Source organism: Lynx canadensis, chromosome B1 (assembly GCF_007474595.2).
Source record: "Lynx canadensis isolate LIC74 chromosome B1, mLynCan4.pri.v2, whole genome shotgun sequence".
NCBI classification, from domain to species: Eukaryota; Metazoa; Chordata; class Mammalia; order Carnivora; family Felidae; genus Lynx; species Lynx canadensis.
In genome coordinates this window covers 144,666,521-144,810,699 of record NC_044306.2, presented here as the reverse complement: position 1 = coordinate 144,810,699, position 144,179 = coordinate 144,666,521, and the positions used below count along the sequence as shown (strand labels likewise).

The following is a 144,179-nucleotide window of genomic DNA, read 5'->3' as shown; positions in this document are numbered from 1 at the left end:
CTGTCCTTCCTTTTTTTTTCTCTTTCCCTTCAAAAACTAGAGAATTCTAGTAAAAAACAGAATTTTTAAAAAAGAAATGGAGAAAAAAAAAAAGCAAAAAAAAACCTAAAGAAGTCTATTGAAAAAAAAATGTTGTGACTATTATCAACTTCTATGCGATGTTCCGTGTCCTATGCCTAGTACTTGCTCAGGGTCCTTAACCCAAGTTACTGAACCTCTTGTCCTCTGGCTCCCTGTTAGATGGACTTGTGGATTGGGAACCTGATCCTTGCCTTGGCTGGCCTGGCAGGATTTGGTATCTAGACCACCTGTCAACCCATTTCTGATTTTGGCTTCCCCTGTTTGCTCTGTCTTTATTGCCGCTGAAAAGCCAAGCATGCCACATAGCAATCTTTGAGTTTGATCTTAAGGATCAGGCAAGAGTTAGGATTTGGATCAATGGAGAATGGGGTTGGGCAGTCCAGATAATGCAACGTGAAGAACAAAAAGAAGAGCCATGAAGGCGCAAAGTATCAGGGAACACGGAAGGGCTTTGAGGGGTTTCTGGAGAGCAGAGATTGCAAACAGGGAGACTGCAGGCCAAATCCGGCTCACAGTTGTTCTGCTTAGCCCTCACAGTGTTTAAAAGGTTTTTTAATTGATTGCTCACATTTAAAGTCGGAAGATTTCACATCAAAATTCAGATGTCCAGTGTCTCTTGAAAAAGACGATGATTCGGGGCGCCTGGGTGGCTCAGTAGGTTGAGCGTCCGACTTCAGCTCAGGTCATGATCTCACGGTTCTGGGTTCAAGCCCCGCGTTGGGCTCTGTGCTGATGGCTCAGAGCCTGGAGCCTGCTTCGGATCCTGTGTCTCCCTCTCTCTCTGCCCCTCCCCCACTCACACTGTGTCTCTCTCTCTCTCTCTCTCTCTCTCTCTCTCTCCCCCTCCTCTTCAAAAATAAATAAACATTTAAAAAAATTTTTTTAAAAGAAAAAGATGATGATTGGACAACACTGGACACACGATCCACATGTGGACAGCGGGAAGATCAGTAGCTGCCACTCCCTCGGTGTGGGGCCTCCTCTCTCCAGTTTTCTGCAGCCTTCACCACAACCTGCTTCACCCTTCACTTAGGGCTTGCCCCTCTTAAGTGTTCAATAATTAATTAATCAATTTGAATGGGAGAGAGAAAGAGGAAGAAGAGAAAGAGAGTCCCCCTATTCGTACTGAAGAGTTACATCAAATTCTCACACTGTACACCTGAAGCTTACACAACGTTATGTGTCTATTATATCTCAATAGATCTGGGGTGGGGGGAGAAAAAATAATAATAATAAAGACAGTAACTGGGAAAGACTCAAAGAGCACACCAATTTAAGTGTGGACTATGGCCTGGGGTGAAAGTTACCTGAAGGCATTTTCCCATGCAGCAACATGATCAAGGTGAGTGCTTGAAAATATTTTACATACAACTTTAGCTAGCACATATGTCAAAGGAGTGCCTGCCTGAATTTATGGGACACTAGTAAAATCAGGCCCTCCAACCTTACACATGATGCACAGTTGAAATTAAATAATGAAAAGAATGCTAATAATTATTGATTTAAAAAATCTACTTCCGGGGCACCTGCTAGTCGGTTCAGCGCCTGACTTCAGCTCGGGTCATGATATGCGGTTCATGAGTTCGAGCCCCCACGTCAGGCTCCGCGCTGACAGCTCAAAGCCTGGAGCCTGCTTAGGATTCTGTGTCTCCCTCTCTCTCTGCCCCTCCCCCACTCATGCTCTGTCTCTCTTTCTCTCAAAAATAAATAAACATTAAAAAAAAACTTTTTAATCTACTTCCAAGTATGTATGTATATATACACACACGTACGTATATATATATACAGATATATACACGTATATATACATATCTGTATATATACATACGTGTATATATACACATAGGTGTATATACATACAGATATACACATGTATACACACATATATATACACATACATACACATGTACACATATATGTGTATATATATATATAAATGTTTTATTTATTTTTATGAGAGAGCACAAGCAGGGGAGGGGCAGACAGCAAGGGAGATTGAATCCTAAGTAGGCTCCAGGCTCTGAGCTGTTAGCACAGAGCTCGACGCAGGGCTCAAATTCATAAACTATGAGATCATGACCTGAGCCAAAGTCAGACACTCAACCAACTGAGCCACCCAGGTGCCCTCCGAGGTAAGTATATTTTTATATTTCACCAAGTTCCAGGAAGGATTTAAGACAGCACTAGAAGGCAGGAGGCTCCACCTCCAGAAACAACAGTTGGGGGGATTTTCAGTAATTTTGAGCATGAAGTAATTAAGGCATGAAGGAAATGGGGGCAGGAGGACACAGAAGGGGTAATGGTCAAGACCTAGTGAATGTCCAGGAAAATGGCCCTGCGACTCAAGGCCCAACAGTTCCCAGAAGAGTCTGACAGTGAAGATGGGAAACACAGCACTAGTGGGACTGGGGAAAAATAAAACAAAACAGGATATGATTATTTGGGAAGGGACTGGTGAAACTAATAAACACTTCAGGGCCTCCGCAAAACAGGTCTCACACTACAGGGAGTACAAAGTTCTTGGTTGGGCAAGACAAGCATCATTCAGGTCTCCAAGAGGGAAGGTTGTATGACCACAGCCCCTCGCAGGGGGCCACCGGCTCCATTCAGGCTCACCTGATATATACAGCAATCAGACTCAATTCCAAGTTCGCCAAATTGTGATCCTTTAGTTCCTGCCATGGTGTCTCCTGAACTGGGTGGGTCTGAGCCTAGGGGAATGGGTACCGGTGTGCACCCCTATAGTTCAAGGCAGGACTGAGATGTCTCGGACATCCCCAGAAATTAGCCAGAAATGTGTGTCAGGAGTTCAGGAAAGAAGGCTGGAAATAGAGATTTGGGGGCAAGAGAAGTCAGTGCTAAGAGAGAAGCACATCAGCCTAAAAAGCATCCCCATCTAAGGGATGAAGGGATAGGAAGCAACCACCATAGGAGTCAAAGATTCACACAGAAATACCTGCATAGAACAGAATCATTTAGCATCACAAGCTAAGAGAGCAAGGAGTTTAAAAACAGGGGGGCTGTTAACAGTCACTTCCTAAAGAAAGGACACACAAGACAGAGACTGAAATAATGTCCAGGCTCTCACTGGCCAACCTTCGAAAGAAGAGTTTCCACAGAAATGGGTGGAAACTGGGTTGCAAGGGGTTAAGAGTAGGAAATTAGTGGGTGCCAACCAATCCGTTGGTATTTATGGCAGTAAGGTCTGAGCTGTGTTTGTTTTGGCTGTGGAGTTGCTAGGCTATGACAAGTGCACACTGCACTCCAGCCAGGCCACCCCCTTTTCTGTCTGGAAAGTAAGAAGAAATCACGTAGATCATCTATGCTTACTGAGTCCTGTACTTGTTATATTTCTTCTTTTTCAAAATGGAAGCCAACAGCTCTCCAGTTACATCTGTGGTTGCCAACAGTCCATTACAGTCTGGGCTGTGTTAAACGAAAGACCATGGAGCTCATCTCTCTGGGAACATGGAGGGGTCACACAGCAAACGGACTATGACGGAGGGAATATGTTCTTCCCTTTGTTTTGCATATTTGTCTTTACTTCCACACAGTGCCCCGTGGCCTTGGCAAAACAAAAATAAAAACATTTAAACGTGTAAATGATGCAGGCACAACAGACAATTGCCAACAGTTGTTCCCAATCATCAGTGTCGTCACGGAAAGAAGACTAAATCAGGAGTGCAGACATCAGTGGGCAGCCTGCTAATTTTATAATTGTAATCCTTTTTATACAGTTCCCTGTTCACATGCACGCAAGGGTAACAAAAATTAAATTCACAGCATTTTCCACATGGTAGGTGCTCAAATACACTTGTTTAAACAGCCAGAAAATGGTCATTGCTAATAAGAACAATTTAAAGGAAATAAATTGTTTAAGTTTAAGGAAACTTCCTTAAAAGGCACAAAAACTTGGGGCACCTGGGTGGCTCAGTTGGTTGAGCGTCTGAGTTTGGCTCAGGTCATGATCTCAAAGTCTGAGTTCAAGTCCCAGGTCGGGTTCTGTGCTGATAGCTCGGAGCCTAGAGCCTGCTTCGGATTCTGTGTCTCCCTCTCTCTCTGCCCCTCCCCTGCTCATGCTCTGTCTCTCTCTCTGTTAAAAGTAAACATTAAAAAAAAAAATTTTGGGGCGCCTGGGTGGCGCAGTCGGTTAAGCGTCCGACTTCAGCCAGGTCACGATCTCGCAGTCCGTGAGTTCGAGCCCCGCGTCGGGCTCTGGGCTGATGGCTCAGAGCCTGGAGCCTGTTTCCGATTCTGTGTCTCCCTCTCTCTCTGCCCCTCCCCCGTTCATGCTCTGTCTCTCTCTGTCCCAAAAATAAATAAACGTTGAAAAAAAAAAAAAAATTAAAAAAAAAAAAATTTTTTTTAATTTAAAAAAAAAAGGCACCAAAACTTATATTCAGAGTTTATTTTCCACCCCCTTTAAAAACACAAGTGAATTGGGCTTTCTTCTACATGGCACCAAAACCAGAAACCTTAGGGAAAATAATTTAGGAAAATTTAAATCATGAAATTAATGGATTTTGCTGACATATTTATGGATGAGATATATGATGTCTGGGATTTGTCTCAAAATGATAAATAATGTAGGGGATATGGGTAAGGGTACATATAGATAAAATAAGAATAGCCTTAAATCAATATTTAAACTTGGCGATGAATATATAGAGATTTAATACAGTATTCTCTCCATTTTGTTTGACATTTTCCACAATATAAAGTTTTAAAATGGTACTGTATTTTTGTAAATTGGACAGTATCTTGTAAACAAAATTGAAAGGCAAGCAATAAACAAGGGGGGGAATATGCAAAATGTTGTATTATTAGGATTTATATCCTTAAGTGATAAAGAGTTCTTACAAATGGATTAGAAGACTAATAGCTAATAGAAAAAAAATGTCAAGAATGAAAAATTCACAAAAGAAATACAAAAAGCTAATAATCATATGAAAACATATTCAACTTTACTAATTATGGGAGACAGAATAATGGTCCCCCCAAGGATGCCCATGTCCTAATCTGCAGACCTGTGAATGTTACTTTACATGGCAAAAAGGGACTTTGCAGATGTTGATTAAGGATCTGGGGATGGGGAGATTATCCTGGATTATCCCAATAGGCCCAAAGTAACCACATAGGTCCTTCTGAGGAGGCAAGAGGCTCAAAGTTGGAGAGAAGGTGACCTGAGGAAAGAAGGAGAATGTGTGAAGGAGACTGACAGACGCCAAGTTGCTGGCTTTGAAGATGTAGGAGGGACCATGAGCCAGGAAGTGCAGGTGGCCTCTAGAAACTGGCAAAGGCAAGGAAACCGATTCTCCCCTGGAGCTTCCAGAAGGAAACAGCCCTGCTGACACCTTGTCTTTAGCCCAGTCACTGTGCCTGGAGGAAAACACACAAGGCTGCCTTCTGGTCTCACTTCAAATTCTTGCCTACAGACTTCCAGTAGCCCTACGTCTGCCACCACTGCAATGGCGCAATACTTCTTATCAATTTACTCTCCTAGGTAACTGTGTCACAGCTTTTCTGCTCTCCTCAAGTTTCCAGACAACTTCTCCCCATTTACCCTCTCAATGTGTCTCCTTTGTCCGTGCATTTTGCTGGAGCGAGGGGCTTAATCACGTGCCCACAACACAGCGCGGCAATCAGGGCACCTTCACGTGTTCTCTGCGTCTGCACCCATCACTCTTCCGTCCTACTTGTTGCTTTCCCTATGCTGTGCTCCTATAGGTCAAGCCTCCCCTGCCGCCTACTCAGAAACATCCCTCCTGCACTTACCCATCATCACCAGTTTTTCCCTCTCTACTGGATCATTCCCATCAGCATATAAACATGCTTTAAAACAGCCCAGCTGAAAAACAGTAACAAACTTCCCCGCTAGCTACACCCCACTTCTCTGCTTTTCCAGAGTAAAACTCAAGAGTTGTCTATACTTGCTGTCTCTAATTTTTCTTCTATCCTTTTTGAACCCACTCCAATTGGCTGTTAATCCATCCTCAGCAAAGATCAGCACAGTGGGAATCATTATTTTCCATTTACAGAAGAGGAAATGGAGTCTCAGACAAGTGGGGCAAATTGTTCAAAACACCAGTAGGCAGCTGACTCTAACTAGTCACTGCTTCAGCCTGGCTTGCCAACTTTCTTATTTTCTCCTGTAAATTGGACCACTCGGCAGCCTCCTGTAACACTGGCTGTGTTTACGTCTTATAGAGCATTTATAAGACGTGATTCTAATTAGTTTATGTACTACAACCTAATATGTAATATTTCAGATTTTATGTCTGTGTCATGGCTTCTAGTGAGATGTTTTCTCTTGCAGTTATTGCTTTTAGGAAAGATCTCATGAATATTTCCTTAAGCTATGAGGCTACATTAGTATAATCTATACTGTATCATTTTACTCATGTTTATCATTTTAACTAATATATGCTCAGTATGGAAATGTAGAAAACGGGAAGAAAAATAGATGTGCCGCAATCACATGACCAAATACAAACGCTGTGAGCACTTTTATTTCCTTCTAAATTTCCATGTGTTTTTTTTCTAGTTATAATCATAGCAAATGTGGAAGAACAATCTTGTGTTATCTATTAAAATATGCAAAGAATTCAACATAAATAACAACACATATACTTAAGAATATGAAATGAATGTTTAATTTAGCATAGAATAAAACAGGAAATAAATGTTCAATAAATAGCAGTTATACAATTTGTTTCCTCCTCTGTAAAGTTGACATTATACTAGTTACTTTGTTGCAGTGTTAGAAGAATTAAATTAGATAATATATGGAAAGCATATAGTGTATAAATAAGAGATAACTGCTCAGAGAACATGTTTTTTTTACCCCAGCTTATCTCCTCAACCCTGTATTCTCTACATTTAGCTGTTTCTAACTCAGGTCAAAGTTTTCCAACCTGGCCCCACAATTCCAGAAAGTCTCATTACTCTTTCAGTGTTTTGGCTCCAACAAGATGAGGTTATTCTGCCAAACCCAACAGATACTGAGGAAACTGCCTCCTCTGTTCCATTTCTCACAAAGATAGGTTCTGCTGCACTGTTTTGTAGGGATTCAGTAGGTCTCTTTGCTGGACCTAAATCCAACTTCTGCCACAAATGACCAACTCTAAGGAATTAGGGTTGCTTGGCCTACACACCTAGTTTTGCCCTGTCTCTTTTGATGGCTACTTGGTAAGAGTTTTCATTCACTTATTCTCCCTTGGGATAGTAAGCACTGTCTTTTTAATCCTGTATTTATCTTTCTTACCCATTTTTGGTATATCACAAAATCAGGCCTAAAATAAAACTCCTAGCAAATAAAATGGTGCTGGTACAGTAAGCATTTTTTGAATGAATGAATGATTTTTTCTAAGTAATCTCTATACCTAACGTGGGCCTCGAGCTCATGACTCCGAGATAAGGAGTTGGATACTCTCAGCCAGGTGCCCCAAGATTATTTCTTTTTATTGTAAAAAAAAAAAAAAAAAAAAGCATGCTGACAATATGCTATTAGAGTTTATCAAATACCACCCTTAAAAAAGGGAGAAAAGATTAAATAAAATTGGACTAATAATTTTAAACCATTTGGTTTGAATAAAATATTTTTCTTATGCCTCACCCCTTTTAAAAAATATTTATTTTGAGAGAGAGAGAGAGAGATCGAACATGAGCCAAAGCTGGGGAGGGACACAGAGAGAGAGACAGGGAGAGAGAATCCGAAGCAGGCTCTGTGCTAACAGCACAGAGCCGGACGCGGGGCTGGATCTCATGAACTGCGAGATCATGACCTGAGCCGAAAAACGAGATTTGGACACTTAACCAACTTAGCCACTCAGGTTTTTCTTATGCCTCTTAATTTGTTAAATCTTGTTGAGTAAGCAATATTTTAAACTTGAACAACAGTATCATCTGGATCCAGTAAATAATATCTAGTCATTGTATTTGTTTATATTTCTTTTTTTTTTTAACGTTTATTTATTTTTGAGACAGAGAGAGACAGAGCATGAATGGGGGAGGGTCAGAGAGAGGGAGACACAGAATCCAAAACAGGCTCCAGGCTCTGAGCTGTCAGCACAGAGCCCGATGTGGGGCTTGAACTCACGGACCGCGAGACCATGACCTGAGCCGAAGTCGGCCGCTCAACTGACTGAGCCACCCAGGCGCCCCTGTTTATATTTCTTTTATATTCTAGCCAGTTAGACAGTTTTTGGGGCCTCAAATTCAAAGTCTGATATAATTTTGGAAAACAGTTTTATCCAATTATCTTCTACCCACTAAAATACTCCAGAGGAAAAAAAAATTGACCATGAAGGGGTCCAGAATATGCCACTGTGGCATAAAAATTATTTGAGCAGAAGCTATTTGAGTTCCTGAAATCCTTTATATGCCTAAAAGCAGAGCTTCCCAAAAGAACTCAAAAGAACCCAAATTGTCATAGATCAACCAGGTTAGACTGATTCTTATCATCAGAGACTTTGAGAAGTCTCCAAACCACACCTAAAACTACCCTTTCTCCCATCTGCACTCCTAGGAGCCCATTAACTTTCCAAAAATTTCATGCATTTTCCCATAATGTCTTTTCTCCCCATCTCCTTCCCTCATTAAGAAGTATTTTGTTTTAGGGGCGCCTGAGTGGCTCAGTTGGTTAAGCGTCAGACTTCGGCTGAGGTCATGATCTAGAGGTTCATTAGTTGCTAAGTTTGAGCCACAAGCTCTGTGCTGACAGCTGGAGCCTGGAGCCTGCTTCAGATTCTGTGTCTCCCTCTCTCTAAGCCCCTCCCCTGCTTGCGGCTCTGTCTCTGTCTCTCTCTCTGAAAAATAAACATTAAAAAAAAAAAAAGAAGTCTTGTTTTCCAGTAAGTGCCCTTCCCCCTATACTCTTTCCCCATTAAGATGGTATAGTACAACCCCCAAATTCTAATTGCCCCTCTGAGACACATTAATAAAAACATGTGATTAAATTTTGTCTTTTTCTTGACAATTTGTCTCTTGTTAGTTTTTTTTAAAGATTTCTTTAAGTGTACTTAAGCAATCTCTTATACCCAACATGAGGCTCGAACTAACGACCCCAAGAATAAGAGCCACATGCTCCACTGACTGAGTCAGCCAAACACCCCTGTCTTTTGTTAGTTTAACTCAAAGGCTCCCAACAACCGAACCTTAGTAGAAAATTTTTTTCTCCCTGACAACCTTATGATTTATCATTTCCAGTATTTCTTTGCAAATGCTGAATTTTATTTTATGTATTCTTTTAAATTTATTCATTTACTTTTGAGAGAGACAGAGAGAGTAATCCCAAGCAGGCTTGGAGCCCGATGTGGGGTTTGAACTCATGAACTGTGAGACCATGACCTGAGTCGAAATCAAGAGTCAGCTGCTTACCTGACTGAGTCACCGAGACACCCCCTGACAAATGCTGAATTTTAAATCTTCTTATGTGCTATATCATAAGAGAAAGCATTATGTACGGACTCATTAGCAGGACTATGTATAGAAGCTGCAGCAGGGTAATTATTGCCCTGGATGTCCCTGCACACCCGCCCACCCTGGAATTTGGAAATGAGATTCACATCAGACAGAGCAGAGATAAAGCAAACGATCTGGAAGAGACTTCCAAATTATTCCACGGGATCAACCTGGACCATAACCAGAATGAATATACAAAACTGATCTACAGATGAAGGAGTCGGTGAAAAGGGTGGTTGGTCATCTCTAAAATCACTCACATTCTTTTGTTCCAATAGAAGTGGAAGAAAGTAAGGAAGAGAGGAAGGGAGGAAGGGAGGAAGGTCCCACATGCAACCTGCTGATTTTAATATGGATTCCCTGTAGCTTCCTATAGGGTGAGAAATTGTTGGCAGGGAGTCTCTTCCTCCTGACAGTTAGTATTTCTTCTTACACATTAACAAATGAGCAAACCTGAGGGCGGTGCAAGGTTCGGTTGGCAGAAGCCGGTTTCCCAGCGTTTCAAGCAATTTGCGGATCAGTTATGAGGGCCAGGCTCTGACAGCAGTTAGGTGTGAGGAAAAAGCCAGCAGCCCACCAGACTCCATCTCTCAGCCCTCCATCTACAGCACTTCCCAGTTAGGCAACTGCCACCAGTTTCCTCTGCCCCCAATCCTTTCATTCAACATCTACTTACTAAATGTCCAGAAGGGCCAAACACTGAACTGTGTGTAGACCCGTGAAACAGACAAAACAGGGTTCTTGGCCTCAAGAAGACTGAGTCCTCTTGAAGTCTGCTTAACTGCGTGTAGCAAACAGGTGTCACGCCCTGGGGGTAAGATCTAGGGAAGCACCAGATTCAGTGGGTGGGGGAGGTGTCTTCTAAATTGAAAACTGAAGGACAAGTAGGAGCCAATTTTGTAGATGGGAAGTGGTCCCTCGGGAGGGTAAGCACAGGGAGACTTCTGGAGGTAAGAACATTTAGGAAGTGAAAGCTCTTTAGTCTAGAAACTGGAGTTTACAAGGGGCATTGGAGAGGAGCAGAGGACTGGGGGTGGGGAGGGACAAGGCAACTTTTGAAGGCTGAGGGGCCATAATAAATCAAACATTCTGGATTTTATCCTGAACACAATGCAGGGGGGCAGGGGGAGTGGGAACTGAGGTGTGTTAGCCCAGAGAGAAACCAGATGAAGAGTCTTCTTAAATATATCACAGGCCAGGGGCGCCTGAATGGCTCAAATTGGTTAAGCATCTGGACTTAAGCTCAGATCATGATCTCACAGCTCCTGAGTTCGAGCCCCTCATCGGGCTCACTGATGTCAACGCAGAGCCCGCTTTGGATCCTCTGTCCCCCTCTCTTTCTGCCCCTTCCCCACTCACGCTTTCTCTCAAAAATGAATAAACATTTAAAAAAATATATCACAGGCCACAGCAAGAAGAAAGGAGGGGTCAGGAGGAAGACAGAAGGCAGGGAGACCCTTTAACGACTAGCTGGCATAGTATCTTACCTTTAATTCAAAATTTCTTCCCCTCTTCTGCTATTCATTGGATTCATAAGATGTTCTCAAGGTCATTTCATTTTCTTCTGAGTTTTAAAGATAATTTTCACCTAAATATAACTTCATTTGTTGGCAACATCTCTCATCCATCTCAGAGTAAATGTTTCTCTTAATAAATTGTGGATCTTGGGCAAAATGCATACACCTCTATAACTTAACAACTATTTTGCTTATTTATTTTAATCTCTAGCCCTACATTGAGATCTCCTAAACTCTGCAAAACTGGAAGAGGAAGTGCCCAGAGGGGTTAATCCTCAGGGAGGGCCGGGTTTTGAGTAGTACATTTAAATGCCTGATGACCCCACTTGGAGTTCTTCTGAGATGCAAATTGCCCACTTGGGAAACAACACCCCCGAAATCCTGTGCTGCACCTTCAGGCTACCTGGGAGGTAGAGGCCCACCCAGAGAAAGCCAGAAGCCAAAGCCTGATACAAATCTTTCTATTCTCCCAGGGAAAACAGAAAGACTGAGCTCCACAGGTATTCTATGGCCCAGGGGAGAGGGGTCCCGAGAAGAGTGGAGGGCACGAAAGGCTGGCTGGGAAGAAGGGAGTGTGAGCACGGGGGAGGCCCCCAGACTAAGGACCCGAAAGCCCCTAGAAATTTTCTTCTACCACCACTTAGGGGAGCTCCTAAATGAGCACTGGCAGGGTCCTTAAAAAGGAAGTGGATGAGCCCTGTGGAAGAGGGCTATGAAGAGGGGATGAGTGTAAAGGCTTCTCGACATCTACAGATCATTAGATGTCAGGATGTTCTGCTGTCCTTAAAACTCATGGATAATAGCAGTAATAGCTATCATTTATCAAGCACAGGAATGGTGCTTAAAATAATGAACAGGCACTGTGTAGGGTGCACATGTGTGTACACATGTAAGAAAACACAGAAATTTATCACACACACATATACACTTACATACACATAATAGAAACACATCTCACCCCTTGAATCTTCACAGCAGTCCTATCAGGCCAGTTCTGTTATTTCCATTTTACGGATGAGGAAATGGTCTCCAAGAGGTTATATATGAGCAAAATATAATTCACAGGTGAGTACTTTGGAAATTCTATGAAGATCCTACTTACTCTTAAGCTATTCTAATAAACCTGGATATTGAGGCAGTATTGTATATTCTATAGTGTTATAAGCTCTGGAGCTGGATTGGTTTGAATCCCAAGCTCTGCCTCTTGGTAGTTGTAGGACTTTGGACAAATGGTCACAGAATAGGAATAATAATAGTGCCTTCTCTATAGAGTGCTTATGAGGATTATATTGGCTAATATGCACAAAGTTCTGGGAACAATGCCTGGAACACAGTAAGTGCTCAATAAAAGTTGCCCATGGCTAACAGTCTATATTAGATCACAAGTAGCAAATTAAGAGTGGAAGGACTATTACACATAGTAGTGGAAACCGGAAGCTAATAAATAACCTTAACAGCCACAGGGAAATGTGAAAACAAATACCCAAGTACATAAGTGGAATTGTTTGATGGGAGAAGAGTATAATAAAAGACAGGTGTGTATACAACAAATGACCCTCTGGTTCCCAGATAAAATTACACATTCATAATCAGGTTAGGGTGAAGGAATGGACCTCAGACAACAATATTTGAAAATATATCCAGAACATTTAAGACAATTACCAGATTGATGAATGAGGATGCATTATTTCTTCAATAAAGCATCATTATTGTTTAGCTTAATTCCTTTTTTTTTTTTAATGTTTATTTATTTTTGAGAGAGAGAGACAAGAGTGGGAGCAGGAGAGGAGCAGAGAAAGAGATGGAGACAGAATCTGAAGCAGGCAGGCTCCAGGCTCCGAGCTGTCAGCACAGATCCAACATGGGGCTCGAACCACAAGATCGTGACCTGAGCTGAAGTCGACACTCAATGCACTGAGCCACCCAAAAACCCCGGTTAGCTTAATTCTAATCCTATGGTTTAACAAATCAATATAGAAAAAAACATTGATTGGACCTTAGTCTTGTCAAATATAAATTTTATAAAATTAAAATCAACTTCTATTTTTCAAGCTTTATGGCATTTGTTTAGAGTGGAATTGGATTTTATGAAGGTAGACTCTATTATTTAATACTAAATATTGAAATCTTGAGAACAAAAATGTAGACATAATCCTAAATGAATGAATTTGCTAATTGGTTTTCTTAGCTACGGTTACTATTAATAGCTGCTTTCTGGCCAAGGTGTACCTAAAATAGAAATTATTTCATAGTGAAGGCAAAGTATATGTAACAAACGGGACCCTCTATTATTGAGAAAGGGTAGCGACAATTAAGTTAGGTCTATGCCACATGCTAGGTGTTGTCTGAAGAGAAGTATACTTAATTCCAAACCAAAAAATCAGGCACTGTGAGGGTGAGTCTAAGGAAGGCCGTCAGGACTTCTCCCATGCTCAGGCCTGGTCTTGAGGACTTTAGGGGACTATCCCTCTTTCCCACTAAGCTTGGCTCTGAGAAGGGACCTTGCAATTTTGTCCTAGCACCAAGCCCAATAAAGGATTCCTGGATATTGGGAGTAAGGAACATCAATAGTCCAAAAGCCAGGAATTCAGGACCCCCAGTGAGCTGTGAGCTGAGGATCAATAAACTCTCCTAATAACCAGTTTACCTGATTGGCATTACTCTACTCCATCTGTTTCCCTGTGGCAGCTTCTAGCAGACAGAACCCAGCTGTAGTTAGGTTCTGCTGTATACTTGATTCACAGCCGCTGGCCCCCGGCCTTGGAGGGGAAACAGTGCCTCCTAGAGGCCAACATGTTGGTGGCAGCAGTAATGTGAAAGGGACCTAAGATACATCTTGGGGAACCGAATGATTATGGTCCAGCTGATCCCCTCCATTGTGATCTTTAAAGTTTTTTATTTAAAAAGTGTCTTAAAAAACATTTTGCGGGGGGGGGGGGCGCCGCCTGGTGGCTCAGTCAGTTAAGTGTCCCAACTTCAGCTGAGGTCATGATCTCAGCTGATTTGGAGCCCAGGTGAGTTCCTGAGTTTGAGCCCAGCCTGTTTCAGATCATCTGTCTCCCTCCCTCTCTGTCCCTCCCCCCTCTGTCTCAAAAATAAACATTTATTTATTTTTTTAACAGAATCATCTATTCCAAAGGTTGCTAGCCTATAATCATGATTCCCTTCACTAACTAACTTGGTGCTAAAGTCTCAGTATTTGTGTCACAAATATTCATATGTTGAAATCCTAACCTCCAATGTGATTCTATAGATGAGGCCTTTGGGAGGTTATCAGGCCATGAGGGCTCCAAGTGGGATTAATATCCTTACCAAGGAGTCCTAAGAAAGCTCCTTTGTTCCTTCTGCCATGTGAGGACACAGTAAGAAGCCAGCCATCAATGAACCAGGAAGTGAATGGGTCCTTACCAGTCATGAATCTGCCAGCACTTTGATCTTGGACTTCCAAGTCTCCAGGACTGTAAGAAATAAATTTCTGTTGGTTTTAAACCACCCCATCTATGGTATTCTGTTATAGCCACTCAAATGGAAAAAGACACCAACTCTGATGACCCTTGGCTTCCATTTTATGAGAAGATATAATCTAAAGTTGGCTGGTTCGGTTTACTGGCAGGGAGAACACTTATTGGTCATCCATCCCACCATATACCAGGTACTGTGCCAGGGCTAAGCCCTGAAGTATTATTGAACATTAGCAACAGCTTATATAAATGACAAAGTGTAGTGTCAATTTGGAGGGCTGCTAGAGTTGGTGGATGGCTCCACATGAGAAACAGAGCAGTCTCACCTGGTCTCCATATGTTCCGGCAAGAGCAGTGCTTTGTCACAGACTGGAAACAACTAGGAAACAATGTTACTGGATGGACTTCTGTAACCCACTGATTAGTGTACCCCTTCTCACAAATTATCTACTTCCCCAGAGTGAGACAGAGTAGTCTGGGGAAATAAGTACCAGGGTTAAGCTATGGCAATTGCCAAGAACAACCAATGAAGTGATTAGAGATTGATGTGGGAGAGCAGGAGAGGACTCAGCCTCCGCAGTAGGAAATCTCAGATCAAATCCCAGTCACTGGGCTACTTTAGCTCCCTCCTTCAAGTGTCCTCTTGCATAAAGGGGATGAAAGTAGTGATATTAAGACAGTTAATGGAGACAGTATACACAGTGGTTACCACAAGCTAACTGTTGTTGTCAGGAAATAATACCAACTACTACCACACTCGGGTAACCGAAGATCAATGGTTCTTAACAGGATACACTAAATCTTCCATCCTCCCACCCCACCTATACTCTGTAAGCCAAGATAAAGGGAAACACAGGTAATAATAATGAAACATTTCTTAAACACGGGTCCTACTTGGGCCAGGAAAAAGCCAGGGTTGGGGCCATGGCATTTGTGCAAGCCTAACATAATGGCAGCAGATGGGTCATGAATCAGCAGAGAAAGCAAGTCTCAGAAAGAAGGGAGTAGAACAGATTCACGGAAAAAAAGCACAGAAAGGAGACTATCAAGCTTGACTGACATGCACCAAACACACACACACACACACACACACACACACACACACACACACACACTCCACACATAGTACCTGTATGTTGACTCTAGTTCTCATGGGGGCTGGGCTGTACTTCCTGAATATTTCCTTTTAGATTCCCCTATATCCTTCCTTACATCTTCTTTGACCTGAATTATTTTACAAGACTTTCTGTTTCTTTAAACAGGAGGGGCCCTAGGCTGTGACAGAACTCAGAACCTCTTTACAACTTTACAATGTACAATTTCAGAATAATAGGAATAGAGGCAACACTGTGGAAGAGGTGAAAGGTGAACCGGAGGGAGGATATAGAGATGCAAGTATAAATGACAGCAGAATATTGGCATCTACATATTTTAAATTTTATTAGTGAACTTTCATTTAAAAATGTGAGCAAGAGGCAAGCTACTAATAAGCACAAGGCTGGTATTTGTACCTCAGTGGGACTGTTATTCTATTTTTTTTTTTTTTTAACTTTACTTATTTTGAGAGAGCAAGCAGGGGAGGGGCAGAGAGAGAGGGAGAGAGAGACCCACAAGCAGGCTCTGCACTAACAACAGAGCCTGAGGCGGGGCTCAAACTCACAAACCTGTGAGATGACCTGAGCCAAGATCAACAGTCAGAAGCTTAACCAACTGAGCCACCCAGGGGCCACTTTTTATTATTTTTTTTGAGTTCATTTATTTTGAGAAAGGGAGAGAGAGTATGGGGAAGGAGTAGAGAGAGGGAGAGAGAGAATCCCAAGCAAGCTCTGCACTGTCCTCGCAGAGCCCAATGCAGGGCTCAATCTTATGAACCATAGGATCATGACCTGAGCCTAAATCAAGTGTCAGAGGCTTAACCTACTAAGCCACCCAAGCGCCCCACTTTTTATTTATTTAGACTTTATACGTTTTGTGGGGGAGATGGTACACTCTAGTAGGAGTATTTGAGAATGAGAAGGATTTGGGAAGGCCACAGATATATCTCTCTATATTCTGGAATCTGGAATCTCCAGGTCATAAGGCACTCTCAAAAAGACTTGGCTGCAAAGAGAAGGAAGAAGGGTAGTACCTAAATATGGGAAGCCTTTTAGATCTTCCCCCCAAACAAACTAATGTGTTAAGAGTAAAATCTGTTCCCAGAATCCTAACATTGTTCTTTAATCCTCTTTCTTGCCCTTCCTAAGTCACCTGTTGCCAGAGGACATTCTTACTGCCTAGTCTGAAACCCACTCAATATTCCTGAATAGTATCCAATGGTCCTCTCTTCAATTAAAATGTTTATTCTTGCAAAGCATGGCTCTCATTTAGCATTTAAGATATATGATAGAATTAATTTATGCTAATATATAAAGAACAGTGTAGTCTAATGATGATATACTCTTTCCACAGACATCTGCACTTAAATTTTTTTTTTTATGTTTATTCATTTTTGAAAGACAGAGAGAGACAGAGCACAAGCAGGGGTGGGGAGGAGAGAGACGGGGACACAGAATCTGAAGCAGGCTCCAGGCTCTGAGCTGTCAGCACAGAGCCCGACACGGGGCTCGAACTCACGAACCGTGAGATCATGACCTGAGCCGAAGTCGGACGCTCAACTGACTGAGCCACCCAGGCGCCCCTGGACATCTGCACTTTAAAAGAAGAGATCTGTTGATCCAAAAATCTAAGTCCTTCATACCATACTTTACACATTGTAATCATCAGCTTGGGCAGATATTTTTTGATCCAGGGGTCTTTCCAGGGCCTCTTAACTGACATAGTCTTCCCCTAGTAGAATATACATTGCACAAAGGCAGACATTTTTTTTAACTTTGTTTTTAAAGTTTATTTATTTTGAAAGAGAGAGAGAGAGAGAGAGAGAGAGATCAGAGCAGGAGCAATGAGAGAGGGAGAGAATCCCAAGCAGGCTCCGTGCTGTCAGCACAGAGCCTGACATGGGGCTTGATCTCACAAACCGTGTGATCAGGACCTGAGCTGACACCAAGAGTTGGACGCTTAACTGACTGAGCCACCCAGGCGCCCCATTTTTATTTGTTTTTAATCATTGGTGAATCCTCGGTGCCTAAGATAGTAAGCGACACAGTAGCTGCTCAAATAATGTTTGTTGAACAAATAAATGGTGATGTCAGGATTCAAATCCAAATCTGTCTGGTTTTAAGGTGTACTGTTCATTCTACTATATAAAATTGGTCTTCTTATAATTAATCTTTTAACCTGCCGTATATTAAGAGGAAAAGAGATGAGAAATAAAGGAAAAGAAAAATGGAAGGGAAGAGAAGGGATGGTATCAAAGTAGATGAAATAAAATTCAGGCTCAGGCATCAGCTGTAACATGGGGGCCCTTGGGCTTCTTCTCCCAAGCAAACTGTGTTTTCAGGGTTCCAGATGTTTCTCTTCCAAAACTATTTCTATTTAGTATCTTTTCTAAGTTACTTATTATTTGTGATTATTTTTTAAAAGCATCCTTGTTTAAAAAAAAGTATCCATTGGAAATTATGGAACAGGTGAAAGAAGAAAGCATTATCTAGGATCTTCCCACTAAAATATAACTTCTCTAAATTCACACCTTACTGCATTTCCTTCTAGGCTTCTTCCTATGTTTATATTTTAAACTTAGCTATGATCATTCAGTATATATAATTTGTATCTTGATGTATTACTTTTCTACCATCATTTTTTATTTTTGACCTGTACTGATATTATAATTCCCTCATGTTCAGTGTAAAATTCTCAGTTAAATGAAGTGAGACTCTGCAGCCAATTGGTATTAAATTTTCATGATCTTACATACTGATTCTGTGACAAGGGAATTTTAAAATTCCAATTCTTTTCACGGGCAGAAGCGGAAAGAGTTTTACAGTTCCCTCTCTCTGTTAAATATTTTAAAAACTGCAAAGAATCAATAAAACATACAGTTGTGTTTATTTATAAGGCTGAGAAAATGCCACTATTCTCTAACCATTTTCCCTGCCCAGGTCTTTCCAAAGTATGATCCCTGGGGGGAATAAATAACCATTTGCCCCAAAAAAGAACAAATGTCTTAAGACTATAAGGAGGTGAACATGCTGAAATATAAATAAATTTGAACCAAGTTCTTATATAATACCCATGTAATGCTGTCTTAGTAAAAGGTCCTAGAACCAAGCATTCTGCAGGCAGTTGTGTAGATTAACACAGCATAGAGGTAGTTTTAGTTGTATAGCTGAAGAGATGCCAAAAGATTTAAGAAAATATAGAATTTCTAAACATAAAAGGAAACTAAGGTGCAGTGACTATCATCTGTTCTGTTTATTGCCTCTGTGACTACAGTGATCAAATAAATAAATACCTGTCCCCACAAATTGGGCAGGGGTAGTTTTTTAATTAATTAATTTATTTTGATGGGGGGGGGGGCAGACTAGGGCATGAGACAGAGAGAATCCCAAGCAGGCTCTGCACCTTCAGCACAGAGCCTGATGTAGGGCTTGATCCCATGAACTGTGAGATCATGACCTGAGCTGAAACCAAGAGCCGGACACCCAACTGACTGGGCTACCCAGGCGCACCAAGGGAGGGGTATTTTTAAGAATCAACCGCTTCTTGGTAAACGTTTTACGAACATTATTTAATTTGATCTTTACAAATGATGCTACTAGGTTAGCAAATTGCTCACTTAGTGTTTATTCTCTCTTCTTTTAGAATCTTTTCTCTTTTTTTGGCCATTCACCCTTGCCCTTCTTCCTTTCAGAATAGGGATGCAATGCTGGAGATGAAGCAGCTAGCTTGTAGCCACAAGGAGAAAAGCCTCAAGCCAAGGATGGCTGAGCAGAAAGATTCTAGCTTAGATCCCAGATGACATCTTAGAGCCTCTGTGTCAGTCCTGTACTTCCTACCTCCTAATTTAAGATACTCTTTGATTTCCTGTCGTGGCAGCACATGGTCATTGCAACCGGTACAGCAAAGGAATTTGCCCAAGGCTACGCCGTCCGAAACTGGCAAGACTAGAATGAAAACCGAGGTCTATCTAGTTCGGCAAACAAAAAGTTGCCTTTCTGGTCTATGCCATGCTGAAGCCCAGGCTTCTTTCTTTGTGAAACAGGCATAAGGATTTCTCGCATTCCAGAGTGATACACACACAGGAGAGTACCTAGAGCAGGGCCTGTCTCTGAGGACAGAGGCTCAAATGTTTGCTGAATCAGTACTTCAAGAAACCAAGCACAACTGTTTTCAGCATTCTGCTATACCGAGCTATTTTAAGTACTGAGAAACAACAACAACAACAACAACAACAACAGTATTTATGTGGGTGTAATACTCTAGCTGCAGATAATTAGTCAGCAGTTTCATTCAGTTTCTCAATTCTCTTGCCACTCTATTGCCTTCCTCTTCTTTGCCCCCTGTCTCCTTCATAGAAGCCCTTCTAATCATCCCTTCCCTTCCTCAGGTCCTGCAACCCCACCTCCACACCCCATTCCACCCCCCAAAAAAGAGGGAGGGGGCATATGGATTCCAAAAGAAAGGTTCTATGAACAAAGTGGCTTATTCTGCTGGGGAAGATAGGAGTTGGCCCACAGAAAGGACCATCCTTCCTGGACTGGCAGGGAAAAAGCAAATATGGGGAGCCCTAGACTCTGGTTAGAGCTGAGCAGCAATCCAGAGGACTAGATTCTAAAAGCTCCAGGCAGAAGAGCTAAAGCTCAAGACATGCAAAGACAGGGGCGCCTGAGTGGCGCAGTCGGTTAAGCGGCCGACTTCAGCCAGGTCACGATCTCGCGGTCCGTGAGTTCGAGCCCCGCGTCAGGCTCTGGGCTGATGGCTCGGAGCCTGGAGCCTGTTTCCGATTCTGTGTCTCCCTCTCTCTCTGCCCCTCCCCCGTTCATGCTCTGTCTCTCTCTGTCCCAAAAATAAATAAACGTTGAAAAAAAAATTAAAAAAAAAAAAAAAAAGACAGACATGCAAAGACACAGCTGAGCTTGGAATCACTAATTTCTGTGAAAATGAAATGTGTTAAATACGTAGTTTCATTGATTTGTTTTAAAAGGCATGAATCATGAACTTTTAAAGAACAAAGATCCTAAAACTTACTATACCATGAAATAAATACCACAATACTAGTATAGCCGTTTTGCTCTGACCCAGATACTAGAACCAGACCTAGATAGCAGGGCCCCCACAGGAAGGAGACTGGTTGCGGCAATGACCGATTGGGACCTCGGACTCTGAGCTATTTAGGAGTCACTATTCACATAGCTGGGAGAGAGGGAACAGTTTTAGGACTTGAGTCTGGGTCGCTTAGGTCTCACAGGCTGTGGTCCTGCCCTGTAAAAGCCATGTGTGTGGGGGAGTATTGGAGGTAGGGAGCAGACAGTGGAGACGGCAAAGTCAGTTCTCCCAGCTCTTCATACTACCTCCAACTAATGTGGTGTTTAGGAGGCCCCCGTAAGGCAGCATCAGGAAATGGGCAGGCCAAAGAGAAGACTTCTCTTTTTTCCCCCTGTCTGTGCTCATGACCTTCTAATCTTCCATTTCTCTGCAGTGGACGCCTGACCTGCTGGCAGAGAATTACATCCTCACGCACCTCCTTCTTTTCTCAAACCATCTGCCTATTCCAATTCTGAACCCTTCACCTAATTATCTGCAAGTTACTGAGCCCACCCCAATTATCTGTGTATTTACTGACCACAGGACATTGGCACCTTATAGTCAACTTCATTAAAGGGCTGAAATTGGGGAGAGATGGACTTTAAAGGTATAGACTGGCTTTGAAAAGTGGTCTAGGTCAGCTAACTATCCTGCTGTCCTGGAGGCCCGATCTACCTTGTCAGACTGTACTCTAATCTCAAGAAGATCTACAGAGTCCCCTGACACCCCATCCCCCCACACTTGGGCCAGAGACTCAGGCAAATGAAATAGATAAGCTGTAACTTGCTCTAGGGTCATGGATTGCTGCTAGAGGTAGTAGTGACTCCATAATAAACCATCTTAAGCTTCCATGGAATCTTGGTATCAGCCAGTAATGTGAACTTCAAAGGATTTAGTCTAACTATGGAATGGGACAATAAAAACTTCATCCTGGCTATTCAAGACCTGCTTGTTCAGCTAGCTGGAAGAAAGGGGGAAGATCGTGGGTATGGTGGAGAGCTGACTGCAAATTCTCCACAGCAGGCACGAGTGCCAAGGCCTGGATCTGATAAATCTGTCACTCAATAGATAGTTTTATAAAAAGCCCTTTGGAACTGAAAACGGGAGTTCCCAATTTAGATGTTTCATAAGTAAGCAACTCTGTTTACTATGTTTTCTTAAATATGAACACACACCAGGACCATAGTTTTTTTAAAAAAAGAGTAAAGATACAGCTGTGCTTGTAAACATAAACACAATGCAATGTGAAATTACTTTTATTACATAATGCAGCATGATCTTTTGAACCTTTTGCAGAACAACAGAACTGAGGCTAGCAATATGTTAGTGGCACTGCTGAAAAAATATTTTCCAAAAACAACTGGCAAGTGGTCAAGTCCATTAGGGCATACAGTGAGCATCTATTGTTTTTTCTATCCTGATAAACTTTCCCCTGGCACGTATTCTAGATTTCCTGTGAAGAAAGTCCCTGCTCCCCTATTCTTATGCTTTATGCTTTCAGATGAGCTGAGGACTCTGACTGCTGGCTTTAGAGGTGGTCACGTGAATCAAGGCCAATTAGTGCATTTCACACTTTGGACTACAGGGTTTGGCCCAACGCATGGGCACATGACTCAACCAGATACAGTAAATCATGAGGAGAGGTTACGAGTCTTCCTTGATGAACTTAGACCTGGGAGATTGTAGGGACTGACAGCCATCTTGCCCCTGAGTGGAGCCAGAGAAAAAAAACAATAAAAAGAGCTGAGTCCAGAAACAGTGAAAGTCCAGAACCTGGGGACATTGTCTTGAAACCCTAGATCAAGCCCTCTCTGACTGAAGTAACAGACTTTTCAGTAACATGAGCCAATAAAGTTTCAGTTAAGTACGATTATAGGGTAATATCTTTAAATGTTAATTTTTTAAGAAATTCATAATACATACCAAAGGCGATCTGGGTCTCTACTCTAACCTTTATGGAGTACTTACTATGTCTCAGATATTAACGTATTAAGCATGTTAAAGATAATATCTAATAAAATCCTAACACCTTTATTTCCTTTCTAAATAGGTAGAGTAGGAATTTGAACCCTGAACTCTAGAGCACGTGAGACTACTTCACTATTACAAGTCCATACCTTGCTCACGTTTCACACTAAGAGAGGTGGCTGTCCAAAATTCTAGCTTCTTAATCTTTTTGTTCAAATTAAATAGGCAATGTAAATAAATGAAATCAATTGAATGGAACAGGATGGGGGCCCAGAACCTTCTTTCTTGCACTCTCCTCTCCTAAGGAATTCCTAGGGCTTTATTCTTTTTTTAAATGTTTTTTAATTTTATTTTTGAGACACAGAGAGACAGGGAGGGGCAGGGAGACAGGGAGACAGAGGATCCGAAGCAGGATCCACGGTGTCAGCACAGAGCCCGATGAAGGGCTCAAACTCACCTAAGCCGAAACCAAGAGTCAGACGCTTAACCAAATGAGACACCCAGGTACCCCAGGAATTCCTAGGACTTTAAAAAAATATGTTGAAAAGCACTTCATGGGACACAATAAGAAAGGATGAAGAAGATATATACACCCTCTACATACTCATATGGAACCATCTCCAAGGTATACTAAATGTAAAAAGGTATAGAACAGTATGTACAACGTGATACATTTATTTGTGTTATTTTAAAAAAAGAGAGAGAAAGACAGAGGGATTAAATATACACATTTGTATATCTGGAAGGATAAACAAGAATTGTTTGATTGCCTTGGGGGCCAAGGAATATATAGTAGGGGAACTTTTTATCCCTTCGCACTTTTTATTTTAACCATGTGAATGTATTACCTGTTTTAGAACAAGAAGGAGGAGGAAAGAAAAAGAGGAGGAGGAGGAGGAAAAGAAGAGAGAGAAGATGAAAACCATTTCATCAGTGTGAATCCTCAAGCAAGGTAAGCTGGCCACTGGGAGGCTGAGATGGTTCTCCCAGTGGCCTGAGATCTAGTCCTAAAAATATAAATTCTTTCTCCAACAAAACATTTATATTTACATATGACTAAACGTTAATTATTAAGTTAGTCATTAAAGGCCAACAAAATACTCGAAAACTAAAATTAGCAGGTTAATAAAATTTTCTGAGAACCCCAATGCAGACTCTATTGAGGAGGTCAGGCTGCCATGCAGTGCTTAGCAACGCTGCAGAATTTCTACTCCCATGCACACAGGCTGAAAGCAGGAATTTCCTCATCTGAGGAATTCATTCATCCATTAGAGTTACCAAGTGTCATATTGGTACACTTACTATGTGTCAGATACTGTGCTAAGCACTGAGGATAGAACATTTCACAAAGGGACTAAAATCACTGCCTTTATGGGCTCACATTCTGCTGGTCATGAGGATACATAGACAATAAACAAGATAAAGATGTAAAATATTTACTATATTCCCTTAGTTCTACAATGAACATTTTTTTCACATTTTATGAAACCTAAAATTGAGATGCATCTTTTGGTAGATGCATCTGACAACTGGCAGGGTTTAATTTTCTTCTTTATCTGAAGGACACTTAACAGTGTCTTAGATCTGATGAAATACTGGAAAAGAATATATATGGGGAAATAATGTATCAGACTGACAAGAGCTACAGAGAGAAATAAGCAGAGGAGAGGGAGGATTATGGGGAAATTGCAACTTAGAATAGCCAGGAGAGACCTAGTAACTATTTATGTATGTATGTATGTATGTATGTATGTATGTATTTACTTATTTATTTATGAAGAGCAAGAGAGAGAGAATCCCAAGCAGGTTCCCCACCACCTGCAGAGCCTGACGCAGGGCTTGAACTCGTGAACCACAAGATTATGACCAGAGCCAAAGTCAGGTGCTTAACAGATGCTTAACAGACTGAGCCACCCAAGCGCCCCAACCTTTGAGCAGACTTAATTAAAAACAGGAAGGAGTAAACCATTCCTCTATATAGGTGAAGTAGCAATCATCCCCGATACAGGAAAAGAACAAGGGGACAGAGGAGAGAGGGGAGAGTAAGTCAGAAACATATGATGCCAGCGTAGCTGGAGTAGAGGGAATGTAGTGGGAGGGATAACAGAAGGGCCAGATTATATAAGGACTTGCAAGCCATATTTCTACCTAGTGCATAATCCTTGCCTTGAGTGTAGAAGAGGCTGTATAACATAGTACCTAAGAGCACAGGCTTTGGAGCCAGATCCCAGGTTTATGTCCCAGGTTTAGGTCACTTCCTAGCTGTATGACATCAGGCAAATCACTCTCTGCCTGTTTTGCCATCTGTAAAATAGGGCTACTAACACTACCCACCTCATAAGGTTGTTGTGAGGATTAAGTAAATTATTATTTTTTTTTTTTAATTTTTTTTTTCAACGTTTATTTATTTTTGGGACAGAGAGAGACAGAGCATGAACGGGGGAGGGGCAGAGAGAGAGGGAGACACAGAATCGGAAACAGGCTCCAGGCTCTGAGCAGTCAGCACAGAGCCCGACGCGGGGCTCGAACTCACGGACCGCGAGATCGTGACCTGGCTGAAGTCGGACGCTTAACCGACTGCGCCACCCAGGCGCCCCAATTGGTTATGAATTTCAATTGCTGCTTCATCATTAGTAATTTATTTTTCTGATGTTGTTTGATTAATGGATAGTATTACATAATTGTATCAACGATGTTTTGGGGGGCACCTGGCTGGCTTAGTCGGTAGAGCATGCGACTCTTGAGTTTGAGCCCCATGTTGTGCATAGGCTTTACTTAAAAAAAAAACAAAAAAACAAAAAAAACCCAAAACAATATTTTTGGACACTGATTTTTCAGTAATTAGTCTTTAAAGACCTGTCTATGGTATATTTCAACTACAAATTAGCATCTCATCCTTCTGAGCAGGTATAGACAATACTCCACCACAACACCGTCACTCCTACCAGAAAACAATCCTGTGCAATTATATTTCATTGTTTTGCTGAATTTGCCACTAGAAAGAAAGGAAGGATGGGAAAGGGGGCCACTGAAGAGAGACTGAAGTAGGGGATCATTAGGAAGCAATTTAAAAAATGAATTTCAAACCAATTAATTTGTTACTTTTATCAGCTTTGGTTTAAATGTTTATTTATTTATTTATTTTTTTTTTTTTGAGAGAGAGAGTGTGAGCACGGGAGGGGCAGAGAGCGAGGGGATCAGAGGATCTGAAGCGGGCTCTACGTTGACAGCGAGCCCCATGCGGGCTCAAATCCACGAACTGAGAGATCATGACCTGAGCCAAAATCGGACACTCAACTGACTGAGCCACCAAGGTGCCCCCGGGTTTGGTTTAAAGAAAAATCACTTCTTTCACCCAAGTTAAAATTTTTGATTATGTGTATTTTAATGATTTGGAGCATACTTCTCCCGAATGTTTAGATTTATGAAAGTCAGAAATATAATGGCATAAGTCAGGCATCACAATTTTTCATGTTTTTGCTTCCTTTATTTAAGAAACAGTTCTTGAACATCTATCATATTAAAGGAATTATGCTAAGTGATTAAAGGGTACAAATAGAAATAAGACATTGTCCTTGGCTTTTCTCTATAAAATTAGTGGAAGTACATTCACATGTAACCCCCTTTCTCTTGTATAAGGAGTCCATTTCATGGCTGCTCCGTAGTCATGATGGCTCTGCTCCCCTTTCCGACCCCAAGTGGGGAACAAATTAGCCATTGTATCCTCTCTGCCTCCTCTTGAGACTGGAAGTGGTGAGCAGCTCCACCCTTTTCCAGACACCAGGACAGAGGCAAGACTGCGAGGTCAAGGGGGAGAATGAGGGCTCCACCCTCATGTCCTCTGGACCCACTGTCCATCCCTCCTGCCCTCAGTCTTTTCTGCTCAGGGGATGCTGTCAGGGAAGAAAACAGGTCAACTGGAGGGAAAACTCATAGTACGAGATTACTGACCTACTATACTCACCAGTTTAAAACAAACCAGGGCACTTTGACAAGGTTGGTGCCTTAAAAGAACTTAGCTAAAATGTCAAGGCACTGTTTTTGGTTTTTGTTTTTTTTTTTAACTGCAAAAGAATACACATAGTAGATACCCATGAGTCCCACTCCAGAAGATGGAGTGGAGGGAGGCACAGGAAGAAGGCGAAGAGTGGTTCAGGGAGGGGTGGGGCTTAGAGACTGGGTAAGGTTCTTTGCACACATTACTTGGTAGTAACAATGCTGAGCATTTATTGGTCACTTTTTTTAGGCTGCAACAAAATTCCCCCATGGAAAATGTCTGAAGCAAATGTCAAGCATCTAGTTTTAAAGCAGAGGACAATGCTTAATGCATCCCATTTTGTGCAGTATCAGCCCAACCATTCTCCAAGTCACCCAAGCTTAAAACCTTGGCACTAGGAAAAAAAAGTTTCACCATAGCCTTTGCGATATGTGTTATCTACGATTTTACCTCACCCTCCTCCTCAGCATAATATTCATTTATCCATAATGTCTTCTTCATTTATCCATTAAGATCACCTTTTATGACAGTGCTAACCTATGGAGATACAAAACTGAAGAACATAGTCCCACCCTTAACAGTTTGGCTTCACAAGCATTTATTGAGTGCTTTCCACATATTAACAACTGCAAACTGCTAGCATATACATATGTATCTGGGTATCAGGGAAAGCTTTCAGAGGATGCCAGAGTTAAGTCTTAAGGAACTAGTAGGAGTTTCCTTGATGAGGAGGTGGGAGGGGAAGAGCATATCCAGGCATAATTCCAGAGTATGTGGGGGAGGCAGGAGCTGGAGAGATAGGAGCCAGAACATAACAGGCTTGTATACCAAGCTACAGAGACTGGATTTTATTATGGAGCAGATGGACAACCACCGGCAGATCTTAAGAAGAGGACCAACATGGACAGATGTTTTCTTGTTGTTAGGCTCACCCAAAGGTGGAGCGGAGACTGGACTGGATGGAAGCCAGGGCTTGAATGCAGACAAACTAGTTAGGAAGCTACTGCTATAATCTTGGTGAGAAATGATGAGAACATAAACTATGTCAGAGGCAGAGAAGATGAAGAGCAGAGGACCTGTCTGAGAAATAGTCTATAAATAGAAATGAAAGGACTTGAATATTGGACTCGTGGAGGTAAAATCCAGAATATAAGATTCCACCCAGCATCCTTCTTCTGGCTTAGGCAATTATTTGGCTAGTGGTACTGTTGTGCGTGGCAGGGCACAAAGAAGCATACTGATTTTTTTTTCCCCTTTAATGGAGGCTGGGGAAGATGATGAGTTCAATTTTAAATGCTGAATTTGAGACCTGTGGGGCATCCAAGCAGAGGGGTGTATGAATCAGTAAGCTAACTAGACCCTTCGCTTTTTAGCCTCAAGAAATTTACAAGACTACTCCAGAAGCATGTGTACCTACCTGGGCAATTTCATTTCGAAAGGGTCAGAGCATACCATTTTGAAAAAAATGACATTTTTCATGTTTAAAAAAAAAACGCTGAAAATGCAGACGCTGAGTTAGTAACAAAATGTTATGCTACTAGCTGCCAAACTGACACTACAGACCAATGTATTTTGTCTAACAAGCTAAATGCAGGGTTCAATCGGTTTGCACCTCACACTACTTGAAAATAGCAGCGTACCTGGTGTTAAGATCTAGGAATTCCTTTTAGAACAGGTTTGAAGAGCAAGAACTGAGAAATGCGCCCTCCAGTGGCAGTGGAATGAGGGGGCTCTACTACCCTTTTTACCACTAAACAAAGCCCTGTAAAGAAATGCAATTGGCGAGGATCAGAAGGCCACACGGCTCGTACTGCTAAAACACAAAACCAAACGAACCCTCCCAGGGGCCGGGACCCCTTACCTGTCACGTCGGCCGAAGTAAAATTTCACTTTCGACTCAACAAAATACGACCCCAGATTCGATAGCTTGCAGTAAGTCCCCCTCGGCGACAACTAAACACCCGCAAGCCAAAACACGTACACTACTGGTGTCCTCTCCAGCCGGCAGGGCCGGGCTTCTACCACGTGGGTGGTTGGGGCCAGCAGTAGCGACCCGAGAAGGGCGGGAGTAGGAGGCGTGTCCCTGCCGAGGGAGGTGGGACCTGCGCAGTGGGCGGGGCTTGGGCGGATCCGAGCTACCGGCCTCCTTTTTCCTACTTTTCCCCTTTGCCTTCGCCCTTGGAGCCGCCACGTAATGCCACGTCCCCGCGCATGCGCATCTTGACTGGTGGCGGCGGCTGTTTCCGGGCTTAGCGGGGGCTGGAGCGGCTGCCGAGTAGGAGGCGGTGGTGGCAGCGGCCACAGAGTGCAGAGTGCGGGCTTGGGGGCCAGGCCCTGCCGAGGGCAGGGAAAGTTACCTTTTCTTTCCCGAAGGTGCCGATAGAGCCGGTGGCTGAGCGACAAGATGAATTTCCTCCGCGGGGTAATGGGGGGTCAGAGTGCCGGACCCCAGCACACAGAAGCCGAGACGGTGAGAGGAGCGCGACGGGTCCGGGACTTGGGAAGGGTTCGGGCAGGAACGGGACGGAGGACTCGGGGGCCTGGAGGTGACTTCCCGCGCGCCACCGTGGGCCGGGGGTCCACATGCCGCCTCTCCCTTTGCTTCCCTTTCTCTCCTGAAACCCCCGAGTTATTCCCTTACGCCCCAGCGCAGCCCCCACCGCGGTGTTTCGGCCCGGCTGACAGCAGCCGCGCCCCGAAGCTCCGCAGGCCTGGCGTGAAGGGTGGTCCTCGTGTGATGCCGCCCCGTCAGGGTTCGATCCTGGGCACAGGGGGCCCGACTTGTCTTGTGCACCCCTCGGGGCCGTGGGCCCTTGACTCCTTTCCCCGGACCGAGAGGAACCTGAAGTCCTGCTTCCTCCGGCGCAGCCTGGAATGGGGCATGGGGGAAAACTGCAAGAAGGTTTAAAACCCAGCTGTTGACGAGAGCAAGTGGCTAAGAATAAAACGATAGTTTGGGGGCACAAAGCCACCTGCTCCTGTCCCTTCAATTGGAGGAAGGTCGTTCTGCCAGGTGTTATTAGTTCAGACCTCGTTTTTCGGGTTCCTCCAACTATATGCCATTTGGGAAATACTCGATTGGACGTACAGGGATGTTTCGCGCTCAAACCGCTTTGGGACACATCCCCCGGCTTTCCCTTACACTCTCCCCATTCAGAAGTCTGAACCCTTGGTAACACGATTTGCAGCGTCACTTTACAGAATTGTTAGCCACTGAAAACAGTATTTGCTAGTTGGTTAAGTTTAGGATCAGCTTACTTTGAAGTTTGGTCGGTGTTATTAGAAGTGAGTGTGTGTGACACTTAAAATAAACTATGTGAGGGTAATTTTAGATCTGCAGAAAAGTGACAAAGGATGACATTTTAAAGGTAAACTTTGGATAGTATTCATGAACATAACTGGAATATCTGTGAACGTAGGTCCTGTGTTCTGTGTTACTGGGATCTTGAAGGATAATAATAGCTTTCATTTGTCAAGCTCTTACCTTGAGGTAGAGGCTTACCTTGAGGCTGAGCTCTTTATAGTCCATATTCTCCTTCACTCTAACCACGCTGCAAGATAGATGATAGTATTTTCACTTTACAAATGAAGAAATGAGGTTTAGAGAGGTAAAGTAACTTGACCAAGGTCGCACGGCTGGTAGTAGTAGAGCCAGGATTCAACCATGGTTTGCATTAGTTCCTAGCCTAGGTTTTCTTGCTGATGCCCATATTTTATTTTTTTTATTTTTTTAAGTTTATTTATTTTGAGAGAGAGAAAGAGCATGAGCAGGGGAGGGGCAGAGAGAGGAAGGGAGAGAGAATCCCAAGCAGGCTGTGAGGTGTCAGTACAGAGCTGGGTGTTGGGCTTGATCTCACCAACGGTGAGATCATGACCTGAGCCCAAATCAAGAGTCCAAGGCTTAACCAGCTGAGCCACCCAGGTGCCCATCCATATTTTAATACTTTCTTGGGAATTTTGGAAATTTATGTAATATTATTGAAATCAACCTCATAGATCTGGATTAGAGCTGTTTGAAGCAGAAGTTGAAAGCTAGTGAGTCTGTTTTTTTTTTTTTTTTTTCATTTGAAAATCAGGAGATTTTGTACAATATTAGTGTGCACACACACATCCCTGATTTTGGCTTCTTTGTCTGCTCGCATGGCTACAAGGTCCCCAGGCTGCCCCGTTTATAAGACCATGCTCCCTCCAGATTACCAAAGTCACAGCCTACCTGTTGAGCTTTTGTTCATTTATTTTATGTCTGACATTTTTTGTTTGAGGCACCAAGTATGGCTTATTAGAGCTTGCTTTGGCATCAGACCTTGATTTGAATCCTTGCCTTCCACCCCTAATTTTATTGGACCAGGCAAGAGTTGGAGGATACCCTGCGTAACGGAAGGGAACCACCTTCCTGCTCTTATTGGTGTAAATGAGGATTAAATGAAATAGGAAATAGAGCCTGGCACTTAGTATAGTTTTTATTGCATGTTTTTTTTTTTTAATTTTTTTCAACGTTTTATTTTTTTTTTTTAATTTTTTTTCAACGTTTATTTATTTTTGGGACAGAGAGAGACAGAGCATGAACGGGGGAGGGGCAGAGAGAGAGGGAGACACAGAATCGGAAACAGGCTCCAGGCTCCGAGCCATCAGCCCAGAGCCCGACGCGGGGCTCGAACTCACGGACCGCGAGATCGTGACCTGGCTGAAGTCGGACGCTTAACCGACTGCGCCACCCAGGCGCCCCATGTTTTATTTATTTTTGAGACAGAGAGAGACAGAGCATGAACAGGGGAGGGGCAGAGAGAGAGAGGGAGACACAGAATCCGAAGCAGGCTCCAGGCTCTGAGCTGTCAGCACAGAGCCCGACTCGGGACTTGAGCTCATGAACTGTGAGATCGTGACCTGAACCGAAGTTGGACGCTTAACCGACTGAGCCACCCAGGTGCCCCAATTGCATGGTTTTTTTTTAGAGGAAGACTATTTTTTCTTTTTCTTTTTCTTTTTTTTTTAATAGTTGGCCTTGTCACAATGACTTCTGTAGAAAAGGTGGTGTACAATTGAGTATAGAATTTTAAAGCTGGAAGGCCCTTTGCAGATCATCCAGCTTAAACACCCTCATTTTACAAGTTAGGAAACTGAAGCACAGAGCATTAAAGCAAGTTGTACAGTATGAGACTAGAACTCTGATCTTACCAGTGAATGGAACAATATAATTTTTACATCATGATTTCAAATGAAGCTTGAGTATCACTTGTGTATGTTGTTTATGTAAACTGAAAGGAAAGTGAGAGCCCTTGTTCTTGCCTAACTTTGAGTATGCATACTCAAAATTGGAAAAGTAATTTATCTTATGAAGAGAATTAATAGCTTACTCCAAGTTACACAGTGAATAAAATTTGTTTACCATCTCATTCAACAGATAAAGGGGGTCATGGGTCACTAGTTTTGAAGGTGTTTGTAGGGGCTCCTGGGTGGCTCAGTCTGTTAAGCGTCCGACTTTGGCTCAGGTCATGATCTCGTGGTTTGTGGGTTCAAGCCCTGTGTCCGGCTCTATGCTGACAGCTCAGAGCCTGGAGCCTGCTTCAGGTTCTGTCTCCCTCTCTCTCCTCTCCTGCTCATGCTCTCTCAAAAATAATAAATGTTAAAAAAATTAAAAAAAAAACGTATTTGTAGAGCATCATAGAGTGAGTGGTACAATATTAAATATTTTAATTGGCGATTTGATCTGCCCTGGATATTTTAGTTGCCAGAGTTGGGAACCTCTAACTTCTACATAATTGTTTAATATTTTGTAATTTTTTCCATTTCTCTAAAATTAAGTTGTTTTCATTGTGGTTTTCCATCTTTTGTGCTTTTCTCCTCTTTTTCCCAGCAGAAAGCCTCTTTTCTTTGTCTCAAGTCTACCTGTCCTTTATTTTAATTAATTTTATTATCTTGTTTTTTTTATTTTTTAATTTATTTTTAAAGAAGATTTAAACAGATTTTAATCTCTGCACCCAACGTGGGGCTCAGACTTACAACCCTGAGATCAAGAGTTGGATGCTCTACCAACTGAGCCAGTTAGATACCCCTAAAGTCTACCTGTCCTTTAAATCCACCCCTTTTCCCCCACCAAGCTGCAAATAATCTCTTTCCCCTCTGAACAATCTTCATATTTTAACTAGATTGTGCATTTCTTATGCTTTCTACCTTTCCCTACCATTTGTATATGTTTCACTCTTCTGGACTCTTAAAAATCTTTCAGGCAGAGTTCATACGTATTTTAATCTTTGTTTTTTCATAGTAGTAGATACTTGGTAAGTATTTGTTAAATGAATGAATTATAGTGTTATATGAAAGAAATCCCAGATCTATAATCATAGCAGCTTATGAATTGTTAGGTGGTAAAACAATACTTTTTAAAGACTGCTGGAATCAAAGTTCTGGAATGATTGATGTTCATTTTGTCAAACTTTTTACTTAAGGGATTTTTTCAAATTTACTGTGCCTTTAGTGCTTTCCTGCTTTCTCTTACTGAACTTAAATATCTTCTGAATGTGTTAGAGTTACATTATTGATTTAAAAAAAATTTTTTTAAGGTTTGTTTATTTATTTTGAGAGAGAGAGAAAGTACAAGCAGGGGAAGGCCAGAGAAAGAGGGAGACAGAGAATCCCAAGCAGGCTCCCCACTGACAGCGTGGAGACGAATGCCGGGCTCGAACTCACACCTGATCTGAGACCAAGAGCCGGATGCTTAACCAACTGAGCCACCCAGGCACCCCATATTATTGATTTTTTTTAAGATTTTATTTTTAGGTAATCTCTACACCCAACATGGGGCTTAAATTTACAACCCCAAGATCAAAAGTCGCATGCTTTATGACTGAGCCAGCCCGATGCCCCATTACTGATTTATAATACCTAATTCTTCATCCTCTCAGTTAAGAGTAACTTTTTTTTTTAAATAATCCCCAAGATATTATCCCAACTTTTCAAAGGGACTTTTTTAAAAAATTTTATTTATTTATTTATTTGGACAGAGGTGGGGGAAGGGACAGAGAGAGAAGGAGGGAGATTATCCCAAGCAGGCTCTGCTGTCAGCACAGAGCCCGATTGCAAGGCTCCATCTCACAGACTGAGATCATGAACTGAGCTGAAATCAAGAGCCCGTAGCCCAACCCACTGAGCCACCCAAGTGCCCCCAAGAGTAACTTTTGATTGGTGTTAAGATGCTTTCTAGAGACATAGTGTTGTATCATAGGATAGTCAATAATTCTATAAAATTCTAAAAAATATTTTAAGTGTAGAATTTCATCCACATTAAACCTTTCATATTTTAGAGTCAAATACTTTTAAATTTGATTTCTCTTTTTTTTTTTACTTTAGAGACAGGCACTGATTTCTGGTGATTGAAGCCTCCTTAGTCTTGACATACTTTGCAGGGTACAAATAAACACTAATTATAGTAAAAGTCCTACTTATTTTTTTTTGAATGCTAACACATTTAATTTTCCATCTACTTTTCATGTAATAGCTTTTTTTGTTTTAAAGCTAGTTTCTTGAAAATCCCAAGAGAAATATTAACTGCATTTGATGAAAAATCATAGGGGATTTTCTTTTCTCAAGTTGTATCCCAAGGCATAAAGGTTGCTTAAGTCCAGAAGAAGTATGTGGAATTACTGTACTGATAAAGTCATCTCTTTTTGTTTTTAATGTTTATTTATTTTGAGGGATGGGGGGAGGGTGAGAGACACAGGGAGAGAGAGAGAGAGAATCCCAAGCCAGGCTTCATGCTGTCAGCCTGAGCCTGACACAGGGTTTGATCTCACCAACTATGAGATCATGACCTGAGCCGGAATCAAGAGTTGTGTGCTCAACTGACTGAACCACCTATGTGCCCCAGGTCATCTCCTTTTAGATCAGATGGTGATCAGCTGGCTTAAAAAGCAAAAGGACTAACAATATAGAGACAGCTGTAGTTTCTTGTAATAAAAATTGTTGTTAAGGAATGTGTGTTTAAATTTAGACATAGTTTTGGTTTGGTCAAACATGTCTTATACCTCGTTACTATAAATGTATAGTCTAAAACTCCTGTTTGGGTTCAAGTTTCATATTAATAACGAAGTCAGTGTCATCACTGATACGTGTTTTCTCTCTTGGTTCTCTTGCAATAACAATGTCAAAGAAAACCATAATAATGATTTGTGTTTTGATCACTTCTATCCAACCAAAGATGTCTTATATTCTTTTTAAGTAGTGTCTGTTGAAAACTATATGAATTTTTTTAAAGGTTATTATGTAGATTATTAAGGGAAATTAAAAAAAAACCTAGAATTGTTTAAATATTACACACCCTACCAGTAGCAAGGTATGTTTCAAAAAACATGAGTAGATGTACTTAAATTTGTTATCAAGAAGTATGTTGGGTGATGATCAGAAACAAAACAAAAAGCCTAATATTGATGCAAGATTTATTAATAAGCAGTTTTCAAATATATTCAACATGTAGGTATAAAGTAAGTTGTGTTTATGAATTTTATTAGACCAGATCCTTTTTTCCTCTGGAAACCTTATAGATCTGAGTGTTCTGAAGAACATACTTTGGGAAAACTTGTCCTAGAGGATATATTTTTAAAAAGAATACTGCATTTTAAGGGGTGCCTAGGTGGCTCAGTCGGTTAAGTATCTGACTTCGGCTCAGGTCATGATCTCACAGTTCATGGGTTCGAGCCCTGCGTCGGACTGTGTGCTGACAGCTCAGAGCCTGGAGCCTGCTTCATATTCTGTCTCCCTCCCTCTCTGCCCCTCCCCCACTCACACTCTGTCCCTCTCTCTGAAAAGTAAACATTAACCAAAAAAAATTTTTTTTAAGTCTTTTACTATTGTCAGTTTTATGCAGCTCATGAAGTGTTGCCAATTTAAATACCTAAAAGATTGGGGTGCCTGGGTTGCGTAGTCAGTTAAAGCATCAGACTTTGGCTCGGGTCATGATCTCGTGATTCATGGGTTCGAGCCCCACGTTGGCTCTGCTGACAACTGAGAACCTGGATCCTACTTCAGATTCTGTGTCTCCCTCTCTCTCTCTGCCCCTTCCCGGCTCATGCTATCTCGCTCTCTCTCTCTCTCTTTCTCTCTCAAAAATAGACGTTAATAAATAAATAAAAGATAAAATAAGTCCTGGTGCTTTGTGGTTTGAGAACTAATTGTAATCACTCTTGAATCTGATTATCGTTTAGGAGAGAATTTAAAATTTTCTTATGTAAATTTGCTGATAGCAAATACCATTTTGCTCTCTTAATGTATTCACATTTTATTTATACTGCATTGGTTTTTTTTGTCTGTTGTGGATATCCTAGAAAAGGCCTGCTTATATTTTTATACCTCAGGCAGAAATGCTATAAACATTTTTGTATAAAAAATTACCTTTAATTTGAAAGCTGGTGGTGTTAAGACTTTGAGATGCTAACCTTTGTGATAGGTTAATTGGTAGACAAGTTTCATAATGATGCCTTGCTTGGAAAAAATGTTCTTTTGGAAAGCATTGTTCTTTTCTTAGAGAAAACATGGAGAATAAATGAAGCAGTATATTAGCTTGGCTGACTTACTGGTAATTGTAATGGAAATTGATTGTATTAGATTCATTGGATTTATTTGCAAAGAGACTGGTGTTTGACTGTGATGTTCCCACATCTTTTTTTAGATCATAATAATTTAGGTCATCTGAAGATAGGACTGACCTTTGCTTTTTTTTTTTTTTTTCCTTCATAAAACCTCTTAGTTGTAGAGTTCAATTTAAAATAAATTTCTGGTTCTTGGGGCACTTGGGTGGCTCAGTCGGTTGAGCATCCAACTTCGGCTCAGGTCATGATCTCATGGTTTGTGAGTTCAAGCCCTGTATCGGGCTCTGTGCTGACAGCTCAGAGCCTGAAGCCTGCTTCGGATTCTGTGTCTCCTCCTGCTCTCTCTGTCCCTCCCCTGCTTACACTCTTTCTCTCTTTCTCCCTCTCTCTTTCTCTCCAAAAATAAATAAACAATAAAAAATATTTAAAATAAATTTCTGGTTCTTTTTGTGCTCTGAAACACTAATTTTTTTTTAATTTTTAAAATTCTTTATTTTTGAGAGAGAGAAAGACACAGAGTGTGAGAGGGGGAGGGTCAGAGAGAGGGAGACACAGAATCCGAAGCAGGCTCCAGGCTCTGAGCTGTCAGCACAGAGCCCAACACTGGGCTTGAACTTGTGAACCACGAGATCATGACCTGAGCTGAAGTAGGACGCTTAACCAACTGAGCCAGCCAGGCGCCCCGAAACACTAGTATTTTTTGTTTGTTTGTTTGATTAAAACACTGTAAATGAATTGATTATTGGTTAACATGAATTATTTTAGTCCTGCAGTAAATAGTCATGGTTAGGGAAGTTCTCTCCAGGGAAGCTATAACTACGTTTTAAACTTCTTGGAGGCAGTTATATGATCAAATAAGTTGGTATTAGATGTTTGGTAAATATTTATTGAATAACTGGTTGAATGAGATTTTTTATTTTATTGTTATTATTTTTTAAATTTTTTTAATGTTTATTTATTTTTGAGGCAGAGAGAGACAGAGCATGAACGGGGGAGGGTCAGAGAGAGGGAGACACAGAATCTGAAACAGGCTCCAGGCTCTGAGCCATCAGCACAGAGCCCGACGCGGGGCTCGAACTCACGGACCGCGAGATCGTGACCTGAGCCGAAGTCAGCTGCTCAACCGACTGAGCCACCCAGGCGCCCCTATTATTATTTTTTTTAATGTTTATTTTTGAGAGAGAGAGAGCACAAGCTGGGGATGGGCAGAAAGAGAGGGGACAGAGGATCCGAAGGGGGCTCCGCACTGACAGCAGCGAGCCTGATGCGCAGCCAGAACCATGAGATCATGACCTGAGGCAAAGTCAGACACTTAACTGACTGAGCTATCTGTGCTTCCCTGAATTAGATTTTTTAAATTGGCATTCCTGTCCTTCATATTTGTATGTCAGTTAAATAGTTACTGAATACTAAAAAAATATATGGGTTTCTCCTAGGAATTGTCAGAAAATACTGCAAACTGCATTATGGCAGTGTCTTTAAATTGTACTTTCAGCATGCTGGTTTTTTTTTTTTTCAAGTTTATTTATTTTGAGAGAGAGCATACTACACACCATTGTGCACAAGTCGGGGAGGGGCAGAGAGAGAGAGGGAGAGAGAGAATCTTAATCAGGCTTGAGCTATCAGTACAGAGCCCAACAGGGGGCTCCATCTCATGAAATGTGAGATCATGACCTGAGCTGAAATCAGGAGTCAGATGCTTATCCGTCTGAGCCATCCAGGCACCCCAGCATGCTAGTTTTATGCCACTTGCCTTTTTCCCCTTTTACTTTTCAGTGGCTTTTCATTTTCACGTTTCTCATCTCACTTTCTTCTTTCCTAGTCACTCCCATCACATTGCTGCTTTTTTGGTCTCCTTTGTTTATCTCTGAATAAAAGTAAATGGCACTATTGGTTAGCAAAGTAAACAAATATTAAATTCAGATTATTAGGTTATCATTCTGATTATGCTCAATTTACCAATTGTTAGTGGGATTATTTGCCCTTTTCAGTTTTGTCTTGGTAAGTGGAATTGTGAATCTCAGTTGACAATTACTAAAAATGATGAAGAGTTCTGATACATAATCACCTGCATGAGTTACATTATCTTACGCATACTCTCTTTTTCATTAGCTTTTTAATTTTTTATTACACAAAATGGCAAACAATACTAGTAAAGTTTAAGGCCTGCTTGACTACCATCTCCAATTTCGTACTCTTTCCAGAAATAAGCATGATTCTTAATGTGATATAAATCCTTCCAGAGTTTTATGAAGTTATACATTTATACAATATAAAATTATATATTGTATGATCATATTTATCCTTTTTTTCATAAATGATATACCATTTATAGTGTTTTGCAGCTTACATTTTTAATTGGTTGATAGGTCTTAGAGATCTTTGCATGTTAAAACATAAAGCTACTTTATTAGAATTATTTAAAATACCAGATTTCTAGTTACTTTGTTAACTACACTATACTGAGGCTATAAAAGCATCTTGATAACAGGATACATGTCCATTTATTTTGAGAGAGAGAGAGAAAGGGAGAGCGCATGCAAGCAGGGACGGGACAGAGAGAGGGAGAGAGAATCTCAATCAAGCTCTGTGCTGTCAGTGCAAAGCCTGACTTGGGGCTCCGTCTCGCGAGCCATGAGATCATGACCTGAGCAAAGCCAAGAGTCAGATGCTTAACCAATTGAGCCACCCAGGCGCCAGGATACATGTCTAGTTCATCACTGTATTTATCGCTCAGAGCACCTAATACTTACCATAATATAAATTGAAGAACTATTGTCTTTTGAGTTTTTCCTTATTACCCCTTTCCGGTCTTTCTAAATAAAACTAACTCTGGGTTAAATTTTATCCAATATACATCCAATATGTGTATATATACATGTATATATATGTGTATATATATGTATATACATGTATATATGTATATACATGTATATATGTACGTATACATATATACATATATAAACATATATCTATACATATATATGTACATATACATATGTGTATACATACGTATATATATATACATGTATAGATATATGTTTTTTTTTTTAGAACTGTTTTTTGTTAATATATAGTATTCTTTTGTTTAATACAAGAGTCACAAACTCAAATCCCAATAGTGTCAGTTGGGTAACATCACTGTTCATTCCAGCAGGTCAGGTTAAAGGAGAGCAGAGGTCTGGCTGAAACTGGAGCCTGTGTATCCTGACTTGAGAGCATAGATAGTGCTCAACCCCAGCCAGTTGGTGCCTCCAGGAATGCAGGCTCAGAGAGCCAATTTAATGTAATGGTTAAGCACTCAAACTGCTTCACTTTGAATCCTGTCCAACTCCTTACTAGTTTTCTGAACTTGGATTTACCCACCGTACCTCAGTTTCCTCATCTCTAAAGTGTGGATAATAATGGTGCCTGTTGTATAGCGTTTTTATGTAGATTAAATGAATTTTAAATACATAGATCTTTAGCAAAGACTGGCACATACTAAATGCTGTACATTGCCATATAATAACAATTCTGAGATGCACATTAGCATGCAAACATCTCTGAAATCACCTTGCATCATGTAATTATAATTGGCAATATTTCTCTTTGCTTGGTGTTACATTAAAAAATGGTGGATCTTGTGGCCCAGTTGCTAGAATATGCAACTCTTGATCTGGGGGGTCATGAGTTCGAGCCCCACATTGAGCATAGAGATTACTTTCAAAAATGGTGGATCTTATAATTGATGGCTTCTTAGATTGTGTGAAATACAGTATTAGCTATCATTAGCTATCAGGCTGATTTTCCTCCAGAAAAGGTGGAAATATGGATTTCTATATAAAATCTTTCAATTTTTAGATACTGGCTTAAAACTTACCTTAAATACTGTGTAGGCCAAATAGATCTTTCAGATAGTATACAAAACAAATGTGTTATTACTTACTATGAAAGGTTAAGTATTTTTAACTTACTCTTTTATTTTTATTTTTTTCAATGTTTCTTTTTATTTTTGAGAGAGAGAGACATAGAGTGCGACTAGGAGAGGGGCAGAGAGAGAGGGAAGTACAGAATCTGAAGCAGGCTCTAGGCTCTGAGCGGTCAGCACAGAGCCTGACGCAGGGCTCGAACTCACAAACAGTAAGCTCATGACTCGAGCCAAAGTCAGACGCTTAACCAACCTGAGTCACCCAGGCACCCTGAGTATTTTTAACTTATTCTAAGTGTTGAGTATTAAGTAGCCTTAGAGTCTATCCTTTATTCTTCCATCTTGCAGATGATGAACCTGACTTAGATTGTATTTAAGGTACAGTCAATCCTTGTTATTCATCTATTCCATATTTGCAAATTCATCTATGCTAAGATTTCTTTGTAACTCCAATATCAGTACATCTAGTCCTTGCAAGTTGTTTGTGGACATGTGCAGGGTAGTGAAAAATTTGAGTCACCTGATCTGTGTGTCCCCAGTTGAGGTCAAACAAGGAGATACTCTGCCTTCTTGTTTCAACTCTCATATTAAACCAGTGTCCTTTTCACAGCCTATTTAGTGTCATGTTTTTTGCATTTTTGTGCTTCTTGTTGGTGATTTTGCTGTTAAAAATGACCCCACATGTAGTGCTAAAGTGCTGTCTAGTGTTCCTAAAGCACAAAAAGGCTGTGGTGTTTTCACAGAGAAAATATGTGTGTTATAAAAGCTTCCTTCAGGCATGAGTAATAGTGCCGGTGACTGTGAGTTCAGTGTTAATGAATCAAGGACATGTATTGAAAAAGATATCTTTAAAGAAATACACATAAAACAAGGTTATGTATTGGATTGATTGGGGAAAATGTGACCACAGGCTCACAGGAACCTAGCACTGTATTTCTCTTAGATGCAAAGGTTCAGTATCTGCTAATTCATTGTCTGTGGTCACTTACAGAACATAACTACTGTGGCTAACAAGAATCAACTGTATTCAGAAAGTAGATAAACAGTGAGTCAGTCAGGTGCTATGTTAGAGCACATAAGAGAATAAAAGCAAGGTCTAATAAATTCTGGAAATTCCTTTAAATTTTTCTGGTTAGTTATTGAAGCAATAGTGAAAACATGCTTATTGTAAATAATTCATATCACTATGTAGTCTAAAATTTCCCCTTTCTTCTTCCTGTCACAATCTCATTTCCCATTGCCAAGGGTAATTGCTAATGAAGTTTGGCATACATCCTTCCAGAATATTTTCTTTGCAGTTACCAATATGTTTATGATACAAATGAGTTTTTTTTTTTTTTTATAAGAGTGGCATATGGGGTACCTGGTGACTCAGTTAAGCATCTGGCTCTTGACTTCAACTCAGGTCATGATCTCATGGTTCGTGAGTTCGAACCCTGCATTAGGCTTGTGCTGACAGTGCAGAGCCTGCTTGGGATTCTCTCTCTCCCTCTCTCTCTTCCCCTCCATTGTCATAGCTTTCTTTCTCAAAATAAATAAACCAAAAAAAAAAAAAAAAAGAGTGGCAGAGTTAATTAAAAATTTAATAGTAGATGAGGCACCTGGGTGGCTCAGTTGGTTGAGCATCCAACTTTGAGTCAGGTCATGATCTCGTGGTTCGTGAGTTTGAGCCCCATATCAGGCTCATTGCTGTCAGCACAGAACCCATTTTGGATCCCCTGTACCCCCCCCCCCCGCCCCTCCGCCACTTGCACTCTCTCAGAAATAAACATTAAAAATATATATATTAGAAAATTTAATAGTAGGTACTAGAATTTTTTCTATTCACTAATCAGTAAACATAGATTCCCATAGAGTTTAAAAAATATTTACAGGGGCGCCTGGGTGGCTCACTCAGTTAAGCGGCCGACTTCAGCTCAGGTCATGATCTCACAGTTCATGAGTTCGAGCCTTGTGTTGGGCTCTGTGCTGACAGCTCAGAGCCTAGAGCCTGCTTCTGATTCTGTGTCTCCCTCTCTCTCTGTTCCTCCCCCGTTCACAGTCTGTCTCTCTCTCAAAAATAAATTAAGATGAAAAAAAAGTAAAAAATAAATAAAATAAAAAATATTTACAAATTTCTTTGTTTCAGGCAAATAGGCTGAAGTATCTTCTTTTGTTGTTACCAGTTTTCTGTTCTGTAACCTTACATGTCTCGTCTGTATTTATATTTCTCTTTATTCAGGCAGTGAAATTCTGGGAAGGTTACTTGTTTCAAGGGTACAGAATGGTTATCTGAAATGTTGTGCTTTATAGTCTACTGAGATAATGACTATTTTGGTAAAAAGTCTAGGTATAAACATTTCTGACTTTTTAACAAAGTAGACTTGATTACCTTCTTCTGTATTAGATCAATAATGGCAGCAAAATGTTAATTAAGGAGAAAATGGTATTAAAATATGTGGGATTTAAACCTTTCACTCCCTTTCCAACTCTCCCATCATGTCGATGAGAGTGTTGAAGATTCAGACAAGAGTTTGTGACTTTAAATACCCAGTATAATTATGAATTTTGCTTTAAAATTTTTTTAGATTTATTTATTTTGAGACAGAGACAGAGAGAGAGATCGCAATGTTGGGGCAGAGAGAGAGAGAGAGAGAGAGAGAGAGAGAGAGAGAGAGAGAGAATCCCAAGCAGGCTCTGCACTGTCTGCACTGAGCCTGACGTGGGGTTTGAACTCACGTACTGTGAGATCATGGCCTGAGCTGAAACCAGGAGTTGGACGCTCAACCAACTGAGCCACCCAGGCACCCCTTATGACTTTTGCTTTAAACAAGTTGGCTTCCTTGTTTGGTTTCTGAGATAGTGAGTGAGTTGCTAGTAACAAAGTCTCTCACCTCAGGATCCCATTTGGGACACTGAATACATTTATCCTTTAAAACACTGCCTTTTTCCTTATGGTAATATGCTCATTCACTCTGCTTCCCTACTTTTCCACCTGCTTTGTTGTTGTTACTCATTACCCACACTTCTGGCTATATCCAAACCAGTGCTTAACTTGGGGCCCTCTGACCAACTAGGCTATGTAAAGTCGTACTCTCCACCTAATCACTATCTCATTTCCCTAATTATTCCCCTTGTCATACTTATCACTTTCTCTCTTTATCTTAATTATTTTTAATTTGTGGTCTCCTTGCCATTATCATTTCATTAGAATAGGTACCTTCTACAGTGGCTCACTGCTATTCCCCCAGAATAAAATTTTGCAGTGCTTTGCAAAATGTTAAGCACTTTACTAATATTTCTCTAACTGTCTGTGGTGAAAGACCAGTTGCTTTAGTTTTATTTTTTTAATTTCCAATTAATCACAGACCAACACCTCTATAAAATACAATAAAAATGAGTTGCTGGGAAGATGGAGTGACAGTACACATAGACACACTCGTGTGTGTAAAAATGTTAAGCCCTATTTTTTTTTATATAGCCGTACAGTTATCCAGTTGTAGAAGTTTCTAAATGTGTGGTCCCAGTTTCAGAACTTACCTTGTCACAGACCACTGCTTTCTGGTTGCACTGATCACAGCCCCCATGGGGGTAGCAGCACTCTGATATTTGTTGAATGAATGGATGAACCACCACTTAGGATTATGGTACTGAATTCTTCAGATATATTGCTCCTTTGACCTTTATCCTTGCCAAAACCCAGAGTGTTTGCTGAGATATAGAAGAATGATTGCTGGTTCATGATTTCAAACTTCAGCTAGCTTTATTTATTTATTTATTTATTTTTAAATTTTTTTTAACTTTTTTTTTTTTTTTGAGACAGAGAGAGACAGAGCATGAATGGGGGAGGGGCAGAGAGAGAGGGAGACACAGAATCGGAAGCAGGCTCTAGGCTCTGAGCCATCAGCCCAGAGCCTGACACGGGGCTCGAACTCACGGACCACGAGATCGTGACCTGAGCTGAAGTCGGCCGCTTAACCGACTGAGCCACCCAGGCGCCCCAGACTTCAGCTAGCTTTAATCACTGCTGCTTTTTTGATTTTTTAATTGTATCTTTTAAAAAACAATATTTGACCATACGTTTGTTTAAGAAAAAGCTGTAGAAGTTGAATCCCAAAGAGTGGTTGTCCCAGACATTTTATTTAGAGCCCCCAGCCTCTTAAATTCAGTTCTTTCAATTATTCTTTTGCCTTGTTTATCCCTTCAGCCCTTGGCCCGTTACCACCACCCTAATACGTTTTTTTCTTAACCTTATTCCTTGTCTATTATAATGAGCTGACATATTTTTTTTTCTCTCTCTCTTTTTCCACTCCAGTTTGTCCTTATCTCAGCCAGGTTAATTCTGAAAGAGTGAGTATATTAATTTTTGTAGTTTTTCTGAAGTACTTATACGGTACTAATTTTTTTTTTTTTTAACTTGGTAGCTGCTGCCTTCCCCCCCACCCCCCACCCATAGCTTCTGATTATAGCTTTCCCAAAGTAAAGAGTAAAGCTCAAACTCCCTTAGAACAAGGGACAACCCTGGCTGACCAGTTAAGTCAAAGGCTTTTCAGGGTCCTTTAGTGAGCTATAGTGCAAGTAAAACCTATTCATAGAAACTGTATTTCAGTCTCCCCCTATAAAGTCCTGCAGTCCATGTAGTTTGCAACAGTAACTCAGATTTACATTTTTCTGCATAGGATGCAATGTAAGCTATGAGAGGGTGGGCTTTGGAGTGAGACATCTACAGCTTGGGTAGAAAGAATCTGGACTGTGCCACCAAACTGCCAGTGTATTTTGAGATGTATTGTTTTGTTTCTGAGCCTTAGTTTCTTCTGTAAAATAAGTACTAAGAATGCATGGGCCAGAATATAGTCACCGTCTATGCCTGGATGCAAGGAAGACTTAGAAAGTAGTCTATGTAGATAGACATCTATGTGCCCAGCTAAAACACAGAGGATTCTAATAACTGAAAGGAGGAAATGGAAAGTGAGGCAGTTATGCTGCATTGAATTGGTTTTTCAAGTAAGGAATAAATGGCATAATGGTCTGTGAGATCTACAATTTCTGAATATAACTTAAACATTCTTGTGCTACAAAATTTTTGCTTCGTAACTATCAACTGAAAAATATAGACAGTGTTTGGCCTAAAACATGGCTAAATCTTTGTAAGGTTTGGAACACATATATTTTCCTTTCATTTGGTTTCAGTGGTCGGTAAAGAGTAGCAATGTAGCACTTTATTATAGAGAGATCACTTATTCAGAAACTTCAACCATCTGGAATATTATCAGGAGGTAATAGGCTTTCCTATAGCAAAAGTGGAAGTTGCAGGGTCCGTGTACTCAATCTTGATCTTAAGCCTGAATGATTTTTTGTTATACAAAAATTGTATTTGGGCACCTGAGTGGCTTGATCGGTTAAGGTGTCCGACTTCGACTCAGGCCATGATCTCCTGGTTGGTGGGTTCGAGCCCCGCATCAGGCTCTGTGCTGGCAGCTCAGAGCCTGCAGCTGGCTTTGGATTCTGTGTCTCCCCCTCTTTCTGCCCCCCCCCAATTGGCTCTCTGTCTCTCTGTCTCTCTCAAAAATAAATAAACATATAAAAAATTTTTTAAGAAAAATTGTACTAGTATCTAACTTAATTATCAAATTTCTCAGTTGCAAATTAAAATCTGCAAAATTGAATGGTCTGTTAAAAACATATATGATGGAAGTGACAGCCAAAAGCCTGATAGAAGAATACAAAAAAAGTCATAAGCTTGGTAACAATAAAGTTTGTTAATAATATTTATTGAATATTTGTAGGTGCCAGGTACTAGGCAAAACCTTTTATGTTCATTACTTTATTTAAAACCTAAGACGTTGGTCTTATGTATATCTTGGAGAGGACTTAGGTTTAAGTGCTAAGAAAGCTTATAATTATGTGTGTTGTTTAAGAAGACAGAGAAGCTGGTAATTAATTTTAGATTACTATCAGAAAAAGCTAAAATGAAAAGACCAGTTTGGTCCCTGACAGAAGGTATCGGAAATAACTCAGTCTAATGCTTCTAAATAAGTTGTTCTTATATTCACGTTGATTCTCATTGGCTTGCACTATGGTTGACTGCTTTGAGTTCATCTTTAAGTTGCTAGAGAGAAAGTTCTGATTAAAATCCCCAATTTGGAAGAATATGTACTTGCTGTAAAAATCCAGGTTTAATCAGTCAGAAGCATGCTTATATTGTTAAAAATAGTCTTGATAGAGGGGCGCCTGGGTGGCTCAGTCGGTTAAGTGTCTGACTTCATCTCAGGTCATGATCTCACAGTTCATGAGTTTGAGCCCTGTGTTGGGCTCTGAGCTGACAGCTCGGAGCCTGGAGCCTACTTCAGACTGTGTCTCCCTCTCTGTCTCTCTCTGCCCCTCCCCTGCTCACACTCTGTCTCTCTTTCTCTCAAAAATAAACAAACATTAAAAAAAAATAGTCTTGATAGATTATTTACCCAAACTCAAGAAAGAATGGATTTTATTTCTATAAGTATAATAGTGATTAATTTTAATATTTGAAAAGGTACATTTTTCAACTAAAAATAGTGATTTGCTCATTAATCAGTTTATTGAAGCAGATACTTTGAACTTACTAGAAAAGAAATATGTTTTTAGCTAACATTTTAATCTTATATATTCTTATTTTTCCCATGTTATTTTAGATCAGCCATCATTCCCAGAGATACAAATTATTGTAAAAGGGGAAATTTTCTAATTTTAGAAAGTCTCCTTTGGTGTATTATTTTACTAGAACAAGTATATGTGTGTGTGTGTGTGTGTGTGTGTGTGTGTGTGTGTGTGTGTGTGTGAGAGAGAGAGAGAGAGAGAGAGAGGGATGAAAATTACGTTTTTTGGTTCATAGATGTATACAATTTAAAAACTCAAATTAGACCAATTTTGGGGGGTGTTTTTATTATACAATGGGAACAGGACCCATGGGCAGAAAGAACTGCCTAGACCAATTTTATTGTGAATATGAAATGCTCTTTTATACATTAAATATGTGCAAACAATTACAAGGAAATAATTTTCAGTGCCTGAAATTCCTTCATATTGTCTGATGAACTACTTATCCTTTTTTTTTTTTTGTAATGTTTATTTGGGGGGTGGAGGGGCAAGTGGGGGAGGGGCACAGAGAGAGGGAGACACAGAATCCACAGCAGGCTCCAGGCCATCAGTGCAGAGCCTGTCATGGGGCCTGACCCCATGAACCTCAAGATCATGACCTGAGCTGAAGTCAGATGTTCAACCAACTGAGCCACGCAGGCACCCCTGAACTACTTACTTATCCTTTAATTCTTGACTCAAGAATGGCATCCTTAATTATACCATTCTTTTTTTTTTGTATTAAAATTTTTATTTTATTTTATGTTTTTAATTTACGTCCAAGGTAGTTAGCATACTAACTACACTGTACTGAGGCTGTAAAAGCATCTTGATAACAGGATACATGTCCATTTATTTTGAGAGAGAGAGAGAGAAAGGGAGAGTGCATGCAAGCAGGGATGGGACAGAGAGAGGGAGAGAGAATCTCAATCAAGCTCTGTGCTGTCAGTGCAAAGCCTGACTTGGGGCTCCATTTCGCAAGCCATGAGATCATGACCTGAGCAAAGCCAAGAGTCAGATGCTTAACCAATTGAGCCACCCAGGCGCCTCTAAGGGGTAGATTCCTTAGTGCCCCTTACCCATTTAGCCTATCTCCCCTCCCACAACCCCTCTAGTAACCCTCAGTTTGTTCTCCATATTTATGAGTCTCTTCTGTTTTGTCCCCCTCCCTGTTTTTATATTATTTTCATTTCCCTTCCCTTATGTTCATCTGTTTTGTCTCTTAAAGTCCTCATGAGTGAAGTCATATGATTTTTGTCTTTCTCTGACTAATTTCACTTAGCATAATACCCTCCAGTTCCATCCACGTAGTTGCAACAGGCAAGATTTCATTCTTTTTGATTGGAGTAATTGGAGTAATACTCCATTGTATATGTATACACCACATCTTCTTTATCCATTCATCCATCGATGGACATGTGGGCTCTTTCCGTACTTTGGCTATTGTTGATAGTATTGCTATAAACATGGGGGTGCATGTGTCCCTTCGAAACAGCACACCTGTATCCCATGGACAAATGTCTAGTAGTGCAATTGCTAGGTCATAAGGTGGTTCTATTTTTAGTTTTTTGAGGAACCTGCATACTGTTTTCCAGAGTGGCTGCACCAGCTTGCATTCCCAGAGTAATACTCCGTTGTGTGTGTATATATATGTGTGTGTGTGTATACATATATATATATATATATATCCCACATCTTTTTTACCCATTCATCCATCGATGGACATTTGGGTTCTTTCCATACTTTGGCTATTGTTGATAGTGCTGCTATAAACATTGGAGTGCATGTGTCCCTTTGAAACAGCACACCTGTATCCCTTGGATAAATACCTAGTAGTGCAATTGCTAGGTCATAGGGTAGTTCTAGTTTTAACTTTTTGAGGAACCTCCATACTGCTTTCCAGAGTGGCTGCACCAGTTTGCATTCCCACCAACAGTGCAAAAGAGATCCTCTTTCTCTGCATCTTTGCCAACATCTAGTGTTGCCTGAGTTAAATATACCATTCTTAAACAGTATCTGTCTTAATCTATTTGGGCTGCTACAACAGAAATATAATCTGGGTGTGGCTTAAACAACACGCATTTATTTCTCACAGTTCTGGAATGTGGGAGGTCCAAAATCAAGGCACTGGTAGATTCTGTGTCTGCTGAGGGCCTGCATTCTGGTTCCTCCATATATCTACTCACTGTGTCCTACTTGGCAGGAAGGGAGACGGAGCTTTCTGGAGTCTCTTTTATAAGGGCACTGATTCCATTCATGAGGACTCTATCTTCATTCCCTAATCACTTCCCCAAAGCCCCATCTCCTCATACCATCACATTAGGAGTTAGGATTTCTAAATTTGCATTGGGGGTGGAGGCCCAGGGAGGGGTGTGGGGAGGACATAAACATTCAGTCTGTAGCAGTTTCACTTTCACATAGAATTGACTGTTTTCTTTTGTGCCCCAGCTTTACTCAGCACTTACTTATATACCTTTAACTTGTTGTTATTCTATATTCATGTGACTGTCTTCCTGTGCAAGTTCTGTGTGGTTAGAGACCATATCTTATTTTGGTTAGTACAAGAACAAATACATGTGTCCTCAGTGTGTGTATATTAACTGAGCAATGACTGCATTCTAGTTAAAAAAATTTGGACTTTATAAGCAACAGGGGGCCAATTGAGGATTATTTTTATTATGGTAGTTTTTTTATCAATTAAGAGCTTATTTCATACTATTAATTTTTTAAGTCTATTAGAGAGGGCATGAGCAGGGGAGGGGCAGGGAGAGAGAGAATCCCAAGCAGGCTCCACAGTCAGCGCTGAGCCCTGTGCAGGGGCTTGATCTCACGACCACAAGATCATGACCTGAGCTGAAATCAAAAGGCAGATGCTTTACCAACTGAGCCACTCAGGCACCTCTGATTTCGTATTATTTTGATCAGAGTGAAGATAGCATTTGAAAAGATGTGTTCAGTCAGTCATGAAAATATCCTAGAAATTCCAATAAAACATAAACCATTTTGCTTTACTCCATTATTGCTCTTTTTTGTTTATAAAGGTAATTCCTATTTTATCAAAATTCAAACATGAGAAATAATGTAAAAAATGAACATTTCCAGCAACCTACCAAATGGCAATATGGTACATCGTCTTAATATTTTCTATACATATTCACATTGTTTATTAATAGTATCATATTAAACCAAAATGAACTAATGCCAAACATACTGCTTATAATTTTTGTCCACTTTTTCTTCTATTAAAAAAAATGGCTCTGATTCATTCATTTGATCAACTGCATAGTTTCTGTGTACCATATGTTAATTACTCTCTGATTGATAGATGAACCTTTAGATTCCCCTCCACCTTTTTTTTTTTTTTTCCAATTAACAGAAATTTATTGCTCAAAGTTGTGAAGGCTGGAAGTCTGAGTTCTGGAGTGCCAGTTGCAGACTTCTTATTATATTCTTATGTGGCGGGAACTGGATTTCCTTTTTAGCTATTAAAAGTATTGCTACAAAAAACATCCTAGTATAAAACGTTATGTAACTGTGGGGGTGTTTTTAAAGAGTAAATTCCTAGAAGTAGGAATGCCTGGCTAAAAAAAAGGGTATGAATATTTTAGGTTGTAATTGTTTTTGCCAAATTGCCACTTTTTTAGGTTAGTTTCCCTTTGGTAGAATATAAGCAAGTTAATTAATATATCTTTGCCTATCCTAGATATTTCTATTTTTTTTTAATATATGAAATTTATTGACAAATTGGTTTCCATACAACACCCAGTGCTCATCCCAAAAGGTGCCCTCCTCAGTACCCATCACCCACCCTCCCTCCCACCCCCCATCAACCCTCAGTTTGTTCTCAGTTTTTAACAGTCTCTTATGCTTTGGCTCTCTCCCACTCTAACCTCTTTTTTTTTTTTTTTTTTCCCTTCCCCTCCCCCATGGGTTTCTGTTAAGTTTCTCAGGGTCCACATAAGAGTGAAACCATATGGTATCTGTCTTTCTCTGTATGGCTTATTTCACTTAGCATCACACTCTCCAGTTCCATCCACGTTGCTACAAAAGGCCATATTTCATTTTTTCTCATTGCCACGTAGTATTCCATTGTGTATATAAACCACAATTTCTTTATCCATTCATCAGTTGATGGACATTTAGGCTCTTTCCATAATTTGGCTATTGTTGAAAGTGCTGCTATAAACATTGGGGTACAAGTGCCCCTATGCATCAGTACTCCTGTATCCCTTGGATAAATTCCTAGCAGTGCTATTGCTGGGTCATAGGGTAGGTCTATTTTTAATTTTCTGAGGAACCTCCATAGATATTTCTATTTTAAAAAATTTATTGGGGTGCCTGGCGAACTTAGTCGGTAGAGTGTGCAACTCTTGATCTCAGGGTTGTGAGTTTGAACCCCATGTTGGGTGTGGAGATTGCTTAAAAATAAAATATTTTAAAAATAATTAAAAATCATTTTATTAAATGTATTAAAGTATGTAGAAAAGTATGCATGTCAAATATGTAAACCTCACAACCTGAACACACCTATGTAACCAGCACCCAGATCAAGGAACAGAACATTATCAAGACCCAAAAAGTCCCCTTTGTATTCCCGGTCACTGCCTCTCTCCATGAGTAACCACTATCCTGACTTCTGCTAACACAGATTAATGTTACTTGTTTTTTTATTTTATAGAAATGATATCATAGAATATTTGGTACTCTTATTTTAATTTTAATCTTAGTGAGTCTGATAGGTAAAAATAACCTCATTGCTATTTTAGGTTGTATTTATCTTCATAACAACTGAGATTATCTTTGTGTATATCTCAAAGCTTTGTAAAAAAAAAATTGACAACACTCAAATATTAGCATATTTAGAGCACAAAATAAAAGACGGAAAATAAAAACAAAGCAAACCCCCAAACTCTAGGATTATGATCATCTCCAAAATTCCTAAAGCTGAGTTTCTCCTTCAGTATCAAGTAGCCTTCAAGTGTTCACATTCAACAAATAATTGAAGAGTTTCTAGACACAGAAGGTCATATTTTGACACAGGGCTTTCTATATACTAACTATAGAGGATTCTGAGGCTGAAGCTCGAGTTCAAGCCCTGCATGGTACTAGAACTCAGTACTCCATGAGAGCTGGGAATCCGAGGTCTAGGACTGGTGCTAAGGTCTAGGGCTCGTAAAAAGCAGAAAATGCCTATAAATGATTTCAATTCCTAGTATCAGTTATAAATGACCTAGAAAAAATTAACAAAAGATGTACAAGACCCAAGTAAAGGAAATTATAGTCATACTTAGGAAAACTGTTTTTGGACTAAGAAATTCTTTAAGCTGAAAGTAGCAAGCTTTATGTTTTCAAGAGATAGTTATGTAGTTTTTCTAATGGTAAAAAACAAATTGTGGTAGAAAAAGTCAATCAGTTATTTAATAAAGAGAAAGTTGTATTTATTTAATGAAGAGAAAGTTGTATTATTTGTGTTTTGGAAAGTCAATGTAATTATTACAAAGGTAAATATAGTTTAAGGTAGAAATAATTTTTAAATGTGAGCAGTTAGAATGAATAAAATCAAAGAGTAAGGCTATGCTTGGTTATCATACTCTGTCTGCAGTATGTAGAAATGCAAATCAGCATAGTAAAGACTTTTAGAAATCCTGCAGTGCAGAAACCTATTTAATTTTGTATAACCTTGTGTTTCCTGCTGGTTCTGCGATCATAAGAAATCTATTAATATCTTCTGGGACACTAGAAGTCTGCAGAACATAATTTGGAAAACAGTGTATGTATTTAAACACCACTAACTCAGATACATAGGATACAAAAGTGTGAGTGATATGCCATAATATTTATAGAATCTTAGTAACAGTCATTAAAATAGTAACTGTTAGAACTTAACAGGAGCCAAGTATCATGGTTTTAAGAACTATTCTTTATCAGAGATTTTCAAATATTTTCATCCAGTTGGTGGTTTATTTTTTCATTCTCTTGAGAGTGTCTTTTGAAGAACAGAAGTGATGAGGTCCAGTTTATTTAGTTTTTCTTTATGGATTGTGCTCTTAGTATGTATGAGAAGTTTTTGCCTTATTAAAGGCTACTAGGATTTTCTCTTATGCTCTCTTCTAGAAGTTTTATAGTTTTAAGTTTCCAATTTTTTTTAATGCAATTTTACATGCAGTGTTTAGTACTTTTGCTTCAGTGGGCTCATAATTTACATGTAGTTTTACAACTTGCTTTTCTTTTTTCCCCACTGTTTATTAAATCATTGTATTTTCATATCAGTACAGTTCATTGTTTTGAGTAGCTGCATAATATTCTACCAAAGAATGTATAATTTATTTTCTTCTTTTTAAAAAAAAAATTTTTTTAATGTTATATTTATTTTTGAGACAGAGAAACAGAACATGAGCAGGGGAGGGGCAGAGAGAGAGGGAGACACAGAATCTGAAGCAGGCTTCAGGCTCTCTGAGCTGTCAGCACAGAGCCCGACACGGGGCTCGAACTCATGAACCGCGAGATCATGACCTGAGTGGAAGTCAGATGCTCAACTGACTGAGCCACCCAGGCACCCCTAGTTTTTCTTCTCTTGAGGGACAGCTGTCTCCAATTTTTTTCCCATTGTAAATTAAATACCCAAAGGTTTTATTTTATTTTATTTTATTTTATTTTATTTTATTTTATTTTATTTTATTTTAAGTTTATTTATTTTGAGAAGAGTGCACAAGCAGGGGAGGGGCAGAGAGAGAGGGAGAGAGAGAATCCCAAGCAGGCTCTGCAGTCTTAGTGATATCAAGAACCGTAAGATCATGACCCAAGCCAAAATCAAGAGTTGGATGCTTAACCAGCTGAACCACCCTGGCTACCCCTGGAAGGTTTATTTTAAAATGCAACTTGAACTTTAATACCTGCAAATTTATTAAAAATTTTTATAATGGAAACATTTCATCTCTATAGATTTTGAGGCACAGTTAAAACTTAAAATTTTAAGTTTTTATTTATTTATTTAAGTAATCTCTACACCCAATGTGGGGCTCAAACTCCTGACCCTGAGATGAACAGTTGCATTCTCTTCTGACTGAGCCAGCCAGGCACCCAAAAACTTAATATTTTTGGTATATAATTCCATCTTTTCTTCTTCAAATACTTAGTGGAAATATTAGGGTGAAGTTATAAACAATTATTGTTTCAAAAAAATTTTTAAATAAGTTCCCGTCTTCTACCATAACCCTGCTTTCCTCTTGGCTCAAACAGTTGTAAGCTGCATGTTTACAAAGTTCTGATTATACTAATGATTTCTCTTAATTCCTCAACTTATATGACTTATTTCATTTAACTTTTCTTTCACCACTTCTGTTTTTCAAGTCTCTGTGAGAAATCTGTTTGTCTGTAATGAGATTATAAAAGCACCTAATTCCCATGACATCCCATTTGTTGATTTTTGTTTTCGAAAGTAGATGGTATAAATTTAGGGGGGGAACTTCATGTTTCTTTTTTGCTTTTTTAAGTTCTGTTTATGCTATTTCATTTTTTAATGACAGATTCAAAAGCTTTGTGACAGAGTTGCTTCATCTACTTTGCTGGATGACCGAAGAAATGCTGTTCGTGCTCTCAAATCATTATCTAAGGTTTGTAATGCTTTATCACCTACTAATTTTATTAAGTTGGATATTAGTTACTTTAACAACATTTTTCTTTTGTGCAGAAATACCGCTTGGAAGTAGGTATACAAGCTATGGAACATCTTATCCATGTCTTACAAACAGATCGGTAAGTCTGTTTTCGATGATTTTTCTCCCTAATTTTCTTGCAATTTTAATTCATTTGTTTTAGAGTCACTATTTTAGAAATGAAATGATTAACTTATTAAGGTTATTACATTTTTATTTTCAGTTGTTTCAATAAATACTAATTGGATACTAGGTGCAAACCACTGTGCTAACCATTAAGACAGACAGAATCTCAGGGGTTGATATCTTTCCATTATGTGAAAATGGAATGACATCTCATTAAAAGCTGAAGATTTGTGGTTTGAATTGGTCAGTTGGATGTTTTGATATTCAATTAGATATACTGTAATATACTGTTCCATAACATAAAATACATATTATGGTATATCACTTATCTAGACTTGTCTTTATGGAGAAAGAAACTGGACTAATAGAGTGAAGTGTTAAGTCTGAGCATGTCGTAAGAGAAAGATCACTAGCCTATTTTTATCACTTCCAATTTCTCTTTAAGAGATTTTATTTGCATCTTTGGTTTTAATTAACAACTATGCATGAATAGCTTTCAAAAATCTTATATCTAGTTAAATATATGTTACAACCTTTAACTGCTCAATGTACATTTCTGCCATATCAAGATCTCTCATCAATATCTCAAGTTCAGAATGTTCAAGAGTTAATTTATCTGCTCCTAATTGTGGCCTTCCACCATCTCCTTCAACTGCCTTTGACCCAGGTCAACCTAGGTGGTAATACGGTTCCATTCAAGCAAGAAACTGTAGGATTCATGCTGAACTCATCCCTCTCCTTAACCCATTATGCTCCTGCAGACCAAAATCCATACATTTCTATTTCCTTTGTTGATTTTTAGTTCTAGCTCAGTATCAATCAATGAATCAATTTTCAGAGCCTCTGTGTGTGTGTGTGTATTTTTTTGTTTGTTTTTAATGTTTATTTATTTTGAGAGACAGAGTGTGGGCAAGGGAGGGGCAGAGAGATTGGGAGAGAGAGAATCTCAAGTAGGCTCCGCACTGTGAGCACAGAGCCTGACGTGGGGCTCAGTCTCACAAACTGGGAGGTCATGACCTGAGCCAAAATCAAGAGTCCGGATGCTCAACTGACTAAGCCACCCAGGCACCCTTGTATTAGTTATCTTTATTATTATTATTACTTTTGCTGTATAACAAATTACCTCAAAACTTAGTGGCTCAAAATAATAAATACTTATTATCTCACACTTTCTGTGGATGAGAAATTCAGAAGTGTCTTAGCTAAGTGGTTCTGGCTCAGGGTCTCTCATGAGGTTGCAACCAAGATGTCAGCCAGGATGGTAGTCATCTGAAGGCTTGATTGGGAAGATGTGATTCCAAAATGGCTCACTTACTTTGCTGATGGCAGGAGGCTTCACTACCTCACCATGTTGCTCTCTCTATAGGACTGCTTGAGCATTTTTATGATATGGTAACTGGCTTCTCCCAGAACAAGCACTTTTAGAGAGAAAGCAAAGAGAAAGCGAAAATGCCTTTTGGGACCTAGTCTCAGAAGTTGCATACCATCAATTCTACCGCTCTCTGTTTGTTAGAAGCAAGTTAATAAATACAGCATACACTTAAGAGGAGGAAGATTAGGTTCCATCTTTTGAAGGGATCTGTACCAAGGAATTTTTGGACATAGTTTTAAACAACTACTACCTCCAGACTGTATTCTTTGCCTCTGATCTTTTTGTCCCTCCATTCAGTCTGTGCATTATAAGAATTACCTATCTGATATATAAATCTTTTTTCACTTCATGCATTTCACCAGCTCAGTGCAGTGTGAAGTCTAAGTTCTTTCTTTTTTTTTTAATATTTATTTTTGAGAGAGAGAGAGAGCACGCAAGTGCAAGCATGGTTGGGGAGGTGCAGAGAGAGGGAGGACAGAGGATCCGAAACGAGCTCTGCACTGTCAGAATTCAAAATCATGAACCGTGGGATCATGACCTGAGTCGAAGTCGGACACTTAACTGAGCCACCCAGGCGCCCCTAATCTAAGTTCTTAAACAAGCAAAGCATATAAACTTTTTGAAGGTTTTGGTATTGCCTGTCTAACCTCATAGCCTCTTATTTCAGTTATATTTTAGCAATGCCTAGCTGCTTATTCATACCAGTTAGATTCTTTCGTCCTGTCAGTTGGTACAACCCACATTGGCTATCTTTTCAAAGCCAACTAATTCTAATGCATTTGAATAAATACACTGGATATGTCAGGACTATCTGGCCTTTGCTTTTTTGTTTGTTTTAAGTTTTATTCTGAGAGAGACAGAGACAGCACAAGCGGGATAGGGGCAGAAAGAGGGGAAAGAGAGAATCCCAAGCAGGCTCCATGTTGCCAGCACAAAGCCCAATGTGGGGCATTAACTCACGAAACTGTGAGATCATGACCTGAGCTGAAACCAAGAGTCAGATGCTTAACCAGCCGAGCCACCCAGGCACCCCAGGACTGTTTTTTTGTTTGTTTGTTCTTAAGTAGGCTCCACCTCCAGTGTGGAACCCAGTGTGGGGCTTGAACTCAACACCCTGAGATCAAGACCTGAGCTGGAATTAAGAGTCGGACACTTAACCGACTGAGCCACCCAGGTGTTCCTGGACTGTTTTATTAACGGCATAGTGAGTAACTATAGTAGACAGAATAATGGACCCCCTAAGGATGTTCACATCCTAATTAACACCACCTCTGGATGTTACCTTACACGGCCGAAGGGACTTTGCAGATGTGATTAAATTAAGGACTTTGAGATGGGGAGATTATCCTAGGTTATCCTGGTGGGCCCAGTGTAATCCCAACGTTTCTTAAAAGTGGAACAGGAACGCAAAAGAGAAGGTCAGAATGAGGTGATAGGATAAGATCTTGATGTGTGGTTGCTGGCTTCAAAGGTAGAGGAACTGGGCCTCTAGAACTGCAAAAGGCACCGAAACAGATTTTCCCTTAGAGCCTATAGAAGGGAAGGCAGCCCTGCTGAGACCTTGATTTTGGCCCATTGAGACCCATTTCAGACTTCTGAACAGTAAGGTGATAAATTTGTATTGCTTAAGTTTGTGGTAACTTGTTATAGCGTTAGTGGAAAACTATAAATAAAGTAATCTAAAGTTAGTTACCTGCTTTAAATAATATTCCAAGTTAGAGAAAATGGAGCCTAGATCAAAAAAACTTTAGTGTGATGACTACACATACATACAATCTGTAATTTTTCTTTTATATTATTCCATGTGTCTTTGTTCCATGTGCACATTTTCTCATTGATCTTACAAAGTTAGTAATGAATGACTAACATCTCAGTATGGATGGTCAAATAGAATGTTACCTCTTATGTAAAGTGGCTTTTATTGTCATTTTAAGCACACAGCAGAAAATAAATGTGTAGATATTAGAAATTCTTGATATAAAGGTTAAGAAGTTGAGTTTTTAAAACATTTACTGCACATTAACTATGTGCCAGGCACCATGCTTAGAAAAAGGGTGTACCATTAGCCTGTGAATGTATGAACTCATAATTGTATCATGTTAGAGACTGCTTGTTTTATTCTGCCTTTTAGACAGAAACAAAGGTAAATTTCTATGAGCCTTCTTGTGTTTCACTCCCTTTCTTGTGTCAAAATAAATTCCCTTTCCATTTGCCTCTGATACCTGTCAATTGCCTTCTGTTTCCAAAGTGTTTTGGGTTATTTTTTTTTTTAAACGTTTATTTATTATTGAGAAAGAGAGAGAGACAGAGCATGAACATGGAAGGGCCAGAGAGAAGGGGAGACACAGAATCCAAAGCCGGCCCCAGGCTCCGAGCCGTCAGCACAGAGCCCGACACGGGGCTCGAACTCACAAACTGCAAGATCATGACCTGAGTGGAAGTTGGATGCTCAACCGACTGAGCCACCCAGGCGCCCCTTGGGTTATTTTTTTTAACTTCATGGAAAGAAAAGGCCATCTCTTTCCACATCTCATCTTCATTACTGTTGTTTTTTGTGGGGTTTGTTCGTTTGTTTTTCTAAGTAAACTCTACACCCAACTTGGGGCTTGAACTCACAACCCTTGAGATCAAATGAGTCATGCATGCTCTATGGACTGAAGCAGCCATGCATCCCTCTTCATTACTATTTTATGCTTCTTCTCCTGGCCTTTCCAACTCACACTCTGAAAATTCTTCCCCTGAATCCTCTTCATCCTTGGCTGCATCACAGAGAGCTCTGTTCCCTTTCTTGATGTGGCTTGAAACTCTGCATCTGTCTGTGGTTCTGCTTCTCTTAACAACCATATTGGAGAGACTGCTCATTCTCCAAAGTCCTACACTCAGAGCCTGAAAGTTTTCTAATTTCTCACTGTTTCCAAACCATGATGCCTAGATAGTAATTTTAAAAATTGAGATACAATTTTTTTTACCATAAAGTTCACCTTTTTGAAGTATACATTTCAGTGGGTTTAGTATATTCACAGAGTTGTGTGACCATCACCACTCTCTAAATCCATAACATTTTCTTTTTTTTTTTTTGGTAAAGATTTTACTTTTAAGTAATCACTACACCCAACATGAAGCTCGAACTCACAACCCGAGATAAGAATTGCACGTTCCACTGACTCAGCCATCCAGGCACCTCAAAATCCAGAACATTTTCATCACATCAGAAGAAATCCTGTATCCATTAGCCATCATTCCCCATACCCTCCTCTCCCCGGTGCCTGGCCACTAATCTACTTTCTGTGTCTATAGATTTGACTGTTTGGGACATTTCATATAAATGGAATCATACGATATGTTACTTTCGTGTCTGACTTCTTTCACTTAGCGTATTTCAAGGATCATTCATGTTGTAACATATATTAGTATTTTATTCCCTTTTTACAGCTGCATACTAGTCCATTGTAGGGATATATCTCATTTTGTTTACCCAATTTGTCAGTTGATGGATGTTTGGGCTATTTTCATTTATTAGCTGTTATGAATAATGCTGCTGTGAATTTTTATTTGCTAGATTTTGTGTGAACGTGTGTTTTATACATAAGTGTCAGGGCATGTGGTTAACTCTGAGGAATTGCCAAACTCTTCTATATTTCCACCAGCAGTACATGAAGGTTTAGTTGTTCCTCACCAACAAATTTGTTGTCCTTTTTTTTTTTTTCCCTTCTTAACAGCCATTCTTGTGAGTGCAACTTGGTATCTCATTTTGGTTTTGATTTGCATTTCCTTAATAACTAATTATTTTGAACATCTTTTCATGTGCTTATTGACCATTTAAATGCTTTTTTTTGGAGAAATGTATATCAAATCTTTGCCTATTTTTAATTGGGTTACTTGTCTTTTTATTGTTGGATTGTATATATATTCGGGTTATAAGTCCCTTATCAGATACTTGATTTGGATATACTTTCTCACATTCTTTGGGTTGTCTTTTTACTCTTTTATTTTTATTTATTTTTATTTTTTAATGTTTATTTTTGAGAGAGAGAGTGACAGAGACAGAGTACGAGAAGGGGGGGGCAGAGAGAGAGGGAGACACAATCTGAAGCAGGCTCCAGGCTCTGAGCTGTCAGCCCAGAGCCCAACGTGGGCCTCGAACCCACAAACTGTGAGATCATGACCTGAGCTGAAGTCAGACACTTAACTGACTGAGCCACCCAGGTACCCCTTTACTTTCTTGATAGTGTCCTTTGAAGCACAGAAGTTTTTAATTTTGACAAAGTCCAATTTATCTGTTTTGTCTTTCCTTGCTTATGTTTTTGGTGTCATATCTAAGTAACCATTGCCTAATCCAAAGTTTTGAGGATTTATACCTATGATTCTTCTAAGGGTTTTATAACTTTAGCTCTTAAATTTAGGTCTTTGATCCCTTTTGAGCTGATTTTTGTATATCGTATGAAGTAGGGGTCCAACTTCATTCTTTTGCATGTGAATACTTAGCTGTCTTAGCACAAATTGTTGAAGAAATTGTTCTTTTCCCATTGAATGCTCTTTTCATTCTTGCCAAAAATCAGTTAAAATGAATGTTAGGCTTTATTTCTAGACTCTTTATTCTGTTGATCTATAGTCTATCTTTTATGCCAGCGCCACAGTCTTATTTACTGCCATTTTGTGATATATATTAAAATCAGGAAATATGAGTTCTTCCACTTTGCTCTTCTTTTTGAAGATAGGTTTGGATATATTCTGGATCCTGTACATTCCCATACAGATTTTATGATCAGCTTGTCCGTTTCTGCAAAGATGGCAGTTAGCATTTTTATAGTGATTGTGTGAATCTATAAATCAAGTTGGGATATATTACCATCTTAATAATATTCCTTTTCTATCCACGAACACAGAATGTCTTTTCAAGTATTTGAGTCTTGGGTAATTTATTTCAATAATGTGTTATAGTTTCCAGTGTACAATTCTTGTACAATTTTAGTAAAATTTATTCCAAAGTATTTTAATCTTCTTTTTGTTACTTAAACTGAATTGTTTTCTTAATTTCTAATTATGTTTACTCATTGTTCATTGCTGGTATATAGAAATGCCACTTCTATAAATTGATTTTTTTATATTGAGCTTGTATTCTTCAATTTTGCTGAATTTATTATTTCTGATACTTTTTTTTTAAATTTACATCCAAGTTAGTTAACATATAGTGTAATAATGATTTCAGGAATAGAATTTAGTGATTCATCCCCTACGTATAACACCCAGTGCTCATCCCAGCAAGTGTCCTCCTTAATGCTCCTTACCCATTTAGTCCATCCCCCCACCCAACTCCCCTCCAGCAACCCTCACTCAGTTTGTTCTCTGTATTTAAGAATCTCATGGTTTGTCTGCCTCCCTGTTTTTATATTATTTTTGCTTACCTTTCCCTGTGTTCATCTGTTTTGTATCTTAAAATCCACAAATGAGTGAAGTCATATGACACTTATCTTTCTCTGATTGACTTATTTGGCTTAGTATTATACACTGTAGTTGCATCCACGTTGTTGCAAATGGTCAAGATTTCATTCTTTTTGATTGCCGAGTAAAATTCATTGTGTGTGTATATACTGCATCTTCTTTATCCATTCATAGTTCTGATACTTTTTAGTGGATTCCTTAAGATTGTATACAAGATCATGTCATCTGTGAGTATGTGTAGTTTTACTTCTTCCTTTCCAAATCTGTATACCTTTCATTTCCTTTTCTTGCTCAATTGCTCTAGCTAGAACTTCCATTTCAGTGTTGGATAGAGGTGGCTAGAGGGAACATCATGATCTTGTTCCTGATCTTAGGTTGAAAGCATTCAGTTTTATACCATTACATATGATGATCTGGGAGTTTCATAGATTCTCTTTTATTATCTTGAGGAAATTTCTTTCTGTTCTCAGTTCCTTAATACTTTCTTAAAAGATGCTCCTCAAGATTTCTCAAAAGCAAAATGGTGAATAATAATTTTTTTATAAATAATAATTTTTAAAACTTCATTTGAAATTTACATCCTCTGGTTGTGATCCCCTTTGTCCCTCATCTTAGCTTTCATTTATCATTCGTAATTACTTCTTCATATTTATTGAATCTTTGTGACCTATATTTCACTCTTGCTTTCCACACTAAATGCCATCATCGTCCATCATGTTTTCAAAATTTGTCTATCAACAACTGTAATCTTATACTCCCTGATTTTATAAATAGTATTATGTTTACCATAAGACTTTTGTTTTTTTGTGTGTGCTTGTTTTTAGGTAATAAAGTATAGAGCAGTGAAACAAACTCTAGTAGTACAACTAAGGATCACACTATTAAATATATATATCATGAAACATATATATAAACATAAACACATACCCATAAAATTACCTGGTTTGTATTAATTTTTCTAGTATGCATGCATGCAAGTTGGGGAAGGCCAGAGAGAGGAGAGTGAATCCCAAGCTGGCTCTAAGCTGTCACCATGGAGCCCAAGGTGGGGCTCAAATTCACCCACTGTGAGATCATGACCTGAGCAGAAATCAAGAGTCGGACGCTTAACCGACTGAACCACACAGGCACCCCTATCAAGGGTGTTTTAATTGCCATGTCATTAAACATTCTTTAAAAATACTTTTTTTGGGGCACCTGGGTGGCTCAGTCGGTTGAGCGTCTGACTTCGGCTCAGGTCATGATCTCGTGGTCCGTGAGTTCGAGCCCCGCATCGGGCTCTGTGCTGACAGCTCAGAACCTGGAGCCTGTTTCGGATTCTGTGTCTCCCTCTCTCTCTGACCCTCCCCCGTTTATGCTCTGTCTCTCTCTGTCTCAAAAATAAATAAATGTTAAAAAAAATTTTTTTTTTAAATAAAAATACTTTTTTTGCTTTAAAAATACTTTCATTGCTGCTGTATGTGTCTATTTTTTATTATTATACATTTAGGTTGCTTCTGTCTTCCACTATTACAAATAAACCTTTATACATTCTTTACGCTTGCACTCTGATATTTTCTTAGGGTAGCTTTTTTAATTTTACTTTTTTGTTATTTATTTATTTTGAGAGAGAGCGAGTATGATGGCGGTAGGGACAGAGAGAGAGGGAGAGAGAGAGAACCCCAAGCAGTCCACACCATCCAGGGCTGACACAGGGCTCAGCCTCATGATTGTCAGATCATGACCTGAGCTGAAACCAAGAGTAGGATGCTTAACCAACTGAGCCACCCAGGCACCCCTCTTAGGGTAGTTTTAGATTAATGTTTTACACAGTCTTGGTAAATAACTGTCTAAAAATGATAATTAACAGTTTACACTTTAGCAGTGTATAAGTGTAATAATTTCTTTTTTCCAGTTCGGATTCTGAAATAATAGGTTATGCTTTGGACACACTGTATAATATAATATCTAATGATGAAGAAGAAGAAGTAGGTAAGTTTCTTTTATTGTGTTTTCTCTACATAAAATAACATGCTATATATCCTGGAGTTGTGCCAATTTTTCTGGTTTTGAAGGTGAATTTATCAATTTATTTATAAGGGTTTGTTTTCTTTTTTAACTAATAAAGGAAAGACATAAGCTTAGTCCCAGAAAAGTGTCTTTAAAATGATTACTTTGTATGTTATTTGGAGATGAAATTGGATTCTTCTTTTTTATAAATTTTGCCCTCCTTTTGTATTTGTTTTAGTTAAGTAGTATGAATATTAGCAGTTTCTGGATTAAACATCATTTTTGGCTATTGAAAAAAGCTATTTCATTTATATGTTATTATCTGGTGAACAATATGAAATTACAGAGTTTTTCCTTTTAACATGGGACTTTTGTTAATTTATAAGGAGCAACATCTTACTGAATTTAGAATTTCCTTTATATTGTCTGTCTGGTGTGAAATGATACGAATCAGTTCAAAATTCACACACTTTTTTGGTACATCTTTCCTTTTTCTTTTGTTTCAAATTACTTGCATACTTAAAATAAGGTAGTCTGTCATTTTACTTCATTTTTTTTTTTTTTTTTTTTTTTTTTTTTTTTTTTTTGGGACAGAGAGAGACAGAGCATGAATGGGGGAGGGTCAGAGAGAGAGGGAGACACAGAATCGGAAACAGGCTCCAGGCTCTGAGCCATCAGCCCAGAGCCTGACGCGGGGCTCGAACTCACGGACCGCGAGATCGTGACCTGGCTGAAGTCGGACGCTTAACCGACTGCGCCACCCAGGCGCCCCTCATTTTACTTCATTTTGTTGTCAGTATGCGAAATACTTAAAGAGAAGTCCATATACATTTTGTTCTGTGTATTGTAAAAAATGTGCACTGAGTAACATGTGACTGTGCTGTTGAAGAATGCATTCTTCACATCAGATTACCTGTTGCAGGAGGACAGTCGGTGTTTCATTATTCTAGACAGCCAGAAGGGTGGACATATTTGTGCATTTTAGAAGTCTAATTTAGATTAAAATTATAGGATCTCTTGAAATTCTGTAGACAAATGATAAAGAAATGTAGATAATTATAAGTTTGTACATATTTTATTATGATAATAACAGAGTGGAAATATATATAGATATTAACTTCACAGAATACCAGTACTAGAAACATTTGAGATTGGGTTGTGTTGAATGGTCACAATTTCTTGGACTTAAATACTCTTTTTCTTAAATTTTTATTCCTCTGTGATATCTAGCTTAAAACTTCACTTTGTTAATTTGTCAGGGGTGAAAAAATCTTGAGAAAACATGATTTGGTACCCATGGAATAAGAGGCTGTCAGTCACAGGACAACACTTAAATACAATACACATAAGAACACACTTTGAAGAAAAAGATACTTATTTTCCTATTTATTTCTCAGATGAGAAAATTAGGTACAATACACTTGTTAGAACACATGATAAAAGACATTTTCTTTTTTTGTTGTTCTCTTAGTTTCAGATTAGAAATTTAGCTCTTTTTGTAGTTTACAGCAGATAATTTTTCTGTTTTAAAAAATCATGTACAGCAATATTTTTAGTTAGGTAGTTTTTCTTTCTTATAAATTTATAATATAATCATGTTTAGAGTCAGTTTTTGTTTGTCTATGTGTGTTTGGGCTCATTTTTAATTCAGCATCCAAAAATGATTCTTTTTTTTTAAATTTTTTTTTTCAACGTTTATTTATTTTTTGGGGGACAGAGAGAGACAGAGCATGAACAGGGGAGGGGCAGAGAGAGAGGGAGACACAGAATCGGAAACAGGCTCCAGGCTCCGAGCCATCAGCCCAGAGCCCGACGCGGGGCTCGAACTCACGGACCGCGAGATCGTGACCTGACTGAAGTCGGACGCTTAACCGACTGCGCCACCCAGGCGCCCCCAAAAATGATTCTTTGAATAAAACAACATAAACAGTTCTTCAGAGAAACAGTAGTAGAATCACTTTTTCTAGGGAAGATTAAAATAGGAACTTAAACTTTGTTCTGGAAATTAACTTATCCTGAAAGGGCCAATTAAAAATCTGGATTGGGAAATATGCCCTTTAGTTTTATTATTGATACTTTCTACTGCTTCATCAAAAGGTGATTCTTAGCTGACATAACGAACTCCATTTTAGAGTTCTTTATTTTGGGGATAGTTTAGAATCCTTAATTGATAAATCTGTCTCATAATCCTCAATATATAGCATATGCTATATCTCTTTTAGGCTATCTCAGATATCTAATAAAGTGAATGAGTCTCTCTTTCCAAGGGATTATATTGCTCATTTGACATTTTTAAGCTCTTATTTATTTTATTGTGGATACTGCTACATAGAAACTGTTTTCTTCACCACCCACTTTTTATTTATTTTTGTCTACCTTTTCAGATGATGTTGAAGGTAAAAGATTGCATTTACATATGCATGATGCTTTTAGGCATAATTTCTGGTAATATGAAAAGGACACTGTCAAGTGATGTTTCTTCTGGCTGGTAAAAAACATTGAGATTTGTTTCACTATATAAGAATCCTTAATTAAAGGGAAATATTTGATAATCTTACATAGCTATTTATTTTTTCTATGGTTATTAAGCCTATTTATTGTCCAGAACAGAAAATATTCTAGTGCACCTTTTAACAACATTATAGCTTTTTCTCTGGCAGGACAGTCTATTCAAATTACTTTTTGGGTATTTCTTGGAGAAAATTTTTGAGGCAGTTTATTTAAAAATAAAAATATTTGAGTATGTATACATACATATGTATACGTATTAATTTTGCATGTATTCAACAAGAACTGGAAGGTATTTCAGTTTAGAGAATACTTATATGTTGATATTGTCCCTTTAAAATAATGCATGCATAATAATGTCTGGTTAGTGACATTTTTTATGTTAATTCACAGAATTCACTGATACTGTCTTTTTCTTGTAGTCTGCTTCAAGTTCCATTTACTTTTAACATTAATATTTCTTTTCCTCAAATTAAAGTAAGCAAGTTTTATTTTATAATTTTGCTACTTTTCCTGAGATCCTTAACTTTTTTAAATGAGGAGGGGACTATCCTTATCTAAAGTAGGCTTAAAATGGTACATGACAAAGTTAACTATACTTAACAAAAACTAACAAACTAACTTGTTAAAGTGCATAGCCTTCCCTTTGTGACATTTGAACCGCTTGTTTGGAAGCAGAAAATATCAAAACATTATGCCTTTACTCTTGTGACAATAAGCTGGTTTCCTTGCTGGGTAGTAGAAATTAGTAGTTGTTTCTATTATCGTTTCATCAGTTTGTATCATTTTTGTCTTATTTGAGCCTAATAGCAGCCTGTGGGGTAGGTGGTATTTTTCTCTTTTCTGAAGATGAGAAAATAGAAGCCCAGAGATCATGTAACTTACATAGTAGCATCTAGTAAGTAGCATAATGGTATTTTTTTAAACATTTTTTTTAAGTTTATTTATTTATCTTGAAAGAGCACAAGCTGGGGAGGGGCAGAGAGAAAGAGAGACACAATCTCAAGCAGGCTCCATGCCATCAGTGCAGAGTCTGATATGGGGCTCAGACTTGCAGACCGTGAGATCATGACCCCAGCTGAGGTCAAGCATCAGACGTTTAACCGACTGTGCCACCCAGGCACCCCAACCAGTATTTTTTATATACTTTTTTTTTTGTTCATTTCCCTGTTAGTGGGCATTTTCATTGTTTCTAGATTTTAGCTGCTACATATAAAGCTTTTGTAAACATATATGTCTTTGTGTGGATATACGTTTTCATTTCTTTTCTTTTTTTTTTTTTTAATTTTTTTTTTTTTCAACATTTATTTATTTTTGGGACAGAGAGACAGAGCATGAACGGGGGAGGGGCAGAGAGAGAGGGAGACACAGAATCGGAAACAGGCTCCAGGCTCTGAGCCATCAGCCCAGAGCCTGACGCGGGGCTCGAACTCACGGACCGCGAGATCGTGACCTGGCTGAAGTCGGACGCTTAACCGACTGCGCCACCCAGGCGCCCCTACGTTTTCATTTCTTATGAGTAAATGCCTAGCAATAGAATGGCTAAGTGATATAATTGGTGTATGTTTAACTTTATAAGAAACTGCCAAGGGGCGCCTGGGTGGCGCAGTCGGTTAAGCGTCCGACTTCAGCCAGGTCACGATCTCGCGGTCCGTGAGTTCGAGCCCCGCGTCAGGCTCTGGGCTGATGGCTCAGAGCCTGGAGCCTGTTTCCGATTCTGTGTCTCCCTCTCTCTCTGCCCCTCCCCCGTTCATGCTCTGTCCCCCCAATAAATAAATAAATAAATAAATAAATAAACAAACAAACAAACAAACGTTGGAAAAAAAATTTAAAGTAACTGCCAAAACTGTTTTTTTTTTTTCAAAGTAGTTGTACCATTTTACATTCCCAGTGGAATGTGTATGAGAGTGAGTTCCAGTTCCTCTACATCCTTTCCAGTACTTGATATGGTCAGTCTTTTAAAATTTGAGCCATTCTAATAGGTATGAAATAATATCTCATGGTAATTTTTATTTGTATTTTCGTAATAATAAGCTTTTCATGTGATTTTTTTTGTCATCCATATAACTTTCATCTTTGAAGTGTTTATTCAGATCTTTTGTTCATTTTTACTGTTTTTTTTTTCTTATCTTGAGTTGTAAGAATTTTTTATATATTTTAGGTGTAAGTCCTTTGCGGTATTAATATCTTCTTCTAGTCTGTGATTTTCCTAACAATGTGTTTTGAAGAACAAAGTTTTAAGTTTTGATTAAGTTCAGTTTGATTTTTTTTTTCTTTTATAATTTAGGCTGTTTCCTATTTGTGAAATCTTTGCCAAATCTGAAATCACTAAGATGTCCTCCTATGTTCTCTTTTAAAACGTCTGTAGTTTTAATTCCTATGATCAGGTCTATGGTTTCTAGTTTTATACTTAGGTCTGTGATTCATTTTGAGCTATTTCTGGACCTTATCCTTTTCCTTACATGGTAAGGTACATGGTAAGCACACTTATCCTTTTCCTTACATGGTAGTGTCTTGATTACTATAGCCTTATAATAATCGTGAAATTATGAAGTGTTAAGTCCTCCAACTTTGTTTTTTTTCAAAATTCTCTTGGCTTTTTTAGGTTTTTTGCATTCCCATATCAGTCTAGAATCAGTTTGTCAATTTCTACTAAAACAGACTGGCTGAGATTTTGATTTGGATTCTGTTGAATCTGTTGATTGATTTGGGGAACACTGACATCTTAACATTTTTGCACCTTCTAAAATTTTTTTTAAATGTTTTTATTATTAGAGAGAGAGAGAGAGCATGAGCAGGGGAGGGGCAGAGCGAGAGAGGGACACAAAATCTGAAACAGGTTCCAGTCTCTGAGCTGTCAACACAGAGCCTGACACGGGGCTTGAACTCACAAGCTGTGAGTTTGTGACCTGAGCCGAAGTCGGACACCCAACCAACTGAGCCATCCAGGCTCCCCAACACTTTTGCACCTTCTTTTTTTTTTTCTTCAATGTTTATTTATTTTTGAGAGAGGGAGACCCAGAATCCGAACGAAGCAGGCTCTAGGCTCTGAGCTGTCAGCACAGAGCCTGACACGGGGCTCGAACACACAAACTGTGAGATCATGACCTGAGCCGAAGTTGGACACTTAACCAACTGAGCCACCCAGGCGCCCACTTTTGCACCTTCTTATATAAGAACATAGTATATATGTTTATACAGGTCTTCCTTTAATTTCTTTCAGTACCATTTTGGAGTTTTCACAGCACAGTTCTTATAGGTCTCATCAAATTTATCCCTAAATCTTTAATAATTTTTGGTGCTGTTTTAAGTGGTATTGTTTTTTAAATTTCAATTTCTAATTGTTCATTGCCTATATATAGAAATGCAGTTAAGTATGTATATTGACCTTTTATCCCATAACTTTGCTAACCTCTCTTATTAGTTCTAATAGATTTTATAGATTTTTTATAGATTTTTATAAATTAACATAAATTTATCATCTGTAAATAGAGACAGTTGTATTTCTTCCTTTTCAGTCTGTATGCCTTGTATGTTTATTTTTCTGCCTTATGGCACTAAGATCTCCAGTATAGTGTTGACTAGAAGCGGTGAAAAAGGGTACTCTTTGCCTCTTTACTGATCTTAAGTGGAAACCATTCAATCTTTTACCATTAAGCATGATGTGAGCTGGTTTTTTGGTGTGTGTGTATGTGTGTGTGTGTTTTAAGATTTTTTTTTTTTAATTTTTTTTTTCAACGTTTATTTATTTTTGGGACAGAGAGAGACAGAGCATGAACGGGGGAGGGGCAGAGAGAGAAGGAGACACAGAATCGGAAACAGGCTCCAGGCTCTGAGCCATCAGCCCAGAGCCTGACACGGGGCTCGAACTCACGGACCGCGAGATCGTGACCTGGCTGAAGTCGGACGCTTAACCGACTGCGCCACCCAGGTGCCCCTTAAGATTTTGTTTTTAAGTAATTTCTGCACTCAACATGGCGCTTGAACTCACAACCCCGAGATCAGGAGTTGCATGGTCTACTGACTGAGCCTGCCAGGCACCCCAGCTGGAAGTTTTTGGGTTTTTTTTTGATGCTCTTTATCATTCAGTTTTGTGACTCTAAGTATCATTTATATATGTTTACCACTCTAATGTATATGTCCAACCCAAACTTCTCCACTGACATCTGTGCTTATGTTTATCCAACTGCTTGCCTTGATATCACCACTCTAATCTTTATCATGTGTCTCACACTTGACACATCCAAAATGGAACGTCTCTATGTACTCTTAGCTTACTTCTCCACAGTGATTTTCATCTCAGTAAATGGTAAATTTTGTAAAAACTGTTACCACTAAGGTCTAAGCCATCTTTACTGCTTTCCTTGGTTGCTTCCTGTCTCCCTATTTCTCTTGTTCTCAGCACCGCAGCCAAAGCAATCCTTTTAAAACTGAAGTATTTTGTAAGTAATGTAGTTTGAGGGTTCAGAAACATTTAATTCTTTTACTGACACAAGAGCTGATATATCAGAGAAATATTTCCTAGAGTTTTTGAAGGGTGAACCCAGCATATTTGGGTACTTAATCATAAGTTTTGAAAACACTTCTACTTTTGCTCTCTTCCTTTTCCTACAAATAATTAGATGCGATCATCACTGTCACTGTTGGGTGGTTTTGTTTTTCCTTTCATCTCCTGGTTTCTTTCCATTTTAAAGTATATTAACATTAAAATCTCACATTAGAAAAGAACTATTTGAGGGCTCTTGACTGTCAGTTCCATTGGTTTTTAGTCACTGCCTGGAGCAATGTGTAGAAAAGGATTAGTTGTGTCTGGCATGGTTGAGGGAACAGGGAGGAGTATATTTACCATGTCTAAATTGCCTGGATAGCATAGGCAGATTTTAAATGATCATTTGCTTTGGCAATTACTGCTTCAGTTTTTAGAGATCTTTACATTTTTTTGACATTGAAACAATACATAGTTTAATCTAAAGACTGTTAAGTCTTAAGGACAATTATAGAGTCTTTTAAAGAATAAATGTAGGGGAAGATGGCGTAGGACACTGGGATCACCGCATCCTGCTGATCACTTAGACTCCACCTACACCTGCCTAAATAACCCAGAAAACCATCAGAAGCCTAGCAGAACGGATTCTCTGGAGCCAAGTGCAGACGAGAGGCCCACGGAAGAGGCTAGGAAGGGCAGAGAGGCGGTGCATGCTACACGGACTGGAGGGACGGAGCCGGGGCGGAGGGGCAGCCCGCCGGCAAAGCAGAGCCCCCAAGTCTGGCTTGCAAAAGCAGAGGGGCCGGACAGAGTGTGTTCTGACAGCAAGCGGGACTTAACATCTGGAAGGTTATAAGCTAACAGCTCTGCTCGGAGAGCGGGAGGGCTGGAGGACAACGGGAGGGAGAGTTGTTGAGCCCTGACGACAGAGCTCAGCTTGGCGGGGAATAAAGGCACTCGCCAGCGCCATCTCCCTTGCCCATCCCCCAGCCAAAATCCCAAAGGGAACCAGTTCCTGCCAGGGAACTTGCTTGCACCTCGCAAACACCCAACGCTGTGCTTCTGCGGATCCATCCCTCCAGTGTCGGGTATGACTCCCTCCCGGTGCCGCAGGGCCCCTCCCGAAGCAGATCACCTAAGGATAAGCGAGCTGAGCCTGCCCCTTCTGCCCCCGTGCACCTTGCTGATCCACCCCAGCTAATATGCCAGATCCCCAGCACCACAAGCCTGGCAGTGTGCAAGTAGCCCAAACAGGCCCCGCCACCCCAAAGTGAATCCTGCCCCTAGGAGAGGGGAAGAGAAGGTGAACACCAGTCTGACTGTGGCCCCAGCGGTGGGGGCCAGGTCTGACTGCGGCCCCGCCCACCAATGCAAGTTATTCAAGACAGCACAGGGGAAGTGCCCCGCAGTTCTGCACCACTCCAGGGACTATCCAAAATGACGAAATGGAAGAATTCCCCTCAAAAAAACCTCCAGGAAATAACGACAGCTAACGAACTGATCAAAAAGGATTTAAACAATATAACAGAAAGTGAATTTAGAATAATAGTCATAAAATTAATCTCTGGGCTTGAAAACAGTATAAAGGACAGCAGAGAATCTATTGCTACAGAGATCAAGGGACTAAGCAACAGCCAGGAGGAGCTAAAAAATGCTATTAATGAACTGCAAAATAAAATGGAGATGACCACAGCTCAGATTGAAGAGGCAGAGGAGAGAATAGGTGAACTAGAAGATAAAATTATGGAAAAAGAAGAAGCTGAGAAAAAGAGAGATAAAAAAATCCAGGAGTATGAGGGGAAAATTAGAGAACTAAGTGATGCACTAAAGAGAAATAATCTATGCATAATTGGTATTCCAGAGGAGGAAGAGAGAGGGAAAGGTGCTGAAGGTATACTTGAAGAAATAATAGCTGAGAACTTCCCTGATCTGGGGAAGGAAAAAGGCATTGAAATCCAAGAGGCACAGAGAATTCCCTTCCGACGTAACTTGAATCAATCTTCTGCACAACATATCATAGCGAAACTGGCAAAATACAAGGATAAAGACAAACTTCTGAAAGCAGCTAGGGATAAACACGCTCTAACATATAAAGGGAAACCGATAAGACTAGTGGCAGACCTACTGAAACTTGGCAGGCCAGAAAGGAATGGCAGAAAATCTTCAATGTGATGAACAGAAAAAATATGCAGCCGAGAATACTCTATCCAGCAAATCTGTCATTTAGAATAGAAGGAGAGATAAAGGTCTTCCCAAACAAACAAAAACTGAAGGAATTCGTCACCACTACACCAGCCCTACAAGAGATCCTAAGGGGGATCCTGTGAGACAAAGTACCAGAGACATCACTACAAGCATAAAACATACAGACATCACAATGACTCTAAACCCATATCTTTCTATAATAACACTGAATGTAAATGAACTAAATGCGCCAACCAAAAGACAAAGGGTATCAGAATGGATAAAAAAACAAGACCCATCTATTTGCTGTCTACAAGAGATTCATTTTAGACCTGAGGACACTATCAGATTGAAAGTGAGGGGATGGAGAACTATTTATCATGCTACTGGAAGTCAAAAGAAAGCTGGAGTAGCCATACTTATATCAGACAAACTAGACTTTAAATTAAAGGCTGTAACAAGAGATAAACAAGGGCATTATATAATAATTACAGGATCTATCCATCAAGAAGAACTAACAATTATAAATGTCTATGCGCTGGGGCGCCTGGGTGGCGCAGTCAGTTAAGCGTCCGACTTCAGCCAGGTCACGATCTCGCGGTCCGTGAGTTCGAGCCCCGCGTCGGGCTCTGGGCTGATGGCTCGGAGCCTGGAGTCTGTTTCCGATTCTGTGTCTCCCTCTCTCTCTGCCCCTCCCCTGTTTATGCTCTGTCTCTCTCTGTCCCAAAAATAAATAAACGTTGAAAAAAAAAATTTAAAAAAAAAATAAAAAAAAATAAATGTCTATGCGCCGAATACGGGAGCCCCCAAATATATAAAACAATTACTCACAAACATAAGCAACCTTATTGACAAGAATGTGGTAATTGCAGGGGACTTTAATACCCCACTTACAGCAATGGATAGATCATCTAGACACATGATCAATAAAGAAACAAGGGCCCTGAATGATACATTGGATCAGATGGACTTGACATATATTTAGAACTCTGCATCCCAAAGCAACAGAATATACTTTCTTCTCAAGTGCACATGGAACATTCTCCAAGATAGATCACATACTGGGTCACAAAACAGCCCTTCATAAGTATACAAGAATTGAGATCATACCATGCATACTTTCAGACCACAATGCGATGGAGCTTGAAATCAACCACAGGAAAAAGTCTGGAAAACCTCCAAAAGCATGGAGGTTAAAGAGCACCCTACTAAATGAATGGGTCAACCAGGCAATTAGAGAAGAAATTAAAAAATATATGGAAACAAATGAAAATGAAAATACAACAATCCAAACGCTTTGGGACGCAGCGAAGGCAGTCCTGAGAGGAAAATACATTGCAATCCAGGCCTATCTCCAGAAACAAGAAAAATCCCAAATACAAAATCTAACAGCATACCTAAAGGAACTAGAAGCAGAGCAGCAAAGACACCCCAAATCCAGCAGAAGAAGAGAAATAATAAAGATCAGAGAAGAAATAAACAATATAGAATCTAAAATAACAGTAGAGCAGATCAATGAAACCAAGAGTTGGTTTTTTGAAAAAATAAACAAAATTGATAAACCTCTAGCCAGGCTTCTCAAAACGAAAAGGGAGATGACCCAAATAGATAAAATCATGAATGAAAATGGAATTATTACAACCAATCCCTTAGAAATACAAGCAATTATCAGGGAATACTATGAAAAATTATATGCCAACAAACTGGACAACCTGGAAGAAATGGACAAATTCCTAAACACCCACACACTTCCAAAACTCAGTCAGGAGGAAATAGAAAGCTTGAACAGACCCATAACCAGCGAAGAAATTGAATCGGTCATCAAAAATCTCCCAACAAATAAGAGTCCAGGACCAGATGGCTTCCCAGGGGAGTTCTACCAGACGTTTAAAGCAGAGATAATACCTATCCTTCTCAAGCTATTCCAAGAAATAGAAAGGGAAGGAAAACTTCCAGACTCATTCTATGAAGCCAGTATTACTTTGATTCCTAAACCAGACAGAGACCCAGTAAAAAAAGAGAACTACAGGCCAATATCCCTGATGAATATAGATGCAAAAATTCTCAATAAGATACTAGCAAATCGAATTCAACAGCTTATAAAAAGAATTATTCACCATGACCGAGTGGGATTCATTCCTGGGATGCAGGGCTGGTTCAACATTTGCAAATCAATCAACGTGATACATCACATTACTAAAAGAAAAGATAAGAACCATATGATCCTGTCAATCGATGCAGAAAAAGCATTTGACAAAATTCAGCAACCTTTCTTAATAAAAACCCTCGAGAAAGTCGGGATAGAAGGAACATACTTAAAGATCATAAAAGCCATTTATGAAAAGCCCACAGCTAATATCATCCTCAATGGGGAAAAACTGAGAGCTTTTTCCCTGAGATCAGGAACACGACAGGGATGTCAACTCTCACTGCTGTTGTTTAACATAGTTTTGGAAGTTCTAGCATCAGCAATAGGGCAACAAAAGGAAATCAAAGGCATCAAAATTGGCAAAGATGAAGTCAAGCTTTCACTTTTTGCAGATGACGTGATATTATACATGGAGAACCCGATAGACTCCACCAAAAGTCTGCTAGAACTGATACATGAATTCAGCAAAGTTGCAGCATACAAAATCAATGTACAGAAATCAGTTGCATTCTTATACATTAATAATGAAGCAACAGAAAGACAAATAAACTGATCCCATTGACAATTGCACCAAGAAGCATAAAATACCTAGGAATAAATCTAACCAAAGATGTAAAAGATCTGTATGCTGAAAACTATAGAAAGCTTATGAAGGAAATTGAAGAAGAAATGGAAAAGCATTCTGTGCTCATGGGTTGGAAGAATAAATATTGTCAAAATGTCAATACTACCCAAAGCTATCTACACATTCAATGCAATCCCAATCAAAATTGCACCAGCATTCTCGAAGCTAGAATAAGTAATCCTAAAATTCATATGGAACCACAAAAGGCCCCGAATAGCCAAAGTAATTTTGAAGAAGAAGACCAAAGCAGGAGGCATCACAATCCCAGACTTTAGCCTCTACTACAAAGCTGTAATCATCAAGACAGCATGGTATTGGCACAAAAACAGACACATAGACCAATGGAATAGAATAGAAACCCCAGAACTAGACCCACAAAAGTATGGCCAACTCATCTTTGACAAAGCAGGAAAGAATATCCAATGGAAAAATGACAGTCTCTTTAACAAATGGTGCTGGGAGAACTGGACAGCAGCATGCAGAAGAATGAAACTAGACCATTTTCTTACACCATTCCCCAAAATAAACTCAAAATGGATAAAGGACCTGAATGTGAGACAGGAAACCATCAAAACCCTAGAGGAGAAAACAGGAAAAGACCTCTCTGACCTCAGCCACAGCAATTTCTTACTTGACACATCGCCAAAGGCAAGGGAATTAAAAGCAAAAATGAACCATTGGGACCTCATGAAGATAAAAAGCTTCTGCACAGCAAAGGAAACAATCAACAAAACTAAAAGGCAATCAATGGAATGGGAAAAGATACTTGCAGATGACATATCGGACAAAGGGCTAGTATCCAAAATTTGTAAAGAGCTTATCAAACTCCACACCCAAAAAACAAATAATCCAGGGAAGAAATGGGCAGAAAACATGAATAGACACTTCTCTAAAGAAGACATCTGGATGGCCAACATGCACATGAAAAGATGCTCAACATCGCTCCTGATCAGGGAAATACAAATCAAAACCACACTCAGATACCACCTCACACCAGTCAGAGTGGCCAAAATGAACAAATCAGGAGACTAAAGATGCTGGAGAGGATGTGGAGAAACGGGAACCCTCTTGTACTGTTTGTGGGAATGCAAACTGGTGCCGCTGCTCTGGAAAACAGTGTGGAGGTTCCTCAAAAAATTAAAAATAGATCTATCCTATGACCCAGCAATTGCACTGCTAGGAATTTACCCAAGGGATACAGGAGTACTGATGCATAGGGGCACTTGTACCCCAATGTTTATAGCAGCACTCTCAACAATAGCCAAATTGTGGAAAAAGCCTAAATGTCCATCAACTGATGAATGGATAAAGAAATTGTGGTTTATATGCACAATGAAATACTACGTGGCAATGAGAAAGAATGAAATATGGCCCTTTGTAGCAACGTGGATGGAACTGGAGAGTGTGATGCTAAGTGAAATAAGCCATACAGAGAAAGACAGATACCATATGGTTTCACTCTTATGTGGATCCTGAGAAACTTAACAGAAACCCATGGGGGAGGGGAAGGAAAAAAAAAAAGAGGTTAGAGTGGGAGAGAGCCAAAGCATAAGAGACTCTTAAAAACTGAGAACAAAGTGAGGGTTGATGGGGGGGAGGGTGGTGGGAGGGAAGGAAGGGTAGGTGATGGGCATTGAAGAGGGCATCTTTTGGGATGAGCACTGGGTGTTGTATGGAAACCAATTTGACAATAAATTTCATATATTAAAAAAAAATAAAGAATAAATGTAAATTTGGATGTCACATTCTGATTTTATTGCCAAATAACTTTCTTGTGTGTGTGTGCTGTGTGTGTGTGCGTGTGTGTGTATTAAATATACAGGTGATTGGTTTAATTTTGTAATTAAATTATTTAACACAGTAACCTAACGGTCAACAAGGACTGTATGTTCAATAATGTTTTGGGGAGAGAGGGGTTTTTAGGTATAATTTATACACAGTGAAATTTACTCTTTGTGGTTGTATAGTCCTGTGTGTTTTGGCAAATGTATATAATAGTGTAGTCACTATCATATTTGAGATAGAATATTTCCACCACCCTACTAAGCTCCCTCTATCGTAATTAAAAGTGTAATCTAAAAATATCTTTGAAAAGATGTGAAATTTTAGATATCTTTTCTTTGAATATCATATTTAAGCATTTAAAAAGTAACATTCATTTAAATGACATTGAAAGGTATTTTAAAGATAATCTTTCCAGCATAATTGTGATATCACTACCAGCCACATTGTTCCAAGAAAAGTCATTTCTGCTTAGCTCCCTCAACAAAAAGGATACTTTAAAATAACATAACATCATATTGAAGTACTTTATCTTTGAATATTACAGAAGAAAATTCCACAAGACAGAGTGAAGATTTGGGAAGCCAGTTTACAGAAATTTTCATTAAGCAGCCGGAAAATGTTACTCTCCTATTATCTTTATTGGAGGTAAATAAAGAATCTTGCTATTTTTGTCATCTTAATAAGTTTTGGGGTTTTTTGGGGTGTTTTTTTTTTTTTGCCTTTTTGGGTATTATTGATGAAGCAACATATATATACCTTTTCAAGGTTGTGAAATTTGTTGTATCATTGCAAGAGATTAATGTGCATTGTTTTAAGGACTATATAATCTATTAAAATATTGTCTGCTTATTTCAATTTTTATTTTACTGAGTCAGGAACAGTTTAATCAATTTATATTAACTATTTTCTTTTTATTGCTTTTTATTTCTTACATTGCTTTTTTTTTTTTTTTTAATTTTTTTTTTCAACGTTTTTTATTTATTTTTGGGACAGAGCGAGACAGAGCATGAACGAGGGAGGGGCAGAGAGAGAGGGAGACACAGAATCGGAAACAGGCTCCAGGCTCCGAGCCATCAGCCCAGAGCCTGACGCGGGGCTCGAACTCACGGACCGTGAGATCGTGACCTGGCTGAAGTCGGACGCTCAACCGACTGCGCCACCCAGGCGCCCCTACATTGCTTTTTTAAAGTTTGCTAAACTATGTTTGTTTTTGGTACCACTGTTGAAAAAAATGTTTTTCTTGAAAATGTATATTACATATGTTAAATATTTTAAATTCTTAAATTGCAGGAGTTTGATTTCCATGTCCGCTGGCCTGGTGTGAAGCTTCTTACTTCTCTTTTAAAACAGCTAGGGCCTCAGGTGCAGCAAATCATTTTAGTCAGTCCCATGGGTAAGTGACTCATCTTCCTTACATAATTTTGATTTAAAAGTGAGGATCGTTCCTAAAGAGGGAGACTGAAATGATGTGTTAATAAATGGTTTATAATTTCAATCACTATTTGTATTTTTGATCTGCCCGTATTTTTCACATGATTATATGTTCTAGGTGTTTCGAGATTGATGGACTTATTAGCAGATTCCAGGGAAGTTATACGTAATGACGTAAGTTAAATTCAAAAAAGAAGTCTAAGAATATGCAGCTTGTTTTCTTTTCTTTGCAAGTGAAATCTTTGTTGATCCTCTTTTAGAGTCGTAAGTTAGATTTGGAAAATTGGGGTATTGGCCAATCTTTTAGACCTTTTTAAGTTGTATACAAGACCACATTATTTCTTTGTTTCCTGCCTATCCAGTATTTTGACTTAGATGATTTTGGTATGCAAATTTATGTGTTCCACAAGTTTAGGATTTCTTTCATCCTCTTCTCAAAAGTTATATTGACACCAAACTCTGCCTCCAGAAAGAGTAAGGGAAACCTCCCTAGACATTTAACTGTGTAAATTTAAAGCCTTGTGTTTGGAATCCTCACCCTCATTTGACTGAATATGCATTTCAAAGGATTTTCCTTGTAATCATCATTTAACCATAGAGCATGATTTGCTCTGGAGTTATTTTCAATTCTGATTTATTTATTTGCATATATGTTTGAATATTTTGTATTGATGCAGTGTTTTTTTGTTGTTGCTGTTGCTTAAACATTTTTCAGTGGTTGTTATCTATAACTTGGTCAAGACTGTAATACTTTTTTTTTTTCAAGTTTATCCATTCTCTTCTTGAGAGGGACAAAGAGAGCACAAGAGGGGGAGGAGCAGAGAGAGAGAGAGAGAGGGAGAGAGAAAATCCCAGGGAGGCTCAGCACAGTCAGCACAGAGCCCAACGTGGGGCTTAAGCCCTGAAACTGTGAGATGATGACCCGAGTCAAAATCAAGAGTCGGATACTCAACTGACTGAGCCACCTAGATGCCCTTACTTTTTTTTTTTATTTTTTTAAAGACTGTAAGTAATCTCCACACCCAACATGGGGCTCACACTTACAATCCTGAGATCAGGAGCCTCATGCTCTACTGACTAAGCGAGTCAGGCACCCCTAAGCTGTAATACTTTAGACAGCAATTGGAAAAATCTTTTAAAATTAAAGTCTAGAGCTAGGAGAGCATATCAGTCTAATTCAGTCTCCATATTGACACTGAGAAGCCCAAGACTCATGGAAACCAAACGATTTGTTATTTGTTAATAATGTCTGTTCATCTGTGTATTAGTGGTACCTGGTCTGTGCCTTTCTCATCCTAAGTGCTAGCAAATAGATACCATTTGGATTGCTCTTAGCTTCACAACCGGTTAGTGGCAAAGCAGAGACAAAAGTAAAGTGCTCTTGACTTCTAGTCCATATACACAGTGTTTTTAGCTTTGTATTTAACATTTTGCGTTATGTATGTCAACGCAGTATTATAAGGGCTGAAATTATGTAACTCATGAAAGGTACATTTTTAAATCTCTATTACTCTTTCAAGAATTGTCTTATTTAAATCTATACCCATCTACTTAGGAATTTGAAATGTCTTTCTTTCACTAAAATATTACTATACATCTTAAACTTGATGTTATTGTTCTATTCTTCTTTTGGCCCTCAGTATAAATATGATGATTCCATAGAAACCTTTTTAAATTTTTTTTAACGTTTATTTATTTTTAAGAGACAGCATGGGTAGGGGAGAGGCAGAGAGAGAAGGAGACACAGAATCTGAAGCAGGCTTCAGGCTCTGAGCTGTCAGCACAGAGCCTGATGGGGGGCTCAAACCCACGAACTGTGAGATCATGACCTGAGCTGAAGTCAGACACTTAACCAACTGAGCCACTCAGGCCCCTCCTCCCCGCCCCTTTTTTAAAAAATATTTTGGTTTTATGTAATCTCTAGACCCAACATGGGGCTCGAGCTTACAATTCCGAGATCAAGAGTCACATGCTTCACTGACTGAGCCAGTCAGGCACCCCATCATATAAACCATTTAATAGAAATCTTCTCTTCATGGATCACTATTAATATCATTACCATTTATTTTCATTTTCAGATAGAATTTGTGTGTATGTGTATAACTGCATTAGCTTGGTCCTTAAATATAAGATTTCCTTTAATTCCCTACTCTTTTTTCCTGCTTTTACCTTTATTCTTAGTTGTTATTTATTGATTTAAAAAATTTTTTTAATGTTTATTTATTTTTGAGCAGGGGGTGGGGGTAGTGGTGGTGAGGAACAGAGAGAGGGAGACACAGAATCTGAAGCAGACTCCAGGCTCTGAGCTGTCAGCACAGAGCCTGATGCAGGGCTTGAACTCACAAACCGTGAGATCATGACCTGAGCCGAAGTCAGATGCTTAACTGACTGAGCCACCCAGGCACCCCGGTTTTTATTTGAGACAGATAAAATTCTCTGTTTATGTTGTTTTTCATTAATTTTACGATTAGGGATTAAGTTACATTTTTGTTGTAACATCTAGATTCTTGTTTTGTTTATTAAAGTTTATTTTATTCTGAGAAAGAGAACCAGTGGGGGAGGGGCAGAGAGAGAGGAGGACAGAGGATCCAAAGCAGGCTCTGCACTGACAGCACAGAGCCTGACGCAGGGCTCAAATCACTAGTCGTGAGATGAAGACCTGGGCGGAAGTCAGATGCTTAACCAACTGAGCCACTCAGGCGCCCCTGTAAATTTATATTCTTGAATTCACAATTTCATATCATTACTATTGTGAAGCACATACAGAGATATCCCTGTGACATATAATCAAGCCCAGTTTTCTTATGCCACAATTAAAGCTAAGTAAAGATGGATGACTGTGTAAGAATTGTATATTTATGTTGTGCAGTGAAAAGAATTAGGAATTGGTAGACATAGATTCCAGTCTAGGCTCGGTCTCTTTGAGATCTATAATCTTAGGGAGGTATCTTGCTCACCTCTGTCCTTGTTTTCCCTATCTATAAAGTGAAAGAGTTGGACTTGTGAAATTCCTGCACTTCTAAAATTCTGTGGTTTTACATGTCTTAAAAAGATTGTTCTCTACTTAACATGTTGTCTTTTTTCTCCATAAGGGTGTGTTACTACTACAGGCACTAACAAGAAGCAATGGAGCCATCCAGAAAATTGTTGCTTTTGAAAATGCTTTTGAGAGACTACTGGACATTATTACAGAGGAGGGGAACAGTGATGGAGGTATAGTATGAGAAGATTGATTTAAAGAGATTCCTTTTGTGCTCACAAAATTGTTAACTTCTAGGGAATGCAATTAGAGGGAAAAATGAGAACTCATACTTTATATTCTTTCTTTCATTATGGTTTGTTGAGTATGGATTTCTTCCTATTTCTATTTGATATTTGTTAGGCTTCTGGAAGCTAGGTGATATCTTTCATCATTTCAAATTTCAGCTCTCTCTCTCTTCAAATACTGCTCTATTTTCTCCTATCTTTCTAAACTCAGAATCAATTCTCTGTCATCTGATTTGGCTTTCACTTTATCTGTCTTACTTTCTCTTTTGTGTTTTCCATCTTTTTGTCTTTCCAATCTTTATTCTGTATTATTTCTTCTTTAAAAAAAATTATTTTTTAATGTCTATTTATTTTTGAAAGAGAGAGAAACAGAACACAAGTGGGGGAAGGGCAGAGAGAGAGGGAGACACAGAATCTGAAGCAGACTCCAGGCCCTGAGCTGTCAGCATGAGCCCGACATGGGGCTTGAACCCCCAAACTGTGAGATCATGACCTGAGCTGAAGTCAGATGCTTAACCAACTGAGCCACCCAGGCGCCCCCCCAGATTATTTCTTCTGACCTGTTTTCTGTTTCATCAATACTCTCTTCACCTATATTTATTTATTTATTTTTAAGTTTTTATTTAAATTCTAGTTAATGTACAGTTGAATGTTAGTTTCAGGTGTACAGTTTAGTGATTCAAACACTTCCATACAACACCTGGTGCTTATCACAAGTGCACTCCTTCATCCCCATCCCCTGTTTCACCCACTCCCTCCACCCACCTTCCTTCTGGTGACCAGTTTGTTCTCTATAGTTAAGAGCCCATTTCATGGTTTGCCTCTCTGTTTTTTTCCTGTGCTCATTTGTTTTGTTTCTTAAATTCCACAATTGAGTGTAGTCCTATGATATTTGTCTTTCTCTAACTTATTGCGCTTAGCATAATACTGTCTACCTCCATCCACATTGTTGCAAATGGCAAGATTTCATTCTTTTTGATGGCTTAGTAATACTCCATCGTGCACGTATATATGTGTGGGTATACACATACACACACACACATATATACATACATGTATACATGCATACCATATCTCCTTTATCCATTCATCAGTTGATAGACACTTTGGCTGTTTCTGTAGTTTCACTGTTGTAGTAGATAAAGCTGCTGTAAACTTTGGGGTGTGTGTGTCCTTTTGAATTAGTATTTTTGTATTCTTTGGGTAAATACCTGGGAGTGCAATTGCTGGGTTGTAAGATAGTTCTGTTTTTAACTTTTTTGAGGAACTTCCGTATTATTTTCCAGAGAGTCTGCACCACTATTCATTCCCACCAACAGTGTAGGAGGATTCCCCTTTCCCTGTATCCTCACCAACACCTATTGTTTCTTGTGTTGTTTTTAGCTATTCTGGCAGGTGTGAGTTAATATCTCATTGTAGTTTTAATTTGTATTCCCTTGATGGTGAATGATGTTGAGCATCTTTTCATGTGTCTGTTAGGCATCTGTATGTCTTTGGAAAAATGCCTATTCCTGTCTTCTCTTTTTTTAATTGGATTATTCATTTTTTTGGGTATTGAGTTTTATAAGTTCTTTATTTTGGATACTGACTCCTTATCGGATATGTCATTTGCAAATATCTTCTCCCATTCAGTAGGTTGCCTTTTAGTTTTGTTGATTGTTTCTTTCACTATGCAGAAGCTTTTTATTTTGATGACAAAAGCAGAAATAAACAATTGGGACTTTTATCTTCACTTGTATTTAATCTGCTGTTAAACATGTCTATTGAGAGATTTTCCCTCCCATTTTTATTGAAACATAGTTACCTACAACACTGTTATCAGTTTAAGGTGTACAGCATGATTTGACTTAACATACTGTGAAATACAAGATTAGTTAATATCCATCCGTTGAATTTTTTTAAGATTTTATTATTTTTTTTAAGTAATCTCTACACTCAACATGGGGCTCAAACTCAACTCCAAAAGCAATAGTCACATGCTTTTGCAACAGAACCAGCCAGGCTGTTGAATTTTTAATTTCTTTTTTCTAGAGGTTCTGTTTTGTTCTTTAGCAAACTTGCTGTGTAATTTTTTTTATAATTTCCTTTTCTTTGCAGATATTTTCAACTTACCTTTTATTTCTTTGAATGTAGGAAACCATTATTTTATAGTCTCTGTCTGATAATCCCAATATTTTTAAGTCTTTGTGGATTTGGAACTTTTGCTCTGTTTTGCTTTGGTTCTTATGCATTGTATAATATTTTCTGGGTCCATGATTATCTTTGATTATGTGTTGTGTTTTACTTAACAGAATTAATTCATAATAATTTGAAGCCTAGGATGGAGGTAATTTCTTTTAGAGAAAACATGCTCATTTCTGCCAGGCCCTGGGAGTGCAATTTATCTGGGATCACCTTAATCGAGGTTTAAGGTCTGAGAGTTCCTAGACCACTCAGGCAATTCAAACCCAGGATACAAGATCTATCTGGACTAGTTAACTTTTGGTTGTTCTCACCCTGAGGATATAGCCATTTAAAGTCTCAGCTTATTAGTGGAGAGTTTTATATTAGATTTCTTTCCCACTTTGTATATGCTCTTCGCTTTGATTTATTTTCCCTCTGCCCTGTAAGTTTGTCACAATGAAAGTTTTATATTTTCTAAGGTCGAGAAATGTACTTCCAGTCAAAAGGTATTTATACTTGCTTACCTCACTAAGACATTCATTTTCTTATCAATGTTAGCCTGCTAAACTGTTAACTCTTCATTGCTCCTGAGGCTTTTTTTGTTTTTAATTCAGCATTTTTAGTTGTTTTTAAGGAGAGGTTGATCCAAAAACCTAGCACTAGGGTTGGAGGAGAAAATGAGTTTATTTGCATTGACTGGACTGGGATTAGCAAGTAGAGTGGTAGTGTAGTTGACAGTTGGCTATATTACCCTGGAGGGGAGGGCCAGCCTGGATATAAAGATTTGAGTGTCTAGGGCCACCTGGGGGGCTCAGCTGGTTGAGTGTCCAACTTCTCATGGTTCATGGGTTCAAGCCCCACATTGGGTTCTGTGCTGACAGCCCAGAGCCTGGAGCCTGCTTCGGATTCTGTGTCTCCCTCTCTCTCTACCTCTCCCCTGCTCATACCCTGACTCTCTCTGTCTCTCAAAAATAAAAAATTTAAAAAATTTAAAAAAGATTTGAGTGTCTAGAATATGATGATAGATGAAACAAAGATAAATGAGATAAAAGATTAGATGAGTCAGCCAGGGTAAGGAATGAGAAGGGAAGTGCTAAAGCAGAACCTAAGTTATACTAATAGTGAAGGGATGGTAGAGGAGCAGGTATTGGCAAAAGAGACTGAGAAGAAACAGGCTGAGAAACAAGAGGAAACCCGCTGTAGAGAGGGTCCAGGGAGTGGGTAGCATTGTTAGAAGCTGCTGGGTTGTCAAACAAGATAAGGGCAGAAATGTACCTTTGAGATGTAGAACATGGACATCATTGATGACGTTGGGGAGAGCAGCTGTGTATAGTGGTTGCCTCAGAATCCATATTGCAATGTCAGAATTAGAATTAGAATTAGATGTGGGAAGATAGAATAGAGAAAACTCATGCAAAGAATTTGGAGAAGTCAGGGGAGAGAGGTGAAAAGGAATTGGAGGTTGACAGGGAATGTTTTTTATCCTCTTAAATTTTTTCTTGACATATGAAATATTTCAAAAATACAGAAAACAGTAAGAGATAGTGTAACAAACACTTGTACACATGTCATCCAATTCTATTAAATGTTTACATTTTGCTATACATGCTTTAGGTTATTTTTTTAAAGAAATAAAACACAAGAGATAGTTAAGTCCTTTGTATAACCATTGTTACTCTGCCTTCCTTCTCTAAGATAACACTATTCTGATTTTGTTTTTCCATCCAGTGTGTTTTTATACTTTTAACATGTGTTTGTGTGAGTCTATACACATGCACATCGTATGTTAATATATAGCATTATTTTGCATGTTCTCAAACTAGATAAAAAGTATCCTTCTGAGTATAATTTTACAACTGGCTGTTTTTATCCAACATGTTTTGAGATTTATCCACGTTGATACATGTTACTCTAGTTTATTCATTTTAAGTGCTGTATATTATTCAGTAGTATAAATATTCTGTGATCTATTTTTTTAATTGAACTGACAGATTGTATCTATCTTTGCTAATATAAACTGTTGTCACGAATGGTCTTTTGTGTCTACTTATGTATAGATTCACATTCTTGTCAATCCTTGCTTGCCAGTTTGATAGGTGTGAGATGGTATCTCACTCAGATTTTCACTTTTCATTTTGTAAACTAATGAGATTAAGCATATTTTCATGGTGTATTCACCATCCATTTTTGTTGATTTGTCTTTTACCCGTCTCAATTACCTGCTTACCCGTGTTAGTATAAGATCATTTTTCCTTTTCCAGTTGATTACTGAGAGTTCTTTATGTATTCTGGATACTAGTCCTTTGTTAATTATACATGTTTCAGTTATCTTCTTCTAGTCTATTTATACTATTTCTATTAAAGTTTAAATTTTTACTCACATATATTGGCTTTTTTAAAAAATGTTATTTTGGTAACCATGAGCCAGGTACTTTACATAAGTTAGCTTATTTAATCTTTTTCTTTAATGTTTATTTCTGAGAGAGAGAGAGAGAGAAAGAGAGAGAGAGAGAGAACACAAGTAGGGGAGGAGCAGAGAAAGAGAGAGACAGAATCCAAAGCAGACTCCAGGCTCTGAGCTGTCAGCACAGAGCCCGACACGGGGCTCAAACCCACAAACTGTGAGTTCATGACCTGAGCCAAAGTTGGATGCTCAGCCAGCTGAGCCAACCAGGCAACCCTAGCTTATTTAATCTTATATCACTTTGTGGTGTATTATTATCATCTCTGATTTGTAGTTGAGGAAATGAAGTCTCTCACATATGGAGTCAGAATTTGATTCCACATAGGTCTGACCCCAAAGCAAGTGATCTGTGTCTTCTTATTATCTGATCAGAATTTAATAAAACCTATTTGAATAACATTTATGAGAAGCCACCAAGATTCACCTGATTTACTTTCTGGATCTAGGATTACTTTCTCCTCTTTTTTACGTAATCTATAACTTGCTTGCATTTGATCCCTTTTAGTTGTCCAAAATGTAAGTTACACAATTAAACTAGAGTGCCCTATTATAATAAATAAATAAATAAATAAATAAATAAATAAAAATATAAATATTTATAAATAAAGTCTATATATAAATAAATATAATATATAAATATATAAATATAAATATATATATATTATATTTATTTATTTTTGAGAGAGAGGGAGAGGGGCAGAGAGAGATGGAAAGAGAGAATCCCAAGCAGGTTCCACACCCAGTGCACAGCCTGACATGGGGCTTAGTCTCACAAACCGTGAGATTATGACCTGAGCCAAAATCAAGAGTTGGACACTTTACCAACTGAACCGCCCAGGTGCTCCATATTGGCTTTTAAAAATAGTTTATGCTTTTGTGTCTTGTTTAAAATTTTTCTCTCTACCTCAAGGTTGTAAAGAGCGTTTTCAACATTTTCTTCTACTAAAGGCTTTGCAATTTTATCTTCTGCATTTAATTAATACGGATTTTGCATTTGAAAGATGGTCTGAGATTTGTAATCAAATACCTATATGTGTGAAGGTCTGCTTCTGAGTTCTCTGTTCTGTTCCATTTGTCCTTTTGTCTCACTCTATACTAAAACCACACTTTCTTAATTACTAAACCTCATAATAATCTCTTATCTATTAGAATATAGGAATAACCTTTTATTTTGGCTCTCCTAAGCTTCCCAGATCCAATTCCAATGTTAGATACCAGCAGAGTATTTGAGAATTCAACTCAATTCTGACACTGTCTACCCAGAGATAGTATCAGATTCTACCCAGAGATAGCATCGGATTCCATAGGTTTAGGCTTTAGTCCTACAAGGCTGCCCTCCACAACCCCCTTCAGATGCCAGTCATAAGCCTTAGGCTGTTTTCCTGTGCTTCCGACCCACCTCACAGAATGCAGGGAAACACTTATGTTTACTGGTTTATTTTATCTTATTTTTTTTATGTTTACTGGTTTGTTAAAGGATATGAATTAACAACCATATGAAGAAATATATAGGGGGAGGTCCCAAAGAAAGGAGCTTCTGTTCTCACAAAGCTTGGAGCCCAGCTCAGTGACGCATAGAAGCAATTAGTTTTCCCAAGTGTGGAGGCTCTCTGAAAAGAAGTGAAAAAACTGTGCTTTTGGATTTTTATGGAATCTTCATTACAAATTCATAATTGACTAAGTCATTGGCCATTAGCTGATTCAACCTCCAGCCTCTCTCCCCTCCCTGGAGGTGGGGGAGTTGCCACAGGGGGGTAGTGTACTGAAAATTCCAACCCTCTAGTCACATGGTTGTTCTTCCTGGCAACTAGTCCCTACCCTTGGGTGACATCCCCAAATCACCTTCATTAATAGCAAGATACCCATTTCACCTTTATGACCCTGAGGAGGTTTCAGGAACTATGGCTGAAGACCAGGTATATCTGAGAAATATATTTTGGTCATCTGAATGAATTCTGAATTCTCAGAATTAGCACGCCTTTTCCTTTTGTTCTTTTATTTGAATGAAACTTGTTTGCTAGTCAAGATCTATGAAAATCCCTGTTGGAAATTTTTTCCCCTAAAGTAAAATCTATACCCAGTGTGGGGGTTGAACTCACAACCCCAAGATCAAGAGTCACATGCTGTACCAACTGAGCCATTCAGGTGCCCTCTGTCAGAATTTTGATTGGAAGTATATTGGACTTAGAGACTAAGGAGAATTTTCATCTCTACTGAATTGACTTTTCCCATTCATGAACCCAGGTCTATCTCTTAATTTGTAAAGATCTTCTTTTATGTCTTTGAGTCATGTTTTATAATTTTGAGCAAAAGGATGTTACACCTTTTCTTTTTTTGTTTTTTTAGATTCATTTCTAGGCATCTTACTTACAGTTTTTCTTAACCATATGCATGGGATGTTTTTCTACTACATTCTCAAACTGATCACTACTTGATTTTTCTTTGTTGATCTTGTGTCTAACCACCTTATTAAGCCAGTAGTTGTAATTGGGCTTTCTGTGCAGATGATCCTATTTTCTACTAATAACAGTAATTGTTTTTCTTCCTTTTCAGTTCTTGCACTACCTTTCTTTTTTGTCTTGCACTAGTTAGAATCTTTAGTACAGTTGAATGTTGCTGACTTTAATGAGAATGCTGATGTCTCACCATTAAGTTTGATTTTTGCTAAGAGTTTTTTTTTTTTATCATGAATGAATCTTAAACTGTAGTGAATTTTTTTTATATCTATGGAGATTATCATATTATTCTTCTTTAATCTATGAGGGTATTTTCTTGAAAAAGAGAGGCTACAACCAACATAAGCAAGTAGAAAAGAGGGAGGATACAGGAGAGAGAGAGGATGATCAGTGGTACACAATACCAAAAAAAAAAGAAGAAGAAGAAGGAATGGAATCCAGAGCAAGGGCAGGAATTGGCTTTTAAGATAGGAGAAGCACATCTTCCATCATAATGGGGAAGGCACAGGTGGAGATATAGCTCCTTTTTCAGACTTGAAGAAGTAAAGATGGGGAGGGGGGTAGGGTGTTGAGTTGAAGACAGAGTCATATGCTAAGAGTGAAAGAGGAGGACACAGTTGAGAATTATGGAGAAGGTTAAAAAGTCTTTTGGAAAGTAGGAGAGCTAGTTGACTGTTGAAATTAGGAAGATTTCCAGTCAGGGATAAAGGTGCCATTAAGGATTTTCACTGGGATTTTATAGCACTGCAGACTGCTTGATTATGTGATTGCATCCCCCCACTCCCTTCCAGTACTCAGCTGCCGAGTTGCAAGATAGAGAAAAAGCCAAGCAGTTAGTTTTTCACAGGGTTGTGTCTTTTCCAGGAAGGTACCATGAAAAGATAGTAAGGCAAGAGAACTTAGTATATTACCTGTAGAGTGTAAGAAAGGAAGATCTATATAATCTAAGCTAGATAGGGAAGGAAGTAAAGATGGGGTTTCTAAAATGGGAGTTTCAAAAACTTATTGATGGGTTGAAAGTCTCAGGGAAGTCATAGACCAGATATGTTGAGAATATTGAGCTGGAAAGATGGGAGGTTTTAGTAATGGAATGAGAATTTTCTCTGAAGATGAGGACAAGGAACTTAGAAGTCCAGGTATTAGATGGATTGTCTTTGGAATCAAGAGTGACAGCAGTAAGTAGAGAAAGAAGATTTGGAGCAAGGTGCTGGCGATGTTTTCAGTGAACAAAGAGTAGTGACCACGTTTTTTTTACTTAAATGCAATTAGGAATGGTAAGAGATGGATGGTATAGGCAGGTGGCCTGATCCTCAAAGGAACGGGAGATTTTGTGAGAGGGTAGAGGAACTTTGGTCTCTGGAAAGTACACTGGGCCAGTAGGATCACAGAATCCATATCCTGACTCTGAGGTACATGGGATTGAGAGCATGATCTGCTTTCACTTCAGAATGTTACAAGGTAAGGTAGCTTCTTTAAAGAAAAAAGCATTTCATGAAGTGATTGAGGGTTTTGTTAACTAATATTCGGGAGTTGGAGGTAACATATAAAAGAGTTTGAGGGGCGCCTGGGTGGCGCAGTCGGTTAAGCGTCCGACTTCAGCTCAGGTCACGATCTCGCGGTCCGTGAGTTCGAGCCCCGCGTCGGGCTCTGGGCTGATGGCTCAGAGCCTGGAGCCTGCTTCCGATTCTGTGTCTCCCTCTCTCTCTGCCCCTCCCCCGTTCATGCTCTGTCTCTCTCTGTCTCAAAAATAAAATAAACGTTAAAAAAAAAATTTAAAAAAAGTTTGAAAGGAGATTAAGTAGGGAAAAGAAAGTATTTAAAATTTTTTTTTTCAACGTTTATTTATTTTTGGGACAGAGAGAGACAGAGCATGAACGGGGGAGGGGCAGAGAGAGAGGGAGACACAGAATCGGAAGCAGGCTCCAGGCTCTGAGCCATCAGCCCAGAGCCCGACGCGGGGCTCGAACTCACGGACCGCGAGATCGTGACCTGAGCTGAAGTCAGACGCTTAACCGACTGCGCCACCCAGGCGCCCCAAGAAAGTATTTTAAAATGAGAACATAAAAGAGCATAGGTGATTAGCAAGGTGCATATTTTCAGAGATGACCAAGGAAAACAGGGATTTTAAGGCAACATAGAATTAGCTTGTCTTTAGGATTGCTAAGATAAGTTCCAGTGGCTCCTTGTAACTGATGGTGGCCTTCACACAGTGGAGGGCAGGCTGCCAGTTATAGTGAGGGCTTTGACATTCTGTTTCCTCCAGAGCGTTCAGATGCTTCTGGTGGCAGATCTTATTTAATGGAGATTTATGGTCCTTCGTAAGAGATATAGTGGTTCCTCTCCAGGAGGTGAGGATACACATGGTTCAGCAGTATGAGGTGAGGAAGCCTCTAATTTGGAGAGATCAGGATTGGTTAAATCAGAGATTTTTAAAAGGACTTAAAATATGCACATTAAACATTTTATTTCAAGTTCAATGTAATACATTTTTTCTTTTTTTCTTTTTCTTTTTTTTTATATATGAAATTTATTGACAAATTGGTTTCCATACAACACCCAGTGCTCATCCCAAAAGGTGCCCTCCTCAATACCCATCACCCACCCTCCCCTCCCTCCCACCCCCCATCAACCCTCAGTTTGTTCTCAGTTTTTAATAGTCTCTTATGCTTTGGCTCTCTCCCACTCTAACCTCTTTTTTTTTTTTTTTTTCCTTCCCCTCCCCCAGGGGTTCCTGTTAAGTTTCTCAGGATCCACATAAGAGTGAAACCATATGGTATCTGTCTTTCTCTGTATGGCTTATTTCACTTAGCATCACACTCTCCAGTTCCATCCACGTTGCTACAAAAGGCCATATTTCATTTTTTCTCATTGCCACATAGTATTCCATTGTGTATATATACCACAATTTCTTTATCCATTCATCAGTTGATGGACATTTAGGCTCTTTCCATAATTTGGCTATTGTTGAGAGTGCTGCTATGAACATTGGGGTACAAGTGCCCCTATGCATCAGTACTCCTGTATCCCTTGGATAAATTCCTAGCAGTGCTATTGCTGGGTCATAGGGTAGGTCTATTTTTAATTTTCTGAGGAACCTCCACACTGCTTTCCAGAGCGGCTGCACCAATTTGCATTCCCACCAACAGTGCAAGAGGGTTCCCGTTTCTCCACATCCTCTCCAGCATCTATAGTCTCCTGATTTGTTCATTTTGGCCACTCTGACTGGCGTGAGGTGATACCTGAGTGTGGTTTTGATTTGTATTTCCCTGATAAGGAGCGACGCTGAGCATCTTTTCATGTGCCTGTTGGCCATCTGGATGTCTTCTTTAGAGAAGTGTCTATTCATGTTTTCTGCCCATTTCTTCACTGGGTTATTTGTTTTTCGGGTGTGGAGTTTGGTGAGCTCTTTATAGATTTTAGATACTAGCCCTTTGTCCGATATGTCATTTGCAAATATCTTTTCCCATTCCGTTGGTTGCCTTTTAGTTTTGTTGGTTGTTTCCTTTGCTGTGCAGAAGCTTTTTATCTTCATAAGGTCCCAGTAATTCACTTTTGCTTTTAATTCCCTTGCCTTTGGGGATGTGTCGAGTAAGAGATTGCTATGGCTGAGGTCAGAGAGGTCTTTTCCTGCTTTCTCCTCTAAGGTTCTGATGGTTTCCTGTCTCACATTTAGGTCCTTTATCCATTTTGAGTTTATTTTTGTAAATGGTGTGAGAAAGTGGTCTAGTTTCAACCTTCTGCATGTTGCTGTCCAGTTCTTCCAGCACCATTTGTTAAAGAGGCTGTCTTTTTTCCATTGGATGTTCTTTCCTGCTTTGTCAAAGATGAGTTGGCCATACGTTTGTGGGTCTAGTTCTGGGGTTTCTATTCTATTCCATTGGTCTGTGTGTCTGTTTTTGTGCCAATACCATGCTGTCTTGATGATGACAGCTTTGTAGTAGAGGCTAAAGTCTGGGATTGTGATGCCTCCTGCTTTGGTCTTCTTCTTCAAAATTCCTTTGGCTATTCGGGGCCTTTTGTGGTTCCATATGAATTTTAGGATTGCTTGTTCTAGTTTTGAGAAGAATGCTGGGGCAATTTTGATTGGGATTGCATTGAATGTGTAGATAGCTTTGGGTAGTATTGACATTTTGACAATATTTATTCTTCCAACCCATGAGCAGGGAATGTCTTTCCATTTCTTTATATCTTCTTCAATTACCTTCATAAGTTTTCTATAGTTTTCAGCATACAGATCTTTTACATCTTTGGTTAGATTTATTCCTAGGTATTTTATGCTTCTTGGTGCAATTGTGAATGGGATCAGTTTCTTTATTTGTCTTTCTGTTGCTTCATTGTTAGTGTATAAGAATGCAACTGATTTCTGTACATTGATTTTGTATCCTGCAACTTTGCTGAATTCATGTATCAGTTCTAGCAGACTTTTGGTGGAGTCTATCGGATTTTCCATGTATAATATCATGTCATCTGCAAAAAGCGAAAGCTTGACTTCATCTTTGCCAATTGTGATGCCTTTGATTTCCTTTTGTTGTCTGATTGCTGATGCTAGAACTTCCAGCACTATGTTAAACAACAGCGGTGAGAGTGGGCATCCCTGTCGTGTTCCTGATCTCAGGGAAAAAGCTCTCAGTTTTTCCCCGTTGAGGATGATGTTAGCTGTGGGCTTTTCATAAATGGCTTTTATGATCTTTAAGTATGTTCCTTCTATCCCGACTTTCTCAAGGGTTTTTATTAAGAAAGGGTGCTGGATTTTGTCAAAGGCCTTTTCTGCATCGATTGACAGGATCATATGGTTCTTCTCTTTTTTTTTGTTAATGTGATGGATCACGTTGATTGATTTGCGAATGTTGAACCAGCCCTGCATCCCAGGAATGAATCCCACTTGATCATGGTGAATAATTCTTTTTATATGCTGTTGAATTCGATTTGCTAGTATCTTAGAATTTTTGCATCGATATTCATCAGGGATATTGGCCTGTAGTTCTCTTTTTTTACTGGGTCTCTGTCTGGTTTAGGAATCAAAGTAATACTGGCTTCATAGAAGGAGTCTGGAAGTTTTCCTTCCCTTTGTATTTCTTGGAATAGCTTGAGAAGGATAGGTATTATCTCTGTTTTAAATGTCTGGTAGAACTCCCCTGGGAAGCCATCTGGTCCTGGACTCTTATTTGTTGGGAGATTTTTGATAACCGATTCAATTTCTTCGCTGGTTATGGGTCTGTTCAAGCTTTCTATTTCCTCCTGATTGAGTTTTGGAAGAGTGTGGGTGTTCAGGAATTTGTCCATTTCTTCCAGGTTGTCCAATTTGTTGGCATATAATTTTTCATAGTATTCCCTGATAATTGTTTGTATCTCTGAGGGATTGGTTGTAATCATTCCATTTTCATTCATGATTTTATCTATTTGGGTCATCTCCCTTTTCTTTTTGAGAAGCCTGACTAGAGGTTTGTCAATTTTGTTTATTTTTTCAAAAAACCAACTCTTGGTTTCGTTGATCTGCTCTACAGTTTTTTTAGATTCTATATTGTTTATTTCTGCTCTGATCTTTATTATTTCTCTTCTTCTGCTGGGTTTAGGCTGCCTTTGCTGTTCTGCTTCTATTTCCTTTAGGTGTGCTGTTAGATTTTGTATTTGGGATTTTTCTTGTTTCTTGAGATAGGCCTGGATTGCAATGTATTTTCCTCTCAGGACTGCCTTCGCTGCGTCCCAAAGCGTTTGGATTGTTGTATTTTCATTTTCGTTTGTTTCCATATATTTTTTGATTTCTTCTCTAATTGCCTGGTTGACCCACTCATTCGTTAGTAGGGTGTTCTTTAACCTCCACGCTTTTGGAGGTTTTCCAGACTTTTTCTTGTGGTTGATTTCAAGCTTCATAGCATTGTGGTCTGAAAGTATGCATGGTATAATTTCAATTCTTGTAAACTTATGAAGGGCTGTTTTGTGACCCAGTATATGATCTATCTTGGAGAATGTTCCATGTGCACTCGAGAAGAAAGTATATTCTGTTGCTTTGGGATGCAGAGTTCTAAATATATCTGTCAAGTCCATCTGATCCAATGTCTCATTCAGGGCCCTTGTTTCTTTATTGACCGTGTGTCTAGATGATCTATCCATTTCTGTAAGTGGGGTATTAAAGTCCCCAGCAATTACCACATTCTTATCAATAAGGTTGCTTATGTTTATGAGTAATTGTTTTATATATTTGGGGGCTCCGGTATTCGGCGCATAGACATTTATAATTGTTAGCTCTTCCTGATGGATAGACCCTGTAACTATTATATAATGTCCTTCTTCATCTCTTGTTACAGCCTTTAATTTAAAGTCTAGTTTGTCTGATATAAGTATGGCTACTCCAGCTTTTTTTTGGCTTCCAGTAGCATGATAAATAGTTCTCCATCCCCTCACTCTGAATCTAAAGGTGTCTTCAGGTCTAAAATGAGTCTCTTGTAGACAGCAAATAGATGGGTCTTGTTTTGTTATCCATTCTGATACCCTATGTCTTTTGGTTGGCGCATTTAATCCATTTACATTCAGTGTTATTATAGAAAGATATGGGTTTATAGTCATTGTGATGTCTGTATGTTTTATGCTTGTAGTGATGTCTCTGGTACTTTGTCTCACAGGGTCCCCCTTAGGATCTCTTGTAGGGCTGGTTTAGTGGTGACAAATTCCTTCAGTTTTTGTTTGTTTGGGAAGACCTTTATCTCTCCTTCTATTCTAAATGACAGACTTGCTGGATAAAGGATTCTCGGCTGCATATTTTTTCTGTCTAGCACACTGAAAATCTCGTGCCAATTCTTTCTGGCCTGCCAAGTTTCAAAAGAAAGATCAGTCACGAGTCTTATAGGTCTCCCTTTATATGTGAGGGCACGTTTACCCCTTGCTGCTTTCAGAATTTTCTCTTTATCCTTGTATTTTGCCAGTTTCACTATGATATGTCGTGCAGAAGATCGATTCAAGTTACGTCTGAAGGGAGTTCTCTGTGCCTCTTGGATTTCAATGCCTTTTTCCTTCCCCAGTTCAGGGAAGTTCTCAGCTATAATTTCTTCAAGTACCCCTTCAGCACCTTTCCCTCTCTCTTCCTCCTCTGGGATACCAATTATGCGTATATTATTTCTTTTTAGTGTATCACTTAGTTCTCTAATTTTCCCCTCATACTCCTGGATTTTTTTATCTCTCTTTTTCTCAGTTTCCTCTTTTTCCATAACTTTATCTTCTAGTTCACCTATTCTCTCCTCTGCCTCTTCCATCCGAGCCGTGGTGGTTTGCATTTTGTTTTGCATTTCATTTAAAGCGTTTTTCAGCTCCTCGTGACTGTTCCTTAGTCCCTTGATCTCTGTAGCAAGAGATTCTCTGCTGTCCTGTATACTGTTTTCCAGCCCAGCGATTAATTTTATGACTATTATTCTAAATTCGCTTTCTGTTATATTATTTAAATCCTTTTTGATCAGCTCATTAGCTGTTGTTATTTCCTGGAGATTCTTCTGAGGGGAATTCTTCTGCTTGGTCATTTTGGATAGTCCCTGGTGTGGTGAGGACCTGCAGGGCACTTCCCCTGTGCTGTGGTGTATAACTGGAGTTGGTGGGCAGGGCCGCAGTCAGTCCTGATGTCTGCCCCCAGCCCACCGCTGGGGCCACTGTCAGACTGGTGTGTGCCTTCTCTTCCCCTCTCCTAGGGGCGGGATTCACTGTGGGGTGGCGTGGCCCGTCTGGGCTACTTGCACACTGCCAGGCTTGTGATGCTGGGGATCTGGCGTATTAGCTGGGGTGGGTAGGCAAGGTGCACGGCGGCGGGGGGGCAGGCTTAGCTCGCTTCTCCTTAGGTGATCCACTTCAGGAGGGGCCCTGTGGCAGCAGGAGGGAGTCAGATCCGCTGCCGGAGGTTTGGCTCCGCAGAAGCACAGAGTTGGGTGTTTGCGCGGAGCGAGCAATTTCCCTGGCCGGAACCGGTTCCCTTTGGGATTTTGGCTGGGGGATGGGCGGGGGAGATGGCGCTGGCGAGCGCCTTTGTTCCCCGCCAAACTGAGCTCTGTCGTCCGGGGGCTCCGCAGCTCACCCTCCCTTTGTCCTCCAGCCTTCCCGCTTTCCGAGCAGAGCTGTTAACTTATGACCTCCCAGACGCTAAGTCGCGCTTGCTGTTGGAACACAGTCCGTCAGGCCCCTCCGCTTTTGCAAGCCGGACTCGGGGGCTCTGCTTGGCCGGCGAGCCGCCCCTCCGCCCTGGCTCCCTCCCGCCAGTCCGTGGAGCGCGCACCGCCTCGCCGCCCTTCCTACCCTCTTCCGTGGGCCTCTCGTCTGTGCTTGGGTCTGGCGACTCCGTTCTGCTAATCCTCTGGCGGTTTTCTGGGTTATTTAGGCAGGTGTAGGTGGAATCTAAGTGATCAGCAGGACGCGCGGTGAGCCCAGCGTCCTCCTACGCCGCCATCTTCCTCTCCAATACATTTTTTTCTAACATGCATTGCTATACTGATCTTTTGAGTTAGGGCCAAAACCTTTTCTTTGAATATGGGTCCACTCATTGGAGTTTTTCCATCTTTCTGCATGTTTTATATATCATATCTATAATACATCATGTAGGATTTGCTTTTTTATTTCTTTACAGTGGAATGCAAGATCTTTCTGGGTTTTTACGGTTACTTTTCTTGCTTTTTAGACTTGTATTGCCCATATATAACAACAGCTGTTCTTAATGACTTGCTTTCATTAAGTTTTGCCAAAGACTTAAACTTAGTTTTTATAAAAATAGCTGTGTTATTATATAGTCCCCTCGTATGTATAGGGAATACATTCCAGGATGCCCAGTGGATGCCTGAAACCGCAGATAGTGCCAAATCTTATGTATACTATGTTTTCTGCTATGCATACATACCTATGATAATGTTTAATTTATAAATCAGGTACAATAAGAGATCAACAACAACTAATAATAAAATAGAACAATTGTAACAATATGCTGTAATTAAAGTTACATGAATAATAGTTAATAACTAGTGCAAATAGCATGGTGGATTTGTAAATTACGTAAGTAATTTACTTTTAGATACAATACCAAAGGCATGATCCATGAAAGAGAAAATTGATAAGTGGGGCTTCATTAATGTTGAAAATTTCTCTGGAAGAAAATATTGGCATATTATATCTCAGAAGGAAGTTGTATCCCAAATACTCAAAGGACTCTTAAAATTCAACAATAAATAAACAATGGGCAAAAACATCACCAAAGAAGATATATAGATGGCAGATAGCATATGAAAAGATGCTCAACATCATATGTCATTAGGGAAATGCAAACTAAAACAGGAACTACAGATGCTTTCATTCGTTGCTGGTGGGATGCAAAATGACACTTTGGAAGGCAGTTTGGCACTTTGTTACCAGACTAAATATACTCTTACCATATGAGCCAACAATCACGCTCCTTGGTATTTCTCCAAATGAGTGGAAAAATTATATCCATACAAAATCTTGCCCTCGAATGTTTATAGTGGCTCTATTTATAATTGTTAAAACTTAAAAGCAATCAAAATGTCCTTCAGTAGGTGTATGGGTAAACTGTGGTACATCCAGACAATCCAATATTATTCAACAAGAAAACAGCATCAAGCCATGAAAAAACATGGAGGAACCTTAAATGCGTATTGCTTAGTGAAATAAGCCAGCCTGAAAGACTATATACTCTGTGATTCCGACTGTATAATATCTGGAAGAGACAAAACTATATACACACAGCAAAAAGATGAATGATTGCCAGGCATTTGGGGTAGGAGAAAAGAGAAATGAGTAGGTGTAACAGAGGATTTTAGAGCAGTGAAGCTATCCTATCCTGTAATGGTAGATAAATGATGTTATATGTGTGTCAAAACTAATATGCTAAACCCCACACAACACAGAGTAAACCCTAATGTAAACCATGAGCTTTAATAATGTATCAGTTTTCATTCATCAGTCTAACAAATGCACCACACTAATGCTAGCTACTAATAAAAGGGGAAACGGAGGGAGAGCTTATATGGGGATTCCTTTTATTTGTTGCACATTTTTTCTGTAAACCTAAAGCTGCTCTAAGATATAAAGTGGGGTTTTTTTAAGTTTTTAAATTTATTCTGAGAGAGAAAGAATCCCAAGCAGATTCCATGCTGTCAGCACAGAGCCCAATGCAGGCCTCAAACCCGTGAACTGTGAGATCATGACCTAAGTCAAAATTAAGAGTCAGACAGATGCCCAGCCGACTCAGCCACCCAGGCATCCCTAAAGTTTTATTTATTTAATCTCTACACTCATTGTAGGGCTCAAACTCAAACAACCCCAACTGAGATCAAGAGTCATGTGCTCTTCTGACTGAGCCAGCCAGCTGCCCCAAAAATAAAGTGTATTTAAAAAATAAACTGGGGCGCCTGGGTGGCTCAGTCAGTTAAGCATCCGACTTCAGCTCAGGTCATGATCTCGCGGTTTGTGAGTTCAAGCCCCACATTGGGCTCTGTGCTGACAGCTCAGAGCCTGGAGTCTGCTTCAGATTCTGTGTCTCCCTCTCTCTCTGCCCTTCCCCTGCTCATGCTCTGTCTCTCTCTGTCTCAAAAATAAAACATTAAAAAAATTCAAAAAACTGATTTTTATAAACACAGACCTCAACTACTAGGAGTAAATGTGTGAGTGTACCTCACAAAGGAACTTACTAGCTGTGAACATCTGACATTAGTCATATTCTTTTTTTGTTTGTTTGTTTAAATGTTTATCTTTATTTTTGAGACAGAGACAGAGCATGAGCGGGAGAGAGGCAGAGAGAGAGGGAGACACAGAATCGGAAGTAGGCTCCAGGCTCTGAGCTATCAGCACAGAGCCCAACGCAGGGCTCGAACTCGTCAACTGCGAGATCATGACCTGAGCTGAAGTCAGATGCTCAACCGACTGAGCCACCCAGGCACCCCAACATTAGTCATATTCTTAACAGAGGAAACAGATCCTTGGTTAGACTAACACATGATAGAGATCAGTTGATGAGCTTTAAGCCATGATGATAGTATATGCTGTAGTGTGGATGGAACTACCCTATAGAATAGTATGTTGTAAGCAAAGATAGAAGTAAATGGAGAAGAGGAACCAGGAAAGATAGGAAGCCTGAGGAGTGGCCAGAGATCTGTAAGGAAAATCATGAGAGAGTAGTTACTAGAAACCAAGGGAAGAGGAAGTTTCAAGGAAGAGACTCAAGACAACAATGTCCAGTGCTTCTTAGTGACTAAATAAGATATGATTTATTCATTCAACAAATATTTAATAGTGAGCTGATATGTATAGACCTGATATCTTGTTTCTGTCTCTGCTGAGGATATAGAGTAGGTCACTGTATCCTAGTAGGACATTCACATTCCTGTCTTTATGAATTATAATCTAGTAGAGAAGACAGATACTACATAATAATAAAAGGAGCAGGTTCTTGTGAAAGCATGTGGCTGGTGATGCCAACCTAGTCATCAGGTCTTGATGTTTAATCTGGGATCTGAAGAAAAAATCTGAGTTATTGAGGTGAGGGGTAGTTGAACAGAGAGGTCAAGAGATCACTGGAAACCTAAGAAAGAGCACGCAGATTGTGGCCTGTGACCGTCAGGAGTCAGAACAGGCTTTTTGCCTTGCTGTACTGAAGAAATGCTGAGTTTGAAGTTTTGTCTTTTATTTAAGTGTTTGGGGAGTGAATTTTCCTTCAGGTTTTATCAGCCTTAACACTTCCATTTTACATTCTTTTCTCAGGCATAGTAGTGGAAGATTGTCTGATTTTGCTCCAAAACTTGTTAAAAAACAACAATTCCAATCAAAATTTTTTTAAAGAAGGCTCATATATTCAACGTATGAAACCTTGGTTTGATGTTGGCGATGAAAATTCTGGCTGGTCTGCACAGAAAGTGACTAATCTGCACGTAATGCTACAGGTACACTATAGTTAGACATAAATGTGACAAGAATTTTGACAACATTCCTTTCAAAGAAAAGAAAATTGCTTGTATTTGATAAATCTAGGATATTGAGTTGGTTTCAGATGGGCCTAAAAGAAAACCTTTTAATATGAAGATTTGTAGTTATGCTCAGAGATAGAGATCTACTGCCATTAACCCCTCCCTCCAACCCCCAGTACATATGCCCATGACTCAAATTCAATAATTATTAACATGTGGCAATTTTGTTTCATCTTTTATTCCCTTCTCTTGCCCTGCTGGATTATTTGTATTTTATTTTATTTTATTATTTTATTTTATTTATTTTTAAGGTTTATTTATTTTGAGAGAGACAGACAGAGTGAGCAGGGGAGGGTGGGGCGGGGGGAAGAGAGAGAATCCCAAGTAGTCTCTGCTGCAGAGCCTGACTCAGGGCTCGAACTCAGGAACCATGAAGTCCTGACCTGAGCCGAATCCAAGAGTCAGATGCCTAACTGATTGAGCCACTCAGGCACCCTGCCCTGCTGGATTATTTTAAAGCAAATCCAAACGTATAGTTTCCTGATGGGTTTTGCACCCAGAGAATAATAGGTTAGATTGTTGATTTGAATTTTTTAAATCTACTTTCTTCAGTTAAGGTTCTAATGTAAATTTTAATGTACGGAATACTGCGTTCAGCAAATAAATTCACTCAGTAGACATTTACTGAGAGCTAGGCAGTGACTGCTAGGAAATGAATGATAATGTCCCTGCCTCCAAAGATTAATAATCTGTTTTAAGTCTGATATAAGTTAAAATGACAAGTCACCTGCAATTTTATTTTAGCTTACTGGTGATGAATGGTAAAAGTGAAGACAATAGGATCCCAAATGATTTCTGCATCAGAGAAAATATGAAGTTCTTTGAAGTATTTTACTTACTTATTCCTTTATTATTCCCTCTCCAAACCGTTGAGTTTATATACTAGCTTCCCAGCTTACTGGCTCTCTGGTGATTCTTGTGGGTCTTTTAATATCTCTGAATTGTTCCTGCGTCTCTGAAATTGTTTTCCTCAAAACTAGATGGATAGTTTCTCTAGTAATTAGAGTCTGAATATCGTTGCATGCCGTGGGAGTTGCCTGTGTAGGGTTAATTGGTAATTAAGGTGACCAGATGCCCCATTTTGCCAGGCTAGTAATCGTTTTGTAATTACGAACAGTGTCCTCTTTCACTTCTAAAGTGTCCCAATTTAGATAACAAATTATAGTTACCTTATATAGAATATGCCTCAAACCTGTCAGGAAAATATTTTACAGGAGAACATGGGTAAAATATTTCTATTTTATACTCCCCACTTCATCCTTTCTACTTTCACATGTCAGTATTACACATTTCAAGACTTAGTTATTCAACATGTTTTTTGCACCGTAGAAATAGCATTCCAAGTAGTAAGCTTGATATTTTGCCCAACACCACTTTCTTAATAAATTCCTGTAGAAAAATACCTTTCAAAACATGATTAGACAGAGCAAAGGGATGTGGTGATGTGCAAAAGCTTATATATATCCTACCAAGCAGGGAAAATTTAAACTGCTAGAGGAGTCCACTCATGTTTTATGGTTTAGAGTACTAAGCAAAGAATCATTTTTGAAGAAAGCCGCTGTTTAAAAAGTACTACTTTACCAAAAGAAAAAAAAAAATTAGACTAGGGTGCTGCATATAAACAAAAAAATACATTATTTTTACATATGTAGTAAATTGGTTAAGTTTTTTTTTTACATTTAAAAAGTAAATAAAATCTTAAAGAATGTAAACTTCAAAATAAAGAAGCTGAGTTTAATTCACTTCAATATATTCTCCATCTCAAAGATTGAGTAGTTGATGCATTCATGACTTCGCAGGCCACAGGTTATCTTCTGCTTTTCAGCCTATTACTGTGCTATTTCCTTATAGCTTTATTTAGGGTTGCTTGTATTTCCAGTTCTCTGTTATGCACCAAATGAAAATGCATCAAAAATGAGGATAAACAGTCCTATTTGGATAGATAACATCCTAACTGGAATTATTCATCATTGTGTTGAAATCATGATTGATTTTAAAAATTCTATAAATTGAAATCGATGTGTTTGAGGGTATTCATTCAAATTTTACAGATTAAATTTTGGGGAAGCATCTTTTTGAAAAGTTTTTTAGTCATAAAACACTTTAATTTTTCTTGGAATGATAGTGTTATGACTAGTTCTGCCTCCTATTCCTATAGGAATATACCCTTATATATCATTTTTTGGACAGATACTGCCAGCAGTTCCCAGAAAGCTCATTACCTTATGAGAGAATCCTTTTCATTGTTGGGTAATTCTAGCTCTTAAAAACTTCATATAATGAGTCAAAATCTGCCTTCTACAAACTGCCCCCTGTTTTGCTCTCAGGGAAAATACAAGTCCATTCCTTATGGTATTTTACATATTTGAATGTTGTTACTAAGTCTTCCCTTATGTTGTTATCCTTATAATAAATATTCCCTCTTTCTTCAATCACCTTTTCCTACTTCTCTGTCATCTAGAAGATTGATAATTACTTTTTCTTTATTTACCTCATCAATAAAGATACCCAACTGCTATTAGATGATACTAAGGAATTATTGTTGATTTTGTTAGCTACAGTAATGGCATGATGATCATGTTTTTTAAAATTCTTTTTAGTTAGAGGCATATGTAGAAATATTTATGGGAGAAGTGACAAATAGCTTGGTATTGCTTTAAATATATATATATGTATATATATATATATATATATATATTTTTTTTTTTTTCACATTAGGGATAAGAGGAGAATAAAACAAAAACCAAAACAAAAAGCCATGGAGGTCTAACCAGAAAGGTCTAAAGATTTGAGCCATTATGTAATTCTAAAGCTTCTCTCTAGTGACATCAATGTATTAATCAACCCTCTTAATAAAAATATTATAAAATCCCATTTGATCTTAATATACAAGGTTTTGTACACACATAGACTTGTAAGTCTAGTTTTAAAATACAAGCTATATGTGAAATTATTTTGAAGACGTAACTGCTGAACATTTGTTTGGGATGACATTTTTTATGTTTCTCAGACTTCATGTTCAAGTTCAGACTAATCATAGAACCATAAAGGTTTAATTAGCATTAACAATCAATGAGGCCAGCCCCTTACCTAACGCATAAATCTTCTACCATGTCTTCAGGGGTTAGTTTTGGTCTCTCTTTAAGTATCTCCAGTTTAGGGGGACTTTATTACACCCCAAGCCATTCTATTTTCAGACCTTCTCCATAATTAGGTAGTTCATCTTTACTTTGGTAAGAAATATACCACCCTGTTACTTATTCATTTATTGACTATACACTATGTTATAAATACTGGGCCTTTTCTTTGGAATACAAAAATGACCAAGGCAGTTTCTACTCTGGGAGTTCACAATCACCTGAAGGAGACAAACTGGCGTAATGTGCTATGTACTATAACAGAACTATTGCCATGAGAGCGTGAAGGAAAGAGCATCTAAATCTGGCTGAATAGGTGAGGGGAATCCTTTACATAGACGTTCTTGTTCATACAGAAATTTGCCTCAAGACTTTTCACATCTTTAAAAGACCACTTTTGCTTTCTCTTTCTTTCACAGCTGGTTCGTGTGCTGGTATCTCCCACCAACCCTCCGGGTGCTACCAGTAGCTGCCAGAAAGCTATGTTCCAGTGTGGCTTACTGCAGCAACTTTGCACTATCCTAATGGCCACTGGAGTGCCTGCTGATATCCTGACTGAGGTAAACCAAATGGAGGCAGAGGCTACTCTTGTGGAAGTTGAAATCAGGAATCCTAAGAAGAATTAGATGTCAGCTGAAGGCAAAACAGTAATAGTTAACCATTTTTATATGTTAAATTCCTTATTGATCCTACTAAAATATAATTTGCATAATGATGACAGTATTAATTCCAAAAGGTGTACTCATCCCTCAAGTTTAATAATATATAAATACTGTTCAAGCTTACAGGACTTTCATTAATTTTATTGTATTCAACAGGAGTGCACAGTATGATTTAAGTTTTTAATGTTGAGAACAGTATGACTTAGTCAAATAAGACTTGAGACTTAAGTAGTGTTACATAGTCCTAGAACAGTAAATTCTTTTTCCCTGATGTTTGCGTTTTTTTTCCTACCTATTAAGAAAAAGAGGTTAGTTTGAAGAAAAGAAAGGTTTAGTTTATTTAAACTTTCATAAAATCTTTTTCAAATTAACACATGCACATTAAAAGAATAGGTAATAATAAAAGTTTTATAACAAAAGCAGCTAGCTATCTGCAGTCTCACTCCTCCCTTGCCTTAAGTCTTGCTTCCCCTCTGCATAACCCTCTCACTTTACTTCCTCCTGTCACCCCAGTAATTTGCATTTAAATCAATAATCAGGGTTTATAATTTTATGACTATACAAATACTGTTCCCTGCCAAGACAGAGCCCTATATCATTTTTAAATATCTCTCTTTCCTAAGTTGTAATAGTATTCTCTTTTCATCTTACTGTTTTTCTGTGTAACTGCATATTAATACTATCAATATGATTAACATGTCATTTCCCATCCCAGACATTTTTTTCCTAGACATTTTTTCTTCTTTTCTAGAAGCCCCTTCCATCCTCCTGCTCCAATATGGGCTGGTCTACTTCTGTGCACATCTCTAGCCCCAGGACTTTCACCATCCTCCTAGGATCTCCCTTTACTCCTCTCTGGAGTTAAATCCCTTAGTTACCAGGATTCCATGTCTTTACTCCCCACCTTTTGACTCATTATCTTAGTTTACTTCACTTCCTAAAAAAAGTAAATGGCAAGAGAACTTGTTTTTATCTTTTACATGTCATTCCTTTATTTTCAGAGTTACTCTAATGTTTGGCTAGGTATAGATTCAGGGTTAGAAATCATAACACTCAACTTTCTGAACATTATTTCAGAGCTGCCGTTAAGAAATCTGAAGCCATTTTTAATCTTAATCCTTTTCATGTAACTTTTTTTCTCTAGAAACTTTTGGGATCTTCTCTTCCTTTCTGGTTTCCTGAAATATACTGATAATGTGCAGTACTACAGACTTTTTTTTTTTTTTAACCCTCCCCAATTATTGTTGACACCCACTGGACCCTTTCGAGCTGTAGACCTGTGTCCTTCAGTCCTGAGAATGTTTTTTATATTTCTTGATAATTATTTTTATGTTCTATTTCTGCAACTCCACTAATAGATTTGTTAGACTTTCTGTGTATCTAGTTTGCCTTTTTATTCTATTTTCTTGGAGGTATTTTCAACTTCATCTTTAAATTGAAGTTTTAATTTGTTATATTTTAAATGTGTTTGCTGATTTTATTTTGAAGCACCCTTGTTTTGTAGAAATAGATTCTGTCTTTTAGAGGATACTATTGATTTTAATTTTTTGAGACTTTTAAATCCTTATGGTCAGGTGTTATTTGTAATTAGAGCCCTATGCTTAATGTTTTAAAGCGTTATTTTGAAAAAGTGTTAACAGGATTATAATGCTGTCACTCCTTTTTTCGGTATCTGAATTTTAGCATTTAAAAGCAAACCACAGAAGGATATAACATTTTGTTTTGAAAACAGGTTTTCTTCCTTGACTTACTCTCTCTCAATTTTTATTTTTCCCCCTAAATAGACCATTAATACTGTGTCAGAAGTTATTCGAGGCTACCAAGTAAACCAAGACTACTTTGCTTCTGTAAATGCACCTTCAAACCCACCAAGGTAGGAAAAGGGAAATACTGCTATTTCTCTGAGGAAGTCAGAATTTACTTTGGGTTTTTAGTATATCTCATATACACATCTTTTAAGAAGTTCAACTATATGTTTTGAAACTAGAAATTATCTGACAAGATAAACATGTTGGTGTTTTAAAAGAGTCTGTGGTCCTTGGAGCTTCGGTATTTGGGCTCAGCTATCACCCTCACACTTCCTCCGTGCCTTACTCAGACCCGATTGCTTGCTTGTCCGAGCGGCAGTTGTCTGTCCTGTGCAATGGAGGTGGAATACTTACCTCGCTGGTGTTCTGCTTATGGTGTTTCAGTCAGCAGAAACGACTAGTTACTGATCTGTGTCCTTGGGTTGCAATTTTTCTTTTGCTCTTTTCTTTCTGAATGCAACAGACCGGCAATCGTGGTACTTCTCATGTCCATGGTTAACGAAAGGCAGCCGTTTGTATTGCGCTGTGCCGTTCTCTACTGTTTCCAATGTTTCTTATATAAAAACCAAAAAGGACAAGGAGAAATTGTGTCAACGCTTCTACCTTCCACTATTGATGGTAAATAATTTAGTTCTAATTTCTGTTCTGAGAAGTACGTAGTCTTTCAAGCTTTTAATGATAAGGTATATTGTAAATGATAAAAGACCCTGGATGTAGTGGAATATTTAAAATATGGCATTTCCTTGGATTTGCTTTAGAAATGCAGTTTTTAACTAAGACAGTAATTTTCTGGAATATTATCTCATCGATTTGATGCCTGAAATGTAATTATTTCTTTGTTCTGCTACTCTTCTTCCAGGGTCATTTTGTCATCTTTCATTTTTGTCTTGAAAAGCAGACTTTTAAAAATGTAACTTAATACCCCTAATTAACAGATTTTAAAATCGTATTTCATACTATTTGTGTGTGTGTGTAAAACAACAATTAATTTTTTATCATCATCTGCCTGCCATCTTTGTAGCAACAGGTAATTCAGTCTCAGCTGGTCAGTTATTATGCGGAGGTTTATTTTCTACTGATTCACTTTCAAACTGGTGTGCTGCTGTGGCCCTTGCCCATGCTTTGCAAGAAAATGCTACCCAGAAAGAACAGTTGCTCAGGGTTCAACTTGCTACAAGTATCGGCAACCCTCCAGTTTCTTTATTGCAACAGTGCACCAACATCCTTTCACAGGTAACGTGGCTGGCGAGTGGAACTGCTCTAAGGGGGAAAAAAATCTCAGCTATACGTTTTTGTGTCAGTGATACAAAGGTTTAAGGGTATCCTTCGTAGATGCAGATGAAAAAGGAAAGAGGCATGGACTTACCTGCTCATTAACTCATTGTAACCTGAAACAGTGTGTAGAGAGAAAGAAATACATACTCTTACAAGAATGGTTTTGCCAAATAGTAAGATCTGCTTCATGAAACACATCTTCTGGACAGAAAGGTGTTTTGTTTCTCTTTCTGTTTCCTTTTTCTATCATCCAGTGTTCTTGCATGTCCTTTTCTCTTTCTGCTCAGTAGCCGAATTTGGGTCTGTTTATGAGAGAGAATAGAATAAAGTGGTTCATAGCTATGTACCTCCCTCTTTCTCTTCCCAGACCAGTTGATTTTCCTTTCAGAAAACAATACCAGTCCATCGCTTACTAAACATTGTACTCCTTGATGTTTGAGAGCTCTCCAACCCTCAAAACCCCAAGGCATATAATTTATCTACTAATATAGAGAAAAATGTAACTGTTTGCATTCCTCTAGACACCTAATGAGAACAACAAAGCTTCACTGAAGTGTGGATGATAAGGTCTTTATGAAGGTCACTTACAGTTGGATGATTTGTCCACATGGACTTCTGTTGCTGTTGAACAGTTCAGGTTCACTGTTTAGCAAAACTATAGTCATTAACATTCAGAGTCACTTAGAGTAAAAATATACTTAAGTCTAAAATTGTGCTGTCCCCTAGAATTTTCCTCTCTCCCTCCCTGTGATAATGTGCTGTGTCCTTCTTAATTTTTAATTTTGACACACTCATTGAATTGTTTTATTGTGAGCTTTTAAAGAGACATCAATGCCATCATCCATAGGAAGTTATAAATTATGGTTAAAAATTAATGAAAAGGAGATCAGACATTCTCTTTATTGTTTAAAATCTGTTTATTTAAATTGAAAGCTTGTTTCATCTTTATCATTTATTTCTTAGTGATTTTAAAAAACTACCCCTAAATATTCATATCCATGTATATTTAATACTTCTCATTCTCATGTTGCTGTTTGTTGAAAATAGCTTTTCTTAAGCCAAACAGCAGTTAACGGACCACCACCACCAGAGACTTCGCTCTAACATTGTAGTCACAATTAATGCATTATGAGAAATTCTCAAGATAGTGGTGTCTTCCCCTTCACAGCACAGTGCTGTAAAATGATCCTTTCTCCTCCAAAATGCGTATTAATAATATGCATAATATTATGTTACATAATAAAATACATAATAAAATATGTTATATAATATATATGTTACATAATAAATATTACATAATAAAATATTAGAACTATCCTGTTACAATAAAGTATTAGATAATTATATAATGTTACATAATAAAATATTAGAACTATCCTGTCCCAAATTATTGGTGTGGGTTTGTAGAGAGACCATCTGTGAGGGATTTTTCTGGATTTAAGTTTTTCTACAGCAGTAATATTTATAAATAATTTTTAATGTGTAATTTACAGGGTGATAAGATCGACAGACGGGTATGTATCGCTTGTTTAAGCTTAGGCATTTCCCTCTTACAGCAAGGCTTTCCTTTGTCTTGGGTTTTGCTGATGGTTTTTTTTAACCGCTTGTTTGAAGTTACATTCTACTCACACTTTCATGTGTCAGCAAGTTTATCTCTATCATAAGTGGCTCTCCAATTTTTCTCCATGGGGTATTTTCTCCATGTAGTGGTGTTACTAAGAGCTGTGGGAATGAAAGTCTGAAGCTGTACCTGTGCTTCCTCCGGGTATGCTTGCACTTTCTGGAATAGCTTGGTTTGGGTTTTTTTGGTTGGTTTTGTGTGTCTCCTCACCTAAGCTTGCTTCTCTATCCCCCCTGAAACTATTTCAAAGCTAGTAAAATTTAGGGTTAAGAAGTTTGTCTTTAGTCAGTGTATGAAAGAATGTGATGACTTTTTTATTACTTAGATTATTGAAAATGTACAATAGTAAGTATAATTTTGTAATGTAAAAATTTTTAAATTGAATATTGTGGGTTATTCTGGATATAACCCATATGGTACAATTACCATTGGGGGTTAGTTTTTGATGTGTGTGGGGAGTGTGATTTGTGTTGGTTTTGATTTTTTTTGTGTGCAGTCTTTGGCAAAAAGGGAGTGTACCTTAATATTTACGTTCATATGTTCAATTGTGCAGTATTGCTAGTAATAACCGAGGTGCTGTTAGGAGTTATATCTTTGTGTATGAGTATGATATGATACATGTTAATAACACAGATATATTCAGCAGTTTTAGCTTCCAGAATCTTTGATACTAGATATTTTAAAAGTATACATGTCAGTCATTTAAAAAGGAGTTTTTGGAGGCACCTGAGAGTAATGCATTACCGCACTAATTTTATACACAGTAAAATTCACAGACTTTAAATGTTCAATTTGATGATTTTTGATGGGTTAATATACTTCTGTAATCACCACCCAAATACAAGATATAAAACATATTCGTAATCTCAGAAAGTTCCATCATGCCCCTTTCTTATTAAATCTCTATTGCCAGAGGCCACTGCTTGAAAGTGAGTCTAATCATAACACTCTAGAACTTCATTTCAGTACTTGAAGAGTAGAAATTTAAAATGTTAGTTTGTCATATTTCTATATACAGTGTAAAATACTACACTTGAAGTCCACAAAGTAGGAACAAGAGGAATTATTTAGATAGAAAATAATAAGGAAAACATAATAGTCTATCTTAAAGGTAATTCAGCTTCATTTATTTTGTTTGTGGTTCCATTCCAGCCTGTAAAATCTGTGATTTCTAGTAACTAAACCCTCAGAATGCTCTGAAATTACAATTTCAGCATCCATTTGTTTCTCCACATCTCAGTGGTTCATACACTCTGGAGTGCTAAAGAGATACATACTTTTTCTTGACTTGAACCTATAAACAATCACAAACACACATAAACATATAAACAAAATGAAGAGTTTTCTGAAACTATTCTATGAAGTGGAGTGTGGACTTTTTTTTTCTTTTTTTCTTTTTTTTTCTTTTTTTAGCTATTCTTGGTGTTTATCTTCTAAAGAATCCATCAGAAGATCAAAGTGCAATGACATAGAATGTTTTGATAGCCTTTAAGGTCTAATCTCTAATTTTATTTTTTGGATGATAGAGCAGCTTCGTCAGGATTTTGTTGGGTTGATCTTACTGACATTTTGTGATTGTACACTGGACAAACACTATAGCATTTTTGCACTCATTAATAGTTTAGTTTCTTTTCATTTTGGAAAGTTTACAAAAATAAAAAAGTAGAAAGTGGGACTTCTACCCAAAAGTAACTATTGGTTAAATTTCAGTCTTTTTTCTTCTATACTATTTACTTACATAGGGGTGATCATACATTAGATTCCATTGAGTATGCTGCCTCTTTCCTTACAGATATCTTCCATGTTCTTAAACACTAAATAAGTATAACTTTATATGGTTGCATAATATTTCACCAAATAAATATACCATTGGTTAGTTAACCATCTCCTTATTTTTGTATACTTATCTTCCATTTTCTTTATTATAAATCATGGTTTGATGAACATCATAATAATGCAGTCTGCACAAAAAAGTATTATTACACAGTCCTCACTGTGCATGTTTCCAATAGTCATAGGTTTCTATTAACCTAGCAAAAAAGCAAGGACCACCTGTATTTCGTTGAGGTTTAAAAAAAAGTTTATCCTAGCAATTTTACTGTTTTTTTCCTTTTCCTAGTTCAAACTTTGTTGTGCCATCTACTTTATTTAAAAAAAAAATTTTTTAAACTTTATTTTTGAGAGAGAGAGAATGTGAGCAGGGGAGGGCAGAGAGAGAGAGAGGGAGACACGGAATCCTAAGCAGGCTCCAGGCTCCGAGCTGGTAGCACAGAGCCCAATGCGGGGCTCGGACCGTGAGATCATGACCTGAGCCACAGTCAGACGCTCAACTGACTGAGCCACCCAGGCGCCCCTGTGCCATCTATTTTAAATTTGGGGCATTATTCTACTTTTAATACAGTAGTAGGTAGCATAGAATTGTATAACTAGAAGGGATGGTTCATAGTTTATAGCACTCATGAAACACTTATTGTGTACCATGTGCTGTTCTAAGTTCTTAATGTGTATTAACCCATTTAATCCACTCCACAACTCTATGAAATGGGTATTAATTATTACTGCTATTGAAGGATAATGATAAAGTTTCAGGATGTTGAGTTTTAGAACCAAGATACAAATCCTGGTATTCAGAGCCTATCCTTGTAACTTCTGTGTTTGAGATTATTTAGTCCAAAGGCCTTGGTTCACTAAATGAGGAAATTGGGGTCCACATAGCATGTTGAACTTCCACAAGGTAGGACAATAGAAGATTTGATTCTTCTAATTCTCAACCAAATATTTTCACTGACACCACACTGCCACTATTAGAATTAAATTTAGTCCTTTAAAAGTGTGTGTGTGTACACACACACATACATACACACACTTTAAAATACATATATACGTATATACATGATTTAGAAATCAAATGTTATAAAAAGTATACAGTAAGAAGTCATGGCCTCACCCCTGTCCTGGGTCCCTGCCTCTTATTTCTTCTGGTGTCTTTAGGTGTTTTTTATGCATATTCACTGTTCTGTTCCTTGTTTTTTCCCTACCTAATCCCATTTTGAACCACTAGCAAAGTGCGAAATAAGATTGCAGTGAGCTATATTCCCTACAGCCTCACCAACAGTGTATTAACAGACTTGTATTTTTGCCAGTCGGTTGAGAGGTGGAAAATATTATCTTAGTGAGTTTTAATTTGCATTTCTGATTCTAAAAGGTTGAATAGCTTTCTGTATATTTATACACCACTTAAAGTTTTCCCATGAATTCTCATTTCTTATATTTCATATCATCTGCCCATTTTTGTATTGGGTTAAATAATTTCTAATTTTATAGGAACTCATTTTTTATTAAGGAATTCAACCCTTATCTGTGATAAGTTACAAATACATTTTTCCTGATATATTATTGGTCTTTTGACTTGGTGTTTTGTTTTGGGGTTTTTTTTAATTTTTTTTTAATGTTTATTTATTTTTGAGACAGAGGGAGACAGAGCATGAGTGGGGGAGGGGCAGAGAGAGAGGGAGACACAGAATCCAAAGCAGGCTCCAGGCTCTGAGCTGTCAGCACAGAGCCCGACTTGGGGCTCGAACCCACAAACCGTGAGATCATGACCTGAGCCGAAGTCAGACGCTTAACTGACTGAGCCACCCAGGTGACCCTGTTTTGGATTTTTTTTTTTTTTTTAACGTTTTTTTAAATTTATTTTTGAGACAGAGACAGAGCATTAACAGGGGAGGGTCAGCAAGAGGGAGACACAGAATCTGAAACAGGCTCCAGGCTCTGAGCTGTCAGCACAGAGCCCGACGCGGGGCCTGAACTCACGGACCGCGAGATCATGACCTGAGCTGAAGTCGGCCGCTTAACCGACTGAGCCACGCAGGTGCCCCTGTTTTGGATTTTTTTAATGAGACCTTTATCACTTCTACATTTCATATCATACTTTTTAGAAAGGTCTTCCCCACTTGAAGATTTTAACAGATTTACCCATATTTTCATCTCACAGTTTCTGGTTTCATTTTTTGCATTTAAACCTCTGTTCCATTTTTCTTAATGAACAGTATGAGTTATAGATCCTTTGATCTTTTTTTTAGATAGCTGCCTAGTTGTCCCAACATTTTGTAAGTCCTCCTGTATCCCACTAATGCTTATATGCTATCTTTTTCATAAACTAATTCCCATTTGTAGATGGATCATCTCTGGACTTTTCATTCTGTCTATCCCTTGATTCCTGTCTGTTTATGACCTAGTATCTCCTTGTTGCTCTTTTTCATTTTTTTTTTTTTTAATTTACAGGGTCTCTAGTCATTCTTGCTTATTTCTCCATATGAACTTGAGAACCAGATGTTTTTAGTTCTGTGGAGAGAAAAACCTTTTGATATTTTTGTTTGGATTATATTAATGTAATAAATTTTAAATAGCGTTAGTGTCTTTATGATCTTGAGTTTTTCTGTCTAAAGACATGGTGTCTTTCTATTGATTTAGATCTACTTTTGTGCTCTTTAGAAGTGTTTTTAAATTTTCCTCCTTTAGGTTTTGTAGTTTTGGTTAGGCTCATTCCTGAATACTTTATCTTCTTTTGTTGCCATAGTTTAAGTGGGATGTTCCATCTGATTCTAACTAGTTTTATTTAACTTTGCTGTTCTTATGCTTCAGTTAGACCCCAAAAGGTATATACGTTTAGAAGAGCCACATTTGAATCTAGTTCCATTTTTGCTTACTCATATATGAGCCACTGATTTGATAGGATGCCCTTATATATACAACGCAAGTATATTTGGTACGTGCAAATGGTATTCCAAATAGTAATAAATCTTTTATATATACTTAGGGGCAGTCAATGAAGTATTTTCATTTATTTACTTGAGTAATTAAAGTTCTCTGTGGCACATAGTCGATTGAGAATAACTATATATTTTTTAACTTTTAAATTTACTTGGATAACATGAAGATACATCATGGGCATGGTAATGACATAGAGCAAGGAAAGCGTAAGAATAATGCATCATGTAAAAGCCAAATTCATGCTAATTAATGCTTCTTTGGTGGCAAATCACTTTGAAGAAGTCTATTTTGAATTTGTTTAATTAAATATTAAATATACTTGAAAACAGATTATAAAAAGGCCAGGGTATTGACATCAAAGTTCATGAAATTGGAATAGTCTGAATGGTTTTTCAAAACATAATGATGGTTACTTTAAATCTATTCTTTGCCTAGCTTTGAATAATTGTATTTTGGATATTTTCTGAGACTATGTCAAAGTAATGCATTACTGTGCTAATTTCCACTTGTTACGAACAAGTTTTGTTTTCTTAAACAAAATTATAGGTTATATAATGTAATATGGGCAGTGGCAACATTATAAGCTAAGAGACTGTCCCACATAGGAGATACAAATGTCTTGTATAAAAATTTAAGAAACTGTAATTTTGATGGATGTGCTAGTTTTCAATATTGTCTAACTATAGTTGGCAGCAGTAATAATTAGTGGTTTGGGGCAGTTAGCTAATTTAAATAAATCTTTTTCTTCTTCGTTATGTTTGTGATTCTCATTATTTGGCATGTTGTCAGTGAGTTTGCAACATGGTTTATTATTCTAATGGAATGTGACTAAATAATTCAGGAGATGATTTCTTTTTATTTTTCCTAATATATTTGAAGAAGGTAGAAATTGTCCTCTCATCAGAAACTTGTTTCTAAAATTCTAATTGGAACATCATAAATTTGCCTGGCAAGTTTATGTTATTATTTTTTTTTTTGAGTTTATGTTATTATAAAGTGTTTCAGACTGATAAATTTTTTCAAACATTCACATCATGCATCTTCCTTAGCAGACCAGGTTTTTCCACTGATAGTATTTTGGATAACCTGGTATATGTTTATGAACCTGAATCAATTCTAATTTCTGCCTTCTGTTCATTTTGGGAAATATGACCCATAAAGGACAAAAGAATGAATTCTCTTGTTCAGTTTTTTATGTCTAGATTCCTAATACATCTTTTATAAGATGTTAAAGATCTTTTAATGCAAGTGGAGGGGGTCTTAGGGCAACATTAAGTTTAAAAGAAGTAAATGAGATTTCTGCCAACTTGTCTATTGCAGGGAAGCAAAATACAGACAAGAGTTGGGTTACTAATGTTGCTTTGTACCTGGTTAAGCAACTGCCCCATTGCTGTAACGCATTTTCTTCACAATTCAGCCAATGTTCCATTTGTATCCTTTATATTTTAGTAAGATACATGTAAGTATGCTTATTTCTTCCTCTGCATTAGAGGTAGCTCTGTGTTCTAAATATTTGAATTCTCTTCAGCTGTGTTGCAGCTTTTCAAACTGTTATGGTCGTAATGATGCTTGCTTACGCTGTGTGTCTGTGTGTGTGTGTGTGTCTGTGTGCCATTGTTTGTTTTATGCTTGCCTAGACTATACATAGAATTTTTGTAGAAATTCTTACATGAAATGTGTGTCAAATTCAAACTGTAAAATAAAATACGCTAGATATTATGAACCATTAGTTTCCTTAACAAAAATTTCAGCTTACGGGACAAATTGCAGAAAATCTTGGCGAGGAAGAGCAGTTGGTACAAGGCTTATGTGCCCTTCTGTTGGGCATTTCGATTTACTTCAATGATAACTCACTTGAGAGCTACATGAAGTAAGTGGGGGGAAGATGCCAGGGGAAAATGACTGCTAATGCATCAAGTGATAATGATACATTTTTTTCTGCCAAAACATAATGTAGACCAAGCTTTTGTGTTTTGTTATGACTTTTTAAAAAATGTTTATTTATTTATTTATTTTGAGAGAGAGAGAGTGTGTGTGTGTGTGTGCACAGGTGTTCAAGGGAGAGGCAGAGAGAGAATCCCGAGCCACCTGGGGCTCAATCTCATAAACCGTGAGATCATGACCTGAGCTGAAATCAAGAGTCAGATGCTATACCGACTGAGCCACTCAGGCGCCCCTTGTTATGACTTTTTTTAAAAGCATCTCAATGTCCTTGTCTCTGTAGAGAGAAACTAAAACAACTAATAGAGAAGAGGATTGGCAAAGAAAACTTCATAGAGAAACTAGGATTTATTAGCAAACATGAGTTGTATTCCAGAGCATCTCAGAAACCGCAGCCAAACTTCCCCAGTCCAGAATACATGATATTTGATCATGAGTTTACGAAGCTGGTAAAAGAACTTGAAGGTAAGACAAAGTTTATATTGATTTTCATTAGAAAGTGCCTGTGATTATTTTGTATACGTATATTCTGGACACATGTAGATTACATGGTAAGCCTAAAAGTAGGGGCTTCTTCCGAGCTCTTGGTCTATAGTTCATTGAAGGACTTTTGGCATTCAGTAAGATTGGAAAGACTATATCTTCTCTGTCATGCATTTAGGCCATATGTTTTTACTGATTAAGTCTTAATAAAATAACATTTTAAATTTTTAAAATATTTTTTTAATAAGCTTTCTTTTATAGGTGTGATAACTAAGGCTATTTATAAGTCCAGTGAAGAGGATAAAAAAGAAGAAGAAGTGAAGAAAACATTAGAACAGCATGACAGTATTGTGACTCACTACAAAAACATGATTCGAGAGCAAGTATGTATTGACAGATTGTAAACACTTTCTAGGGCACTGATACTTTTCTACTTTGAGGAAGAGTTTTTCCTGGCATTTCATATACAAGAAGGTACAGAAAGTAGAGCTCATTATTTTCCTAAATAATCTAGAACTACCTGAGTATTCAACAAACAGAGCTCATGTTAAGATTGTGCAGGATGTTGTGGATGAAGGCATGAATCAGGCACGTTCCCCTATCACAGTCTCATGGGGAGAGAAAACTATAAATAGGTTTTTGTGACACACATAACGTATTAAGTCTAGTGATACAGATAATTGAAGGTATGTGGCAGCACTGAGAGGCACCTCATTTAGCTAGGTGAGAGCAGGGCCTTGGAGAAAACAGAACATGAGTCCTAAAAGCATAACTAGGAATAAGCTGGGCAAAAGGAGAAATAGGGGAGAGGGGCAGGACGTGTTATTGTATGTACCTGGGACACTTGGTGGCTGCACCAAGTAGAAACTTGAAAGGCAAAGTTGGAGGGAGGGAGGTGGTATGGCAGGCATTGGGGAGGATATTGGGGCATTGATGGTGCCAGTGATGATAATGGCTGCTGTTTTTTGTTTATTGTGTTTTGGGTGCTCACAAAGCACATTTTAAACACTGTTCTGCTTAATTTTCATGTCGTCCCTACAACATAATTAATACCTTCATATAAAAATCAATGAGGAATCTAACACTTACAGAATTTAAACTTCTCCAGGGTCACTCAGTGATTGGTGGAACAGAATTCAAAAACATGTGTATTACTGGGACCCTAAAACTCATGCTATGTAGTGTTGAGGGGGCAGATCTGAGAAATGTGGTGACCAAAGCAAATGAAATTGGCAGGACCTGGTACTGACTGGATGTACGTGTAGGGAGCATAAAGGGTCGGATACAATCCTTAGAGCTCTGTCTTTCACATCTGAATAGATGATGCTGAAAATAGCAGAAGGAGTTGATTGAGAGTGGAGAGTGATGATGAAAGTCAAAACTGCGTTCTCAGAATCATCAGCTGACATTTTCTCTTCAGAACACCAGAGAATTCCACTCTTGCATTATCTTGAGCACCTTAAACTTTCTATTACATTTCTCAGAGTGTATTTCTTGTTTCTTTCTCTCATTTAATTCCTCATCATGGTATATACCTTGATTGGAATCCTAAACAGTGCTGCAGTATTACCTGGAAGATGGCAGTACTGATGTTATTAAAATGCCAGTGTCATTTAGAAACAATATACTGGTGACAGTCCAGTGAAGCAGGTTGCGCCCTCTGCCCTGCACTGCCCTCCACCCCCTGCTGATTGTACACAGTTTGAGGCCCATGTGGCAAGTGCAAGCTTGGGTAGAGCCCTCTAAACGAGAACCGCTGTGTGTTCTTCCCCACAGTCTATATTGTTGAGATTGGAATTCTGAGAAAGAATAAAAATATAGTGGTATATTTAGCACTCAGTCTGAGCTTTTCAGTTTATAAGCAATCAGTAAATTAGAATCTTCTTTGGATGATTCAAACTTAAATCATTAACCCACCCATGGTTATTAGGGTTTCTCATCTATATTTTAGTACAAATATGGAGTCACTTCCAGATGGTAAGATGTAATATCTTTAGAGCAATGGAAAATAAATACTTGGAATGTGATGTTACAGCCTACACTTGGGGCTGATAAATATGGTTAATTTGGAAGAAGAAAAGAGTGATTTGACACAATTACTATAATGACTGTGCTTTAGAAATGTTAATTTTAAATATTCTCATCATTTAAAATGCCATTTGAAAATTAGGCAATAAGCATTAAGAGCTATAAAATATTTATATAAACTGAATGACATTTGAGAATCCATCCTAAGGAAATTCTTCAGAATACAGGGAAATGAAAATATGACTATGATATTTATTGTAATGATAATTATTATCTAGAAAAATGGAAAGCATCCTTGGTGTTGCTTTTGAATATAAATTATATTGCATCTACTGATACTGAGTAAACATTAAAAGTTATGATTGCAAAAAACTAGTAATATGGGGAACTTATAATTGAATAGTAAGTAAAAGCTACAGAATGACATATGGACTGAGTGTGACAAGTTTAAAACACTTGGATTGGAAAAAAATTAGAAGAAAATAAAGAAACAGATCATATCCAACTAGTTATATTAGGGTGGTAAGAGTTGGAGTTCTTTTTTTTTTTTTCTTTTTTGGTTTTCTAAATGTTCTATTCTAGAAATTATCTTTTACATTAAAAGTAATATAGATGCATGTATACATATACTGAGTTTCTTAAATAGTTTGGTATGAATTTCTTAAATGGTTTGATGGACCATAAAATGGAGTTTTTAAAATTGACCATTCCCCACCCCAGTAATTGCAGTGAGATTGCAGGCTGTGCTATTGTGCTTATTATTAACGGGGCCTTACTGGAAATTTTATGGTTCTGCTACACGTTAGTTGACCTTTGTGCATACATTAATGTATTATTAATGGTTGAGTGATTCTGGAATTGTTGAGTACTTTAGCATCATTACCCAGAATGATCTCTGATTTTTAGTTTGCTCATCTTCTTAATGCTAATTAGTATAAATTTAAACACTTAAATTATGTTTTGTTTTACAGGATCTGCAGCTTGAGGAATTAAAGCAGCAAATTTCTACGTTAAAATGTCAAAATGAACAGCTCCAGACAGCAGTCACACAGCAAGTATCTCAGATTCAGCAACACAAAGATCAGTATAATCTTCTTAAAGTACAGCTAGGTAGGTATAACTGGTTGTAACTGTTGTAGTGTCCTCAAAAGCTGGACTGAGTCTAACAGGTTATTCTTGCGGACTAGTCTTTCTCTAACCTTAATCACTATAACAAATGTGTAAATCAGAGTTTATAGCACAGGTTTCTTGGTACATATTTCAGTATCTTTTCCTTTGATTCTCAGCCTTGGCTGCACATTAGAATATCCTGAGATATTTTTTTTTCTTTTTTTAATACCACCAATACTGAGACCCCACTCAAATGTTTGATTTTAATTAGTTGGGATGGAGCCAAGCATTAATAATTATGACAGGCTTCTGGGTGATTCTGATGTATAGCCAACTGAGCATGACTGCTCTAATCTTTCTGTTTCCTCATCTGCACAATGGAACTGATAATAGCATCTGTGTCATCTGAGAATCAAATGAATTAATATATAGAATTTTAGTTCAGTGCCTGGCACAGGTAAGTCAAATGCTTATAAATAGCATCATCCTGTAGTGCCTATGATTGGAATGCTAGCTATTTAGAAATACAGTTTGTTTTATTTATATGAAGGTGACTAAAATTTTCAGAAAAAATTAACCTCTTCCTTTATTTATAACAATAATCTGTCAGTTATTGTAGTCCACATAGAATACTATTCCTTTGCGAAGATTTTAAAAGGGATTTTGTTTTCTTATATTAATTGACCAAATTGGAATTGAAACTACTGTAATTCTTAATTGTAGATCACCAAACCATGCAGTTTAGTCTTAATAAGACTATGCTGTGTTTCTCCCCAGAAACCTGAAAATATCATCACTTCACTATTTTTATCAGTACACTGTTCTGCAAAAATGAAATGTGCTTATTACAAAAGTGCCACCAAAGTAATTGAATTAAGGAAATTTTATATTTTTATATTTAAATCTTCTCATTCAAGAAATGAAAAACCTAAGTTTCATGCTGGCTTTTCAAACTTTATTCCTGTTTTAATAGGAAAAGATAATCCGCATCAAGGTTCTTACAGTGACGCAACTCAGATGAATGGCATTCAGCCAGAAGAAGTTGGGAGGTTACGAGAAGAGATAGAAGAATTAAAAAGTAATCAGGAGCTTTTACAAAGCCAGCTGGCTGAAAAGGACTCTCTGATTGAAAATTTGGTGAGTAAATGTTAAAAAAATTTTAAGAGGTCAAGAGCAATTCTCATTATCCCGTTTGTTTATTTTTCTGGATCCTTTAAGCCAAAATATCATCATAAGGCTTTAGAATATGAGCTTTTGGGGGGGGGGGGCGGTTCCTGGCTGGCTCAGTTGGTAGAACATGCTCTCAGAGCCATGAGTTTGAGCCCCACATTCAGCATAGAGTTTACGTTTAAAAAATTAGATTATGAGCTTTGGTGTCAAACTGTCTAAAGCTTCAGCACTCCCCAGCTCATTGAATTTAAGCAACTTAGTTAACCTCTTTAAACTTTTTTACTGATCTGTAAATTGGTAGTGGTCATATCTGTTTTGGTGTTGAGAGAATTAAATGAGCTACTGTGTATAAAGCTCTTTTAATACATGGAAATCACTTAATAAATACTTGTGTTTATGCTCTTTCTCCATATAACTTCAGATAAGTGCTTAGATTTAATAATTACTTGGTATAAGTATAAATTTATTAACTATTGTAGACAGCGTGTGCTATGTTGAAATTTTATCTTGGATATAAAAACTAAAATGTTGATGTGAAATTTTTGGTAAGCCTCTGTAAGGCATAGCTTATACGTGTATAGTTCTGTTTTGTTTCCTATCTCTTTAGACTAAATTTATTTCATAGTTTATTTCTATGGTATTTGTAGAAATCTTCCCAAGCATCACCTGGCACAAATGAACAGTCTTCAGCAACAGCTTCTGCTCAAGATTCTGAACAAATTGCAGAATTAAAACAGGTAATTTTCTGGCTTGATCCAAGTTCTATTTTGTGTTGTTTTAATTATAATAGAGTAACAGCTCTGTAGTTTCACTAATCTAGAACTACTTTTGCTAATGTAAGCAAAATTTGATAGTGAAGATAGTTATTTGAAAGTCCAAGAGCTTTTTAAATTATATGGTAATTGGGGGCACCTGGGTGGCTCAGTCAAGCATCTAAGTCTTGATTTCAGCTTGATTTCTCACAGTTCCTGAGATCATGAGATCAAGCTCCGTGTCAGGCTCTGCGCTGATAGCATGGAGCCTGCTTAGGATTCTCTGTCTCCCTCTCTCTCTGCCCCTCCCCAGCTCTTTCTGTCTCAAAATAAATAAATAAACGTAAAAAACATTGTATGGTAATGGTATTTTGCTTTTTGTTAAGTGTTTTTATTTTTTAATTGTGTTCTTTTTAACAGATCTGAATATCTCACCCCAGTTATTTGTAGATTATCAGTGACCTAACAATTAAGGAAAATTTAAGTGTATTTATAAGCTGCAAATATGAAGATATAAAATCTTATGCCCAATTTTCATTTACTATTGACCATGACAATTGCATACTTGAATGTATTCAGTGTTTAGACCATTTTCTCCAGAAAAATGTTGGTTTATCTCAGATGACTAGCTAAAAAAAGAAAAACAAAAATTTTCTGCTAGAGTAATTTATAATATCTAGAAAAGCAAATTAAACTTTTTCCTACTTGGTTATCGTAATATTTATAATTCTAGTATAGGGGCGCCTGGGTGGCTCAGTTGGTTAAGCATCTAATTCTTGATTTTGGCTTAGGTCCTGATCTCATGGTTCGTGAGATCGAGCCTCTTTTTGGGCTCCAGCCAGGAGCCTGCTAGGGATTCTCTCTCTCCCTCTTTCTCTGCCCCTCCCCTACTTGTGCACACACACTCTCTCTCAAAATAAATAAACTTATATAGCAGCACTCTCAACAATAGCCAAATTATGGAAAGAGCCTAAATGTCCATCAACTGATGAATGGATAAAGAAATTGTGGTTTATATACACAATGGAATAGTACGTGGCAATGAGAAAAAATGAAATATGGCCTTTTGTAGCAACGTGGATGGAACTGGAGAGTGTGATGCTAAGTGAAATAAGCCATACAGAGAAAGACAGATACCATATGGTTTCACTCTTATGTGGATCCTGAGAAACTTAACAGAAACCCATGGGGGAGGGGAAGGGAAAAAAAAAAAAAAAAGGTTAGAGTGGGAGAGAGCCAAAGCATAAGAGACTGTTAAAAACTGAGAACAGGGGCGCCTGGGTGGCTCCGTCGGTTGAGCGTCCGACTTCGGCTCAGGTCACGATCTCACGGTCCGTGAGTTTGAGCCCCGCATCGGGCTCTGGGCTGATGGCTCAGAGCCTGGAGCCTGCTTCCCATTCTGTGTCTCCCTCTCTCTCTGACCCTCCCCGTTCATGCTCTGTCTCTCTCTGTCTCAAAAATAAATAAACGTTAAAAAAAAAAAAATTAAAAAAAAAAAACAAAACTGAGAACAAACTGAGGGTTGATGGGGGGTGGGAGGGAGGGGAGGGTGGGTGATGGGTATTGAGGAGGGCACCTTTTGGGATGAGCACTGGGTGTTGTATGGAAACCAATTTGACAATAAATTTCATATATTAAAAAATAAATAAATAAACTTAAAAAAAAATGAAAGTAGGTATGCAGATCTAACTTTATTAATAGAATATAGAATATTAAATATATTTGTTTAATAAGAACTAGAAAAGGGAGAAAGGAATTACTTATGTATAGAATTAAATATTGGAAGAAAAGTCTAGAAAAGTATCAGATTGCTCCTTAGTATACTATCCCTAAACAAGTTGAGTTTTTCCTTTTAAATTTTTCTTTCTTTCCTCTTTTTTATTCTATCCTACCCTTCTTCCTTCCTTTCTTATAAAAAGAATGTATGTTTCTTTTGTTTCTTTTAAAAAACAAAAAGTAATTCTAAAGGAAGAAGTCAACAGCCCAGACAACCTAAATTCACTTCCTTCTCCTCTACTAGTCATCTGGTCCTAGCCCACTGACATGGCTGATCCAAGAGAGGAGTGACCGTACACAGAGAAACTGTGTCATATTTTGATAATATCCATGTACCCCAGAGTAGATTCTACAGTCAGGCTTTAAAAATAATAATAATAATTTGTCATTAAGGATTTACAATATTTACAATATTTGTCCACAGTGTTTTATTCTTGTAAGGAAAATTAATATACTGTTTGGGTTTTATTAAGTCTACCTACACTAGAGCTATATTAAAATTAAAGGGAATTAGTTATTAATAAATGATCTTAGTTTATAAATCCCAAGTAAAAATTTTTACTTGGTGTTTCCCAGTGAAACTTTAGCTAGATATTTCTGTGTGTTGTTGGCACAGAGCCTGACGTGGGGTTCAATTTCACAAACCATGAGACCATGACCTGAGCCAAAATCAAGAGTTGGACACTTAACTGACTGAGCCACCCAGGCACCCCCTTTCTGCAATTTATTTTCTTTTTCAATTTTACATTGTTAAAAAGGATACATATTTTTAAAAGATATATTTTAAATTACAGTTTTGTTTCTTTTTTTGACAGTTTTGTTTCTTACATAGTAAAATACTGTATAAAAAGAAAACCAAAATTGTCCATAATCTTAGTGTCTATGTAACTTATTTATTTAACTGAAAAAAAAAATCCAAGGAAAGCCACATATGCACATGATAGAAAGGTTTAAGAGAATAAATTAGCTTTTTACATGACAGCATCCCACCACTTACCCAACGTCTACAGATGTTGCCAAATATTGTGAGGGGGATTCCCTTCTTTGAGAACCATGGTTATAATCGCCTTTCTTTCCCTGTGCATTTCTGGTGGGGAGAGGGCAAGAAAGTTGGGAATTTCATTATTAATGACATGTAAACTTTGAATTAATTCCCTCCTTTTCACTACAGTACCGACTTCTTTCATCTATCTTTTGTGGTCCGGAGTCTAAAAATATCCTATTTCCCTTTGCAAATAATAAACCCCTAGTCTTTGGCCAAGAGAAGAACAGTTGCTTGATACATGAGATGGGGACAGGGATCTGGTGGTCTTCCTAAGCAGACTTTGAACCAGTCCCGCTGTTTGGTTTTTTGTTTTTTGTTTTGTTTGTTTTTAATGTCCATTCATTTTTTGAGAGAGAGAGAGAGCACAGGGGAGGGGCAGAGAGAGAGGGAGACACTGAATCTGAAGCAGGCTTCAGGCTCCAAGCTGTCAGCACAGAACCCGACGCGGGGCTCAAACTCGAGAACCTCTATGTCTCGACCTGAGCCAAAGTTGGACACTCAACCAAAGTGAGCCACCCAGGCACGCCTCAACCAGCCCTGCTGGTTTTGACCCCATTTTTACCCACACTTCCAGAGATATCTTATGGTACCAGTTCCCAAGCCTTTAACAGTTGTGCCTTGTAAGTCAGGTAGCAGCTGGGCTTTCTCAAGTGTCAGTTAAGTTGTCTTTCTCAGGTGTGCTGCATCAGTTACCACTGTCATTTGTTTACTGAAATTCCTCAATTTTATTGCTCTTTTTTCTTTGATTCTCTTTCACCTTGTGCGATTCTCCCTCCCTCTCTCTCTCTTCCTTTTATCCATCCTTCCTTCCTCCCTCCCTTCCTTCCTCTTTCCCTTCATCCCCTACTTTGTGATTTTTTACATGGACTCTCAGGAGAAGTCAGAGGTGAATATGTATCACAAACTTGCTTAATTCTCTAGCTTGACGCCAAAGTTCAAGAATGGTTTTTTAGAATTAGATTTTCAAACTTGGAAGTTGTGATTTTAGAAAGGTCAAGAAAGGAAATAATTTTAAATTTCTTCCTGTAACTAGATATTTCCTTGATGCAATTAATGCTATTTAATGTTACAACTCAACTATTTTTGTCTCTTAGGAACTGGCAACATTAAAGTCTCAGTTAAACTCACAATCTGTGGAGATCACCAAACTGCAGACAGAAAAGCAGGAGCTGTTACAGAAAACAGAAACATTTGTGAGTTAATTATTACTTTTTTTTTTCCCTGAAAAATAGTTAACACAAGGTTAGGATGTTATTTCTCAGCCACTATGTAAAAGAAGCAAATGTGTCAGACTGCACCTTCCCTTTTAGGTTGCTTACTAGCCAGAGTTCTGGTCACATAGGCTTCTTGGCCATGGTGACAGCCATATTAGAGTCAGACTCACCAGATCAGTATAATCCATTATTTGATGGTTCATTTTGCTGGTATTTTATATTTTATCCCATCTGTGTCCCCTTCAGTCCAAGCTGACAGGTTTTCTGCTGGTATAAAATTCTTAAAAACCCCATGCAATACACAGGGATCCAAGCCATTGGATAAGAAGGCCCTCCGGATCCTTCCTAGATAATCGCATCTCTATTTCAGCTTCTGCTCAAATGGTTGATTGGGTCCATGAGTTACGAAAGTAACTTCTTTACAAATGGGAGTCCAGCCACATCCTTGATATTTCAGCACAACACACTTTGTCATTTATTGCAATAGGGATAGGCTATTTTCTAAATCTTCATGTTCTGATCCCTTTTGCTTAACAGTTCCTTCTGAAATGTATCTCTCTCGGGGAGCCTGGGTGGCTTAGTCAATTGACTCTTGATTTTGGCTCAGACCATGATCCCAGAGTTGTGGGATCGAGCCCCATGTCAGGCTCCTTCTCTTTCCCTCCCTCCCTCCCCCCCCCCCTCCCTCCCCCTCCCCCCCCCCCCCCCCCCCCCCCCCCGCCCCACTGCCCCTCTCCCCTGCTTGCATATTCTCTAAGATTAAAAAAAAAAAAAATGTATCTCCTGTCACATTTTACTGTAAGCAGCAAGGAGAAACCAGGCCATGCCTTTCTTTAACACTTTGCTTAGAAATCTCCATGAAATATCCAAGTTCATCACTTACCAATTCTACTTTCTACAAAGCACTAAAACATAATTCAGCCAGTTTCTTTGCCACTTTATAACAAGGATCTCTTTCTTCTACTTTCCAGTAACATGTTCTTCATTTCCATCTCAGGCAAACAACCTTTCCATCCGTATTTCTACCAATATTCTATTCACGGTGATGTTTTCTCCAAGGCCATAGAAGCTTTCTCTCTAGTTCCCCTTTCTTTCTGAGCCCTCACCAGAATTGCCCTTAATGTCCATATTTCTAGTGACAGTCTCTTTGGGGCAGTTTAGGCTTTGTCTGACATGTATCTCAAAACTCTTCTAGCTGCTACCAGTTCTGAAGACCCTTCCACATTTTTCAGGTATTTGTTACATCAGCACCCTCCTTCCCAGTACTTTAAAGAAAAAAAAAAAAGGTGGCGAAAGATTAGAAAACTATCATTTAATGGAGCACCTGGGTGGCTCAGTTGGTTAAGCATCCGACTGTTGATTTAGGCTCAGGTCATGAGTCATGATCTCATGGTTCATGGGTGAGAGCCCTGTGTCAGGCTTTGCACCGACAGCACAGAGCCTGCTTGGGATTCTCTGTCTGCCCCGACCCCTGCTCTACCTCTCAAAAATAAATAAATAAACACTAAAAAAAAAAACCACTATGATTTAAGAATATTTCCTATTAGCACTTAAGAAAATCTTAGCATTTTACCAATTTATGTCATTTAGCTCTCTTTCCTCACCTGTCTCTCTGAGAAGATAATGTGGACTTCTAGAAATTTCCTGAGGAAAGGGCTTTGAAAATTTTTCTCTGCCTATTAAATGCTATGTTATAGCTATAGTCTGACCTTGAGGCTGCTTAACCCAGCTCTCCTCATGCTCCATGGAGGTCCAGTGCTGCACCCGATCCTGACCCAGCCTCCTGCTCTGCTGTAGGGACTGCTGGTCTTTCCCGGGGAGAGCGCTTCAGTGCGTGTCAGTATACATAAGGAATTCTACAGTTCTGCAGTACAGGAATTGTATTTCTGCTATTGGGCATAGTTTCAAAATAGCGAGAAAATTAAATAACCTTTGGAATTGCCTGTTGCCTGTAACTTTAAAGGAACTTCCCCCTCCCCCACCCCCCGCCAATTTCTACTTTCAGGCAAAACCAGCCCCTGTACCAGGAGAGAGTGAAGCTGTAGCAGCTGCAAAGACGACGGACGTGGAAGGAAGACTATCAGCATTATTACAGGAAACGAAAGAATTAAAGGTTGCTTTTTGGTGAAACTCTTATTTGTTGCGTATTCTAGGAAATGACTCCAGGAAATTTGATTGTATTTCATTTAACGTCCCCAATTCTTCGATTTATGAGGAAAGCTAATGGGGTATAATTTTATCTCACAGCATGGCCATTGCTATTTGGATGAGTAAAGATGGCACAAGTGAAGCCTTTTTAAATGCCATTTCAAATGATGACATCATATATATAAAGTAAGACTGTATATGATGTACTTTGAAAGTGGAAATCATTTAAAGTTTAGTTTTCTTGTCAATGTCTAATCACAATAAGAAATAAAGAGCACAGCTTGGGCTAAAACCCAAGCCACATGTGGGCTTCCCTTCAAACTAAGGACACGGGCACATTGAATCCTGCCAGCCTATTTAGTGTGACAGAGAAATCAGAATAAATAACATAAAGAGAGGAATGAGGTAGAAATAATAAAACTAAAAGGGAATTTTTTTTTTTTTTTTTTAACGTTTATTTATTTTTGGGACAGAGCGAGACAGAGCATGAATGGGGGAGGGGCAGAGAGAGAGGGAGAAACAGAATCGGAAGCAGGCTCCAGGCTCTGAGCCATCAGCCCAGAGCCTGACGCGGGGCTCGAACTCACGGACCGAGAGATCGTGACCTGGCTGAAGTCGGACGCTTAACCGACTGAGCCACCCAGGCGCCCCTAAAAGGGAATTTTTTATTCATATAAAAAAATGCAAAAGGGAAGGTAATGTGTGATTGTGCCTTTTGGATAGTGATCAAATTTATCTTTAAGCTGTAGATTGTATGCATGAAGTTGGGCTAAAAAAAATTTTAACCTGAGTTCTAATTTCTGATGCTGATCAGGCCTCTGCTGTAAAATGTTTTGTGTCTTTATTCTTACAATTATCTGAAATGGTATTATCTCTTAGGATTTTTGAAAAATAGCTCATTAAAACTAGTTTTTGGATATTAAACTGTATCTTTTCATAATAACCATCTTTGATGTATATAGCCTAACATAAATTCTCTTGTTACTGGATGAGTGTGTGTGTGTGTGTTCTATTCCTAAAATCTCCACCGCCAAACTCCTCAGATCATCACAGAAAGAATGAACCTAAAAAAAGAAAAAGAATGAGCCTATTTGTTAAAAATCCTGTGAGAATGAATGCTAATCTTAGATCAGTTGATTTTCACCTTTCTTTTCCCAGAATGAAATTAAAGCTTTGTCTGAGGAAAGAGCTGCTATTAAAGAGCAGCTGGATGCATCTAACAGCACCATTGCCATTTTACAAAATGAGAAAAACAAACTTGAGGTGGATGTTACAGATTCTAAAAAAGAGCAAGATGATCTGTTGGTGCTGTTGGCTGATCAGGATCAGAAAATATTTTCATTAAAGAATAAACTCAAGGAACTTGGTCACCCGGTAAGATTGAAATCTTTCCAAAAATTATATCTGTACATACATATGTATATATGTATGTATTTTTTTAAGTTTATTTATTCTGAGAGAGAGAGAGAGAGAGAGGCCATGTACAAGCAGAGGAAGGGCAGAGAGGAGAGACAGAATCCCCAAGCAGGCTCCGCACTATCAGCACAAAGCCTGATGCAAGGCTTGAACTCACAAACTGCGAGATCATGACCTGAGCCGAAATCAGTAGTCGGATGCTTAACTGACTGTGCCACCTAGGTGCCCCTATAATATATTTTTAAAAATTGTACTGTAGCATGGAAGTGTTGTGCCTAGATATCCATTATTACAGGCGTAAATATGTAGGTACATGAATGAGGTATCATCTGCATTGCTTTCCTGGGGTTCAGTGAATTGATGTAAACCATACAGGCACAGTTTCCAGTATTTGTTAACTGGCTCTCTTTTGGGCTTTGAGCCTAGTAATGAATTGATTTGGTCCTGTGGTCATAAGACTCTCATTATCCAGATGTGCCATTCTCTTTTGTCATGTTTGGTCCAGATTTGTGTGTAGACAGGTATGACCTGTTAAGCTGTATATCTCCTCTCATATTATCATCATCAAGGAAATCAGATGGCTTGTAATCTGCTACAGTTACTGGAATAAAGAATTTATCAAGTGGTACGTGTCATTACATGTTGAAAATGAAGTGAACAAATCTTAACAGTGTTCAAATGTACATATTCCCTTTAGGTTGAAGAAGAGGATGAACTTGAATCCGGAGACCAGGATGATGAGGAAGACGAAGATGAAGATAATGGCAAGGACCAGGGTCCTATCTAGCTTTAAATCTCTAGGAATGGTAGAGACTATATTGTAACTTTGAAGATGGAGTCTGAAGACAGTGCTTTGGTTTGCCTCCACAGAAAATAAAGATTTAGAAACCCAAATGGAAAATACTCACTAATAAGACTATTGATGTATTTTTTAATGATGCCACCCATGTTGAACACCCTAAAACTAACTTCCTGCAGAACACACATCTTTTATTGAAATTCATCTGAATTGTTCCGAATGATAATTTGCGAAGAGCTTCAGACACTAAAAATACACCATTTTAAAGCATGTGGTGGCAGTGCTATTTGCCTTAGTTTATTGGTTGTTTACCTATGTTCTGTATTAGTCTATTATTTTCACTTTTCAGAATACGTGACTTTAAGTACTAACACATTCGATTTAATGTGTATTGGAATCATTGTTTCTAAATTCAGCATTGGGCTTCTTAGCTAATGATTTCCCTTTAAAGAAATGGATTTACTGAAAGGCAAGATAGCATGGGCTGGGGCATAATATAGATCGTCAGCCCTCCATCCAGTGTGACTCCTAAGATGGGCAGGATAGGACAGTTTAGAATGAGTGCCTTGACACCTGATATGGCTGCACTCTGTATTGTTTTTCAGGGAAGACACCGAAGGATACTGACACTCACAGATGAGGAGGGTGTTTCTCAGAACGTTTTGCAACAGTGTATTAGCATGCTGTTGGGTTGGGTTGGGTTTTATTTTAAGCTAAACTTTAAAACATTACAAAATAACAGCTCATACAACTCAGATTTAGTATTGTTGTCTGATTATCATAAAACAGTATGGTCCTAGTTTTAAAAAGACCCAAACTATGATTTATATAATTTATTGGCATTTTTGCTGAATAGGTTTAAGTCAGATAATAGATTTTTAAAAAGCAAATGAAGCAATGTGTCAAAATTTAATGTTTCATAATAAAAAATAGATACTATGTTCACTTAATCCCTGGTCATGGTTCCCTTTTTTAGATTTTGAGGAAAGTATTTTATTCTTAATAAAAGTTGAAGCAGGTAGAAGTGGTAAGAGGAATTCTCTTACCAAAAGTACGTTATAACTGAGGAGTCTTATTGTTCAGAACTAATGAGGATTCTGTAAGACTGGGGGTACTAATTGAAGCAGAGGCAGAAGAGGTTGGAGAAGGGTTTGGATATTTCTAAATTGATCACTGGAGTTCTTTGCAATGATTTCCATTTAAAGAAGGAGGTTTACTTAAAGGCAAGACGGCAAGAGTTGGGGGATAACGTGTTTCATCTGCCTCCTGACCTCAGTATTAGTTTGAGCAGTACACTAAGGGGCACAGACTTTTGAAGGAGCAGAAGTGTCTTCCTGTGTCCTGAAAAGGGAGATGGCTGTGTGATACAGAGCACCTGAGAGGGCCCCACTGTGCTTCTTACCCCTTGCCATCCGAGAACCACATGACTATCACTGGACCATAAAATCTTCCTAAAGTTGACACCACGAAAGGAACAAATGGTTAATGACTGCATTTCACGCTTTTGTTACAAGGATAAAGAAAAATAGGTCAGGAGTATGAATAAGACTTCTATAGATAACAATACCAAAGATCTTCAGAAAGAAACCTCTGCAAAATCAGTGATCGTTTACCAAAATTCAGTCATTCAGGCAGGCCCGGAGTAGAGAAGATGCGTGGAGGCTTCGTAGCAGTTTAGACTGGAGCCCAAAGGGATATCTTCCTAACTGTAGCCACAGTTTTTTTTTGCCTGGATTGCTTCTAGAGCCTCCTAAAGTGTCTGCCTCCAGGCTGGTTGTTGCCTCTCTACCCCTTGCTCCCACCATCCTCTCCTTTACACTTTCCAAAATGGAGAAAAGACCACAGTTGTCTACTGTTACAGCCCTTAGCCAGGTGGATAAGCCCCTCTGTACTCTGCTGCTCGCTAAATTTCCCTTTGAGTATATTTTACAATCACACAAAGATATTTGCTGCTTTTTCATTTCTAACTGTGCTTTTGCACATGTTCTCTCCCCCGCCCATGTGCGAGCCCACTCAGTAAAGGCAGTTTCCATGTACAGAGAGCTACAGTAGTGGAGCATTTGTCATAAAGTGCAACACACATTTGTCCTGATGGCTTGAAATTTTATTCAAGTGTGGCGTATACCTCTAGCGCCTCTGAAAGAAAAGAATAATCACCCAAAGTTACTATAAGAGATAAAGTAACTACTCACATTTGACAGGTTTAAGTTACTAGTCTGAAATTCTGCTGATAGAAGAATATCAAAGCCTTAAGTTTCAAAGTTTTGTTGCGGCTAGGTAAGGGCTGCATAATGCTCATTAAAACCAAAAATCTGTACCATTAGAGCAAAGTTCATTGACTCACTCAATGAATTTGAGTGTGTAACGTGCTGGGTACCTCTGCAGGCACCGGGGATATAGCAGTGAATAAGGCGAAGTCCCTTTCCCATATAACTTACGTGATGGAGGAGTCAACGGCAGTAAACAAGTACCTAAGACAGTGTCAAGTGCCGTGTAGCTTCCTGAAAGGAGTTTGCATTTTCTTCTGAGTTTGATGGGAAGCCAGAGGAGTGATCAGGTCTGACTTCTGGTTCGTAGATTATGCTCTGTCGCAAACTGCCTGTGGGAGGAGACCGTTGCCCCTGTCTAAGCAAGAGCAGATGTAGTTCAGGCTACATGGTAGGAGTGGAGGTATCTAAAGCGGTAGGATTCGGCATATGTTTTACAGGTAGGGCTGAGAGCACTTGTTGAATTGCATGTGTGGGGAGCAGGGGCGTAAGAGAAGTCAAGAGTAACCCCCAGAGAAAGGTGGTGGCTCTTGCTGAGCTCAAGAACACTGGAGGAGCCAGTTCCGAGTGCTGATCCAGAATTGTGTTCTGAGGCTTGCTAAATCTGAGACACACAAGTAGATAGATTTATACAAGTAGATGGGTTGTATCAGATGGATAGAGAAATTTGGAGTTCATTAGGACTGCAAAAATAGCATATGGATGCTATTTAAGTCCATCCAGCAGGATAAGTTCTTGGAGGGGATGAGTGTAGAGAGAAGGCAGCCAAGAGCTGAGGCTTTGGGCCACTCAGTCTTTAGTGGTAAGGAAGGAATCTTTAATGTTCAGTGCACTGTGTGGTAATCTTAACCCAGAGCAAATTTGAGCCTTGGAACTAAAGGGAAAACTGAGAAAGCTGTGAGCTTTAAATTGATTTCCTACTGTCTTTTGGAAAATAAAAACTTAATTCATTTCAGAACTGCTTTGAGACATTCTGTTGATGCAGAAATCTGCCCTGCTAACCAAATAGAAGATAAGTATCCGAAAATATTTCTTTAATTGCATATCATTTGAAAGGTGTGTGTTTGTTTTTTTAATGCACGTTATTTTATCAGATTGCCCCCTTAGTGGATTATTGACTTGCCTCCCTACCAGAAACCCTGAAGAGAAGTGATAGTTCCAATTTTTCTGTCTACAACTCAGAAACTTTAGGATTTTCTGTAATCTTTCAAAATGTAAATTAAGCCAGAGGGAAAACATTAAGGTGTGACACATATATCTATCTTAAGATGTGGTTTCCCTTCCTGCAAATTAACTAATTTTGTCTAGACAGAGGTTTTCTCCATACACACCATAAGCAATTGTGACCAGTTGTTTTAGCTTGAAAAAAACTTTTACACTCTGACCTTGGTACAATTACATACTACTTTTGATTTCACTCACTGCAACACAAGACCACTCTGTAATTACATTTTTCCACCTATGAGGGTGTAAACACATGAATTTCTAATACCGGATTTACTACTCATTTTCCAGTTCTGGCTTTTAATTCTAGATTTACTCAAATAAATATATTAAATAAATAAGTACATATATATACAAATTTATTCTCTAAATCTAGAGAAATACATATAGTGGTGAAGCTTGCCATTTTGTGGCTCCTCGCTTAAAGTTTTTTCACTTTCTCTGTGACATTTCATGCTTCTCCTGCCCCTGTCAAACAGCTTGTTTCCTCATCACAGAGACAGTGAGACAGATGCCAGTTAGTTGCTGTGGTGGCCTTTGGGTGCACTTTCTGTCAGCATGTTTAAAAGTAGGATGCGCTGAATAAAAGCTTAAGTATTACTTAGGTTTCTGTACCACATTACAAATTACCACAAACTTAGCAACTTAAAAACCACACACATCATCTCACAGTCTTTGGGTCAAGAGTCTGGACATAGCTTAACAGGGTCCTCTGCTCTGGATCACAAGGCTGCGATCAGGGTTCTGCCAGGCTGTGTTCTCATCCGCAGGCTCCTCTGGGGGTGGGGAGAACCGGCTTCCAAAGCTCATTCACATTGATGGTAGAATTCATGTCTTTATAGCTATAGAACTGATGGCTTCAGTTTCTTGCTGGGCAGTTGGCTAGAGTCTTCCCTCAGCAACTAATGGTCACCCGTAGTTCCTTGCCTCATGGGATCCTTCAGCATGCTCACTTAACTTTATCAGACCAGCAAGGAGAATCTGTAGCTCCAGTCAGGTGGCCAGGCTGAGTCTTAATACAAAATACTGTAATCACAGAGCAGCATCCATTACTTTGCCATATTCTATTGGCTAAAAGCAAGTCAGGTCCTGCCCATGTGGGAAGGAATTAAAGGAATGAATGGGAGGTGGAGCTTACGGGATGCCACATACTTTTACCTTCTTGAACCTTAATTCTTAATCTGTCAGATATTCTCAGAATAAGGTGGGAGGGGGGCTACCTTTGGAAGGGGGTAGTAAATTTGATAGCAGATGTTTGTATTAAACCCTATCTTATTTAATTCCAGGCAGGGATCTTTGCAAATGGACAATAAAATAGATCAGAGTAACGATCACATTGGTCAATGATTTAACAGTATGAAGCTACCAACCACAGTTCAGATGTTTGTATCACGTATGTGTGTCTTCAGGCCAATTCTCTTCTCTGGGCTTTACTGTCTTTGATTGGTATTACAAGGGCACCTCAAACCCAACATATTAAAAGCCAAATCCACATTCCTCCTTTCCCCAAATCTGGTCCTCTTGTAGGCTCATCCCAGGTGAACAGCACCATCCTCTGACCTGATTGTACAAATGAAATTTCAGACTCATCCTTAGTACCCGCCTCTCAATTTTGGTTTTAATGCCTAAAAAGTTCTCATTTCTGTCCATTTTCTTCCATTTTGCCATTATTCAGTCCTTGGCTCTTCTCAAGTGTTTGCTCTATTCAAGTTTGGATGTGTTTGTTTAATCTGTTTAATCATATTTGAAGGTTATTCCATCCATTGCTATTTCAGTGGATTTCTCGTTGAAGGACTCTTTCTCCCAATTTAAGAATCTTGAGTCATAGTAACTACCATTATTCAATGGAAAAATAATTTACTGAGTGTATGAAGTTATAATATTTAGGGTGGCTTGGGTTACAAGTAATAGGAAACTCAATTCAGAAAAGACTAGAAGAGTTGGAGACAACAGACCTAGAAAACTCTTGGGAAGTATTGATAACAATGGGCAGTGGAGAAATGGGCCATAGCTGCACTAGGGTTTAGGATCAAGTGAGAGAGACTTTTTAAAATAGAAAATACTAAAGGCTGTATGCTGATGGAAGTAACCAGGGAACGGGAGGGTTTACAGTTGCTACAGTGATGTCCTTGAATGGATGAGTGGGGACAGAGTCTGAAGCATAAGTGGAGGGGGTGGCCTTGCAGTGGAGTATGGACAATATTTCCATTGTAAGAAGAGGGGAGGTGGACGATGGGTGGGTAAAAAAAAAAAGTAATGTTTGGTAGGTGCTGGGGATGTGTAAAAGTTCTCTTCTGATTGCTTCTGTCTTCTCAGTTAAATAGGAAGCAAGAAATCAATTGGAAATAACAGTGGAAGAGGTTTGAGTAAAGTGGAGGAATTGGGAAAAGAGATGTCTTAGAGTGGAGCTTGGGAAACTAAATGGACCAGGAAAATGTAGTTCTGAGCATCAACTTCAGACACAAAAATGCCCAAAGGAATAAGACTTTATCTTCTTCTGTGTCCCTTAATAGCCTGGAAACCTTTCCTTTGAAGCCTCCATGCAATGTCCTGTAAGGGTCTGGGTCTCAGAACTGATTTAAGCCTACCTGGGAGAGTGACCTTGGATCTGCCTTCTCAGCACTATTTCCTTCACAACTACCAAGTTAAGCTAGAGAGCAATGCTCTGTGCTGGCTGCTGGCTGCCTTGTTTGCTATGAAATCCCAATCTGCAGAACTGTACCTGCACAGGACGAGCGGTAAATTGGGACCCAGATAATCAGTCAAGTGAACCTATGCACCTTGAACTTCCTTAGCAGTTGTATATGAGTAACTGAACACTTGGATAGTCCCTGAGCCTTACTGTGCAGTTGTCTTCCTGTTTGTATCCCTCTGTAAAGTCAAAAAATGAAGTATTAGAATAAAGCCTAAGGTAACTTATGAGTTTGACAGTCGAAACCTATGACAATGACTGATGTGGAGCAGAATGGCATTTAAAGCAGAATTGGTATTCAAATCCTTAACTCAGTTTGTATCTTCCTGTCTCATGGCCAGAATTGTCTGGCAGACCCATTTACTGGCAAACCAGTTAGCATCAGAGGAAAAAAGGCCACAGAGATTGTCTTAGCTAATCGCAATTTGCCCCTAGGGTATGGTGAGTGACTGGGTAGCACCTCTTAGAGCACACAGCTTTGTGGGGGCACACAATACTTAGACAAAATTAAAGTTATGAGTTAAGAAGGAAGGCTCGGGGCCGGGACTAGCAGTGAAAGGATATTGGGTAGGTAACCAGTTGTATCTTCTGTGTGCCTATGCACAGGATAAAATAGAATCTTCTCTCAGGTCTCAGTAGCTGTTTGCTGAGACAGGGATTGATATCAGAAAGTCCTACTTAGAAGTTGACTTTCATGTTAGACATGAATTATATCACCAGATATGTAACCAAGCACTAAACTCAACTTTCATTTTTCTAATTTTCATACTTCTATGAAATTGTTTAAAATAAAAATAATAAATTGTTTAAAATAAAAATAATAAAAAAATTTTTTTAATTTTTATTTATTTTTGAGAGAGAGAGAGACAGCATGAGCAGGGGAGGGGCAGAGAGAGAGAGAGAGAGACAGACAGACAGAATCTGAAGCAGGCTCCAGGCTCTGAGCCATCAGCACAGAGCCTGACACGGGGCTCGAACCCACGAGCTGTGAGATCGTGACCTGAGCCAAAGTCAGACGATCAACCAACTGAGCCACCCAGGCACCCCAAAATAATTTTTGTTTAATATATTTTTGGTGATTACCTACCATGTGTAAAGCACTGTAACAGTACCAATGTCTGAAGATTGGTAAAAAAAACTCATTACATCAGTGTTTTCCTAAACAACTTACTTTTTATTCATTGGTTCTTTCTTAACAAGCATTTGTTCACCTGTAGACTGAGCTCATTAGAAACATTGTGTTCCCCAGCTGGTGATGTTAAGTTGTTCTCCCATTTACCCTATACATTTAGTATAGATACTTGTAGTAGAAAGGATAGGCAGACCTAAACCCAAACCCTTGCTCCTACACTTTTTAATTTCAACGCGTTTTAATCAGCTCAGGCTACCATAACAATACCGGAGACTAAATGGCTTAAGCAATAGACTTTAATTTCTCATTTCTGGAAACAGGGAAATCAGACAAAGTTGCAGGAGAGGTAGGTTTCCTTCTGAGGCCTCCTCTTGGCTTCTAGGAAGCTGCCATCTTGCTGTGTGCTCATAATGACCTCTTCTGCACCTGGAGGGGGAGAGAGAGAAGCTCTCTGGTGTCTCTTTTAAGGGCACTCATTCCATCAGTGGGTACCCCCATCGTGACTGCATCCAACGCTAATTACCTCCCAGAGTCTAGATTTTGGAGACAGACTGCCTGAGTTTGAATCCAGACTCTGTCACTTTCCAGTTCTGTGGCCCTGGGCAAGTTATTTATCCTCTGTGCCTCCATTTCTTCTACTGTAAAATGGGAATAATAACAGCATCTAGGCCATAGAGCTGTGGATTACACTCCTTAATGTATGTAACTTGTTTAGAACAGTGCATGGCACATCATAAATCCTCCATAACTGTTTAACTTATTGCTGCTGCTGTTGTTATTGAAAGAAACCTGGCTTGAAGTCAAAAGACACATGAAGTGCTCATTTTGGAAGTATTTATTTATTTTTAATGTTTATTTATTTCTGAGACAGAGAGCATGAGTCAGGGAGGGGCAGAGAGAGAGGGAGACACAGAATCAGAAACAGGCTCCAGGCTCTGAGCTGTCAGCACAGAGCCCGACGCGGGGCTCGAACTCACAGACGGCGAGATCATGACCTGAGCCGAAGTCGGACGCTCAACCGACTGAGCCATCCAGGCACCCCTGGAAGCATTGATTTAAAATCTCCACTCATTCTATTAGTAACATTGATAAAGTCAATTCAGTATTATTTCTTCATCTGTAAAATTGGAATAACACTTATTTCTAGAGAATCTGTGTAAGACAGTGATTAAAAGAATAGACTCCAGGGGTGCCTGGCTGGCTCAGTCAGTAGAGCATGGAACTCTTGAGCTTGGTGTCATGAGTTCAAGCCCCATGTTGGGTGTAGAGATTACTTAAAAAAAAAAAAAAAAAAAAAAAAAAGCATAGATTCTGGAGTTAACTCCTTGGGATCAGATTCTAACGGCACCACATTCAAGCTATGTGACCTGGTGCAAATTACTTAACCCCTGTGTGCCTCAGCTTCATTACCTATAAAATAGGGATAATAACTGTACCTTATGTTCATAGGAATGTTGCAGGAATTAAATTAATTCCTAGTTAATATATGTGAAGGTGTCAGAACAGTGTCTGACACTTAGTACATACATGCTGAATAATTGCATGGCACATATAGGAAGTGCCTAATAAGTTTTAGCTAACATTCTTTTCTCGCAGGGTTTTGAGGATTGGCTGTATGAGTAGGTATGAAACCGCTTTATAGAAATTACTGGTTGGGGAGCCTGGGTGGCTCAGTCAGTTAATCGCCCGACTTCGGCTCAGGTCATGATCTCACCCGACTTTGGCTCAGGTCATGATCTCACGATTCATGGGCTCAAGCCCCACATCGGGCTCTGTGCTGACAGCTGGGAGGCTGGAGCCTGCTTCCGATTCTGTGTCTCCCTCTCTCTCTGCCCCTTCCCCCGTTCATGGTCTGCCTCTTCAAAATGAATAAACATTAAAAAAAAATTTTTTTTTAAAGAAATTACTGGTCAAATGTGAAGACCCAGGAGTCTGCAGTGTAGATTCCTACGGCTATGTAATTAGGCTTAACCAGGACTAGCATGTTCAGGCAGCAGTGACCATTTTGGAATTTTGTCCAGTTCAGAGCAACCCACTTAACTGCCTCCTTTAGGTGGGGATGGGTCCTGGTTACTATGTTTGTAGCTTGTGAATTGTAGAAGCAAAAGCAAAAGCCGAAGCTGCTTCCAGTATTACTGAGCACTTCACATATGAAATTCAGGACAAAGCTTTGCACCCTGAGATAAACCAAAAGGATTGGAGTCACTCTAACTCGCTCTGATCTCCGAAATAATAAACCTTGAAGATTTCCTGTAAACCTGGATTCCTAACCAAAATAACATTCTCTCTGTTTATGCTGGTATCTAAAGACATATCATGACCTTTGAAAAAATTATAATCATGTGGGAAAGTCACTGTTTCCTCACCATGAGCAGACTAATATAATTGTCATAACCTTGGTACTTTGAGGGTTTTTTTTTTTTCCTTTAAATACTTGTGTGGGATTTTTGTTTGTTTTTGTTTTAATTTGGGAAGCCTGTTCTGAAGCCTGTTCTCTTGCACTCTTTGTAAATAAACTTTATCTTTCCTTTTCTAAATGTTTCTGTCTTGGCTTTAGTTGATTGGACTAGAGGTTGCAACCCTGACCCAAAATGGGCCAAATTCTCCCATCCAGGAAGTTGTGTTTATATTCTTTTTCAGCTTCTTAAAGCAGGAAGGTGTGAACTAAAGGACTGTGGAGCAGGGACCTTCACCAGATAGGCATCAGGGAAGTGAAGTTCATCTGCAGAGTAGAATGAGGTAGAGGCAGGGGTGGGGGTGGAGGGAGAGTGGGAACACAGCAGCCCTGACATCCATCACCTTGACAGCCTCCAGCCTATCAGGCTGTTTTATTCACCTCACAACACTAACCATCATCTACACATGTGTGCTGCTGAATTTGTAAGAATCAGTGTTCAGTTCTATGAAGACAAGAAAATGGTCTTCATCATTGAGTCCCAACACCTAGATCAATGCTTGGCATATAGTGGGTACTCCATAAATACTGACTGGATAAGTGAATTCTGTTTACTTGTTCATAATCAAATTCGAATTTGGAGAATTTGTGTGCCATTGTTTCAAAGATCTTGTTGTCTGCTTTGTGTTAGTACAAATGAAATTGACCAAATAATTTCATGTGATTAACTTTAAAGCCTGAGACTTTAAAATGATAAGAGCCTCCGTTCATTCCATGGAATGAGTTGCGTTATAGCGTCACTTCGAGAGGGCAAAGCATCATGGATCATCATGTAGAGGGATCTGGGATGATTCCTCTCAGCCATCCTGGGGTTACAACGATAGCCCTTACGAAAAGGAGAGGGGGCAGCCATCTCGTGGTCCTGTTCACTGTGAGATCCTAGAACCTATAATTTCTTGGTTCTATGTGTGACTTACGTGGAACATTAATTATCCAAAGGAAGTTTGCTTAAAATTGCCATTTTCTTCTAAAATGTTCAAAGGAATGTCCTTCATAAGTAGCTTATTAACATGGTTATTATTAGTACAAACTAAAATTTTTCTCACTATCCACAAAACGCTTGTTCATAATAATGAATGGTTTGGCCATAATGAGTATTTTTCTCATTGGGTATTTAATCTATGTTAATACGGATCTGAAAACCTTCCTGTCTCAGTTAAGGAGTAATACGGATCTGTATGGTTCATTTTTGTTTGCTGTCCACGGACTTTGTTGACCTTCCTGAACCAAAATTTTTTCTATGGGCTGAAATGCCATTTCATAAGCTTAAGTACTCCTTGAATTTTTAAAAATTAAAGTATTTATGATGTCCATCTGTTCCCAGAGTTTCCTTCTTTTTGGGTCTTTAAGTTTCCTCTCCAGCGTGTGCAGGTGTGTGTGATCAGATAAAGCCAGTTGGGAAGGAGCTATTGTTTTTTTAGAGAAGTCACTTTCAAATGATGTGGCAGGATCTTTGACAAGGTTTTGTAAGCTTTTCTTATTACATTTAGATTTCCAGAGGATTTATTTATAATGATGGCACAGAGCATAGGGTAACTGCAGCTTGTTCCCATCTTCACTGCAAAACCAAAGATCTGTGGTCCAACTGCTCCATGTTATGTTTATTTGGGCAAAGAAACATTCCCTGTAAGTCCCACCTGCATGACCACTTGGCTGAATTGTGCTCTCCAAACATTTTCTTCATTCTTTCTGATTCTCATCTGCTTTATGTTATGCGATAATGCCTACAATCCTGTGATAATTTCATGTTTTCTTTTTCTTGTCTTCTTTAAGAAAAAAGGCAACTTTTGTTCAAACTTTTTTTTTTTTTAAGAAGGCTTCATGCCCAACGTGGGTCTTGAACTCAAGACCCTGAGATCAAGAATCTCACACTCCACCCAGTGAGCCAGCCAGGTACCCTCTGTTCACCTTGAATTGAAAGCATTCTTAGGGGTGATTTGCAGGACGTTGGATGAAAATGGACCCATAGTCAGTCACTGTCTTTGACAGTTTACTACTATCTGTTACCTAACAATTGAGTTCTTGTGCAACTAACCTGATTCTGCATCATTCTCTACATATTAAACAATCTGCAAAGTTCTGGGCTTTGGTCTCTAGTTTCTATCCTTCTTACTCTGTATAATGGAAATAGCCCGAACTGATTAAGTTAAATATAATCAAATTGTAAGGGAAGACTAAGTGAGCATGAATAACAAGTTGTACACCTCGTCAAAAGGATATTCAAATAGAGAATGACCTTGGAAGACTGTTGTGTCACTCAGAACTCTATCCCTGTTATTAAGGAATTACCGGGTCGGTTCATCTATTCAGCATTCGTCACTGCAGCAGCCTCTCCAGTTGTCTCTTGACTATGTCTAAATGATGGTAATTTTTCTAAAGTCTTGAAATGTAAATGATTCCTGTCGGGCACAAGCCCAGAGACTGAGCCTACTGTTAATGGCCTGCTCATCCAATTGCCTTTAATGGAGATACAATAGCCACTAAGATCTTTACCAAGCCCTTGGGTATTAGAGGACAGTTTTGTCAATTAGTGCAGCAGCAGCTATTGGTTTTGAACTCTCTGCAGCCATGAGTTTGACTTTAAGCAGGTGATTATTTCCTCCAGTGGTAGACAAGTGGACTTTTGTGTGTTCCTTTTACAACCACATGAAATTTTTTGTTGTTTTTATTTTTTTTGGCAATCTTCATTTTTTTTTAATGTTTTTATTTATTTTTGAGACAGAGAGAAGCAGAGCATGAGCAGGGGAGGGGCAGAGAGAGAGGGAGACACAGAATCCGAAGCAGGCTCCAGGCTCCGAGCTGTCAGCACAGAGCCCGACGCGGGGCTCGAACCCACGGACTGTGAGATCACGACCTGAGCCAAAGCCGGACGCTTAACCGACTGAGCCACCCAGGCGCCCCTGCAATCTTCATTTATTAAAGGTCTTTTTGATGACCTGACTTAGCCACGAGTGGCTACTAGGTTGCACCATATATGACAGTTGCTGTACCGAGTTGAGGTCATGACACCACATTTTGCTCAGTGGGACATTATCTCTTCAATTAGTCATGTGACAGCACAAAAAAAGAATGGATATGTTCTGTATTTCTTAAATTCTTTTAAAATTTTAATTCCAGTTCAGTTAAAATAGAGTACCATATTAGTTTCAGGTGTACAAGATAGTGATTCAACAATTCTACACATTACTCCGTGCTCATCATGAGAAGTGTTCTCTTTAATCCCTCCCCTTCACCTGTATCACCTCCCCTCCCACCCACCTCCCCTCTGGTAACCATCAGTTTGTTCTCTATAGTTAAGAGTCTGTTTCTTGGTTTGTCTCTTGTTTTTCCTTTGTTCATTTGTTTTACTTCTTAAATTCCACGTATGAATGAAATCATATGGTATTTTTCTTTGACTTATGTCACTTAGCATCATACTCTCCGGATCCATGCATGTTGTTGTAAATGGCAAGATTTCAATTCTTTGTTATGGTTGAATAATATTCCATTTTACATATATACCACATCTTCCTTTTCCATTCATCAGTCAATGGACACTTGGGCTGCTTCCATGATTTGGCTGTTGTAAATCATGCTGCAATAAACATAGGGGTGCATATATTCTTTCAAATTAGTGTTTTTGTATTCATTGGGTAAATACTAGTAGAATTTCGGGATCATATGGTAATTCTATTTTTTTAAGTTTATTTATTTATTTTGAGAGAGAGAGACAGAGAGACAGAGAGAGAATCCTACACAGGCTTCGTACTGTCACTGCAGAGCCCGACTCAGGGCTCAGTCTCACGAAGGGTGAGATCATGACCTGAGCGGGAATCAAGAGTCAGATACTTAATCGACTGAGCCACACAGGTACCTATGGTAATTCTATTTTTAATTTTTTGAGGAACCTCCATACTGTTTTCCATAGTGGCTGTACAAGTTTGCATTCCCATACACGGTGCATGGGAGTTCCTTTTTCTCCACATCCTTGCCAACACCGTTGTTTCTTGTGTTTTTGCTTTTACCCATTCTGACAGTTGTGAGGTGATATCTCATGGTGGTTTTGATTCGCAAGAATGGATATTTCTGATGGGCTATGCATCTGCCACCATGTAGGAACAGTAAAATCTTTAGGCAAGCTTTGAAAGCCACTAAGATACTTTCTTATGTCCAGTAAGAACACTTTCCCTCTACCCTTTCAGGTTAAATGAATGGGATCCTGTGAATTTAACTAACAAAAGACAGATGAACAGAAAAGGAATACAAACTTATTTTTTTAAGTGCATAGGAGTTGAAAGAAAAGTGAAGCTAGAAAGGGCTCGACTTGGGGTTGGATTTTGGGTTCACAGACAATAAATTATGGGGAACTAGGAAGTAGAAGGACTAATGGAAGATAGGGTTATTTTAGTTAAGTTTGTTT

General features: G+C 38.7%; 1 protein-coding gene across 2 annotated transcripts; it reads left to right on the top strand.

Moving 5' to 3' along the window:
• Positions 1 to 28,888: 28,888 nt before the first annotated feature.
• On the top strand, positions 28,889 to 130,551 carry USO1 (USO1 vesicle transport factor). Of its 2 annotated transcripts, XM_030313660.1 has the most exons (25): positions 28,903 to 29,136; positions 54,275 to 54,361; positions 54,439 to 54,503; positions 63,238 to 63,314; positions 77,614 to 77,714; positions 78,360 to 78,462; positions 78,619 to 78,674; positions 81,593 to 81,713; positions 100,590 to 100,768; positions 104,409 to 104,549; positions 106,436 to 106,524; positions 106,923 to 107,077; positions 107,481 to 107,692; positions 109,228 to 109,248; positions 115,449 to 115,559; positions 115,880 to 115,998; positions 116,353 to 116,534; positions 116,814 to 116,935; positions 119,552 to 119,690; positions 120,664 to 120,827; positions 121,508 to 121,597; positions 125,528 to 125,626; positions 127,653 to 127,760; positions 128,954 to 129,169; positions 129,909 to 130,551. In XM_030313660.1, the coding sequence occupies exons 1-25, from the start codon at positions 29,071 to 29,073 to the stop codon at positions 129,996 to 129,998; spliced, it is 2,913 nt and encodes a 970-aa protein (XP_030169520.1). In that variant the 5' UTR covers positions 28,903 to 29,070; the 3' UTR covers positions 129,999 to 130,551. The 2 variants fall into 2 exon arrangements, with proteins under 2 accessions (XP_030169521.1, XP_030169520.1); XM_030313661.2 differs by lacking the exon at positions 109,228 to 109,248 and having other exon boundaries at positions 28,889 to 29,136.
• Positions 130,552 to 144,179: the final 13,628 nt, after the last annotated feature.

Coding starts and splice junctions, on each gene's coding strand:
- USO1 (XM_030313660.1), top strand. CDS start 29,071: ATGAATTTCCTCCGCGGGGTAATGGGGGGTCAGAGTGCCGGACCCCAG. Junction 109,249..115,448: donor GTGATAAGATCGACAGACGG/GTATGTATCGCT, acceptor TGTCTATTGCAG/GGAAGCAAAATACAGACAAG. Junction 116,936..119,551: donor AAAACATGATTCGAGAGCAA/GTATGTATTGAC, acceptor TTTGTTTTACAG/GATCTGCAGCTTGAGGAATT.